Below are 144,179 nucleotides of genomic sequence, written 5' to 3'. Positions count from 1 at the left end.
ACACAAACGTAGAAATGAAAACAGATTAAGCAAATGAGGCCCGCTAATACTAGATAGCAGAAGACAGATAGGGAACTGTGCGGTCAGTAAAAAACCCTATGCAAAATATCCACGCTGAGAATACAAGAACCCCCACACCAACTAACGGTGTGAGGGGAGAAACTCAGCCCCCTAGAGCTACCAGCAAGCAAGGAAATCACATATTAGCAAGCTGGACAAGAAAACAAAAATAAACCAAGAAACATATGACCACTAATGGTCCATAAATGAACCAAGCAAAACTTAGCTTCTCTTGAAGAGACTGATAACGAAGGACTGCAGGAGAGCTCCAAAATAGCACTGAAGACATTGACAGCAGGCAACAACTGAGAGTCCAGGTGAACTAAATAGGAAACCAGCTAAGAGATAACGAGACAGCTGATCCTGCCTCAGACCTGCAGAATGACACAAAGAACCACCGGAGGGAGCCCAAAGACAGCACTCACACAGTACCAGTTGTGACCACAAGAGGGAGCCCAAAAACAGAGTTCACAACAGGTAAGGTCTTCAGTAAGTCGATTACCACTTGGTTCATCTTCTCACACATCCTGTTGGTTTGTGGATGGTACGGTGTGATTCTGATCTTCTTACACCCATACAGATTGCAGAACTCCTGGAACACCTCTGCTTCAAATGCTGGCCCCTGATCGGTCAGTACCTTTTCCGGGTACCCATGGGGTCTACAGAAGTACTGCTGGAAGGTTTTGGCGGCCGTCCTGGCCGTTAGATCTTTGACAGGCACGACTACCAGGAATCTAGAGTAGTGATCCACGATGGTGAGAGCGTAGATATAGCCTGACCGGCTAGGTGTTAGCTTCACATGATCTAGAGTGACCAGTTCGAGTGGCCGTTTGGTGATGATGGGCTGCAGGGGAGCCCGTTGGCTGTCACGGTCCTTCCTGCGTAGGCTACATGGGCCACACTCTCGACACCACTTCTCGATGGCTTTCTTCATGCCAATCCAGTAGAACCCCCCACGGAGTAGCCTCTCCAGCTTCCTCCATCCGAAGTGTCCTGCCCCATCGTGGTACGCTCCCAGAACCATTGGCACATCTTGTCTTGGGACCACTATCTGCCATACCAATTCATGAGTGCGTGGGTCGATGCTTCTCCGGCACAGCTTACCATCGTGAATAAACAATTTGCTTCTCCCCTTCCACAACTGTTGTGTCTCTTGTGGATCATCCGGGCCGGGATGCAAACCTGCCTGAATCAGAAGCTCTTTCACCCGACGGACCGCGGGGTCACCATACTGGGTCTCTGCCCACCCATGATGGGGCAGAGGATTCAGCGTGGCGCCCTGCTTATTCTTGCGCCTGTTCTCCACCTGATGGTAATACTGGGCGGCCTTGAGGCGATGGAAAGCGGGCAGCTCTACCTCTTCAAGTGCCTCAGGGTCTTCTCCCGTTTCTGGCAAGTTGGGCATCCGGGACAATGCATCGGCATTCGCATTCTTGTGCCCTGCCCGGTACTTGATGGTGAAGTCGTAATTGGACAACCGGGCCATCCACCGCTGCTCCAAGGCACCGAGTTTTGCTGTGTCCAGATGTGTTAGTGGATTGTTATCCGTGAAGACGGTGAATTTTGCTGAGGCCAGGTAGTGCTTGAAAATCTCCGTCACTGCCCAAATGATGGCGAGGAATTCCAGCTTAAAGGAACTGTAGTTGTCCGGGTTCCTTTCAGTGGGACGAAGTTTTCTGCTGGCGTAAGCGATTACCCTCTCCTTGCCTTTCTGGACCTGGGACAACACGGCTCCCAGTCCCACATTGCTGGCATCCGTATACAGCACAAACGGTTGATCATATTCAGGGTAGGCCAGTACCTCTTCTCCCGTCAGCACCAACTTTAAGCAAGTGAGCGATTCTTCCAGTCCCTCGTTCCAATCAAATGGGGTATTCTTACCCTTGGTCTTCTTGGATTGGCCCACCAACAGGTCTTGCAATGGCGCGGCCTTTTTGGTGAAGTCCTTGATAAACTTCCTGTAGTAGCCTACCAACCCGAGGAACTGCCGGACTTCATGGAGGTTACTGGGCTTCGGCCAGCCCTTGATCACAGTAACCTTGTCGGGGTCTGGGGCCACTCCTTCAGCACTCACCACATGGCCCAGGTACTGCACTTTGGGTTTTAGCAGATGGCATTTGGACGGTTTCACCTTTAAGCCAAAGTTGGACAGGGCTTCAAACACCTCGGCCAGGTGCTTCAAATGGTCTTCATAGGTCTTGGAGAAGACAATGACATCGTCCAGATATAGCAGCACGGTTTCAAAGTTCTGGTGTCCCAGACAGCACTCCATCATCCTCTGGAACATTCCCGGGGTGTTGCACAGTCCGAAGGGCATGTAGTTGAATTCGCAGAGACCCATCGGCGTCGTGAAGGCCGTCTTTTCCTTGTCCGCCTCTGCCACGGGAACCTGCCAGTACCCACTGGTGAGATCCAAGGTAGAGAAGTAGTTAGCAGATTTCAAAGCAGCCAAGGACTCCTCTATCCTGGGCAGTGGGTATGCATCCTTATGTGTAATGCGATTTAGCTGCCTATAATCAACACACATCCTCATGGTGCCATCTTTCTTCCTAACGAGGACCAATGGAGCTGCCCAGGGGCTACAACTGTCTCTCACTACCCCAGCCTCCTTCATCTCTCGCAACATGTCCTTAGCACACTGATAATGAGCTGGGGGTACAGGACGGTATTTCTCTTTTATGGGTGGATGATCTCCTGTGGGGATATGATGTTGAATCCCTTTTACCTGCCCAAAATCTAGGGGGTGCTTGCTGAATACCCGCTCATACTCATGAACCACCCTGTAGGCTCCCTGTTTCTGGTGAGATGGGGTAGAGTCAGTACCCACGTGTAATTCCCGACACTAATCTTTCGGTTGCCCTGCAGAGCCGTTGTCCTCCGCCGGATTGGACGGGACCAAGGGCCCGGGTGCCTGTATCACACTATTATTAACAGTAAACAGTTTGGCAAGTGTGGCATATTTGGTTAGGTGGACTTCTTCCTCCCCACAGTTAAGAACACGTACTGGCACCCTCCCCTTGCGGACGTCAACCACCCCTCTGGCTGTCAGGAGGGTAGGCCTATTATCTGAATATACAGGCTCTACCAGGGCCTGATAGTCTTTACCCCTGAGGCCTATGGCTGCCCGACACCATATTAACATTTCACTCCTGGGGGTATCGCAATGGGGTTTGAATCACTCACTGTAACACGACCAATTTCACCACCAATCAGCTCCATCTGCTGTCTCTGCATCAGAGCCCTGATTTCTTTCTGCAGGGCGCATTGTTCACTGTAACCAGCTGTTTCTGCTACCTGCTGTAACAAGACAATAACTTCTGCAAGACAATTTTCTATGACATTAGTACCAATGGTCATCATGGGATTACATTCACGTCGGTCAATAGCAACAATTACAATCCCTTGGGCCTCCAATTCTACCCGCCCCACTTTAATGGTGACCTCTTTATACCCCACTTGTGGCAATGGCTGACCATTATTGGCTATTATGGTGAAATCATCATCGGGGCCACGAGTAATGTCGGTGTCCTCCCAATAACATTTATAAAGGATGTAAGGCATAGTCGTCACCTGAGAACCGGTGTCCAGCAAAGCGTTCATGGGGATACTGTCGATCACGATGGGAAGAACTGGTCGCCCTCCAATGTATTTGGCTCTCCAATTTTGCGGGCCTGATCGTCCTACTCCTGGGGGTTGGCTCCCGGCCCCAGGGGTTGCTCGTTTTAAATGACAGTACCTTGCAAGGTGGCCCACCTGGTGGCAGCGGCGACAGATAGGTCGTCCATCCCGATGAAAGCGATCGTCGTCCCTGCCTCTGGTCGGCGGAATCCTCCTCTGTCGCTGCCAGGGGACATCTTCCGGTCTGGAAGCCAGCTGGATCTTCTCCTTGGGGGCCTCCTGTAGGGACTGTACGGTCCGGGCTAGGGCAGCGATGCTCTTGGTCAGCTCCTGCATCTGGAGGCGTAGTCCTGCAGGGGAATCGTCTTCCAGGATCTGGGCATCGGCCTCAGCGGAAACGGGAGCATCTGGCGCCACCTCTTGGTGGTACGTGAGAGATTGACGCCTGGGAAGTACTGCACGGCTGGGCTGTCGCTCCTGTAGCACCTGGATGGCTTTATCCTTGAATTGCGCGTAAGTCAGGTCTGGATTCTGCATGGCCAGGAAGTGCAGTTGGGCCCTTTGATGACTGCACAGGAGCCCCTCGATGAACCGCTCTTTCAGGAGTTTATCCTCATCTTGCAGGCTGTTTGGGTCGCTCTGCTTGATGGCCCGCAGTGCCTCCTGGAGATTAAGGGCATAGACCCCTAAGCTATCCTGCGGCCTCTGCTTGCACCCATAGAACGTCAATTTAATTTCTGTAGTGGTGCGGGTGTCAAAGGTGGTTTCAAGCTTTGCAAAGACCTGCTGCGCAGTTCTCTTATCCGCAGTGGGCCAGGACTTCACTTCCCTCAGAGCCGCTCCAAAGAGTTGGCCTGTTATCATATGAACTTTCTGAGGCTCTTTAAAGTCAGTTAATGTATGTGATTCTCCAGAGTATCGTGGGAGCCAGGCTGCTCCGGGTAGGTACGGCATGGAGAAGGGCATTATGGCTGCTGTAGCCGCGGCAGTATCCGGCTGGCTGCTGGGGGCGGCAAGCTCTGCGGAACCCGGCGGTGGTACAAGGCCCGCGGCTGCGCCTACTGCGGGGCCCGGAGGTGCCTCTGAGTCTGCGGCTGCGACCGTCGCCTCCGCTCCTCCTGGATCAGACATGGCCGCTCCTCCCCTCTGCTAACCTGGTGGAAGTCGGGGTTCCTCTTCCGGGATCGGCACCTCACCGCGTCTTCTTGCTCCGCGCTCTTTTTGGCCAGCTCCGCCCATGAAGCTATGGCTCCTTCCCTCGCGCTCCACACGGCGCGGCAATGGCGGATTTTGGTGGCAAATAGCAATACACAGTCTTTGCAATAAATCACGATTCAAGCACAATTCAGCCACAGTTCCAAGGCACACATGACCTGATTCTTCAGGCTTACAGTAAGTAGATCCTGTTCGTGACGCCAAGTTGGGGCGGCCCCCAGACGCAGGACAGCGGGGTACTCGGATCCGGGTCTCTCGGTTCTGAGGATGTCACTGTGGCCCGACCCGGCCCGTGGTCCTGCTAAGGGGCGCCCAATAAAAGGTTTAGGTGGTGGTGTAGGTCGCAGTAAATAACGAGGACACAGGGTTGCAGTCTCTTTACCTCTTTACTGAAGGCTTCGGCATCCGCAATCCAGAGCACTGCTAACAGGGCTGGCTGAGACCGGCCGGTCCAAAGGCACATCCAGAGTTCCCTTGGCAGGTGGAAATCAGTGCCTACCTACTAGCGCCTGGGTGTTGTAGTACTTCCCTGCTGAGCACCACGGGATAGTCCTCACAACTGACTTGTATGTTTCTGTTCTTTCTCTCCGTCCCCCAGATGATATGGATAGGACGCACCCGTATGACGGGGTAGGCCTGGAGTTAGTTTATATGGACCCTAGAGATGCCCCTCTCCCACAATTGCCTCCGTTGTCTTCATTAGGTGATTAAGGTGAGACAGCCAACCTAAAGTTAACTGCCCGGCCGTAGTTCAAAGTAATGCGTAGAGACTATTACTTCCTCGGCGTTCCGGCCGCCGGCTACGCACCTCAGAAGGATGTTGCTGATCTTGAGGCACGACTCCTTCTGGTTCTATCGCCTTTGTGCTGTGATCTCGTTTCTCACTTCTCCACAATATACTTCGCTTCGTGTCCTTTCTTAGGAGACTGCCGCTATAAGGCACAGGCACGGCTCAGTAACGATCTGTCCTTTTCTAGGCCTCTGTCAGGATCCCACCCGACAGGTCCTCTCTCAAGCTCTCCCCCAGCTACTTTCTCCCTGACTTCCTAACCAACCCCCAGTTTTACCCATGTGTGAGGAGTGGCCTAGTAGATAGGACCTTTTGCTCCCCCTGGCGGCCGGAGTGTGAAGTGTAATGTGTGTCTGTGATACCTGCAAGGTGAACTCTTTTAGTGCAATCAGACGTACCATCACTCCCCTTAGTGGCGGAGCGACAGTACTGCAACGACCAGGACTCTGGGGCGCTGCAGTGATACCGCCGAGCGCTGAGCCGATCAAGATACAGACAGGAGACCTGGACGCCATTGCTGCAAAGGTTAGCATTTGTTAGGAGACAGACCTGAACTTTTTGGCCTATTTTGGTAGATTTTTACCACTTTTATTCCCTGTACCACAATAACTGAGCATAAAATCCAGTAGGGAAAACAAGCGTCCTGTGAAATGGCTTATAACTTACTACATTGGATGTTTCACTTGCATATTTTATCTGTGCCATTCAGAAATATAGTCACATCCATCACAATAAATGTCATGTACAGACAATGGACTATTATCCAGAAGCGTGACTGTCTCTGCTGACCTCCACCTACCACCTCCATCATCATCACCCTCCTCACATCATTCTTCATCATATTAAAACTGAATTGCTATATTATAGAACGTAAATGTCAGGCCCATCCAAAGGGTCTGAATACCCTCTTTCGTTTTTCGCTCCCCTCCTTCCCAGAGCCATAACTTTTTTATTTTTCCGTCAATATGGCCATGTGAGGGCTTGTTTTTTGTGGGACAAGTTTTACTTTTGAACGACATCATTGGTTTTAGCATGTCGTGTACTAGAAAACAGGAAAAAAATTCCAAGTGCGGTGAAATTGCACAAAAAGTGCAATCCCACACTTGTTGTTTTTTATTTGGCTTTTTGACTAGGTTCACTAAATGCTAAAACTGACCTGCCATCATGATTCTCCAGGTCATTACAAGTTCATAGACACCAAACATGTCTAGGTTATTTTTTATCTAAATGTTAAACAAAATTCCAAACTTTGCTAAAAAAAAAAAGCACAATTTTTTGATACCCGTAGCATCTCCATTTTTCGTGATCTGGGGTTGGGTGAGGGCTTATTTTTTGCATGCTGATGTTTTTAATGATACCATTTTGGTGCACATACGTTCTCTTGATTGCCCGTTATTGCATTTTAATGCAATGTCGTGGCGACCAAAAAATCGTAATTCAAATTTTTTTCTCACTATGCTGTTTAGCAATATTGATAGACCGGGCGATTCTGAACACGGCAATACCAAATAAGTGTAGCTTTGATTTTATTTTTTTTGTGTGTTATTTTGAATGGGGCGAATTAAATTTTTTCATATTTTTTAAAACATTTTTTTTTTCCTTTTGCCATGCTTCAATAGCCTCCATGGGAAGCTAGAAGCTGACACAACTCGATTGGCTCTGCTACATAGGAGCGATGTACTCATTTCCGGCCCGATGGCCGGAAGCGCTAGTTAAATGCCGCTGTCAGCGTTTGACAGCGGCACTTAACTAGTTAATAGCGGCGGGTGGATTGCGATTCCACCCGTCGCTATTGCGGGCACATGTCAGCTGTACAAAACAGCTAACATGTCCCGGCTTTGATGCGGGCTCACAGCCGGAGCCCGCATCAAAGCGGGGGTTCTGACTTCGGACATACTATCCCGTCCCGAGGTCAGAAAGGGATTAATAAATTTGCAAAAATTTCTACATTTCTGTTTTTTTTACAGTCAACATGGGGTGCAGAGTGTACATTAACCCCTTCATGACCCAGCCTATTTTGACCTTAATGACCTGGCCATTTTTTGCAATTCTGACCAGTGTCCCTTTAAGAGGTAATAACTCAGGAACGCTTCAACGGATCATAGCGGTTCTGAGAATGTTTTTTCGTGACATATTGGGCTTGATGTTAGCGGTAAATTTAGGTAGATAATTTTTGCGTTTATTTGTGGAAAAAATGGAAATTTGACGAAAATTTGGAAAATTTTGCAATTTTCAAATTTTGAATTTTTATTCTGTTAAACCAGAGAGTTATGTGACACAAAATAGTTAATAAATAACATTTTCCACATGTCTACTTTACATCAGCACAATTTTGTAAACAAAATTTTTTTTGCTAGGAAGTTATAAGGGTTAAAATTTGACCAGCGATTTCTCATTCTTACAACAAAATTTACAATACCATTTTTTTTGAGACCACCTCACATTTGAAGTCAGTTTGAGGGTTCTATATGGCGGAAAATACCCCAAAGTGACACCATTCTAAAAATTGCACCCCTCAAGGTGCTCAAAACCACATTCAAGAAGTTTATTAACCCTTCAGGTGCTTCACAGTAGCAGAAGCAACATGGAAGGAAAAAATGAACATTTAACTTTTTAGTCACAAAAATGATCATTTAGCAACAATTTTTTTATTTTCCCAAGGGTAAAAGGAGAAACTTTTCCCCCAAAAGTTATTGTACAATTTGTCCTGAGTACGCCGATACGCGTACAGGGCTCAGAAGGGAAGGAGTGCCATTTGACGTTTTGAATGAAAAATTGGCTCCAATCTTTAGCGGACACCATGTCACGTTTGGAGAGCCCCTGTGTGCCTAAAGATTGGATCACCCTCACAAGTGACCCCATTTTAAACTAGACCCCCAAAGGAATTAATCTAGATACATGGTGAGCACTTTGAACCCCCAGGTGCTTCACTAATTGATCCGTAAAAATGAAAAAGTACTTTTTTTTCCACAAAAAAATTATTTTAGCCTCAATTTTTTCATTTTCACATGGGCAACAGGATAAAATGGATCCTAAAATTTGTTGGGCAATTTCTCCTGAGTACACCGATACCTCACATGTGGGAATAAACCACTGTTTGGACACACGGCAAGGCTCGGAAGGGAAAGAGCGCCATTTGACTTTTGAATGAAAAATTAGCTCCAATTGTTAGCGGACACCATGTCGCGTTTGGAGAGCCCCTGTGTGCCTAAACATTAGAGCTCCCCCACAAGTGACCCCTTTTTGGAAACTAGACCCCCCAAGGAACTAATCTAGATGTGCGGTGAGCATTTTAAACCCCCAAATGCTTCACAGAAGTTTATAACGCAGAGCCGTGAAAATAAAAAAATCAATTTTCTTTCCTCAAAAATTATTTTTTAGCCCCCAATTTTTTTATTTTCACAAGGGTAACAGGAGAAATTGGACCCCAAAAGTTGTTGTCCAGTTTGTCCTGAGTACGCTGATACCCCACATGTGGGGGGGAACCACTGTTTGGGCACACGTCGAGGCTCGGAAGGGAAGTAGCAACGTTTTGGAATGCAGACTTTGATGGAATGGTCTGCCGGCGTCATGTTACGTTTGCAGAGCTCCTGATGTGCCTAAACAGTAGAAACCCCACACAACTGACCCCATTTTGGAAACTAGACCCCCCAAGGAACGTATCTAGATGTGTGGTGAGCACTTTGAATCCCCCAAGTGTTTCACAGAAGTTCATAAGGCAGAGCCGTAAAAATAAAAAATCATTTTTCTTTCCTCAAAAATTATTTTTTAGCAAGAAATTTTTTATTTTCCCAAGGGTAACAGGAGAAATTAGACCCACAAAGTTGTTGTCCAGTTTGTCCTGAGTACGCTGATACCCCATATGTGGGGGGGAACCACTGTTTGGGCACACGTTGCGGCTCGGAAAGGAAGTGGTGACGTTTTGAAATGCAGACTTTAATGGAATGGTCTGCGGGCGTCACGTTGCGTTTGCAGAGCCCCTGATGTGCCTAAACAGTAGAAACCCCCCACAAGTGACCCCATTTTGGGTTCTATCACAGTGATCAAAATGTACCTGGAATGAATCTGTCGGCCGGCAGATTTGGCGGGCGCACTGCGAATGCGCCTGCCATTTTGGAAGATATCGACGCCCATGGAGAAGACGGACGGACACCAGGAGGGACACCGGAGCTCGGTAGGTAAGTGGGGGTGAGATCGGACCGCGGGGGGAGCGGACGGGGGGATGGAGGGGAGTGGAGGACAGCAGAGGACAGGACAGAGGATGGAGGGGAGGAGATCGGTGGCGGTGGCAGGGGCAGATCCCGGTCTCCAGCCATAGTCGATGATATTGCAGCATCGGCCATGGCTGGATTGTAATTTTTCACCAATTTTCATTAGTGAAATATTACGATTGCTCTGATTGAAAGTGAAAGTCACTTTCAACAGCCAATCAGAGCGATCGTAGCCACGGGGGGGGGGGCGAGGCCACCCCCCCTGGGCTCAAGTACAACTCCTCCTGTACCTGCAGGGCGGGTGAAATTACAGTTAACCCTTTCACCCGACCTGCGGGAACGCGATCATTCTGTCACAGGTCGGATTGGCACCAACTTTCATGACGCATACGCTGTGTCACAGGTCGGGAAGGGGTTAATGAGAAAAAAAATAAACTTTTTTGAATTTACCAAATAGCTGCAATGAAACAAAGAGTGAAAAATTTAAAGGGGTCTGAATACTTTCCGCACCCACTGTATGCTTGAATTCTTGTTAGTTAGGATTTTGAAGTCTAAACTTTAGCTTTGCTCCTATTTCATTTGGATGTTCACATTTTTGCAACATGGCCTTGAATTAATTTGTTAGGAAAATTAATTTTTTTGAGAGTGCAAAATAACACATTTTGTTTGCAATCAATGGTCTCCATTTGTGGGAGTGTTTTGTAACATGAAATCTCACAGAAAACATTGATTCTGAAAGGAAACTAAAGTTTTTCTGGCAAATATGTTAGGGTGTTATCATATATGCTGAGCAGTGCTCTCAGTGGTGGACAGGGGCCATCACGGGCACAATGATCCCCATATGCAGCAAGCTGTGATGCACTGTATGATCTAACAGCTTTCTAGCATAGCCAGCATTAACTACTTCAGCTATTTTGTGCAAGAATAGCTTTTTTTGTGCTCAAATGAGACCAACTAATGTTCAATTCCATACTGCATTATTATCTAATGTATGAGTATTTTATTATTTATTTTTAAAGCACCATTAATTTCAGGGTGCTATACATGTGAAAAGGGTGTCATATACTGTATATACATATGGCAGTGGGGTTATTGCAGGCTGTAGGCCATCCTGTAGAGCTGAGTTTTCAGGTTGAGTCTGTAAGGGGTTACAAAGACTGGTGAGAGTGTGACCGTACTATGTAAATATGCTCTCAATCTGCTATGTATATAGCGTTTTCCAACTGCTTGCTGCTATATTAATGTTTTGTAATACTATGTATTGTTTCTCCATAGTTGTCTAGGGACAAATAAGTACTTTAGTTTGGCCACTAGATGGAAACACCTTATTATAATAAACAGATGAAGATAGGAGGAGTTAACTGGTATAAGACAGGGAGAGTTTCCTGGTTAGAGGGAGAGGGGCTAGGGAGCCCATACAGCTTGGGTGGGCTTTAGAGCCCCAGCAATGCAGTAGCTCAGTAACGTTCAAGATAGGAACCCAGCCATCCAGGGCCCAGAAGTACAGCCTTAGCAACAGTGTGATAGCAGTGGTGGGGCAGAGGCTACAGTGAAGGTCACAACAGTACGGGGACGCAGGTGGCTCTATAATGTGGCGGCTTACTGCATGGGTTGATGCCCTCAGATCCAGAGCAAAACAGGCAAGGGATGCCTGAGCGTAGTGAGTCTGCACAGGGAGGCCGCTGTAGTATCGCAAGAGTCGGTACAACCAGGGCACGTATTGAAGGCCGTAGGAAGAGGTGCAGGGAAAGTGGAGAATGAGGACTGTTTGGAACCCTATGCTGATGTATCTAGAAAGGATGTGCTGCGAAGAGGAAAAAGTAAATTTCTACGTTTTAAGTTAAAACTGGACTGTGTCTCTGTTTGTGCGCAAAAGTATGGAGAAGGTCTTCAGCAACTCAGAGGAGATCCTGAAGGAGCAGAGAGGCAAGTATATTGATAAAAGAACATTGTTTGTATGTGACGAAAGACCAAGGCGCGCAAGAGCCATTAGTCTCAGCCACGACTACGGCCCTGGCGCTCCTGAGTCGCCCGCCAGGGCCGTGGGGTACCCGGTACCGGGTCCGGTGTTCACAGGGGGATGTCACGATGGCGACCCGGTACGTGGCCCTGGGCGCCCATGTAAAAGGGGAAATTGAATAAAGTTTATGTACGTGACGCCACCTGTGGTATTCGGTCAGTGGGGACCGACGCTGCTTTAAGGGATCCTCTGGGGTGATGTTATGGCAGCTAGATGGTATAACTTCCCACAGGTGAAGTGTATCCCCAGGGCTCCTGGTGTTTAGATGGGAGATGGTGAATGGTGCAGTAAAGAACGAGGACACAGGTTTGCAGTGTCTTCCTGGTTTACTTCAGGCAGCCACAGTCCAGAGTACCAAATCACAGGGCAGGCAGGGTCCGGCCGGCTTGGAAGCAAATCCGGAGTCCCCTTTACCAGGTGGAGTTAAAGGGAACCTGTCACCCCCAAAATGGAAGTTGAGCTAAGCCCATCGGCATCAGGGGCCTACCTACAGCATTCTGGAATGCTGTAGATAAGCCCCCGATGTAACCTGAAAGATGAGAAAAAGAGGTTAGATTGTACTCAGCCAGGGGCGTTCCTGCTGCAGTGGGCGTCGCGGTCTGGTCTGGGGCCTCACATCTTCTTACGATCACGTTCTCTTCTTGTCTTCACGCCGTAGCTCCGGCGCAGGCGTACTTTGTCTGCCCTGTTGAGGGCAGAGCAAAGTACTGCAGTGCGCAGGCGCCGGGAAAGGTCAGAGAGGCCCGGCACCTGCGCACTGCAGTACTTTGCTCTGCCCTCAACAGGGCAGACAAAGTACGCCTGCGCTTGAGCTGCAGTGTGACGACAAGAAGAGGACATCATCTGATGAAGATAGGAGGCGCCAGACCGCGACACCCATCGGACCCGGACCGCAGCGGGACCGCCCCTGGGTGAGTGCAATCTATCCTCTTTTTCTCATCTTTCAGGATACATTGGGGGCTTATCTGCAGCATTACAGACCTGTATGACAGGTAACTCAAGCCTTTTTACAGGGACTCTATCACGCCCCGGGCTCTATGTGTTACTGTGTATTCAGGTGTGTGTGGCGGACAGGTAACTTGCAATTCAACTGTCCTGACGGTCTCTGATGTAAGTCTTGGAGTCTCTTACAACCTCGGTGTGCTGGCTACCGGTTATCTGCGCTTTGCCAGGGAGACAGTCTGCTCACTGCTGTCCTCCCCCTGGTGTCCTCGCCTGTGCCTTGCTGTCCTTCATTCTCACTGAACGATGTCCTTTCCTTCTGTATGTCTCTTTCTCCAGGGGCTGTAGTACTTCAGACTACACGGTCCCTTCAGACCTTCTGACACTCTATGTCGGTCTACTCCCTTCTGTCTCTCTCACAATCTGACCTCTCTTTCCCTCCAAACCACAATATATATAGGGGAGTCACCTAGGAATAGGATCAAAAGCTCCCCCTTGTGGCCTGGAGTGTGAACATGTTGTGTGTATGGTGATCACCTGATAAAAGATATCCTTCATCGCTTCCAAGCGTAACATCACTCTCCCCGTGAGGAAAGCAATGCTACTGTGACGAACAGGACCCTGGGGCACCACACTCCCTCACAAGTCTGAAGGGTCCAAATGTGTGAGACAATTGGACGTGTTGAGCACTGAATTCCAGACAATGGCGAATGTTCAGGAAGAATCTTGGAGGTGATTGGGTGAGGAATGTATGAAAATGGAGGAGAGACAAAGGTCTTGTGAGGACCAGAGATTATGTATGGGGAGGTATTCAGAGATTAGTTTGAAGATACAGTTAAATGAATAGAGTTTGGGCACCCCTATTAATCTTAAGCTTAATGTTTTATAAAAATTGTTTTTTTTGCAACAGCTATTTCAGTTTCATATATCTAATAACTGTTGGACACAGTAATGTTTCTGCCTTGAAATGAGGTTTATTGCACTAACAAAAAATGTGCAATCTGCATTCAAACAAAATTTGACAGGTGCATAAGTATGGGCACCTCACCAGAAAAGTGACATTAATATTTAGTAGATCCTCCTTTTGCAAAAATAACAGCCTCTAGTCGCTTCCTGTAGCTTTTAATGAGTTCCTGGATCCTGGATGAAGTTATTTTTGACCATTGCTCTTTACAAAACAATTCCAGTTCAGTTAAGTTTGATGGTCGGCGAGCATGGACAGCCCTCTTCAAATGATCCCACAGATGTTCAATGATATTCATGTCTGGGGTCTGGGATGGCCATTCCAGAACAGTGTAATTGTTCCTCTGCATGAATGCCTGAGTAGATTTGGAGCGGTGTTTTGGATCATTGTCTTGCTTAAAGATCCATCCCCTGCGTAACTTCAACTTTGTCACTGATTCATGAACATTATTGTCAAGAATCTGCTGATACTCAGAGGAATCCATGCGTCCCTCAACTTTAACAAGATTCCCGGTGCCGGCATTGGCCACACAGCCCCAAAGCATGATGGAACCTCCACCAAATTTTACTGTGGGTAGCAAGTGTTTTTCTTGGAATGCTGTTTTTTTGCCGCCATGCATAACGCCTTTTTGTATGACCAAACAACTCAATCTTGGTTTCATCAGTCCACAGGACCTTCTTCCAAAAAAAAATTGGCTTCTCCAAATGTGCTTTTGCGTACCTCAGCCGACTCTGTTTGTGGCGTGCTTGCAGAAACGGCTTCTTTCGCATCACTCTCCCATACAGCTTCTCCTTGTGCAAAGTCTGATGCACAGTGACACCATCTGCAGCAAGTTGATGCTGCAGCCCTCTGGAGGTGGTCTGAGGATTGTCCTTGACTGATCTCACCATTCTTCTTCTCTGCCTTTCTGATGTTTTTCTTGGCCTGCCACTTCTGGCCTTAACAAGAACTGTACCTGTGTTCTTCCATTTCCTTACTATGTTCCTCACAGTGGAAATTGACAGGTTAAATCTCCGAGACAGCTTTTTGTATCCTTCCCCTGAACAACTATGTTGAATAATCTTTGTTTTCAGATCATTTGACAGTTATTTTGAGGAGCCCATGATGCCACTCTTCAGAGGAGATTCAAACAGGAGAACAACTTGCAAGTGGCCACTTTAAGTAGCTTTTCTCATGATTGCATACACCTGTCTATGAAGTTCAAAGCTCAATGAGGTTACAAAACCAAAAAAAGTGCTTTAGTAAGTCAGTAAAAAGTAGGTAGGAGTATTTAAAACAAGAAAATGATAAGGGTGCCCATACTTATGCACCTGTCAAATTTTGTTTGAATGCAGATTGCACATTTTCTGGTAGTACAATTAAACCTCATTTCAAGGCAGAAACATTACTGTGTCCAACAGTTATTAGATATATGAAACTGAAATAGCTGGTGCAAAAAAAAACAATTTTTATAAAACATTAAGCTTAAGATTAATAGGGGTGCCCAAACGTTTTCATATAACTGTATATATGGAGGAGACCAGCTATGGACAGATGAGGAATTTGTTGAGGAATTTCAAGCCAATGAAGGGATTGACAGAGGGCAGAGGTGGATGGGTAGTGAGGGGAGAGGTGAATTAAACTGGAAGTGAAATGAAGGATGGACTGGTGAGATGCGAGTGTGTTCGTTGGAAGGCCACAGAGGAAGATATTGCAGCAGTGTAGATGGGAGATGCTGAGGGCATGCCCTAACATTTTAGTTGCTTTAGTGTTGAGGAAAGTATGAATTCTGGAAGCATTTTGAGTTGGAGGCATAGTTTGAAGGACAGAGCAGAGTCAAGGGTTATACTGAGGCAGTGGATTTGTTAGATAGGGGAAAGTGTGATTTCATTTATGGTGATAGATAGCTCAGGTTTGGGATGATTGAGATGTAGAAACAAATGAGTACGATATTGTCCACATTGAGTTTTAGAATGGGTGAAGAATAAGGAGGATATGGCTGATAAACGCTATGGCATTCTGTGTAAGAGAGAGGTGACATCTTTCTAGAGAGGTAGATTTGAGTGTCATCAACATATAAAGTAGTACTGGAAGCTTTGGGTCTTTAAGAGTTGTCCCAGGCCAAGGGGAAAAATGGAGAAGAGTTGTGGTCCTGGAACAATGCATGACTCCGTCCATTGTGCTTCCTTGGACCACTTTTGGTCATTATTATCTACTGTATACTGGAGATGCCCCACAAGACCTGCTATTTTAGAGATGCTCTGACTCACTTATCCAGCCAACACAATTTAATTCTTAAGTCACACTGATTCTTCAGCTTGACCCATTTCACCTGCTTCCAACACATCAACCTTAGGAAATGACAGACACACCCGACCCCTTGCAAAGTGCTCTTGTGGCAATATAATCAATGTTATTCACTTTTTAGTGGTTTTAATGTTATCGCTGATCTCGGTGGCATGACTACTGTCACTATAACATATTGTAGGTATTTGCTTCCCTCTGATGGAATACATTATTTATGATTGCATCTAAAAATTGGAACTGACCTTGTCTCTAGGGACCTTCTGTGTCATGTACTTCTCCGTGCCCTAATCTTAGATGAACAATAAGAAACCCCTACTTTTGACTGTGGTAAAATGTGAGGGATTATTTTTGACTTGACAGACTTGTATGCAAATTTTGTTGCTTTGCTTATTGTTTTATGTAGCCGTAAAAGCGCTAATATATGTATTACCTAAGGCTGAACCTTCTGTAGTATATCATAGGCCCCGTATGGCCACTGCTGATGGGGGAATTGAGTGTCCATACTGAGGGTGGATGGGCGAAGCAGGTAGAAAGCCCCCTTGTGGGTACTAGACCCATGAGACAGTAGCTCCTTTGTGGACATCAGCTGACCCCGTAGCAAAGGTTATACCATTTACAAAAGGGGGAAATTGTTATAGAAGGGTTAATAGTTTGCCTTTAACTGCCTTGCCTTTAAGTGCCTCTTGCCTTTAATTGCTAGAATTACTAGAATCTGTTAACGCAGTAGTGTGATGGTCTCCCCTTCAAGGAGACTACACTTCTTATCATGTATGTTCTCAATAGTCAGTCACAACATGTTTTTGGTACGTTGTGAGGAATAAAGGTCAGTATGACCCTGGGTGATGGTGGGGGCTACATGAGTTACATTGAAATACATTTTGTGTAAATGGTATAAAACATTGCTTTGGCTTTTAATATATCAGATAAAAGTGACTTGCTCACAGGATATGTGTGAGGTGTCCTTTGTCTCCAAGCGCGCTTGTAAAATAACGGGCGTAATTCCACAATTAGGCCTCACTAGTGATCTGGCGTGCTGACATTTGGGTCAGAATGAAAACAGCTACGACACCAGTAAAAAAAAAAAAAAAGGGGAGAAGCCAGCACTGCTTATGGTCAGAACACAATACAAAAGGTGCACATGCACATACTGAATTCTAACTGTATTTCAAATATGAGACATTTAGCAAATAATTGATCAATTATTTGAGCTACCCCGCCACTTCACGGCAATCTCATAATGGGGCAGTCCTACTCTACGTATTTTATTAACATTGTGCCATTACGGCCTCCTAAATGTATAAAGAGTATAAAAAGAAAGACACCATTACATTACTATAACATGCAAACTGTACCTGGAGCATTTCCATTTTAAAATGTGACCAGTGCATGTCTATTTAACCAGAGAGAGAAATATTCCTGATATTAGCGTATCTCCAGTAAGGGGTTAAAAATGCTTGTCATCCAGATGGCAGTAAAGATTTGAGTATCTGAGGTCTTGATTATGGGCAGGGGGAGAAAACCTGTGTAACAGCCAATCTTTTCACCCCCTTAAGGGACACACATCCTATATGACGTATAAATGAGGTGATAAAATGAAAAAGAGTTCATGATATCACTGAATTTAGAATAGGGGGAGAGATGACAGTAATAGGATGTTGATAATGTCCTTATTTTATTTGCAGATTCCATTGTATTCATTTTTCAGTTTCTGACCTGTTAAAGAAACCTTACTGTCCAGGGACCAAATTTAACATGGCATGATATATAAGGGATTGTGTTATCCCGTACCCTCAATCCTCCCTTTGCCATTGTTCCCACATTTTAGAGTCTTCCTTCCCCTGACATAACCTCTGTGCTTCTCATATTTCCAGTGATCTCATATTGACCAGCACCATTCTGAGTGCAGAAGTCGCCAACAATCTAATGCGAGTGGAGGTCTCGCCTCCGGACTGTCCCCTGATGGCAGATGTTAAAAGGAACCAGTCACGAGGTTTGGCCGATACGAGTTACAGTCACCAACTTTCAGGGCTGATATACCACATTCTATAATACTGTATATCTGCCCCAACCAGATCTGTAAGAGAAGAAAAATAATTTTTATTATACTCACCTGTAGGGCGGTCCGGTCCGAGGGGTGTCACTGGTCTTGGTCCAGTGCCTCCCATCTTCTTATGATTGCCGTCCTCCTTCTTGGTTCGTGTGGATGACCCGTCCCTAGGTCATCCACCAGTCTCCTCACAGGCGTACTTTATCTGCCCTGTTGAGGGCAGAGCAAAGTCCTGCAGTGCGCAGGCGCTGGGCCTCTCTGACCTTTCCCGGCGCCTGCGCATGGCAGTACTTGGCTCTGTCCCCAACAGAGCAGAGAAGTACGCCTGCGCAGAAACACGATGCTGAGCAGACTGTGTGGATGATGCAGAGACGCGTCATCCACACAAACCAAGAAGGAGGACGGCATCGCAAGAAGATTGGACGCACTGGACCAAGAAGAGCGACACCCCTCGGACTGGACCGCCCCGCAGGGGAGTATAATAAATGTTATTTTTCAGTTCTTCCAGGTCGGGCTGGGAGCAGATATACAGCATTATAGAATGCTGTATATCAGCCCTGAAAGGCAGTGGCCGTAACTCGTATTGGCCAAACCTGGTGACAGGTTCCCTTTAAAAAAAATAAAGGACTCTCATGCTGGATCTTCTTGAAGATGCGGCCATTCTTTATTTTTTCTTGCATTCATTTTTCTTCTTGCCATCCAAGATTCATAACTTTTTTTTATTTTTCTGTCAAAATAGCCATAATAAACATCCTACAAGGATATACGAAAATCTGTATAGTACCAGTTGTGATGTGTTTTAGTTTTGGATAACACCATTCATTTTTACAATATAATTTACTGAATTACAAAAAAAAAATAAAAAAACTCCAGCAATACTATGGTAGTTTTTTTGGGGTTTTGTTTTTAAGTTATTCATTTTGTGGTAAAGATTACCTGGTAACTTTGTTGTACAGTATAGGATTAATATTTTTTGTTTGTTTGTTTGATTTATCATGTATAAAAAAGAACCCTTGCAAAAAAAGTATCAGTCACTATATTCTAAGAACTTTTTATTTTTTAGGCAACATAGTTGTATTGGGGCTTTTATTTTTGGGGGCAAGCTGTAGCTTTTATTCGTATCAGTTTTAGGCTCAATCATCTTTCTCCTCTCATTTTTACTCCATTTTGGGGAGAGGTGAAGTGATAAAAAAGCAATTCTGCTATTTTTATTTCTATTTCGACTTTCAGCATCCAGTATGTGAGAATTTGGTAAAATTATATTAGTCCAAATAAGTACACATGCAGTGATGCTAAAGAAGTGATTTTTTAAATCTCACTACTACTAGAGATGGGCGACACCAGACAGTAAAGTTTGGCATCCATACTGAACACCTACTGTTCTGGTACAGACACCGAACACGGACTTCACCAGAAAGTCCATGTTACTGTTTGGGTTCAGCCCCCTGAACAAACACTGTGCAAACACCGCTTCTAATCAACGGTGACCGCCAGTCAGACAACCGTGTGAAACTTTCTCATGGTGATAACAGGGATCTTACCGAATTCATCGCAGTTCAGCCCGGATGAGAACACAGCCTCTCTGACCGGCAGCAACCTCGATGATGTCACCGCTGGTCACTAATGCTGCACTCACAGCAGATTATTCATCAGTGGTTCTCAGCCTGGATGGTCGCATCTTGGCACCGTCCAGATTGAAAACTGTGTATCCCCCAGACATGGATTACGGCGTGGAATAGAACGACGAAGAGGTGAGGGATATTGTTGTTTTTTTATTTTTGTTTTATTGCAGAAGACAAGGGCTTTGGTGGAATTAGGCGTTTGGCGAGTATAACTGTGTTAGTTATTTTGAAATAAAAAAGTAAAAGTGTGTTTTGTTTTTATTTCAAATAAAATACTTTATACTTGCTGTCTTTATTTACCACACAACTACAGAATTAGTAACATAGTTAGCAAGGCCGAAAAAAGACATTTGTCCATCCAGTTCCAGTAATGGATAGGTGCCTTATAGATGCTTCTCCATTACTAAGCCGTGGGCTTGATGTCACCAAACAATACAAAGGTGACATCAACCCCACAAATATGAATATGAACCCCACTTGCCACCGCTACAGGGCAAGTGGGAAGAGCCGGGCAAAGCACCAGAATTAGTGCATCTAAAGCTGCACCTTTTCTGGGCGACTGTGGGCTGTTATTTTTAGGCTTAAAGGGGTGGATGGGGCCAATATCCATGGTCCCTTAACAGCCTAAGAACACCAGCCCCCAGCTGTCTGCTTTAGCAAGGCTGGTTGTTAAAAATGTTTTTTTTAACTAATTTAAAAATACGGCATGGGGACTCCTCTATTCTTGATAACCAGCCTTGTTGAAGCTGAAAGCTGTGTGTTGCAGCCCCCAACTGTGAGTTTTGCCTGACTGGGTATCAAAAATACAAGGGAACCCACGCTGATTTTTTTTAAATTATTTATTTGCAGCACAGGAGCTGACTGATGAAACTCCTGCTCTCATTGTTATTAGCGGCAGCAGGGGTCGGCTGATGGGAGCAGTAGTGACTGGAGGTAAACTTTATATCTCCGATCACAGTTGCGTGCTCACCGCAACTCTGGATCTTCAGGCCCTCCATTCAAGTGAATGCGATTCAGGTTCGGGGACTGCTCTGCTTCCCGAACCCGAACTTTTTGGCTGAACATGAACATCCAAGTTTCTGCCCATGTCTACTCATTACTTATATTTTGCAAGGGGAAGGTGTCAATTCAAATCTTATTTTTTCTATATTTTTGAAATAGTTTTTTTTATTATTATTATTAGTTACCATAGGGGACTTAACAGAAGGGAAGTACACTGCACACCATTTTTAACCTCTTGCAAATTGATAGTGGCATCTAAAAGGTTTATACCGTTATGACCAAAGCTATACGTTCTCAGCTCCTGAATGAGCCAACATTTAGAGAGAGTAGCGTGGGGGATTCATGGGTTCAAGGCACTCCTACCCACACCCTATTCCCCTATTCCGACCACATACTTTTCTATTTCACGTTTTTATGGTTATGGCTAGTTTACCAATTTCATCTACGTCCCCCCTTTTTTTTACCTAAGATACTAATATGGTTTAGTTGGCATCCCCCTATTAGCCCTATTTGGGGTGCTGTTTGGCACTCATCTTCTAGATTCTTCGCTCACATGATCGACTGACCTTCCAATTTCTGGCAGAAGGGTGAAAAATGGGGAGTTGGTTGGTCCCTTGGTGGGAACCTGAAGATGGATATACAGTAAACCCACCATTCCGGTCCTTGGTGTCTGTGTTCCAGATGACGAAGCATCCTGGAAGCAGCTCCCCACAAGTACGAATGGAGGAGGTATTGAATCTAAAGGCTGCCAAAGCAGAGAAAAGTGGGGGAGAACATTGGCTAAGGCAGCTTTTAAAGAATGGATGAATTTGGACAGCTACTGTGTTGAGCAGTACATCAACGTGAGGTCAGCAGAAGTCCAGCAAGAGGCAGGACCGATGCATGACAAATGCCTGATAAACCAGAGGGAGCTGCATCGGAAAAGGAAGTAGAAGAGTTATTTTCACCACCGGAGTTCTGGGCAAAGAAGAGAAATAGCCGCAGCAGGACTGCTTCACCGGCGGAGCGGGGCAGCCAGGGACACAAAGTGCTGAGTTGGGGGCATCAGTGGATGAAAAAGCACCAACACTACTGTTGATATGCCTATGTGTGAACAGATGTCCAGTGGTGATATGTTTGCGGGAATGCTGCTCCTATGTAAAAGTATAATGAGTTTATTGAATCTTGGTGCTATTATTATTTCTGCCAGTCATGTTAATGTTCCTGCTGCTTCTAATCTGGTTGATGTTAATAAGTTTGAATGTTTAAACACTTTCAGTTGTTAGTAATGTTAATGAACCAACTGTTAATGTTAATGATGTTTCTGCTGTTTGGGTTAATCCTCCTGTTGCTAGGAAGAATGTGGTTAACTGACACCTAGTGGTGCAGAAGTTCAGGTTAGAGCATTTCTGAAATGTGTTTAATGTAGGCACAGAGAGCCTGATTACAGCCATGTGTTACTTACTGGGTTGTATTTTGCTGTTTGTATACAATCAGTGTTTCATCAGCAGATAGAGATTATCACTACAGGACTCACCTCAGCACATGAAGATTTTTTTTAAACACATCCAATTGTGGAAATTATTATTATTCCAAGGTCTATTGATTAAAATGAACATTAAAGGGAATCTGTCACCCCAAAATTTGCCTATAAACTGCGGCCACCGCCATCAGGGGCTTATCTACAGCATTCTGTAATGCTGTAGATAAGCCCCCGATGTAACCTGAAAGATGAGAAAAAGAGGTTAGATTATACTCACCCAGGGGCGGTCCCGATGCGGACCGGTCCGATGGGCATCGTGGTCCGGGTCTTTTCTTCCTGTCGCACAGCAGTACTTTGTATGCCTTATTGAGGGCAGAGCAAAGTACTGCAGTGTGCAGGCGCCGGGAAAGGTCAGAGAGGCCCGGCGCCTGCGCACTGCAGTACTTTACTTTGCCCTCAACAAGGCATACAAAGTACGCCTGCGCCGGAGCCGCGACAGGAAGAAAAGAAGAGGATGTCATCGTATGAAGATGGGAGGCGCTGGACCGGACCGCGACTCCCATCGGACCCGAACAGAACTGGGACCGCCCCTGGGTGAGTATAATCTAACCTGTTTTTCTTACCTTTCAGGTTACATCGGGGGCTTATCTACAGCATTACAGAATGCTGCAGATAAGCCCCTGATGGCGGTGGCCGCAGTTTATAGGCGAATTTTGGGGTGACAGATTCCCTTTAAAATGAACTTCGTTCTTGGGAAAACCACATTTAACGACTTGGTGACTTCTGTGTTCTATGCATTCTTTATTCAGGCTGTTGGCTTATTGTAGCAGTTTGGTCAAGGATCTATGATTGCTAAAACAATTATTAAACTTGAATTTTGGCTCTTGCCCGTTTCTCCTGCAGGTTTTAACTCCTTCGGTTTTCAATTTGGTGGTAAGTTTTATTTTAACCCCTTTACGACCTTTGAAATATAGGTGCATCATAGGTCACTTACCCCTCTTTTATTGCGGGCTTCGACACTGAGCCTGCACCTTTTCTGGCACATAACAGCTGATATGATCAGCTGTCATATGCCTCTAACAGCCACGCGTGGAATTGCGATCCACCCCTGGCTGTTAACATGTTAAATTCCACTGTCAGTCTCTGACAGTAGCATTCTGTGCCCCTGTCATATGACCGCGGGACGCCGATGGTTTGGCATGACAACCCAGGGTCTGCAAGAAAGTTGATGAGCATTTTTGCCACACATAGCAAATGCTTGTCCCCTGACAGAACTATGCAAATTGTAGCCAATATTGGCCGATGCATTTATTTCACGTAGCCATATAAGATCTATGACATTGGCCAACAATCTTTATGGAAGCGTTGTTTTAAGGAAAGATCAAAGATCTTTTACAGAAACGAAAGAACTTCTGGCTATAGGACAAAAAATGTAAGTGTAGCTGACTTTCCCCAGGTGAGGATGGTTTCATTAGTAGGTTATTAAAACAAAGTTTGTTGTAAAATTAGACCTAATGAATGTTCTTACGGATGAAATCGCCCATCAAGACAATTCTGGTCCACATAAATGATTGCCTATCCACCGGATCAGTGAGTACATTACTATAGCACATGGGAAGGACTGCTGAAAGCCTTTTATCTTTCTTTCGTGTGACCCTGGGATGTTGTGATCTTGTAACCATAACGTAACAGCAGCCTGGGAAATTATTTCAAGGCCAAAGATGAGCATGTTTTTTGGAAACTGAATGTGGTGGAAAACCAATCTTCCCTATAGATAACATATTCATGGCTTGTAGCTCATAAATCATTCCTTCAGGGGAAGTGAGTAATCTCGCTGATTTACTATTGTCATGTAAATGTCTCACATGCTGATAAGTGAATATCTACATCTAACACCTTTTCCTTTTTAGTTTCCTCATCATAAATGTTCACAAAGCGTGTTCTCACTTCTAATGCCCTGAGAATTGATTACTATACCTATAAGGGCTGTCCCACACGTCCAGATAATTCCGGTACCGGAATAAATCGGTACCGGAGTTATCCGTGTCCGTGTGCCTGGGAACTCACTGAGGCCATACGTGCGGCACACGTGTGCCGCCCGTATGGCGAGTGGGTACCACACGGAGCGTGTGGTACCCACTCTGCATGGTGCTGAAGCTGCGATTCATATCATCCCTGCAGCAACGTTTGCTGTAGAGAAAATATGAAGAATAGTGTTTAAAATAAAGATCTATGTGTCCGCCACCCTCCCACCCCCTGTGCGCCCCACCGCTGGTCAGAAAATACTTACCCGCTCCCTCGCTGCTTCCTGGTCTGGCCGCGGCTTCTCCTGCATGCGGTCACGTGGGCCCGATCATTTACAGTCATGAATATGTGGCTCCACCTCCCATAGGGGCGGAGCCGACTATTCATGATTGTAAATGATCGGCCCCACGTGACCGCATACAGTAGGAGGCGCGGCCAGACCAGGAAGGAGCGAGGGAGCGGGTAAGTATTTTCTGACCAGCGGGGGGGCGCACAGGGGGTGGGGGGGCGGCGGACACATGGATCTTTATTTTTAACACTATTCTTCATATTTTCTCTATAGCAAACGCTGCTACAGGGAACATATGAATCGCGGCTTCAGCACCATGTGGGGGGGACAGCGCTTACTGTAGCGCTGTCTCCTGCACGCACACGGACCCCAGACGGAGAATGTCCGTGTGAGGTCCGTGTTTTACACGGACCCATTGACTCTATTGGGTCCGTGTAATCCGTGCGCTCCCACGAACACTGACATGTCTCCGTGTTTGGCACACGGAGACACGGTCCGCAAAAAATCAATGACATCTGCACAGATGCATTGATTTTTATGGGTCTACGTGTGTCAGTGTCTCCGGTACGTGAGGAAACTGTCACCTCACGTACCGGAGCCACTGACGTGTGAAACCGGCCTAATACACACCATGTTATGTCTTATAATGGGACCAGAACACGTATCACGTGGAAAATCAATAGCAAACAATGTGTCAATAATCAGTGACCCCCGAGAGTAGAAAACGGAGGCATGATTTCCAGCACGGGAAAGTGAACGTCTTGCAGCGAGCCACGGTCCGTGCAGTTTATTACAGTCATGTATGCAGCATGTATTTGTAAGAGTGGTGCACTGTGCTATTGTGTTCCTAACCCTAAGGACACCGATGGTGCTGAAATATGCCATGCTGGGACACGACCTATGACGTATCTATACATAGACAGACAGACAGATAGACAGACAGACAGATAGATAGATCATGAATGGGTTAACTTAACATTTTAATAAACATATTCTTCAAGAGAAAACTTTTATGTTTTTCTTAAAACTTTCCATATTTTTTATATTACAAGATCACAATGTTTCTGACTAGTTTGTGACTTGCGCCATCTAGTGGAATTTATTTTATCTTCTACCTCAGGAATATTTACTGTGGAACAATTTAGTTTGGTTTCTGGAAGAAAGAATGAAAGTAAAAACAAAATGAAACATGGGTTGTGTCTGGGACAGCAGCTCATTCCTTTTCACCCCAGGAATGACTCCTAAGCAGCTTGAACCCTTTCCCCTCCGACAAACGTTAATTCTTGCAGATTCATTTTTTCCTCGCCTTCTTCCAAGAACCATAAGATGATCCGGAAGTGACAACGCATTGGACACATCCTTTGTTAACTAAACCGTGCAGAATCATAGCATCGAACACATTCTATGGGTGAAATTTCTCTTGTGGAGTCTAGAGCCTCTGCAAGAGAAATTGAAATGCAGTCTGGAGAGATGCGCCGTATGTCGGTCTCCGCAGGTGACCCGCAGGCGTCTCTGGACGCATAGTGGACATGAGATTTCTTGAAGTACAGCCACTATGCTGTAACATCTGGACACTGCGGGTTGGAGGCTGCAGAAGTACGCAGCGACAAACCCACAGCAAATACCGATCGTGTGCACATACCATAACTTTTTTATTTTTACATCTACCTGGCAGTAGGAAGGCTTGTTTTTTGCAAGACAAGTTATAGTTTTGAATGACCTCATTCACTTTTCCATTCAATATAGTGAAAAATGGGAACAAAAATTCAAATAGGGTGAAATGCTGACAAAAGTGCAATTCTGCCATTGCTTTTAAGTTTTTTTTTATTATATAACATTTATTGTGTAGTAAAAATGACCAGGCAATGTGATTCTGCAGGTCAGTACGATAAATTCAATACCAGGCTATCATTTTGGTGCACATACGATGGGTTGATCCTTTTTAGTGCATCTTTGCAGGGTGGTGTGGTGATTTCTTTTCTTTAAGATTGAAAAATGGGGTGATTCAAGATTTCAAATATTTTATTACTTCTGTCTTATTTTTAAAGCCCTGTGATGCAGTGACCCCTGTAACAGGTAGGGGGCGCTGCATGGTCTCCCCGGTATGTGCACGGAGTTGTATTGAGGCCGTGAGAATAGACCTGCAGTGATGTCAGGATCACGTGACCAGCCATGTGATCCATTACTGTGGGTGTGGTTACAGGTACATAACGTGACCAGGGTGTGGGTCACATGGTCCCTGGGTTCCTGTGTGGTTCCAGTGAGTGGACCTGAGTGGTGAGGTTACAGGGGGTTCCTGAGCGCTGTGTGTGGGCTGTGTATGCCCCTGTGCTGGAAGACCTGGTAGGAGGCTTCCTGGAGAGCACATGCTGGCGTGAGAGGTCCTGGGAGGTGTACCAGGACCCCTGAGCAACACACAGTGGAACTTGGGGAAGCTACAGTCCTTCGGTGGCTCTGGACTGACTGATGTGTGCCGGCCAGGCAAGTTGGTGAACCCCGTAAGGCAGTTTCCCCAGGAGAGAGGACTGACAAGGAGTCAGCAGAAGGAGCAGGAGCTCCCATAAGGTACCTCCACAAGCTGTTGGTGCTTGTAACCTGGACTGTGTGGTAACCCACGGCAACTGGTCAGTGAGGACCAGCATGTGTAGTGTCCGTGAGTCCAACCCGTAGTTAAAGTGTTTGAAGATGCAAGTTAATGTCACCAGTTGGTGCCTATTGTGTTTCGTGAGACATACATGATGAACTGAGCATAACCCGGTTTATGAGGCTTAATAAACCGTATGGACTGCTTTGTTTTAAAAACCCATGCCCGTGTGCTTGAATATCGCAGCCAAGCGAGTGTCCCCCAATACACTCAGTAAGAAAAGTCTTACATTGTCTTACATTTGGTGGAGAATGCGGGCAGCGATCCAGCAGGCACACGTGGAGTTAATTGCTGTGGCTCGGCGGGGCCACGAAGATTGCGTCTGGCTGTAACTCGGCGGGGTTACGAAGCTGACAAGCGTCTGGCTGTAACTCGGCGGGGTTACGAAGCTGACAAGCGTCTGGCTGTAACTCGGCGGGGTTACGAAGGGGACAAGCGACGTCCTGTGGATTGGCGGGTCCACGAAGCCGGCGGTAGAGCCTGGTGGAGCGTAGCTGCAGTGGCAGCAAGAGGTTTCCCAGCAGGCGGAGCAGCAGTGGCTTGTGGTTGGCAGCCGGAGGTGCCGGTTGTGTGTGACTGCAGCGGGAGCTGTGGCGGTACCAGCAGGAGCTGGTGAAGTGACATATAGAAAAAAAAAATAATAATTTTTCTTTTTGTGCAGACTCTTAAAGGGCCAGTACAAGCCCAGTGACATTGGGGTGTACTGTGCGAACTGGGGCCTGAGTGCCGTGGGGAAGTCCACGGGGTGTATCCCAGGGAGGGGAGTATCCCTAATAGTGAGCCGTGGCCCAAAGGGAGATGGTTGCCCAAAAGGGGGCGGAGTCCCAAAAAGGGGCGGTAACCCGAACAGGGGTAATGGCCCAAAAAGGGGTGGAATCCCGAAGGGGGGCTGAATCCCGAACCGGGGTGTTGTCAAAAAGCGGAGCACTTGTCCGAAAAGGGGGCGAAGCCAAAAAGGGGCGGCAATCAGTGAGGTGTCACGACTGTGTCCTTTTTGGCTGGATGGAAAGTGTGTGCGGGGATTGATAGACCCGGGGAGAGAAGCGTCTGTGCTGAGAACCCTTCCAGGAAATTCTGTGTCACCTAGCGACACTGAATATCTCCAGGTAGCCACTATCTACATTGTCGCAGCGGAGGTTTCCACATACCATGAGGTGGCTGTAGACCCGATCTTGCCGTATCCTATGGTAATAGGACAGGATTTGGTAGCACTGTGGGAAAAGGCTGAAGTGTTTGTGGACATAATGTGGATGTCAGTTAGTAATATTGAGAAGGCGCCCCCTAGAGTTGACAGTCCTAAGGTAGGCCTGAACAAGGGAAAAGGTGCGACTGTCCAACTAACTGACCTGACGTCACCTGAAGTGTGCCACAATACGACTGGTAGTGGTCTGGTGGATAAGACAAGTGGAGCTGACACCCAGACAGTGAGTGACTTGCGGGGTCATCGTACTGTGGAGTGTGACACAGACTCTGGGGGTGAATGTGACAAGTCATGGCAAGTATCAAGCGCATGTGCCATGGTAACAGGTGGAGGACGGGGTCCAGGATCTGTACTGACGGGTGGAGGACGGGGTCCAGGACCTGTGGTAACGGGTGGAGGACGGGGTCCAGGACCTGTGGTAACGGGTGGAGGACGGGGTCCAGGACCTGTGGTAACGGGTGGAGGACGGGGTCCAGGACCTGTGGTAACGGGTGGAGGACGGGGTCCAGGACCTGTGGTGACGGATGGTGGTGACTCCCATTCAGACGGTGATACCAGTGGAAAAGAGTGTAATAAGGTTGACTCAGGCAATTCTTCCTCCCGTCGCTGGAGACGTAAAAGAGCCAAAGGGGCTGAACCGGTTGTTCCGTGTGAGGAATTGACGGAAGATGCTGAGGACCTGGGGTGTATGAAGTACTCTGAAGTCCCAGGGAAAAGGGACGAACCTGGTGATGTCACCGCTGAGACCCAAGAGAGGGCCGACCCTGACAGTGCAGAGTCGGAGGGTGCAGAAGTGGAGGAGGCCACCAAGGAGGTGGTGCCTGAAGTAAATACCTCCTCATGTGTTGGATGTCTCACCAATCCAGAGGATGGAAGGAGCGAGATAGAGTTGATTAAAGAGACGGTGAACGACCATGTCGAACGAGAAAGGGTCCTGAGACAAGCGGCTGAGCGCAGAGTGGATGAGCTGGAGAAGGAAGTCTCTGAGCTCAGAGGTCACCTGTTCAGATGGCAAAATGTGTATCAGACCCTAAAGGAAGACATTGACGTGCTCAGAGAAGCACTGAAAGGCCCTCTACAAGGAAAAGAGGTGGTGGTCGCAGACTTCTCGTGTCAGTACCAGAGTGGTGACGAGGTGAAGCTGCTAATGCCCATCTTGACCCGGGGTCTGGAAGAGGGTAAAGCTGAAGAGGAGTTGGCGCTAAAAGCAGAACAAGATGGTCACCCGGTTGTGACAGGTGTCTTGATGGAAAGGTCCATGGCAAGGCAGGAGCCATCTGTTCTTGAAGGAAGTGAGACTCCGCTCTTCAAGTGCGTGATAGATGTACCCGTAGAGGCGCAAGATGCATGTACCCGTGAGGGTGTGCATGAGGCCTTTAAAAAGGCAGTAGAAGCGTGTAGTGTGCACTGGGCACTGGAGACGAAACAGTTGGTGATACTGTCTTCTAAGGAAGTCACAGTGAAGAGGGTGGCTGTCCTGAGGGACATGCACCTACACTGCCTCCGCACGAAACAGATGATCCTGTTGAGGAATAATGAGGCCACTCGATGTTTGGAGCAAGCCAGGAAAGCTCAAAGTCGTCTGGGCTTGGTAGAGGACACAGTCCAAGTGCCCAGAGCTCTGGTAGCGAAGCTCATTGGCCGATTTGGGAAAGTGATGCAGGAGATGGTGGATGTGTCCGGTGTGAAGAGACTGAGACGGTTCCCTCGACTGATAGGGCAAGGTAACGTGCGTGACATGTCTCGTGACCCCACGTGTATGACAGGTGTTCAACCCCACAAGTTTGAACAGAGGGGGGGGATATGTGATGCAGTGACCCCTGTAACAGGTAGGGGGCGCTGCATGGTCTCCCCGGTATGTGCACGGAGTTGTATTGAGGCCGTGAGAATAGACCTGCAGTGATGTCAGGATCACGTGACCAGCCATGTGATCCATTACTGTGGGTGTGGTTACAGGTACATAACGTGACCAGGGTGTGGGTCACATGGTCCCTGGGTTCCTGTGTGGTTCCAGTGAGTGGACCTGAGTGGTGAGGTTACAGGGGGTTCCTGAGCGCTGTGTGTGGGCTGTGTATGCCCCTGTGCTGAAAGACCTGGTAGGAGGCTTCCTGGAGAGCACATGCTGGCGTGAGAGGTCCTGGGAGGTGTACCAGGACCCCTGAGCAACACACAGTGGAACTTGGGGAAGCTACAGTCCTTCGGTGGCTCTGGACTGACAGATGTGTGCCGGCCAGGCAAGTTGGTGAACCCCGTAAGGCAGTTTCCCCAGGAGAGAGGACTGACAAGGAGTCAGCAGAAGGAGCAGGAGCTCCCATAAGGTACCTCCACAAGCTGTTGGTGCTTGTAACCTGGACTGTGTGGTAACCCACGGCAACTGGTCAGTGAGGACCAGCATGTGTAGTGTCCGTGAGTCCAACCCGTAGTTAAAGTGTTTGAAGATGCAAGTTAATGTCACCAGTTGGTGCCTATTGTGTTTCGTGAGACATACATGATGAACTGAGCATAACCCGGTTTATGAGGCTTAATAAACCGTATGGACTGCTTTGTTTTAAAAACCCGTGCCCGTGTGCTTGAATATCGCAGCCAAGCGAGTGTCCCCCAATACACTCAGTAAGAAAAGTCTTACTTTGTCTTACAGCCCCCAAGGGGATGTGAGCTTGCGATCATTTGATCATTTGTTGTACTATATATTGTAATATTTCAATATTACAGTATGTAGTAAAAATCACAATTTCCAGCCAAAAACTGGGCTTTATGAGGGTACAATGATGGCGACGACAGGAGGGCCGAAGGGTTCTGAAATGGATGTCTACGACCACTTACATGTCATAGTGAGAGATTGACATCAGCATTTAAGAGCAAAGGCAAAGGAAGAATAGCCAGTGTCTAGGGCAGTTTAAAAGTCGCCGGTCTCCCAACACTCAATGCAGGGCTAGAATAAGGTATTTTTGTACCCTAGGCAGATGGAACCAATGGTGTCCTCCCCCCGATGAACCCTCAGCCCCCAAGGTATTTTGTTGCTCTCGGCAGATGAAGCAGATGGTGTCCCACTGATGAACCCTCAGTCCCGGAATGAAGGAATGAGTCAGACACTAAGGTAACAGGTCCTATAATACCCCTCCTCCTGCTCTGATGACTACTTCTGCTAGAATTGTTACCTTTTTCTCCCAAAAATACCATCAACAGAGGATGTGTTTTCAAAGTTAGATGTAGAATCTTTGTTTACTGACCATTTACACAATATGAGGGACAAATAGCGTTATTCCTCCCTGATATCCTATATTTTAAATTTCAGTCCTAAGGACGGTAATGAAAACTAATATAGCTTAACTATTATGGGGGGGCGTTTGATCTAAATTAAGGTATCTAGCATTTGGCAGATATCTTAATGGAAACTAAATAGACCCTATGATAAAGAAAGGGATTTGTTTGATGGTTTTTACAGTTTCTGGTGCCATATTCCTGTACGGATAGTGGTTCTGCTGATGTATTCATGTATGGATGGTGATTCTTTTGATGTATTCATGTAGTGATGGTTGTTCTGGTGATGTATTCATCACCAGAACCATCATCAGTACATGAATACAAAAACAAAATCATCATCAGTACATAAACAGAACACCAGAGCCATCAATAGTACAGAAATTCAGCACCAGAACCTCCAACAGTACAAGAATACATCACCAAAAGCATCATAACTACAGGACTACACGGGCTGACATACCGCATGCGGAGCCGGTGTGGCTGCAGCGGGGCCTGGAGGTGGAGGAGGGCCCCTGCAGGGCGACTAAGATTGAGGGCAATCTGGCCTGTTTATCTGGTCCCAAGGGGCCCTTGGCCAGATTGCCCTCATGTACGACGGGCAGGGAGAAATCCCTGCAGCTCCGCTGCCTACAGGAGACAATGGCAGTGGAGCAGAGCTGCAGTGATCCATTCTGCTTCCTGCCCAGGCTTCCTGACACAGCAGCGCGGCTGGATGATGTCAGCATTCAGCGCGCAGCTGTTTCAGAGAGAAAGCTTCCGGCGACGAAGATGCTGCGGGGAACGTACGGAGAGGTGAGTGGTGCTGTGTGTGTGGCAGCGGGAATGTCCAGAGAGGTGAGTGGTGTGTGTGTCTGTGTGTGTGTAGTGGAGATGTGTGTGTTGTGTGTGTAACGTGTGGAGAGGTGAGTGGTGTGTGTGTTCGTAGGTGATGGAGAGGGCAATGATGGGGTGGTGGGGGATGAGGCAATGATGGAGGTGGTGGGAAGGACAATGGTGGTGGTGGAAAGGGCAGTGATGGGGGTGATGGGGAGGAGGCAATGATAGAGGTGGTAGAAAGGTCAATGATGGGAGTGGTAAGGGAGAAGGCAATGATGGAGGTGGTGGAAATGGCAATGATGGGGGTGGTGGGGGAGGGGGCAATGATGGAAGCAACGTACAAACCAGGGAGACAAATAACTGAACCGGACAGGTCCCTATTCAGACTAGATAAAGCCCTTCTCTGACTCTGGCCTAACTCTGCCTGACCACAGACGTTGGCACCCTAAGATAACGCAATGGTGCCCTGTTATGATCCGGTGGTAGGATCTCAAGACTGACCTGACACATATAACCAGAATGATAGGACAAGTTCTGGGGATGTGGAAGCTATACTGACCGCAATCCTGATCCTATCCAACACACTAAAGGCAGCCGTGGAGCGTTACCTAAAAACCTAGACGCCTCTTCACAGCCTGAGAAACTGACTGCCCCTAGAGAGAAAGCAAAGACCTCACTTGCCTCAGAGAAATATCCCCAAAGTTATAGACAGCCCCCCACAAATAATAACGGTGAGTTAAGGGGAAAATACAAACGTAGAAATGAAACAGGTTTAGCAAATGAGGCCCGCTAACACTAGATAGACAGAAAATAGATAGGAATCTGTGCGGTCAGTACAAAAACTATCAAAAATAAACCACGCAGAGGATACAAGAACCCCCACACCGACTCACGATGTGAGGGGCGCCCTCTGCACCCCAGAACTAACCAGCAAGCCAAAAATCACATAAAAGCGAGCTGGACTGAACTCATATATATACAGAGAAACGTTTTCAAGGAAATAATGAGCAAAATGAACAAGCAAACTTAGCTTCTCCAGCAGGAGACTGGTCACAAGGAATATTCAGGAGAGCTCAGAATCAGGACTGAATACACCGACAGCAGGCAACAAATGAAGGTCCAGGTGAGTTAAATAGGCCCAGCATAGAAGGAAATGAAGCAGCTGGGCCCAGCCATATCGCTAAAGGCCACCAGAGGGAGCCCAAGAACAAACTCACACAGTACCACTCATGACCACAGGAGGGAGCCCGAGAACGGAATTCACAACAGTGCCTGTTGTGAATTAGACTTTTTTGGCTCCCTCTTGTGGTCACTAGTGATATGACTCTGGGATTGTCTTTCCCTAGTTTGGCACCCACCTGGGTCGTTAGTCCAGGGGTGTTGCTATATAAACTTCCTGAATTCTCAGTCTGGTGCCTGGCATCGTTGTAATCAGTCCTTTCTGTTTGCTCCTGTCTGCTGGTCCTGGTTCTTGCAAAATTAAGCTAAGTCCTGCTTCCTTGTTTTTTGGTTATTTGCATTGCTCTTATTTTTTGTCCAGCTTGTACTAAATGTGATTCCTGATTTTGCTGGAAGCTCTAGGGGGCTGGTATTCTCCCCCTGGGCCGTTAGACGGTTCGGGGGTTCTTGAATATCCAGCGTGGAAATTTTGATAGGGTTTTTGCTGACCGTATAAGTCATCTTACTATATTCTGCTATTAGTCAGTGGGCCTCTCTTTGCTAAATACCTAGTTCATTCTTACGTTTGTCTTTTCTTCTTACCTCACCGTTATTATTTGTTGGGGGCTTGTATCCAACTTTGGGGTCTTTTCTCTGGAGGCAAGAAAGGTCTATCTTTTCCCTTCTAGGGTTAGTTAGTTCTCTGGCTGGCGCGAGACGTCTAGAACCAACGTAGGCACGTTCCCCGGCTGCTGCTATTTGTGGTGCTAGGATTAGATATACGGTCAGCCCAGTTACCACTGCCCTATGAGCTGGTTTTTTGTGTTTGCAGACTTGGTATTTATTTCTGAGACCCTCTGCCATTGGGGTCATAACAGTATGCCAGGCCAACATTGAATGTTTAATGCATTGCAGAAGTGGGATAATAAGAAAGGAAATGCTGAGTTTTTTTTTGTTTTTTTTTTCCTCTCTTTTTTCCTCCCCTTTACCTCTGAGTGGCTTAAGCTTGCTGCAGACATGAATGTCCAGACTTTGATTACAAGTGTGGATCAGCTTGCTGCTCGTGTGCAGGGCATACAAGATTTTGTTACCAGTAGTCCAATGTCTGAACCTAAAATACCTATTCCTGAACTGTTCTCTGGAGACCGATTTAAGTTCAGGAATTTCAGGAATAATTGTAAATTGTTTCTATCTCTGAGACCCCGTTCGTCTGGAGACTCAGCTCAGCAAGTTAAAATTGTTATCTCTTTCTTGCGGGGCGACCCTCAGGATTGGGCTTTCTCGCTAGCGCCAGGAGATCCGGCATTGGCGAATATTGATGCGTTTTTTCTGGCGCTCGGATTGCTTTACGAGGAACCCAATCTTGAAATTCAGGCAGAAAAAGCCTTGCTGGCTATTTCTCAGGGCCAGGATGAAGCTGAAGTGTATTGCCAAAAATTTCGGAAATGGTCCGTGCTTACTCAGTGGAATGAGTGTGCTCTGGCCGCAAATTTCAGAAATGGCCTTTCTGAAGCCATTAAGAATGTGATGGTGGGTTTCTCCATTCCTACAAGTCTGAATGATTCCATGGCGCTGGCTATTCAAATTGATCGGCGTTTGCGGGAGCGCAAAGCTGCTAATCCTCTGGTGGTGTTGTCGGAACAAACACCTGATTTAATGCAATGTGATAGAATTCAGACTAGAAATGAACGGAAAAATCATAGACGTCAGAATGGGTTGTGTTTTTACTGTGGTGATTCTACACGTTATATCAGCATGCTCTAAACGCCTAACAAGGGTTGTTAGCCCTGTCGCCATTGGTAATTTGCAACCTAAATTTATTTTGTCTGTGACTTTAATTTGCTTATTGTCTTCCTACCCTGTTATGGCGCTTGTGGATTCAGGTGCTGCCCTGAGTCTTATGGATCTGTAATTTGCCAGGCGCTGTGGTTTTGTTCTTGAGCCATTGGTAAATCCTATCCCTCTTAGAGGTATTGATGCTACGCCATTGGCGGAAAATAAACCGCAGTTTTGGACACAGGTAACCATGTGCATGACTCCTGAACATTGGGAGGTGATTCGTTTTCTTGTTCTGCATAAAATGCATGATTTGGTCGTTTTGGGTCTGCCATGGTTACAGACCCATAATCCAGTCTTGGATTGGAAGGCAATGTCTGTGTCAAGTTGGAGCTGTCAGGGAATTCATGGTGATTCCCCACCGGTGTCTATTGCTTCCTCTACTCCTTCGGAAGTTCCTGAGTATTTGTCTGATTATCAGGATGTATTCAGCGAGTCCAGGTCCAGTGCTCTTCCTCCTCATAGGGACTGTGACTGCGCTATAGATTTGATTCCAGGTAGTAAATTTCCTAAGGGAAGATTATTTAATCTGTCTGTACCTGAGCATACCGCAATGCGTTCGTATATCAAGGAATCTCTGGAGAAGGGGCATATCCGTCCATCCTCTTCCCCTCTTGGTGCGGGATTCTTTTTTGTGGCCAAGAAGGACGGATCTTTGAGACCTTGTATTGACTATCGGCTTCTGAATAAAATCACTGTTAAATTTCAGTATCCTTTGCCTCTGTTGTCGGACTTGTTTGCCCGGATTAAAGGTGCCAAGTGGTTCACCAAGATAGATCTTCGTGGTGCGTACAACCTTGTGCGCATTAAGCAAGGAGATGAATGGAAAACTGCATTTAATACGCCCGAAGGTCATTTTGAGTACTTGGTGATGCCTTTTGGGCTCTCTAATGCTCCTTCAGTGTTTCAGTCCTTTATGCATGATATTTTCCGGAAGTATCTGGATAGATTTATGATTGTTTATCTGGATGATATTCTGGTTTTTTCTGATGATTGGGACTCGCATGTAGAGCAGGTCAGGATGGTGTTTCAGGTTTTGCGTGAGAATGCTTTGTTTGTTAAGGGCTCAAAGTGTCTCTTTGGAGTACAGAAGGTTCCCTTATTGGGTTTTATTTTTTCCCCTTCTGCGGTGGAGATGGACCCAGTCAAGGTCCGAGCTATTCATGATTGGACTCAACCCACGTCAGTTAAGAGTCTTCAGAAGTTCTTGGGTTTTGCTAACTTCTACCGTCGTTTTATCGCTAATTTTTCTAGCGTTGTTAAACCTTTGACGGATATGACCAAGAAAGGTTCTGATGTTGCTAACTGGGCTCCTGCAGCCGTAGAAGCTTTCCAAGAGTTGAAGCGCCGGTTTACTTCGGCGCCTGTTTTGTGCCAGCCTGATGTCTCACTTCCCTTTCAGGTTGAAGTGGATGCTTCTGAGATTGGGGCAGGGGCCGTTTTGTCGCAGAGAGGCCCTGGTTGCTCTGTAATGAGACCATGTGCTTTTTTCTCTAGGAAGTTTTCGCCTGCTGAGCGGAATTATGATGTTGGCAATCGGGAGTTGCTGGCCATGAAGTGGGCATTTGAGGAGTGGCGTCATTGGCTCGAGGGTGCTAAGCATCGTGTGGTGGTCTTGACTGATCACAAAAATCTGATGTATCTCGAGTCTGCTAAACGCCTGAATCCTAGACAGGCCCGTTGGTCATTGTTTTTCTCCCGTTTTGATTTTGTGGTCTCGTATTTACCAGGTTCAAAGAATGTGAAGGCTGATGCTCTTTCAAGGAGCTTTGTGCCTGACTCTCCTGGAGTCGCAGAACCAGTTGGTATTCTTAAAGAGGGAGTAATCTTGTCAGCTATTTCTCCGGATTTGCGACGTGTGTTGCAGAGATTTCAGGCTGGTAGACCTGACTCTTGTCCACCTGACAGACTGTTTGTTCCTGATAAGTGGACCAGCAGAGTCATTTCCGAGGTTCATTCCTCGGTGTTGGCAGGGCATCCGGGAATTTTTGGCACCAGAGATTTGGTGGCTAGGTCCTTTTGGTGGCTTTCCTTGTCACGGGATGTGCGGTCATTTGTGCAGTCCTGTGGGACTTGTGCTCGAGCTAAGCCTTGCTGTTCTCGTGCCAGCGGGTTGCTCTTGCCCTTGCCTGTCCCGAAGAGGCCTTGGACACACATTTCCATGGATTTCATTTCAGATCTTCCGGTGTCTCAAGGTATGTCTGTCATCTGGGTGGTATGTGATCGCTTTTCCAAGATGGTCCATTTGGTATCTTTGCCTAAACTGCCTTCCTCTTCCGATCTGGTTCCTTTGTTCTTTCAGAATGTGGTTCGTTTACACGGCATTCCTGAGAATATCGTGTCTGACAGAGGATCCCAGTTTGTTTCCAGGTTCTGGCGATCCTTCTGTGCTAAGATGGGCATTGATTTGTCGTTTTCGTCTGCCTTTCATCCTCAGACTAATGGACAAACGGAGCGAACTAATCAGACTCTGGAGGCTTATTTGAGGTGTTTTGTTTCTGCAGATCAAGAAGATTGGGTGACCTTCTTGCCGTTGGCTGAGTTTGCCCTTAATAATCGTCCTAGTTCCGCTACTTTGGTTTCGCCATTTTTCTGCAACTCTGGTTTCCATCCTCGTTTTTCCTCGGGACATGTGGAGCCTTCTGACTGTCCTGGGGTAGATTCTGTGGTGGATAGGTTGCAGCAGATTTGGAATCATGTGGTGGACAACTTAAAGTTGTCACAGGAGAAGGCTCAGCGTTTTGCCAACCGCCGCCGCGGTGTGGGTCCCCGACTTCGTGTTGGGGATTTGGTATGGCTGTCTTCTCGATTTGTTCCTATGAAGGTCTCGTCTCCTAAGTTTAAGCCTCGCTTTATCGGTCCTTACAAGATATTGGAAATCCTTAATCCTGTGTCCTTTCGCTTGGATCTTCCGGTTTCGTTTGCCATTCACAATGTGTTCCATAGGTCTTTGTTGCGGCGGTACGTTGTACCTGTGGTTCCTTCTGTTGAGCCTCCTGCTCCGGTGTTGGTTGAGGGCGAGTTGGAGTACGTGGTGGAGAAGATCTTGGATTCTCGTCTCTCCAGGCGGAGGCTTCAGTATCTGGTCAAGTGGAAGGGCTATGGTCAGGAGGATAATTCCTGGGTGGTTGCCTCTGATGTGCATGCGGCCGATTTAGTTCGTGCCTTTCACGCTGCTCATCCTGATCGCCCTGGTGGTCTTGGTGAGGGTTCGGTGCCCCTCCTTAAAGAGGGGGTACTGTTGTGAATTAGACTTTTTTGGCTCCCTCTTGTGGTCACTAGTGATATGACTATGGGATTGTCTTTCCCTAGTTTGGCACCCACCTGGGTCATTAGTCCAGGGGTGTTGCTATATAAACTTCCTGAATTCTCAGTCTGGTGCCTGGCATCGTTGTAATCAGTCCTTTCTGTTTGCTCCTGTCTGCTGGTCCTGGTTCTTGCAAAATTAAGCTAAGTCCTGCTTCCTTGTTTTTTGGTTATTTGCATTGCTCTTATTTTTTGTCCAGCTTGTACTAAATGTGATTCCTGATTTTGCTGGAAGCTCTAGGGGGCTGGTATTCTCCCCCCGGGCCGTTAGACGGTTCGGGGGTTCTTGAATATCCAGCGTGGAAATTTTGATAGGGTTTTTGCTGACCGTATAAGTCATCTTACTATATTCTGCTATTAGTCAGTGGGCCTCTCTTTGCTAAATACCTAGTTCATTCTTACGTTTGTCTTTTCTTCTTACCTCACCGTTATTATTTGTTGGGGGCTTGTATCCAACTTTTGGGGTCTTTTCTCTGGAGGCAAGAAAGGTCTATCTTTTCCCTTCTAGGGTTAGTTAGTTCTCCGGCTGGCGCGAGACGTCTAGAACCAACGTAGGCACGTTCCCCGGCTGCTGCTATTTGTGGTGCTAGGATTAGATATACGGTCAGCCCAGTTACCACTGCCCTATGAGCTGGTTTTTTGTGTTTGCAGACTTGGTATTTATTTCTGAGACCCTCTGCCACTGGGGTCATAACAAGTGCCCCCACTCAATTACTCTGAATGTCCTTAGCAGCTCCTAGGATAGCAGTTCCCTAAGGAATAAAGGAATCACACACAAAACAATTACAACCAACTCGAAATAAATCCAAGTGAATGAAACCAACAGTCTATCACCAGCAGGAAACACCAGATGGGTAAGGTACTGAATGTTGGACCCGAAAAGTTATATGACAGACAGCGGAAATGAAGAAAACCTGTGTTGAGATAGACAGACTGAAGCCAGAATAGCAGAACCGAAACACCCAGAGAAAAGGTGTATCTTCTGTGGCTCAGCAGAAAGAGAAGCCAACCACAGAACACAAACTCAAGGGATCAAATCCAGGAGCATGATGCTATGTGCGGCACATGCTATATAATAGAGGCTATCTGGGGCTCATGTTGTACATTGCAGGCTATACTCACACTGTATACAGTGGGGAAAAAGTATTTAGTCAGCGACCAATTGTGTAAGTTCTCCCACTTAAGAAGATGAGAGAGGCCTGTAATTTACATCATAGGTAGACCACAACTATGAGAGTCAAAATGAGAAAACAAATCCAGAAAATCACCTTGCCTGATTGTGAAAGGAAGTCCACCTGTGTGCAATCTGAGTGTCACATGTCCGTCAGTATGTATACTTTACCTTTTCTGAAAGGACAGAGAGGCTGCAACACCATTAACAAGAGGCACCACTAACCAAACACCATGTAGACCAAGGAGATCTCCAAACAAGTCAGGGGGAAAGTTGTTGAGAAGTACAAGTCAGGGTTGGGCTATACTGTAAAAAATATCCCAATCCCTGATGATCCCCCGAAGCACCATCAAATCTATTATCATCAAATGGAAAGAACAAGGTAGCACAACAAACCTACCAAGAGAGGGCCGCCCACCAAACTCTCAGCCGGGGCAAGGAGTGCATTAGTCTGAGAGGCAGCACAGAGACCAAAGGTAACCCTGAAGGAGCTGCAGAGTTCTCAGAGACTGGAGTATCTGTCCATACGACCACAATAAGCTGTACACTCCATAGAGGTGTCCTTTAGGGAAGAGGCAGAAAAAAGCCTTTACTTACACGAAAAATTGTAAAGCTCATTTTGAGTTTGCCAAGAGACATGTGGGAGTCTCCCCAAATGTATGGAGGAAGGTACCTTGGTCAGAAGAGACCAAAATTTAACTTTTTGGCCACCAAGATAAACGCTATGTCTGGCACCTAAACAACACAGTTCAACAATCCAAGAACAACATACCCACAGTGATACGTGGTGGTGGAAGCATCATGCTGCGGGAATATTTTTGGGCACCAGGGACAGGGAAAATGGTCTGAGTTGAGGGAAGATGGTTGGTGTGAAATACAGATTGATGGCTGCGGATGTAGCTCAGCTTCACTTGTTGCTATTAGAGGCAAATAATGCCGCTGTAACACAGTGTCTTCTGATATAAGCTCAGCTCCAGACAAGAAAATATTCATACGTTTGGAATCGCCATAATTGCGCTGACTTGCAGAATAAATGTAACACGTCATCTGTACCATGCGATAAATGATGCAACTGAAATCTTGAAATCAATCAAAAAAGCTGCAGAATTTCAGTTATTTTTTTGCATCAAACACAAAAAAAGTTTTATCAAATCTAATCAATGTATTATATGCCTCCCAACATAGCACTAGTTAAAAATACAACTCATGCCTACGGGCTAGGTTTTAGAAATACATGTAAACATGAAAAAAATTGTCAGGTCAAAACATGTGGGTCTTTTTGGGGACAATATTTGAAATATTTTAGCTCTTTTCTTTTTTTTAAAAAAAATAGACCCCTCTGACAACTTTGGAGCGTCCAAGGATGTAAAGCGTCACGCTGCTCTGCGTGTGACATATGGAGATCATGCAGGTGGTGGAGCGGAGACTGATGGGGACAGCCGGACTCCCTCCAGGGAAGGCAGAGGCGACTTATTACCATCTCTGCCTGCGTCATTGCCGTATGCACAGTGTGACATATGGAGATCATGCAGCTACCGGAGCGGAGACTGATGGGGACGGCCGGACTCCCTCCAGGGAAGGCAGAGGCGACTTATTACCATCTCTGCCTGCGTCATTGCCGTATGCACAGTGTGACATATGGAGATCATGCAGGTGGTGGAGCGGAGACTGATGGGGACAGCCGGACTCCCTCCAGGGAAGGCAGAGGCGACTTATTACCATCTCTGCCTGCGTCACTGCCGTATGCACAGTGGCTGTACAATAGGAAGCGCTGGCTGCACAATGTCACTGGGGGTGGAAGGAGCAGGAGTTGGGGGTCCTAAGAGACTCTTGCCAGCTCCGCAGTGCAGCCAGGAGGCTGACTGTGTCCTGTACCTGGAGCCAATATACCAGCCCCAGTGACAGGGAACCAGCAATAATACAGACGTGGCCCCGAGGTTCTTTATGTCCCCATGGAGCAGAATACAGAAAATAAACTGGGGGAAGAAACTAAACACCTGCCAGTCCTAACAGCGGTTTATAGCGAACGGCACAAAGTCCGGGAAATAGAAATAAATGTTTTAGCTTTTTGTGGTCAGAAAACTTATTAAACTAGGCACGGACATTTTTTTCTCTAAAAAGTTGATGTATGTAGGAGACAAGAGACAGTACAGATTGGAGTGCACTAGAGACTGACTGAATGCTATACAGTGGACTGCGCCCCTCTGCGGTCACCGCCAGGTCTGTGCTCACTCAGTACACGTTCTACAGACTATAACAACAATACAGTACTGCGCAAAACCGGAAGTGATATCCGCAACGAGGCTTGAGGCGCATCACCGTGTGACGTCAGTACGTCAGGCCTGGCTTGTCAGCGCTCCGTGCTGATAGAGGAGACATTAGGGAGCCGAGGCTGCGGGCTGAGCCGGGACAGGTGAGAGCGGCTCTCTGAGACACTGAGGGGCAATGTGGGCCGGAGGGCGGTGGCTGCACACCGTGTGCGGGGCTCTTATAGCGGCTCCCCTGTGGCCCCTCCCGGATGTGACTTGTTTTCAAATGTGACTTCCTTATTATGACAGGCCATAATGTGCAGCCAGCGCCAGCCCCAGCCCCACACAGATACCTACTCACTGTGCAGTCACATTGTATGGTGGATCTGACAGTCCAGCTGTGTCATCTGGTTTTGCTCCTTGCATCCCCCTTTTTACCCTCAGCGTCTGCTCTGCGCGCGCCCCCTTTATTTACCCTCGGCGTCTGCTCCTTGCGTCCCCATTTTTACCCTCGGCGTCTGCTCCTTGCGTCCCCCTTTTTACCCTCGGCGTCTGCTCCTTGTGTCCCCCTTTTTACCCTCGGCGTCTGCTCCTTGCGTCCCCCTTTTTACCCTCGGCGTCTGCTCCTTGCGTCCCCCTTTTTACCCTCGGCGTCTGCTCCTTGCGTCCCCCTTTTTACCCTCGGCGTCTGCTCCTTGCGTCCCCATTTTTACCCTCGGCGTCTGCTCCTTGCGTCCCCTTTTTTTACCCTCGGCGTCTGCTCCTTGCGTCCCCATTTTTACCCTCGGCGTCTGCTCCTTGCGTCCCCATTTTTACCCTCGGCGTCTGCTCCGCACGCCCCCCCTTTTTTTACCCTCAGCGTCTGCTCCTTGCATCCCCTTTTTTACCCTCAGCGTCTGCTCCTTGCATCCCCTTTTTTACCCTCGGCGTCTGCTCCTTGCATCCCCTTTTTTACCCTCGGCGTCTGCTCCGCGCGCACCCCTTTTTTACCCTCGGCATTTGCTCCGCGCGCACCCCTTTTTTACCCTCGGCGTCTGCTCCGTGCGCCCTTTTTTTTTTTTTTTTTTTTTTACCCCCGGCATCATTAGTGATTTTCACGGTGGGATAAATATATTACTAAACTTCTCCTGTCCTTTGCAATGGTAAATAAGGACTGTACACCGATGCCGTCCGGATGCTTTATGTGCTTCTCACAGACCCATAGCCTTGTATTAATCTTTGCCATCTGTGCTGCTAGAAAAGCACGGACATGTGAACAGCACCTTAGATTATAACGGGTACCTCATGAGTCCATAAAAAAACAAACAAAGCAGTGCAAGCTTCTGAAATGCGGACATCTGAATGGGGCCTCCCTATCAGACTATGGCAGTCATCTCTGACTTTGTTTAGAATCACATCTCCCAGCATGCCTTGCAGGGTATGGGGGGTGTTTTAGTTTTGCAGCAGCAGGAGGTCGCTGATATGTGTATGTGTGTCATTCCCCACTGTCCTGGCAGCTATACCCCAACATATCAAGAACTAAAGTTACCTTCACACTGAACAACTTTCCAACGAGAACGACAGCGATCCGTGACGTTGCAGCGTCCTGGATAGCGATATCGTTGTGTTTGACACGCAGCAGCGATCTGGATCCCGCTGTGATATCGCTGGTCGGAGCTAGAAGGCCAGCACCTTATTTCGTCGTTAGGTCGGTGTGTATCGTCGTGTTTGACAGCAAAAGCAACGATACCAGCAATGTTTTACAATGGTAACCAGGGTAAATATCGGGTTACTAAGCGCAGGGCTGCGCTTAGTAACCCGATATTTACCCTGGTTACCATTGTAAAAGTAAAAAAAAAAACACTACATAGTCACCTTCTGATGTCTGTCATGTCCCCCGGCGTCCGCGCTGCTGCTCAGAGCTTCCTGCACTGAATGTGTCAGTGACGGCTGTAAAGCAAAGCACAGCGGTGATGTCACCGCTGTGCTCTGCCGGCCCTGACACATTCAGTGCAGGAAGCTCTGAGCAGCAGCGCGGACGCCGGGGGACGTGACAGACATCAGAAGGTGAGTATGTAGTATTTTTTTTTTTTTTTTTTTACTTTTACAATAGTAACCAGGGTAAATATCGGGTTACTAAGCGCAGCCCTGCACTTAGTAATTCGAAAGTTTACCCTGGTTACCCGGGTGCTGCAGGGGGACTTCGGCATAGTTGAAGACAGTTTCAACGATGCTGAAGTCGTTCCCCTGATCGTTGGTCGCTGGAGAGAGCTGTCTGTGTGACAGCTCCCCAGCGACCTAAACAGTGACGCTGCAGCGATCGGCTCGTTGTCTATATCGCTGCAGCGTCGCTGAGTGTGTGACGGTACCTTAACCTTCATTTGATTGAAAGGGCTGTATCATCATCATGAATGGGTAAAATTGCAAACTACTAGTAGAAAAAGCAACTTTGCAATTTACCTTTTATTCTACAGTCAGGATCAGAAGTTTTTGAGACTGACTCAAATTTAACTTTTTCCAAACTTTTCTCCTTCAGTGTTTTTCTATCTTTTAGTCAAATGTTTCATTGGTTACTGTAAGTACAATTATCAGCATTTCATAAGTCTTTATATTTTTATTAAATACATCAAGGTTATGTAAAGACTCAATATTATTAGTGCTGCCCCTTATTTTTCCAGACTTTTGCCCTTTGCCATGGCAGCGGGATATCTGCTTCTGGGCCAATTCCTGACTGATGACCGCCCTTGTGGTCATCAGCGCTTGGCGTTTATCACAATTTCTGTGTTCCTGTTTGTCCACCTGCTTCTTGAGGATTAACCACAGGTTCTTAATGGGATTGAGATCTGGGGAGTTTCCTGGCAAGTAACCCAAATTTCCATGTCTTCACCGAGGCACTTATCTGTCACTCTCACCTTGTGACATGGGTTACTCCTGGCTGGTTGGGAGAAGTTGCTTCTGGAGGATGTTTAGATCCCATTCTTTATAGCAGTGTTCTTAGGCAAGATTGTGAGTGAGTCTAAAGCGAAGTCCCCACATGAATGGTCTCAGGATGCTTTACTGTTGGCATGACAGGACTCGCTCACCTTTTCTTCTCCAATCATTCTTCCAGATGGCACAATCTGAAGGGGGCATCATCAGGACGTGCTGGGATTCGACTGTAGTGGACTGGAGTAATGTCATTTTCTCTGATCAAGCCCCTTTCACCATCCTGCACCTCCACCTTAATATTTCTAGCAGTAAAATAATGTCAGACACTCCCTCCCATACCACATCGGATGTCTTTTCAGTCCATGTTTCATTCTGTCACAAAAAAAACTCCAAACAAACTTATCTTAAGTGTGTCCAAGCAAAATGTGATAAGTTGTGTGTGGGGGCGCAAATTTGTTTCTAGGATTTGCTTTGGCCAATCACTAGCTATTATGGGGCTATTTTTTTTTTATACATGTCGATGTGACATTCTATGGTAGCCATTGGCCAGTGTAGTCACCTGACTACTATTGTCATTTGTGAATGCAGGGGACAAAGCTTTGCTACGTGGTCTCACGTAACGCATATTCTTAATGCATTGGGGCTGTTTTGCCCCAGGTTTGCACCATTCTGTGAGGCTTAAGCTGCATTCACAGATCAACTTTTCTCATCTGTTTGCTGCCCATTTTTAAAACAGACACTCTCTGTGACTGCAGACTTGTTAATCTTCACATGGCACGTTGTGAGGATTTACAGGGCCGGCGGTGAGACTGGCTGGTCATGTGACTGCAAGTATGTGAGTATGCATACTCCTGGGCACATGTCGACTATGTGTGTGCAGCTGCTTTACGTTCACTTGTATTGACTGAGGCCGTGCACGTCTAGTTGGAATGTGGCCAGGAGTATACATGTCACATGACCGGCCGGTCTCGCCGCCAACAGTGCACACTGTGAGGATTCACAAGTCTGCAGTCATATAGAGCCCTATGAATTGAAACATCACATCAAAATTGCCATAAGGACCACAGATATTTTGGATGAACGTTGTCTGGACCTGTGGATATCTGCAGGATTGGCCGACTATCTGATATGTATGGCAGCTTCCCATGATGAGAATCGATATGTCGATCATGTGCAACAGTCGGACATCTAAGACGTATGGGCATCATCAGGCTCTGGTCATATGTCTGAGTATTTGGAAAGACATGTACGACAGTGAGTATAGCCTGGTGTATACCTCGGATGTATGCTATTCTGTAGGTTCGCAGTGATGTACGTTGCCCTTTGAAAAAGCTTACACTGTGACTTTTCTGTACATTATACCTGCTGGAAAAAGTCCAGGACGACACCCTCCTGTCATCCTTCTGGGTCATTAATCCTTATAGATGTAATTAACGTATACATCGGAGCCTTCTGGGTCATTGATCCTTATAGATGTAATTAACTTATACACCGGTGCCTTTCTCAGTGTGTACGTCAAAAGCAATGTGAACAGAGTCTTGCTCCTCTCATCCCCCCCTCCCTTAAATGTAAACATTGCTTCAGGGTACCCTAAGGTTTCACACATCCATTAAACCCAGACCGTGCTTATATTGGAAGTGCATTAGGGGCATAATTGAAGCTGTTGGGAAAGTTCTTCCAAGACTGCTCCATGTGTCCCAGATGTGACCCCGGTCTGAGCTTATTCCTCCCAGCACTCGCTCCAGGCCTTCATGTTGTGCGGTTCTGTGGAGCTGCATTATTCTTCCCTGTGGCCGGTCATCCCTTCCCTTAGTTGTTTAGTTTTTATATAGAGAATTATTTTTTCCCCTTTAGGGACAGACATCACTTCTCTCAGCTTCCAGCACCCGGTAGTATGGCGTGATTGCAGTCGGGCTGTACAGGAGCCGATGGAAGCCGTTGTGTGTTATTAGCCGGGTGTGAGGAGCTGCAGTAACTCGTGACGTTCCCTCTTGCTGATGCCTTATAATTTGTAGCACAATGTCTCATTATCTGGCTTCTTGTACAGTATTTCCTTTTTGTGACATTTCTGGGCTCCTGTTTCTTCCAGTGACTTCTCTTATGAGCTGGTGTTTTTTTTTTGCATGGAAAAATAGCAAATGCAATCACATGTGATCCATGTGCTAATATTTGCCTTCAGTGCTTTGTATATTAGTGACATTAACCTGTTGTACACATATAGGGCAGCCTGTGGGGTTTGTAGTGCCAAATTATGACATTTTCATCTAACGGTGCTCTTCATCAGTGCTAATAATGGTTAATCTGTGTATGTAGAGCAGCGAGGAGGCTCAGGCTTTAGCCCATTTACCTGGTCGAATTGGGGATCTGGGACCAATTCTCCCAACGTGGTCGTCCGAGTGGGCATGTGTTCTTCATAGTGACCGGAGAACAACGCATTTCAAAGCAATACCTGCACTTTCATTGGGTTACATTAAACAACGCACATCATAGAGTTGTGTATTATGTGCACCGCTCTAAGGACACATGACCGGGAATCTCTGTCCAGCATGTATTGCTATGAGGCTGCCACGTACGGCTCTAGCCTAAAGAAAGAATAACTACTATGAAAACTACTTATCATATTGTTATCTGGTAAAAATGAAACGAGATAAGGAAATAGGAATATTCTGCGTATTGATGAAATATAAATTCTGGATTTCCATTTCTTACCTATGAAACTAATATGGAGGTTTAAAAGCCAAATTAAGGCCTACTTCAGGCATCCTTTTTTCTTGTAAGTTCATGCATACATGTAAAACACCGAAAAATGATTCCTTGTTCACATTTATTAATGCAGGCACACTTGTCCACATGGTGCTGTGCAGAATAATCACATCGGTAAGTCCGCTGCACTGTCTTGGGGTTCCTCAATTCCTCATCATGTGCTGAAAACACGACGCGTAGAGAAGGCTAACTAGTGATTGCGTAGAAGCTCCACGACCTGGGGGTCCATCTACCAGCGGCTGACAATGTCACCGGAATTGATAGGTATATGGCATTGTTGGCCGGCCACGTATGATCGTTTATTAGTTCGTAATAAGGTGATTGATAATGGTCTGGAAAGATAGTGCTCGGCTGCAGCGGTCACGTGTGTAGACAGGGTATACATAAGGATAATGCCAATGTCGGTCTCTGAGGAAGAGGAGTGGTTTGTGGTGGATGCCATCATGCCTAAGTCATTTTTTTTTTTTTAGCTGTATTTTGGAAATTGCTGCCATCGCTATTCCTTTTGAGCATGACATGTCACTAAGACTTTCTGCAGATCTTGTACAAATGCCCCAAAATTCTTGTGATTCATCCATCGAAAGGGATAGTTTACAGTTGGCTTTATGTATCTTTAGATCCAGTAAATTAGTTTTTTTGTTGCCTTAGGAAGATGAGCCTTAAATCGGAGCGACGAGCCATCCATGTGGACCAGTCAGAACTACTCTGTAAAAAAGGCTGTGGCTACTATGGGAATCCCGCGTGGCAGGGGTACTGCTCAAAGTGCTGGAGGGAGGAGTACCAGAAGGCACGGCAGAAACAAATCCAGGAGGACTGGGAGCTTGCAGAACGGTAAAGTACTCCTCTACAGAACCGTTACATGTATAGTAAAGCCACATTGTTACTGTGATATTAGGTCTTCAGGAGGACTGACATGTCACTTTGAGTGCATTTATATATTCCATCAAGCAGGTTTCTCTGCTATTCTTTCCCTTGTGTGAGCCGCAGCAGAGAGATGCTGAGTATCTGCATTGCATTGATGGTGTTTATTTGATTGGCAGCCATGAAAGATTGCATTCTACTAGTGATGAGTGAACGTGCTCTGATAAGGTGTTATCTAAGCATGCTCGGGTGCTAACCGAGTGACTTCGGCGTGCTAGAAAAACATGTTCAAGTCCCCATGGCTGCATGTTTTGCTGCTGTTAGACAGCCGCAACACATGCAGCGATTTTCTGTTCGACAGTCGCAACATATGCGTGGATTGTCTAACAGAGCCACGAGACATGCAGGTGCGGGGAATCGAATATACTTTTTGAGTACATCAAAGACACTCGGTTGGCACACGAGCATGCTCAGATAACAACTTATCCGAGCACTTTTCCTCATCACTACATTTTACCTGTGGCTGATGCAACAGAAAAATGCTCTGCACAACTCCGCGGCTGTCGGCTGATTTCCCCGGCAGGTTGTCCGTCGATCAGCTGATTTAATTTTACACAGCATGATGTTTTCTACTGAGCCAATGTATTCTGTCTGATGATCTTTCTTTGTGGATTAAAACGATTTTACACCTTTTATTAAATGAGACACAGATTATCAGAAGCGGTCCCGCTCCCTAATGCGAGAGATGGGGGGAGATTTCTGAGCCCGGTACTAGATTGTTGACATGCTCCCATCCATGCCAGTCTGAATGCCCTTCACTTCGATAGATATCTTGACCTTTTCTGCCCCGCGTTCTACGTAATATGCTGGGCAATTCCCACAAGCAATATTATCTGATCTCTGGGGCCTAAATTTGAGGTCTAGATGTGTCTTGCTGACATTTGCCATTATAGCTTGCAGCGGGAGGAAGAAGAGGCTTACGCCAGCAGCCAGGGAGCGCAGGGGGGTCAGACGTCTCTTGGCTTCACCAAGTTTGAAGAAAAGAAATCCAATGAAAAAACTAGAAAAGTGACAACCGTGAAGAAATTCTTTACAGCCTCGTCGAAAAGTGTGCCGAAGAAAGGTAATCACCGTACACGCATCCTACACTGCCTTACTCTGCGCATTGCTCCTGTAATGTTCTGCATCCGATCGGTAGGACGTCACTCTCAGAATACGTCGTCTTCTACACATGAATGGTGTTTTGTTCATCTATCATGTGACATTCCTACTTTGGTCAAAGCATTTCTGAAATTTGGAGTATGCCATCCACAGATTAGTTTCTTTTTCTGTTCCTTAAAGAAAAATTCCTGCAGAGCAGCCAACTTTCTTACAAAGTGCTTTGACCGAGCAAATGTTTTCTTCACTAAGATAATGGCTTGCTGTAAAGAAACAGCACGGCACCAAGGCGTACTGTGCCCAAACCGTGCCAAATCTAATGGTCTGGTTAGACAGACACAAACCTGAGGCAATGGGAACCCCAATTATCTGCATGGTGCTGCTTTATTGCTTTAATTTGCATCTTATGTTTCATCCATTAACCATAACTTCTTTCTTTCTGCATGTATTTTTTCCTTTTCCTGATTTTACCCATCCTCTGGTCATTTTAACTTTTTTGGCAATCTGGTTTGGTCCTGAAATAATTCAGACACTGAAGAGAAGCCTGGTAAGGCGGTACAGGCAGGAGGGAGGGAACGCAGCACTGATATTTTCAGGGACCTCAAGGGTCTTTTTGGCCCCCCCTGGGAGCTGGCCTCCCCTGCTGAAGGTAACGTGGCTTAGCCGATGCTACTTGCTATTTGGTGTATTGTTGCTGTTGTGTGTATCAGTGTGGCGTGTGTCTGTGCTGAGCTCTGTAAGCTGTATAGGAAGTGTCGCTCCACCTCACTATAAGGCAGTCGCCTTCACACTGCGGAGAGGGTGTACCTGCACTGTATGTGGCAGGGAAACTCTTCACCCAAACGATGTGCGTATCCATTGCCCCGTAGCTCACCTGACAGAGGCTAATTTTGTGTCAATCTATGCAGCATGTGTTTTTTTTCTTTATGGGATAGTACACCAGTCTGCACTATTCCATTTGGTGTAAAAAAAAAAAAAAAAAAAAAAGCATGTTTTTATTTTAGAGTTTAACTTTTTTTTTTTTTTTTTTAACAATTACGTTAAAACCTATTTGTCACACATGATCATTGATCCTTTACACCCGGAGTCTTCCTGGCTTGTACATATAACAGAAGCAAGAAATGTGCAGTGTAAGAGAAAACCGGATATAGTAAGTGTAAAATGGGCTTTACTTGCCATGTCCTTGCCGCATCTGCTCATTGCTGTAGTCACAAAGCAAACTCGCTGCAGCTCTGAGTGCTGCCAAACATTTGCGATGGCCGGAGCACTCGCCAGATTGTCAAAGGAACTTGTGTCTGCCAGGTGTGTCCTGCCGCTACAGCATCTGATTGCATTCAGACTCCCATAAACATTGCCAGGATTGCAAATAAATATGAAAAAGAGAGGTGATCTCCTGAGGGTGTTGTTTGGGCAAAATTGGAATTTTACCAGTAGGTTGGTATAATATAAAAAACAAAAATACAAAACAACAAATGTAAAATAACAAAGGAAGCTATACTCTCCGATCTGCAATTACCTGGATCTGGTGCCCCTGCAAGGAAGAAGTCACCATTCCAGCAGCAGCGGTGTGCCCGTGAATGGCTGCCGTGGTCGGGTGACTTCAGCAGTGCGTCAGCAATGACATGCTGCTGCTCCTGGAATGGTGACATCTGTATTCCGGTGTAAACGCAGACCACGGAGCGGACTGTGCAGGATCCAGGTGAGTGCCAGTAGGGGTGTATAGCTTAGTCTACTCTCATTGGTAAAATGTAAATTTTTTTGCAAGACAACACCTTTTAATACAATATCGTATCAATGTGCGATGGAACTAATAACCTGCACTTTTCATGGAGTTTGCTGATTGTACATTTCAGCATGTTCTGTAATGGAGATTTTCTTTTCAACCTTGAGCAGATACGAGGATCAGAATTTAATACTGGAATCCTGCTCCTATCACTCCTTAGTGAATACCATTTCTAGATGAGTCAACCTTGTCCTAGGTTCTGCTTCATGTCCCCTGTACATCCAGTGGTTGTTCTGCAGAAATGAATGGGAGAAGTTGCTGTGGAAAAGTGACACTAATATGGCAACAAAGAAGGACAAACCTGAGAGATTAATTTTATACTGACTAAATGGAGCATGGGTAATGGTGGAGCTTCATTTTATAGCAATTTTGTAAGATTTGGTGAAGTCTTTTAATATCTTATTCTGTAAGATTTTTATATAAAATACCTCTGGCTTTAGTATACAGTAAAATGTCTGTTTGCAGATTGTGCTATACTCCTGCCAACCTTACGGCTTATCCCATGGTTTGCCCATTAAGGCAAAAGACGAGGTTAAAATTACTGTTATCACTTTAATGAGCTGTAATACTTTTAGTGACGTCTAATGTGGTAATAGAACTGGTGACGTTTAATTGTATTGCAATTGTTTTTCTGTTAAGCAGTCAATTGCTTTGTGGGGGAAACCAATGCATTTTGGGTAAGAAGGTCCTGGTGAAGCAGTCACTTTGTAAGAAGTAGTGATGGGCAGTCCGGCTCTCCTGGGTCCGCTCACCAAAAAGAGCCCTTTCTTTTAGATCCTGAATGGATCCTTATTAAAATAGGTGAACACAATGTAAGCTGATGTTCATGCTGCCGAAACCCGAACACCCACGTCTGATACTCTGCCTACTTGCTGTTAACCAAGTAAATTGATGAGTGGCTGAAGTTTGGTTTGGGTGGGCGGGATTACGTTCATTGAACACTGGAATTTTACCCACAGTGAGAGCCATTCGGAGAGTTTCGTGGCTCTCACTGGGGTGCCGGCTCCCATCGTCCACAGCAGGGAGCCGGTTATTTGTACCGGATCGTTCACGAACAATCCATCACAAGTAAAAAGCAGTCTAGCAGAATAGTTTTGTAAAACTTTCTCCTGCATTATGGTACTAAAAATCCTTATATCTGTTTTACCATCCACACATTCATTACGGTTCATATATACCAGCCTATAGGCCAATGAACAAGTTAGACTGCAGAGAACGGTCTGCTTAGTTTGGAAGACAGAGAAGGTTTATGCTGTATGTCAGATTGCACACCGTGAGAAGGTGTAAGAAGTCAGAACTTCCCTCATCTAGACTTGTTGTTGCCCTTACAACTTTCCATCTGGACTCATCGATGTTCTCCACCATGAGTCATAGTCCCTAAAGAATATATAGATAAAGATGGTCGTTGCCTCTTTAAATGCAAAGCTGGTGTAAGTCCTAAGGATCAACTTTCATGTGCAGAAGCGGAGAACTTACCCAATAGGAAGCCTTTTGCACAGAGTACCTGATGATAACTGATATTTTACTCCAGTGTTGTGCTTTTTAAAATAAGTATAACATTATTCGCCTTGTCCCACCAACAAAGTGCATTTAGATCTTGGAATAAAAATAAGTTCCACAGTTAGATATGTTTAAAAAAAAAAAAAAAAATGTTCTCATGCGGAGACAATGTTTTAAATGTGCTCCTACTGTGTAATGGCTGTGTCTGACCATGCAGAGCTGCTCCAGTTCATAGTCAACACATACAGGGACAATTTTTTTCTTAACCTCAAATTGTGAAACTTTTATTTCATGATCTGTTGATTCAAAATGTACTTCGTTCGTGGAATAACTCACCTCTATATTTCTGTGAAATATATGGTGTTTCAAGCCTTTCCAGCCTTTCAGATTTATACTGGCAGGCAGGCAATGTTAGGTGGACCCGGCTTCCATGGTAAATCATCCACCATCGTGCTGTGGCCTATGGGCAGATAGATGGATTTCCCTCTCTCTCAAATTGTCAGTTGCAGTGAACTATGGCACCTAAGAGATTGCACCATCAGAGGGTAATTTTCCTGGTCTCTGATCAGTGCCTGATGAGGCTGTTGGTGGCAGTCCGGATATCGAGACTGTGCATGGTGCTGCCATCTTCTGAAATAGCTCTGTAGAAATGTAGCACGTCAAAAAAAAAAAAGTCTCATTGGTCACCACAATAACACTATATGGTTTCAGTCACTCCACTTTCTCAGAACCTAAAAAAAAAAACCCCTGTGTTCATCCATTGCTTAGTAATCCCACTGGTAGCATGGATGTGATGGGGAAATGGTTCTTAAACATTGTGGCTGTCACAGATTTCGCCGTGCTCCGTATGGATGGATGATCTGCGCTTCTCTTCTAAGATTGTGCCTTGCTGTTGGCAATGTCTGTGCTTGTTGCATGTGCTTTTCTTGATGTTTTACTTGCACTCTTAGGGCTTGTTCACACATTGTGTTTTTGCTATGAAAGAAAATGTAGCGTTTTACTTTTAACAGCAAAGTAAATTAACTTGTGTACATTCTGCTGATTTTTTTTTTTTTTCCAAAGTGTCTTTTTTTTTTTTTGTTTCTTCAGATCTGCAGCATATTGATCCTTTCAGCGTTTTTCACCCATTTAAATGAACGGGGTTAAAAAAATGCATAATTTCCACAGCAGAAAAATGTTATGCAAATACTAAATGTGTGCACACACTCTAGGTTTGCCATCGCCTTCCTTCATTTATCATTTGCTTCAATCATACGGTGTTTTAATGTGTCATTGTCGTGTTTTACTTCATTACCCCTCCATTGATACACAAGTGCTTTATGACAAGATCAGAGGTGGGTCCATAACATACATGTGCTTGTGTCTGTGTTCTCAGTGTACGTGGAGTATGTTCATGTGTGTTTGTCGTAGGGAGAACCTGACAGCTTCATTTTATGGAGCCAACCAGAGGTGTACAGGTCCGTGTACCTCCATTACAACACTACCTCTTTGATCTGGATCCATGGTGCCATTCTTTAAAAATCTTTATTTATTTTTTTTTCACCTTAATGCAAATTAGACTGTCAGTGCAGCGGGCCGTATCGCTGCACCTGTAATCGGACCCCTTCGGTCCTGCCCTCTGCTGCATCATTCACCACGGATACAGGGGCTATGGTAGGGGATGTCGCCTATGCTGTATACCGAAACTTTGTGCATGTGTTCTTCATGCTTCACCCCAGCCAAAAGAAGTCTGTCTGTGGTCAGCCACACAGTGGTGGACAGCACCAGACGGGGAAAATAAGACTCTCCCCATGCTCGTGCTTGTACATAAAAAGCCAGATTTCTCCACAATGGCACAACACTTCCCAACCACAGAGACATTGGGATTGTTGCACCCTGACCTTTACAGCACTACCTCTGGGGCGACATCCTAAAATGACGCCGGCAGGTTCCCTTTATTGCATTGTGTGACGGAAATTGTTTCACCAGACGGGAGATTTAAATCCATGGAATAATATTTTATTTGCCCAGGAAATAATGGATTAAATGAAATTATTAACAAGTCATGTATCAGATGCTGTAGTAGTCCTCAGCTTAACTTCTGCAAAAACATCCTTTATGTGGAAAAGGTAGTATTAACCCTTTCACGACCATGTAACACAAATTACATGCAGAGTGTATGGAGCCTACACCGTACCCCATACAGATGCTTGCTGTTTTGCCCTCCTGGCATCTGCCTAAAAAAGCACCGAACAGAGTTACCACCGATCGCTGCTGTATAATTATTGAAATGCCTCTGTCAGTCACTGATGGCATAAAGAAAGGTATAAAAAAAAAGAGAGAGAAAAAAAAATATTTAAACTGTTCGTTAAATGCCAAAAAGAAAAAAAAGTCAACTTTAATTTGCTGTACTACTCCCCAAGACTGTGTCAAATGTATGTATCCCAAAGTGGTATCAACAGAGACTAACCGTCAGCTAACCCTTCGAAAAGCAAGCCCTCACACAGCTCCTTCAGCAGAAAAATAGAAAGATATCGCTATCAAAAAATGGTGACACGAGCCAATGTTTTGTTTTTTTTATTAATTTTTGTTTTTAAGTTCGGACAATTCTTTTTTTTTTTTTTTTTTTTAAAGCCAACTATACAAGTTTGGCATCGCTGGAATCGTACTGACCTGGGGAGCAATGTTGCCAGCTCATTTTTAACACACCATGAACGCAGTAAAAATTAAACCCAAAAAACAATGGCAATGTATTTTTTATTTATTTTTTTCTATTTTTTGCTACCCTTGGATTTTTTCCCTGTCCATTATATAGTAAAGTGAAATGGTGTCACATATTAAACTACAACTCTTACCAATGATTAAAAAATGTACATCCAGCGCCTCTTTGGACGAATGATCCCAGGAATTCCAAGGTTTCTTAAAACGTCTATTTATTTCTTCATATTAAAAACAGGTAACAAAAAAGGTCAGGCAGTTTGGATACACTCATGATTAAAAAAAAAAAAAAGGCATGCTTTGACACAGGCAGGTCTTAATCATGTAGTCCATGAGCCAAGAACCAAATTTGACGATATCGGTACCAAGCGGAGTGACTAATTCTCTTTGGTATTTTTAGGTAGATGCATGTCTGTAGTTTATTTTTTGATATGATAGCCCTTACATATACGTAGCTTATTAACCCCTTCAGCCCTAGGCCTATTTGTACCCAAGTGCCTAAGCCAATCTGACCTGTGCCACTTCATGGGCTAATAACTTTGGAACGCTTTCACCTATCCAAGCCATTCTGAGATTGTTTTCTCGTGACATATTGTACTTCACGTCAGTGCTAAATGGGAGTCAATATATTTTACCTTTCTATATAAAAAAATGCTAAATATTCGGAAATTTTGGAAAAATCGGCAATTATTTAACTTTGAAATTCTCTGCTTTTTACAAAAATACTGATACCCCCCATAATAGTTATTAATTTACACTCCCCACATGTTTACTTCATATTGGCATCATTTTGAAAATGAAACCTTATTGTTTTACGACGTAATAGGGCTTATAGTTTTATGCGCAATTTTTCACATTTACAGCAAAACCCACTTTTCAAAGGACCAAGTCACTTCTGAAGTCACTTTAAGGGGCTTACATAACAGAAACCACCCATAAATTACCCCATTTTGCAAACTACACCCCTCAAGCTGTTCAAAACTCATTTTTAAAAACTGTTAACCCTTTAGGTGTTCCACAGGAATTTTAGCAGAATGAAGGCGAAATTTCAAAATTTCATTTTTTTTCCAGATATTACATTGTAATCCAATTTTACCTGCAACCTAGCAAGGGTTAACGGCAAACCCAAACTTGGTTACCCTAATTCTGCAGTTTATAGAAACACCCCACATGTACTCGTAAACTAAAGTATGGGCACACAGCACAGCTCAACACGGAAGGAGCGCTATGTGGTTTTTGGGTGGCGGATTCACTGGAAGAAATCTAGGGGGCCATGTCACATTTGAAGGCTGCCTGAGGTACCCCCACAGTGGAAACCCCAAAAAGTGACCCTATTTTGGAAACTACACCCCCAAGGAATCTTTTAGGGGGTATAGTGACCACTTTGACCCAACCAGTGTTTCACAGTAGTTGGAAACACTTGGTTGAGAAAATGGAAAAAGTGCATTTTTTACATGAAGGTGTCATTTTAGGCTCATTTTTTTATTTTTAAGAGGTGTACCAGCAAAAAATGCACCCCACTATTTGTTCACCAATCTCTCCCGAACACAACAACACCCGATATGTTGTCGTACACTGCAGTATTGGGGAACGGCAGGCCTCGGAAGGGAAGGAGCGCCAAATGACTTTTGGAGTGCAAATTTTACTGGAAGAAATCTAGGGGGCTATGTCACATTTGAAGACACCCTGAGGTGCCCCAACACACGCACACACACTGACACATACACGTTCTGTGCTGAACAGGACTCTCCGGTCTTCTCTGCAGAGCTCCTATCTCCCTCTGTAGAGGCTGACACCTCCCAGGCTTGTGACTGAAAAAAGATCTGCAAGAAGCAAGAGCTGCTAACTCTGGAGATATCGTAACCAAAGCAGCAATGCAGCTAAGGAATGAGATCAAGAAGCAAGATGTGAGTCAGCCATGGCCTCCCAATACAGATCAGAATGTCGTTCCTGCATTAGTCACTCAATTCCTGCAAACCCTGCTTACAGGAGATTGTGAGTGCCAAACTACCTGTGAAAGAGCTCAACGTCTTGCCACATCCTTCGGCAGTGACTTGGTTTTTGCTGTTACCAATGGAAAGACAAAGCCACCAAAGCACGTACTGCTATCCTTTGCAGTTAAGTCTTTGACCGGCAATACAGAACTGATTCGAACTCTGAATCGTCTTGGCCACTGTGTGTCATATTCAATGGCTGAGGAGATCGATACAGCCCTTTGTATCCAGAAGTTGGAATGTTCAAAGGATGACATCCCAATGCCAGCAAGTATCTACCCAGGTGTGTTCACAACCCTGGCCTGGGATAACATTGACAGACTTGAGGAGACACTAAGTGGAGCAGGTACATCTCATAGAGTCAATGGCATTGCTGTTCAGTCCAATGTTGCATGCTCTGTGACAAAGAAAGTCCTGCCAGATGTAACCAAGTCGAAGAAAAGAAGCATATCAAAGGAGAGGATGCATATCAAACATTCAAGGATGAGCGTTTGGGTACCGATAAGCCAACTACATTGTTTCATGACAAGATGACGAAGAACAAACTTAAAACGTTCTCTAACATCCAAATGAAGACACGCAGACAAGGTCTTGGCAAGGAGGTAATTTTGAAGGCTGACAGAAACCTATTTGGCCAGATGATACTTGTAGCTGAGAACAGAAAGCTACAAATGAGTGATGTCTTGACTCATCCCCTGGGTCCATTGCCATGGGCACTTGCCAATGGTGATGGGTCTATCCGCAAGACCAACAAGGCTGCCCTCGCAAGGGAGTTGGAGAGGAATGCTCGTCCTGCAGAAGTGATCCCCGAGCCCTCTGCAACCATCATTGATGGGATGAGCCTGGTTCAGAAACTGAAGGGAAACAATGCAACATTTGGCCAGCTAGCAGGCACAGCAATGAGTCGCGCTATCCATGAGGGTGCTAAGAGCAAGCGCATTGATATTGTCTTTGACGTCTACAAGGAGACATCCATCAAAGATACAGAAAGAGTCAACAGATATGAAGGCACAGGGATCCATTTCAAGAACATTCAACATGGGCACAACATCCAGCAGTGGAAAAAGCTTCTAAGTAGTTCCTCCAACAAGGCAAGTCTCATAAAGTTTCTGGTAGAAGAATGGAAGGCGAAACACCACAGGGAGAAGCTTGAGGAGAAGGAGCTGTATGTCACATGTGAGCAGCTCTGCTTTAAGATCACCAAAGAACAGTGGGAAGAGGCTGCTGACCTTAAGTCAAATCAAGAAGAAGCAGACACACGCCTCCTTCTCCATGCTCTTCATGCAGCAGAATCTGGTTACAAGTCGGTCATCATCACTTCGGAGGATACTGATGTCATGGTCCTGTGTCTGGGCATGTGCCACAAAATCCCATCCCACCTGTTCCAGAAATGCGGTACACAGAACCGGACAAGATTCCTGGATATCACCACTCTGAGCCGAACATTGGGAGGCAGCGTATGTGATTCATTGATTGGTATGCATGCATTTACAGGCTGTGACACCGTCAGTGCATTCGCTGGCCGTGGGAAGATGACGACACTCAAGCAGTTGAAGATGAACAAGACATACCAGGATGCCTTTCAGGAAGTTGGTCGTTCATGGGAAGTGTCTACCGAACTTTTTGAGAAGTTACAGGAAATCACCTGCCACATGTACCTGCCAACTACCCAAACAACTGAGGTAAACAGGCTCCGTTATCAGCTGTTCTGTGCCAGACGTGGAGTGGTAGAGTCAAGTCAACTCCCTCCTTGCCAGGACTGCCTTTTCATGCATGCACTGCGTGCAAACTACCAGGCTGCGATCTGGAGGAGAAGTCTGCAGAGCCAGCCATGGGTTGCAAACCCAACAGACTGCGGTTGGATGATAGATAACGACGGAAAGCTTGTTGTCAAGTGGATGCAAGGGGCACCAGCACCAGAAGCTATTATACAGCTACTGTCCTGCAAGTGTGTGCGGTCATGTGAACTTCCTCAGTGTACTTGCCTCAGCAATGGCCTGAAGTGCACAGACATGTGCAGATTACAGACATGCCAGAACAAGGGTACTGAAGACGAGCCAGTAGAACAACAGTCAGATTCAGAGTCCGATGTTGAAGATATTATGGAGTAACATATATATATATATATATATATATATATATATATATATATATATATATGCACATGACATGTTCAGTGTGTATTTACATAACTTGGATTAAATTTTGTTACAAATACTACATCTAGTCACTCCGGGTGGTACCGATATCGTCATATTTGGTTCTTGGCTCATGCTAAAATTCCTGTGGAACACCTAAAGGGTTAACAGTTTTTAAAAATGAGTTTTGAACAGCTTGAGGGGTGTAGTTTGCAAAATGGGGTAATTTATGGGTGGTTTCTGTTATGTAAGCCCCTTAAAGTGACTTCAGAAGTGACTTGGTCCTTTGAAAAGTGGGTTTTGCTGTAAATGTGAAAAATTGCGCATAAAACTATAAGCCCTATTACGTCGTAAAACAATAAGGTTTCATTTTCAAAATGATGCCAATATGAAGTAAACATGTGGGGAGTGTAAATTAATAACTATTATGGGGGGTATCAGTATTTTTGTAAAAAGCAGAGAATTTCAAAGTTAAAAAATTGCCGATTTTTCCAAAATTTCCGAATATTTAGCATTTTTTTATATAGAAAGGTAAAATATATTGACTCCCATTTAGCACTGACGTGAAGTACAATATGTCACGAGAAAACAATCTCAGAATGGCTTGGATAGGTGAAAGCGTTCCAAAGTTATTAGCCCATGAAGTGGCACAGGTCAGATTGGCTTAGGCACTTGGGTACAAATAGGCCTAGGGCTGAAGGGGTTAATAAGCTACGTATATGTAAGGGCTATCATATCAAAAAATAAACTACAGACATGCATCTACCTAAAAATACCAAAGAAAATTAGTCACTCCGGGTGGTACCGATATCTGGCCCGGCTCATGGACTAATGGAGTTGCACTGCACAAACATGACGTTCACCTTAATAGGAGCTGCATAATGCTTCCTTTTTCTTACCGAGGTGTCAAACTGAATGAGAGCTGAATAATTGATGCTGCGTTAATCCACAGATTGCCATGTTCTAATATTGGTTTTTTGAAAAAAAAAAAGTTATTACTATTAAAAGAAAAGGAAGAGAAAACAAAATTGCAAAGTAATGGAAAATTGCATGGTGATGATGGGGTTAATGTTAGACAAATATGGCGGTTTTCTTGGAGTGGACAAGTGACTATAATCAGCACTCTTGTTACTACAATCTCCTATGTTGGATAAATACAGTGACAAAACCTTGTTAAGTTTCCTGGGATGGGATCATGACTTCATTATTTCAGTCAACAGCTATTATTGTATTTATTATTAAATGTTCTAGGTGGAGATTATTTACTTTACAATGGAAACTAATGAGGCACCGTGAGGAATGTGCTCATGAGCTGTTACATGGGAGACAATAGCAAAGTGCCTTTAAAAATGAGCAACTTTGCAAATGATCCCGTATTAAAAATCCTCTCCAAAGAAGGGATTTTTTTTTTTTAATTCTAGCGTTCACAGCTCATTGCCAGGTTACCGGTCTCCCCTGAGGTGGCCAGTTTCCTAGTCAAGGAGCATGTATCTGCTATGCAGCCTTCAAGGACTTCTTCTCTGAAGCCGGCTGGATCTAGGCAGTTTCATGCCTTTGTGCTGTACAGGAAAAGCTGCCTCTACTGGCAGCAGGGGAGAGAGGGCTGTATGGGCAGGAGCTCAGCCGGGTCCGACCCAAACTGTCAATGTTAAGGAGCGTCCTCGTCCTCTTCCCAACCCCCCCTGTTAGTCAAAGAGCAGGGGAAGTGATTATACTGAGTGGTGACCATTACATCCTCTCACTGCCCCGATGACGGTGAGTGGCTGCAGGGAGAATAACACTTTGTTTTCCCTGCACTCGCTCCCTCGGCCAGCAGAACATGTTTACACTGCTATTTACCTACAGATTATTACTATGTCGGGAGGTAAATCGTATTTTTTGCAGCAGACAGGTCCCTTAAAGTGTGAAATCTATCATGAAACTCTGTTACATCTAACTCAACCCAGTTAAAAAAAAAAAAAAGTAATCACGATTGCAAACGTTAGACGTACCATCCATATGTCATGTAGCAATGTTTTCCATTTTTAATCTATATTTATAATAAAGCTTATATAAGGTAAAATAGTTTTCTTGTTCTTTTTTTTGGAAACAGATATGAAAGAAGCGAAAGCCCCCAGCCCTTCTCTTACTCGCCAGTACAGTCTCGAGACGGATCGGGTATCTAAAGATTTTATTGAGTTTTTAAAGACGTATCATAAAGCAGGACATGATGTCTACAAACAGTGCAAAGTCTTCCTGGAAGCCATGCACCACAAGAAGGTTTGTGGGTCTATTTCCTTGGCACCGTCATCCTTTCGTTATTAGTTGGTGACCTTATAAGCAGTCCATACATAGGCCCTCACAATTGCTTACCTGGAGTATAATAAATTCCAATATTTATTGCATGGACTGAGACTCCTCTAGCGTAATTCCAAGTTATTACAATTGGAGAATTGTCAGATGTTGCCATTTACCAACTTCAGTTACTGGTTAAAATCTAATAACCAAGTTATAAGTATGTCAATGGCTGACATATTCTGCGTGGATAGGACGTCAGGGGCAGGTGCCACTTACAGATTGACTTGTGTCCTCAGATGAGGGTGTGAGCTCTGGCAGTATCCCACTGGTTCCCTGTTGATGACGACAGCCCACTACAACCATGTCCCAGCATTATTGCCTTTTCATGTCCACATAATAAAACGTTCCAGTTTCCATCAGGACCTGTAAAGGCGAGGCATATTCACCCCTAGATCGTCATCCCTGGGCTGCAATATAGGTCATCCAAGTCCCAGATGAAGTTATCAAAATGCAGTTTATTCTGACCAGAACACCAGTGACAATGTTTCGACCTGTAATAGGTCTTTATCAAGTGGGTTTATTGGATAATGGGACTTTGCGCCTCTGTGGAGAGTGCTGACATCAGATTTTTTTTTTTGCCTTAGGCTCCCTTGGTCTTAACAGTGCTCATTCCCAGCTACTAGCACACACAGTGCAATTGCATTGTAGTGAGCTAATAGAGTCCATCTCCTTACATGCCGCTGTTGCCATTTATTGCGGCATGTAAGAGGTTATTTGCATCGGAGTGCTAACAGCTGCTGGAGAAACCAGAGAACTAACAATGTCCTTCTGATCTGCAAAAAGACCTGGCACAATCTATCGGGCAATCTGACCGTATAGTACTGACAGGCTGGATAACACCACTGAAGTAATGCAGAGCATCATCTGTGGATTCCCCTTAGGGGACTAATAAAATAATAACAGAATACAGAGTTGTTTAATAAAAAACACTCCCAAAACACCCACATTATTTATTTTTTTGTTTCTGTCATTTATTCCCCTTCTTCAACAAGCCATCATGTAAATTTATTTTTTTTACATAGCTTTATGAGGACTTGGCGGTGGTGGTGGGAGTTATTTCTACAGCGCTCATTGGGTGGTAGCAATTGACAATGGGAGTTTCCAGGTCTTTATGACCACTTTCAGCAATACCAAAAGTTGGGGTTTTTTTTGTCCCCTTAATGGGCTTGAACTTGCCATTCCCTATTCTGTATACTGATATACAGCAGGATTGCAGTATATGGAAAATGATGGCAGCCATGCGGCCCATCGGCCCCTCATGATCGCATTTCCCTGGTGTGGTGCAGGCTCAGCTCCTGAGCCCCCTGCATACATCGGCACTCCAAACTTGACATACCAGTATGTCGTGTATTGGGAGGGGATAAATATAATTTATCTAGTATTAAAGGTTTCAATCATTTCATCCCTGTGTCCATATAGTTGCCTAACACAGAACCCCACTTTTTTTTCCGCTGGACCTCCCATTTTACCCTGTTCATTTTTTTCTCTATGTCCAGGAGTCGAACATCGATGAGTTGTCAGAATTCACTCAGGATTTCTACCAGAACACGGCGGATAAGCTGCAGATGTATTGGAGAGGTAATGTTGTTCCTGGAATCTGCTAATAACAGACATAACCTCCGTTATTCCTGGAGAGGAGAACTGTCTGCTGCTAGTTTCCCATCTATTTGCCGCTACGCTGTCAGTTTTATGATGTGAGGGTCACTGTACGTACGCCATGCCTTGGGTCAGGACTAGTGATGGGACTTGTGTTCACCGGCAGGGACTTACAGGATTTATATGGTGGGGATGAATTTGACCACTGGGTATTATGTTAGTATTAGGCTGAAATGAGTGTGCTACACTCATCTTTTTAGGAGAGAATTACAATGAGATGACAGCCACAAAAAATGGTATTTTACAGCGAGTATGTATAGTGGTCGGCCTGAGAAACTTTGTGCAGCAGATGTCACACCTTGCTTACTTCCCTTTGGAATCTGGCACCTGAGGTGATCGCCTCTCACACAGGTGGTCTTTTGACTTTTAGAGAGGTTTCATTATAAATTGTCTATAGTTTACCTTTTTAAAGCTACACCTTTTTATCTATTAATCTATAAAATGGTACTTAGAGGTTTTTCTCCATAGAATAAATATATATATATATATATATATATATATATATATATATATATATATATATATATATATATATATATATATATAATTTTTTAAAGGGAAGCTGTCACCAGTTTTTCTTGTTGTTTAATCTGAGAGCAGCATGATGTAGAGACAGAGATTGTGATTCCATGATATTTTCAATTTATGGTCTGTGTTATACTGTTTCAATACAACCAGTGTTTTATTAGCAGGAGATTACTAGAGGACTAAGTGCCTTGTGCCCCCTAGTCCAACTACACCCAAACCACTCATAAGCAACTTTCTCTTTAGAATGTATATTGACAGAAATCTGCTAATCAGTAGCGTGGGCAAGGTTACATAGGGAACAACATTACAGGCTCTGCTAGATTATGGTAAGGATGGTGGCTCAGTGGTTAGCACTGCGCAGTGCTGGGGTCCTGGGTTCAAATCCCACCAAATACAACATCTACAAGGAGTTTGTATGTTCTCCCCTTGTTTGTGTGGGTTTCCTCCGGGTCCTCCGTTTTCCTCCCACGCTCCAACGACATATTGATAGGGACTCTAGATTGTGAGCCCCAATAGGAACAACTATGATATCTGTAAAGTTATGTGGAATTAATGGTGCTATATAAGTGAGTAAAATAAATAATATATCTGCAGCAGAGAAAACGGATACTACTGATATTAAGTGACAAATTGCGGTAATCGGGCGGGTCTGTCCCTGCATCTTGGTGCAAAACCTGCTGACAGATTCCCTTTAACTTCTATAACTTGGGAGTTCTCTGCTGTGTAGGTAAATACATGAATTACAAAAGCCAGACCTTTTTCTTTTACGGAGTTTCTCCAATACGAAGAATGATAGACTGAGGATATGTGTTAGTATTGGTTCGTGAAGCAGAACCATGAAAGACACATCAGCGTGATGTGATTAATGCTCCGTTCACCTCTTCTAATAGTCATATATGAGGGTATTTCCTGACTGTGATACATGTAACTCCGTGTAGGGGTAAAGCGGCAATCATTGTTCCGAAGACACCCCCCCCCCCCCCCCCGGCGAGAACATTTTCCTGTATCCTCCTGTCTATCTAACCCCTATGGCTTGGGACCCCACAATTGCAGATCTCCCATGGACTTTTAGATCTCCTTAGTTTAACTGGTTCCCGGCCAGCAGTGAAAATGCGTGGCTCAGCCAGGTGTCAGTTCCCGCTCCATATTCATTAGGCTTTTCTCTGGCGTTTAGTGAAATCAGAGGATGGAGCGGGTCTGTGACGTAGTCCAGCTCCAACTGCTGGGACTGCTGCGAATGCCGGTCCAGGCAGTTTAACCCTCTAGCTGCTACCGTCGATTGTGACTTCAGAGTCTAGGTGATTGGTGATATCCCTCTATTAGTGATGAGCGAATATTCTCGTTACTCGAGATTTCTCGAGCACGCTCAGGGGCCCTCTGAGTATTTTTTTTAGTACTCGGAGATTGTTTTTCTTGCCGCAGCTGAATGATTTACATCTGTTAGCCAGCATAAGCACATGTGGGGATTCCCTAGCAACCAGGCAACCTCCACATGTACTTATGCTGGCTAACAGATGTAAATCATTCAGCTGCGGCAATGAAAACTAAATCTCCGAGCAATAAAAAATACTCGGAGGACCCCCGAGCATGCTCGAGAAATCTCGAGTAAAGAGTATATTCGCTCATGACCACCCTCTATCTAAACAGTGGTAAGCAACTCAGGTGCCTAAATATTATTGCAACCAGGGGCCCATCAATTACCCCCATGGCTGCCCTTTTATTATTAGTCTCTCGGTGCAACTAAAATAAAAATAAAAATAAAAAAATGCCATACAATGTTAAAATTATAATAAGGGAAAAAACTGCAACATGTAACTCTCAAACAATTCAATATTTATTCTGCACAGTGAAGGCCGTAAAATAAAACAAAGCAGAATTGATGTTTTTGCTTCTCCCACCTCAGATAACATGAAATAAAAAAAAAAAAAAACTATCACACAAAAGCACCAAGCTCTCGCATAGCTCCATGGGCATGAAAATGATGTTAGGGGGTCTTTAAATGCTGCAAAATATATTGAGCATTTTATTGTACAAGATAAGTAAAACCTAAAGATGAACATATAAATGTAGTATCGCAGTAATCGTACTGACCATCCAGAATAGCCCTAGGTGCCCTAAAATGATCCACTGAAAACTTCAATTCACCCTGCAAAAATAATCTTTTATAAAATTGCCTTTTTCTACCCATTCATTCCTAGAAAGAGTTAATAAATGTTAAGTATAAGTTACATGGACCCCAAAAAGGTGCAATTGAAAAATACAACTCACCCTGAAAAAAAGGAAGCCCCCTCACAGCTACCCTGACGGAAACATGAGAATATTATGGCTCTTGGAATGCAACGAAGTCTGGAAACAAAAAGTTTTTGTGGTCCAAATAGGCCTTGTAAATTTTACAGGGTAACATTTCTTGGCTGTAGATGGCTAGTTTTCTATGTAGCATTTCTTCTAAATGCTGTATTACTATAAATGTGTGACACTGTCTTATTGTCTTATAAAACTTAGTGCCACCGAATAAAGTGGAGGAAGCAATGGATCAGATTGAGAAGTTCCTCATGACACGTCTGTACAAGCATATGTTTTGTCCAGAGACCACGGATGATGAGAAGAAAGATCTAACTGTGCAGAAGAGAATCCGGTAAGGTTATAGATACCTGAGGCCAGGAATATATTATATTGCTGGTCGCCTGCATGTGTTCACCTGTACGTTTCTCATCTGTTTGTTTCTTAGGGCTCTACATTGGGTAACACCACAAATGCTCTGTGTTCCCGTAAATGAGGATATACCAGAAGTCTCCGATATGGTGGTAAAGGCAATAACAGGTCTGTACCTCCTTAAAGATTTGTTTCATATTGCATATGGTTTGGGTGTAATAGAGGTGGAGGTTCCCCTTGTCCATGAGCCAGAAGATCTGCGGAGCGTCAGTGGCTACCACTTTGGCAGACACTGTCCGTCCATGAGTCGCATTGCTAGCCATTCATTTGAATGACGACCATGCAATTCTGCATATTTCCTGACATTTATTGCTCTCCAAAATTTATTTCTGGCTGAGCAGGTGATGGGGGCCCCAGGTAATGCACTTTTTTTTTTTCTTTATAAGCCGCACACGGACTAATTGATATGAAATGTTGTACCAAAGTTATTCAGTTGATTGAAGGGGATAATGTGACGTCACAAAGGGTGGGGGGTGCTGTTTGCATGTCATGGGTACATACTCGCATGTGCCTCCTCTGTCAGTTTTCCAGCATCGCATGGTTTCTTGCCTACTGAAGCTGTGTCAGGACGGTGCACTGTGCTGGTTTCACAGGAGGTGTAGAAGTCCCATGATTTCCCTGTTCCTGATTTGATTTATGACCTCCCTCCTGGCACTAGAATAACATCATCACAATCTGTCCATCATCATCATCATCAATGTCCATAACATCATCACAATCTATCTAAAACTGAACCTGTCAAAAACTGAACTCCTCGTGTTCTCTCCCTCTACTAACCTACCTTTGCCTGACATTGCCATCTCCGTGTGCGGTTCCACCATTACTCCAAAGCAACATGCCCGCTGCCTTGGGGTCATACTTGATTCCGAGAATTCATTCCCCCCCACATCCGATCACTGGATCACTCTTCATATCTGCATCTCAAAAACATTTCTAGAATTCGCCCTTTTCTTACTTTTGACTTTGTCTAGTCTGGACTATTGTAACTCTCTACTAATCGTTCTCCCTCTTACCAAACTCTCCCCGCTCCAATCTGTCCTGAATGCTGCAGCCAGGATCATATTCCTCACCAACCGTTATTCTGATGCCTCTACCCTGTGCCAGTCATTACACTGGTTACCCATCCACTCCAGAATCCAGTACAAAACTACTACCCTCATCCACAAAGCACTCCATGGCTCAGCTCCACCCTACATCTCCTCTTTGGTCTCAGTCTACCACCCTACCCGTGCCCTCCGTTCTGCTAATGACCTGAGGTTAACATCCTCAATCAGAACCTCCCACTCCCGTCTCCAAGACTTTTCACGTGCTTTGCCAATTCTTTGGAATGCACTACCCAGGTTAATACGATTTAAGCGTGCCCTAAAAACGCATTTGTTCAGACTGGTCTACCGCCTCAACGCATTAACCTAACTATCCCTGTGTGGCCCGTTCAAAAAACTTAAACCATAATCAGGTTCCTCACATCCTGTTCTCATACACTTCATGCAGTTAATAGCCCTCTGTATCTGTACTGTTACATATTTAGGCTGATAACTGGTTCATGCAGCTTTACATGAACACCCGAGCCTTACACTATGGCTGGTCCGAACAACGAAAGCAATTGTTACCATCCACCTCTCGTCTCCCCTTTTTCCTCAGTTTGTAAGCTTGCGAGCAGGGCCCTCACTCCTCTTGGTATCTGTTTTAAACTGTGATTATTGTTATGCTGTAATGTCTATTGTCTGTACAAATCCCCTTTATAATGTAAAGTACTGTGGAATATGTTGGCGCTATAGAAATAAAATTATGATTTATTATCATCACAATCATTTGAAAAAGAAAGTGAGGATCTCTGTAAAAGCTCCTGGAGTATTAATTCTTTAAAAGAGGACTCTGCACAGAATGACTGTTCAAACTCCCTCGGCATGGCCAAACAGTTCTGGGCACCTTCCCATCTACTTTTTTTTTTTTTTTTTCCATCAAACTCTGCTTTTCTAAAGGTAGAGCTGTCAATCAAAGAAGGAGGGCTGGGTATATCTGGAAAACAAGCAGGTGTGAATGTGCAATGTTTGGCCACGCCAAGGGTGCACCAAATGCTTGTACTTGGTTTGAACATTGTGTGCAGACAATGAAATAGAAGATGGTAGATCTACAATCCGTAAAATCATGGTGCTCATGGAGGAGTAGAAAATAAAAAAGAGGGCCCGACACTCACGTGCTGAATGATGTTTAATTCAATTCATGGTAATCCAGTTAGAGATGTTTCAGCCCATCCCAGGCTCTTATCAATTATATTTTGATAATCCATAATAAAAGCCTGGGATGGGCTGAAATGTTTCTAATTGGATTTCCATGAATTGAATTAAACATCATTCAGCACGTGAGTGCCGGGCCCTCTACTTCATTCTGTGCTGACAGTCCAGTCCCGAGTTTTTGTATCTGCGCCGCTTAATGAATTTGTTGCTTTGTACTCTGTCATAGTGCGAGCGTGTGCTATGCCAGACTTGAATTGGGCGCTAAATATTTCACTCTGGGAGACCCCCTTTACCCCCCAAAGTCGTTTGTGCGTTAATGACCAGGACAGTTTTTTACTACTAAAGGGAATGAATTCTCTCCACTCCCATAGGCATGGAATGCAGTGAATATTCATTCACTTTAGTAGCGGGGACACGTGATCGCCCAGCAGCTGCAGGAAGCCTGCGGCTAACACTTCACGCTACTAAAGAGCAATGAATATTCACTGCTCTCCACGCATAGTCCTGGCATGGGGAGCAGTGAGTATTCCGGCAGCTGTCTTCGGCATGTAAGCAGCGCATGACGTCCCTGCCATGTGTTGCTTACAAGCATAAAGCAGCTGCTGGCACCGGAGCAAGACGCTGCGAGGGAGCATAGGAAGGTAAGAGTAATGGTTTGGGGTTTTTTTTAATGATTTTCTGATGGGGCCATGCATATTAGGATGGGGATGAGGAGGCCAATCATACCTGGATATGGATGGAACCATGCATACCAGGACGGAGACGGGGGGGCCCTGTATACCAGGATAGTGATGATGGGAACCATTCCTACCAGGATAGGGATAAAGGAGGCCATGCATACCAGGCTTGGGATAAGGGGGACATGCCTACCAGGATAGGGATGAGGGGGGCATGCATACCAAGTTAGGAATGAGGGGGCCATGTAGACCAGGATGAGGGGTCATGCATATCAGGATAAAGATGAGGGGGCCCGTGCACGCCAGAATGGGGATGAGGGGGCCTGTGCACGCCAGAATGGGGATGAGGGGGCCCGTGCACGCCAGAATGGGGATGAGGGGGCCCGTGCACGCCAGAATGGGGATGAGGGGGCCCGTGCACGCCAGAATGGGGATGAGGGGGCCCGTGCACGCCAGAATGGGGATGAGGGGGCCCGTGCACGCCAGAATGGGGATGAGGGGGCCCGTGCACGCCAGAATGGGGATGAGGGGGCCCGTGCACGCCAGAATGGGGATGAGGGGGCCCGTGCACGCCAGAATGGGGATGAGGGGGCCCGTGCACGCCAGAATGGGGATGAGGGGGCCCGTGCACGCCAGAATGGGGATGAGGGGGCCCGTGCACGCCAGAATGGGGATGAGGGGGCCCGTGCACGCCAGAATGGGGATGAGGGGGCCCGTGCACGCCAGAATGGGGATGAGGGGGCCCGTGCACGCCAGAATGGGGATGAGGGGGCCCGTGCACGCCAGAATGGGGATGAGGGGGCCCGTGCACGCCAGAATGGGGATGAGGGGGCCCGTGCACGCCAGAATGGGGATGAGGGGGCCCGTGCACGCCAGAATGGGGATGAGGGGGCCCGTGCACGCCAGAATGGGGATGAGGGGGCCCGTGCACGCCAGAATGGGGATGAGGGGGCCCGTGCACGCCAGAATGGGGATGAGGGGGCCCGTGCACGCCAGAATGGGGATGAGGGGGCCCGTGCACGCCAGAATGGGGATGAGGGGGCCCGTGCACGCCTGAATGGGGATGAGAGGGCCCGTGCACGCCTGAATGGGGATGAGAGGGCCCGTGCACGACAGAATGGGGATATTAAGTACAGATTTTACCAAATTTTTTGCTTCAGGATTGTTTTTCCTAATTTCCTCCTCTAAAACTTGGGTGCATCTTATGGTCCGATGCGTCTTAGTCTGAAAAATACGTACATTTTTACCACAAAAATGCTGTTGTAGCTCCAAGTTTTTAATTTTTCTAAGGGTTAATAAGAAAATTCTTTACAACAGAGGTCCATTTTTTTCCTGAGTGTGCCAATACCATTTATTTAATTGGGAAATATTTTTGAAGAACAGTGCAAAGCTCAGAAGGGAAGGAGCGCCATACTGTAGTGCAGCTTTTACTGTTATGGTTTACGAGTGCCATGACCCACTACAAACTACACCTCTTAACTAATTCATCTAGGGGTGCAGTGATCAGAATTTTATACCATTGGGCATTGAAGCAAAAATAATTACATTTTTACCACCCGAATTTTGTTTTAGCCCAGAAAATATGTAAAAATGGCACCATAATTTGTCCCACAATTTCTACTGAACGTGGCAATACCCCATATGTGGCTGTACAGTACTACGTCCAAATGCAGAGGCTCTGAAGGAACGTAGCTCCATTTCCCTCCTGGAGCACAGATTTTCCTAGAACAGTTTGAGGACTCCATATACAGAGCCCCTAATTGCTAGAAGAGCAGAATCCCCCCTCAAGTGACCCCATTTTGGAAATTACCGTATACTCCTTTGGGAATTTACCTACAGGTGTAGTGCTGATTTTGACTCGATGGGTGTTTTCCAGAAACAAGCAGCAATGAATGTTGCCGCTGTGGTGACCAGTAACTTATAGTGACCGGTACCTTATAGTGACCAGTACGTTATGCCCAGCTTATGCTCCTGGAGACATGCACCTGTAAGTTCGGTGGGCGTTCATCGCTTCAGAAATGCCAAACATTCATGATATGGGGTTTAGGTTCACCGTGGGGTGCAGAAGGGAGGGGGGCATTTGGATTTGGATGAGCCTAATTTGCTGAATTTCTTTTGAGGGGCGAGAAGCCATTTTCCGTTTCCAGAGCCTTTGTGCTACCAGTAACGTTTCCCCCTATATTTCCGTTATCAGATGGGGACCTAAGTAAGGGCTTGCTTTTTTTGTAGATTGAGTTGAAGCTTTTGCTGGAACATTTTACATAACATTTGGGATCAAATTTATCTGGCGCTCGATGCTGAACACTTACTTTGGAGTTTCCATCTAAATCTCCAAGTGACATGACAGATGAAACCCCCGAGGGATGCATTCACTATAATGAGGCAGCAGAGTTACTCTGGATTCCGTATGGCCTCTGTTTAGCGGTGTCCTTCTTTTTAGAAGTGAACAAAAATGTAGCTGATGGCACTTTTATACAGTCCTAAAAAGACGAACACTGCCGGATCACAGGTCCTATGATGTCCACAGTGCCTCCATCTGCCTCATTATAGGGAATCTTCCTCCTGAGGTTCCGTCTGAATCACGTATTTCATCGATTTACACGGAAACCCTGAGGTAAGTGCAAAGCGCAGGATAAATGTGTGCCGAGCCTTACTGCGATCTTTGAGGGGCAGAATGAACAAATCAACAGCAGGTGAAGTATTGGATTTATTTTTATTTATTTTTTACACCGTTCCTCGTGCAGTATAAGCGATTAGGCGACTTTATTCTTCGAGTTGATGCAATTACAGGGTTGCCAGATTTATATGTTTTTTTTATGTTTGGCTGTTGTCACACTAAAAAACGCTTTTTATTGCGCATTGCCATATTTTGAGAGCTATAATTTTTCCATATTTTGGTCCACAGAGTCTTGTGAGGGTTTGTTTTTTGTGGGTCGAGTTGACGTTTTTATTGGTACTATATTTAGACACATGACATTTTTTATAGCTTTCTATTCCAATTTTTGGGAGGCAAAATGAGCATAAACTATCAATTCAGGATTTTTTTTTTATACCGGTTTTTTTATTTTAATTTTTTTTACTTTGTCCCACTATGGGAGTTTACATTTTTTGCAGGTTGATCACCTGTATAGCATGGGAATGCAGGAGCATCCCTATACTATGCAGACTGTCAGCGTTGCTCTGAGCATGATCAAGCAACTTTGCTATCTCTGGTGACCCGGATGTCAACATCATTGTCACCATGGCAACGATCGAGACTCTGTGATAACAACGGTTGGTCTCCGATGCAAGGGCAGAGGGGCTATCCTCTCTCTGCCCGCTCTTGAACTCGTTCGATCTCAACATTTAGGGAGTTAGTGTCAGGAGTGGTGCAGGACCGCTCCTGACACGGAGTGGCTGTTGTCATCTCTCAGAATCAGGCTAAAGGGTTGTAATATTCTTGAGCAGGAGCGCACCTCTCCTCATTCTCCCCACTACTTTATTGTTAGAAGGGGGAGGGAATTGGCAGCTGAGCATTTTATAAAAAAAATAAATAAGTGATGCTCACGTTTACCAGGTCCCTGCAACTTCCTGTCCTTTTCTTACTTGGCCCTCGTTGGATCCTTTTAAGTGTGTCTGAGTCATGGATGACCCATCTAACACCAATTAGACTGCTCAAAAGTGTAGTAATTATACAACACTAGTAACTATTGGCCTCTGCTCTTGTTCCCTTTTTATATAGATATCATAGAAATGGACTCCAAGCGGATTCCTCGTGATAAGCTGGCATGTATCACAGGCTGCAGTAAGCAGATCTTTAATGCGATTAGGACCACGAAAAATGAACCAGCCTCTGCCGATGACTTCCTCCCTACACTCATCTATATCGTTCTCCAGGCAAATCCTCCACGTCTGCAGTCCAACATCCAGTACATCACCAGATTCTGTAACCCCAGCCGGCTGATGACCGGGGAGGATGGCTACTATTTCACTAACCTGGTGAGTGGTCTGATACATGTTGCCTATCTATCGATCATCTTTTGTAAGTTATTGCCCGTTTATTCAGATTTTACACGAGCCTCCCACGTTCACATTTTGCAACTTACTGAATCTGGTCAGAGTATAGCATCCATGTTTTATTGATACCACCTGATAATGGTTATGTCTCCTGTACAGTGCTGTGCTATAGCCTTCATTGAGAAGCTGGATGCCCAATCTTTAAACCTAAGCGAAGAAGAGTTCAGCAGGTACATGTCTGGTCAGGCTTCTCCAAAAAAACAAGACGCTGATATCTGGGACGCAGACACATGCCCAGGAGTGAAGCAGATGCACAGGAATTTAGACTTGCTCTCCCAGCTGTCTGAGAGACAGGAGCGCATTGTCACAGAAGCCAAGAAGTTAGAGAAGGATCTGATTGATTGGACGGAAGACGTGACCCGTGAAGTCCAGGATATTGTGGAGAAATACCCATTACACATAAAAGCTAGCAGCCAGGCCCTGGTCTCCATCGATTCTGAGAACGTGGAGGACGACCTCCTGCCTCCTCCTCTGCAGCCACAGGTCTACGCAGGATAATCATCACTACCTGAACTACATTTTTTTTTTTCTTCATTGGCTTTTTGAGCAGCCCTAAGCCAGTCCATTGAGGATCTAAAAGGTCAGAGATTATTGAATGAAGTTCATACGTTGACCCAAGTGTTGCTCAGACTTGCAATTGAATCTATTTATTATTATGAGCAATCTTGTGTTTCTTGTATTTTTCACAAGGATGGAGCTACCAGCCACTAAAGTGACATTTAAACCCTAAATAGACATCTGTACTCGCTCTCCCTTTGGGATGGGAACATCTTGTGAGTTTTGCCGCAGTCTCCTCTGGGCTGGGAACTAAGTTTTGTATTGTCCTTCTGTCATCTACCCAAATCTCACTTGTTCATACATCCGCTTCTTTCTTCACCGGATTTCCCGGTTCCACTATGTGGAAATTTTTGCTTAGTTTGCAATATTCTCGTCAGCATTGTACTAACTCTGGAATTGATTATCACCAACACACTAATTTCTCAGTTCCTTTCACACCTTAATCCCATATGGGACAGTAATGAAGCCGTGGACAGTAACCCTGTGCTATGACTTCTGATATATCCAATATAAAAAACATTTCTGGCATTTGTTCTACTAATTACTGCAGCAGAATAGATATTTCGGTGTAAATTTTTAAAGAAATTTAGTAGGTTAAAGCAAAGGCGTTGGGTATAGATTTTCCACTCCAATGGGTTTCCCATATACATAGCAGTATGTGTCTATCTGTGCATAGCGCTGTATTTATATCCCATATCCGGGCAGTTTATGTATTGTCTGCAGCTTAAAACCGGTGACCACTAAGCACCATGATGCCATCCTGGTGCTTTACATGTCTCCCTTTGTATTACCCCATCACTATCATATGCCATGTAATACGTTAGGATATCAGGATTTAAAGCCAAGTTACTTTGCACATGACAGATGGAGGCATCATATGTAGCAAACCTCAAAGTATTGAAAAAAAAAAAAATAGTTTTACAGAAAACGGATGTGGTTTAACCAGTCACTAGGACTACTAGGTTAAAGGGGATGTCTACTGCTGAAAAACCCCATATTATTAGCCCAAAGATGCAGCTTAAAAAAATAATCTCTACTTGGCACACAGATGCCGCCATTCTTCCATTCTGAGCCCTGTGTCCTCCGCCAGTCACCTGACCTGTCATGTGGGCTCTGCAGCCAATCAGTGGCTGATGATCACCTGCAGCCTTCACTGTGCCACCTTAAACACTGTTTTGCTTGAGCAACTACAAAATCTGCAACTGATTGGCTGCAGCTGTTAGGTGACCAGCAGAAGACGCAGGGCTATTAATGACTGGTTGCCCAGTAGACAACCCTTTAAGGCGCCCACCCAATCAGTAAAGTTTTATGTGGGAAGTCCGCTCCATTTGTGGGGTCCATCCTTGTGTCTTTTGCAGCCTGCACATGCAGGTATATGTGTATTTTTTCCCATATGTTGCATGGGCAAGACAACTGCCTGCTGGGACCTAGGCATATGTGTCGGCAGGGTGCAGAAAAGGCTTTTCTGCAGGCACACCCTCAAAGGTAAGATTGGGATGTTCACTTCAGGCCCAATTTTGGATTTTGTCACTTCAAGTGTATGCCCGAACTATGTTTTTTTTGCTTGAAAAAGTGTCCCTAAAACTGCTCAAAAGATTGAACATGTGCATTTCTATGTCAACGACTTGCTGTGCAGAGGTTCAGTCTTTTCATCGTCTATTAACCACTTTCGTTTTCCAAAGACGTGAAGTGGTTAAAAGAAATGACCGGATCTTTCTTCAGAGTGTCTTCTACCTGGAAAGCCTCACAAACCAAGTAAAGATGTTTTATCGGGACACCAAAAAGACGCACTGGTTCCAGTTTAGCCATCATCTAGTATAAATCCACCATGCTACAGTCTTAAAGCCTCCGTGTAGGGGCTCAGAAATAGATTATGGGCACAAATCTGGTACTTAACGTGAAGGTTCCCCTTGGGTAAGCCTTCTCTTATATATTATTGACATTTATATATGCTTATTACCTAGACCGCTGACAATATAAGCCTGAGATATCGGAGTCATGGGAAAGAGCAGGTGTTGGGAGACTTGCTGGGGCAGAGCAGGTGTCGGGAGACTTCCCGGGCCTGCGCTCTCGGATAACATTGCATTCTGTCCATGGAGAAAGGACTCGAGCTGCGGTGGGCGATGACCACAATCCTGCTCCTCTCACCAATGGCAGAATAAAGCTGTAAACTCCAGATGAACCTCGTGTACAGCTGTGGAGAGCTTCACTTCCCGGATCTGCTACGTCCTGTTGGCCAGAACACTTCCACAGGGATTTAGCCACATAAGGTAATTGTGGGAATGCAGTTCCCCACTCTAAGCCCAGGTTCACTATGTTTAACTTTAAAAAAAAAAAAAAAAAAAAGCCTGACCTCGTATATTTTTATGACTATAGGTTATACAGGTGATTTATTTCTGTGATGTTCTCTAAGGTACTATCTGCTGTTCCTATGACCCAAGCATTGAGACTGGGAGAGGAGCTGCAGGAATCAGATCAGTGGGACGTTACTTTCTCATGATTGCTATAAGGGTCATTCACAAACTTTTAAAAGTTAAAGGGAATCTGTCAACAGGTTTTTGCTACCCCATCTGAGAACAGCCTGATGTAGCCAGAGACCCTGAATCCAATAATGTATCACTTAGTTTACTGGGTGCAGCTGTTCAGACACAGTTTTTACATCTAGCAATGCAGCAGAGCTGAAAAACTAGCCCCGCCCACACCAGGCTAGCTGTAGACTGTGACCTGCTTAGCACAGAAGGGTCGGAGTCGGACTGTTACCCGCACGCCTGATAGTCGCAGCGATGTTAATCACCAGGTGATTAATCCTTCATTGTAAGTAAACAGCACCACGCAGATGGACATGTGACACATCATTGCGTTCAGTCTTTTAACCTCTACTTCATGATGTCCTTAGGTTACATAGCAAAAACCTGCTGACAGATTCTTTTTAGGATTTATACAGAGGAAAAGTGAGAATTTGCAGATTGTTGATGGAGCCCATGCCTATCCCATGACCAGGGCTCTAAAATGCTCCATTAGATGGAGGTGGTGGCTGCATGTCCACTCCATTCATTGTCTATGGGACAGCCACGTACGGTACTCTATTTCCACTGGTCCCACAGAGAATGAATGGAGCAGCACTGGCGGTCAGTTCTCTGTTCCCTCCGAGCATTTCGCAGCCTTGTTCCCGCAATTGGTTGAGATCTCAGCAGTGAGTTCCGTCTCTGCATGTTTTCATATGGTATGGCTGTGTAGGGACTTGTCCGCTAATAAAAATGATTTCATCCTTTTGTGGAGATCCCATGGGCCGGTCATGATAAACACAACGTAAAAGTAATATGCAAATCAAGCTGTAAGTGCACTGGGGGCGTGTCAAAGATTCTCCCAACTGCTTTGACTCGCCCCAGTGCACTTCCAGCCGGAACTGTAGATTGCTTTTATGCTAGTCTTCTCCTGACTTGCACGAGATCCCTACAAATACAGTATCTTTTTTATTTTTGGTAAAATGCACCTACAGAGCCGTACTATTATTTGTAGATGTAAATTGCGCTGATAAAATGCCCGTTAGGGCCCTATTACAGGAGCCATACTGGTTGGTAAGAATGCTTGTTCCCAGTTGTTGGTCCTTGTAAGGCTGCGTTCACACTCTGCCATGCTGACCTGCATGCTGCGGGGAGTGACGCCTCCGTTACCTGCTGCCACAAAACATCATGTGAGTGCGGCAGGTGCACCGTGCAACCCCCAGCCGAAATATGGCTGTGATCAGCCTCATTAGCTCATTCATCTAAGCAGCCTAAAAGAAAATCATTGGCTCTAGCACATTTTTTCCATGAAGCCAGCAGAATGCAACCTGTATGGGGTCCAAAAAGCTGCATTAATGATCACTCATCCCCATACTGTTTGGGTTGGTCAATGTAAAAGGGCCTTTAAATAAGCAGAAATCTGCCTGTGTAAAATGACCCGTGTGTCCCACATTGAAGGCCGAAGATCGGTACTGCAGAACCTTGCATCTAGCATCACATCATCTTGTGTGTCTGTATACATCTCCATTGTGATAGATTTCACGTACTTCTATCACACTCCGTGCGTGCTGCTATCTTGTATTAGGCTGTAGTCATCTGATGAGATGCTGTGAGGAGTTGGTTGTAGAAATTGTACAAATGTAAATATAAGACATTGTATGTTACCGAGCTGCTCGGGCTCGGTACCTTCCTGTGTATTAGCCAAGTAAGCAATATAACTTGTAAGCAAGAAGTGATTGGCGGCATGCCGGAAAGTAGGCGTCAGAGCCTTAATAAATGAAGAAGGCAGAATTTGTTGTGTTTTCTTTTATTTAACAACCTTATTAAATAGCTTTAATTAGCATGAAAATAAGCAGGTTTGCAAATGACTTGCTTTTTATCTGCTTTTCTTCTCCTGCAATGACTGTATGAAATGCCATTATTGCAGTCAAATGATAAGCATACTGAACAGTAACATCGAGAAATATTACTACTGACAACAACCAGATCAAACGATAAAAATATTGCACAGCAGTATCCCTACATACATTTTAGGGACGGTCCGAAAAGAACGCACACTGATAAGTGTATAATAAGGAACTATTTTATACCCAGAGTCAAATGTGTTGTATAGAATTGGTAAAAACTCAAACATTAACAAATCGTTACAATATTACAGCAAAGAGACGTACATTCCTTAAAGGGGTGGTCTGCAACTAAAACATGTTTAATCCTATATATTTAATATAATCCTTTTTTTTTTGTTGTTTTTTTTACATGCTATAATTGAAAAGACCCTACTGTTCTTTTACTACTTTTTTTTTTTACTACTTCCTTTTTGATGACACTTGGTCTGAGAATACCATGCTGGGAAAGTCGGGAGGCAGAGAGATGTCCATTTCAGGGGTAGTGTTGTCCCTGGTCTACTTAGCATGCATTGGTTGTCAATTCTGACATATATTCAGTAGATTCTTGTCACTCTGCATATTGCATAGTGACAGTGTGCTCGTTCGCTGGCTATGATCAGAAGTAGCAAGCCAGCAAAAGAGCTCACTGACATCACAAGGCTGCGCTGGTCTCTGCTTTTCCTGCTGGGTAGGCTTACAACACACACTGACGGTGCACTCTTGCCGGCTTATTACTTCTAATCAGAGTCAGTGAGCAAGCACAATTCAAAGAAAACGTTGGAATTGACAACCGACGCATGCTCAGTAGAGCAGGGACTAGCCCAACCTCTGAAATGGACTTCACGGATGATTCTCTGTTTCAGAGAGCGGGCAGAGGCTGCGGCAGTGACTTCAGCCTCTGCCCCGACTGGTCGTTCCGACTATCCTAGTATGCACTCTCAAATAATGCCTCATCAAAGAGGAGATAGTAAAAAAATAAAGCAGTCATGAGGGAACGATAAGAACTTCTTAATTAAAATATATTAGAAAAGAGATTAGATTATGACTAGTGATGAGCGAGTCTACTAGTTGCTCGGGTTTTCCCGAGCATGTTCGGGTGATCTCCTAGTATTTGTTAGTGCTCGGAGATTTAGTTTTCGACACTTCAGCTGCTTGAGTTACGTCTGCTGGACAGCATGAATACATGTGGGGGTTGCTAGGGAATCCCAACATGTATTCAGTCTGTGTAGCAGCCGTAAATCATGCAGCTGCGTGGACAAAAACTAAATCTCTGAGAACTCACAAATACTAGGAGACCACCCGAGCAACGAGTATACTCGCTCATCACTAATTATGACATTAAATAGACATTTAGGATTAATATACATTTTAGTTTGGAGACGACACTTTAAGCTTACGATCATTTCCATCATGGCACAGTTACAAGAAAGATAAAAAAGAGGCTTTCCCTGTGTGACACCATGGATAACGAGTGAAGACAAGTTGGAGGTTTGGTTGGATGTGTGTGGCAGAACTATGTGAAAATTGATATATAATTCAATTGTGGCTGCTGCTCCGGCCGCTCTGCTCACACAAAATGTAGAAAGGACCTAAATGAGAGAAGAGTGTGGTGGATCCCAGGTGCTGCTGCTGACAAAGGTTAATCCAGGCGGTAAGTATAAAAAAAACTTTCAATTTATTGGAATTTCGTTTTGGAGTAGAATCTCCTCCTTCCTCAGGCAAAGGAACCTTTCACACTGTGCCTCCAGATTATGCCACCTTGGTGTGGCCCTTACCGCCTTGCAATGTCATCTCCTTGGTGTCTCCTACCGCTCTCAGGGACCCATCCCTGAATGCCAACCTTCTGCTAGGGACTCCTGAATACCAACAAACTCTCCTTCAATGACCCCTCCGTGACGTCCTCTCCTTACTCTCTTAATCCTCTCCTCCCATTCAAAAACTTGGTCATTATTAGAGATGAGTGAATTTGCTCGGGTTCCCTCTTATTCGGCAAGCTATAGTGCTTGCCGAATAAGCTGCAGAGGGAACCCGGCTTCCTGGATCGTGCCTGGACGATCAGCGCCGCAGCTGCATGTGTCTCGGTTATGTAACAGTCACAACACATGCATGGACAGCCTGTTTGTTGGGCTCTCCATGCATGGGTGGTGCCTGTCACACAGCTGCGACACATTGCATGGAGAGCTGATCGGCCGGGTTCCCTCTGCAGCTTTTTCGGCAAGCACTATAGCTTGCCGAATAAGAGGGAACCCGAGCAAATTTGCTCATCTCAAATCATTATACTCCATTTGTTACTTCAGTTATCCTCTTCCCCCTCCAACCTGGAGACAGTGTATCTCCGTTGTGGTCAAATAACTGCTTAGATCTACCTGCTCATCCTTACCATATGCTTACAAAGGATCATAAGAAAGGGACTTTGCACAGAATGACTGTTCAAACCAAGCACAAGTGTTAAGTTCTTCAGGGTGTGGCCAATCATTTAACTACCTCTCCCCACCTGGAGCGGAGCTCCACCCATAACTCGTTCAAAGCATTAATGGGTTGCTATGACAGCTAGGGGTTTGTTGAAGACCTCCATGCCTGTCATCACTGAATTCCATTGAAACCCCTGCCTGTGGCTGCGCGTCAATTGAGATTTATTTTTATTAGATGCAGCAATATTTTGGTATTGCTGTATATAGCACAAGCAATCAGACAATGGTTCAAAGTGCCCTAAAAAAAAAAAAAAAAAAAAAGTATATCTGAAAAAAAAAACACATAACTTCAAATCACACACCTCACCCCTTCTAGATTTTTGGTTCTATTATTGTGAGGCTATACTGATGTGTATGGTTGATTAATTTCACCGTGCCGAACAGAAGCAGTGGGTCACATTAGAATCCTCTGTATCCCAGTTAACGTTGACCTCTTTGCCCTGGATTCCAAAAAGTACTTCTTCCTCAAGAATGTCATTCCCTTTATTAACACACGTATTCCTCCAAGTGTGGAATCCGCTTAAAGCGAACCTGTCAGCAGGATTTTGCTAAGTAAACTACAGGCAATTTCAGGTTGGCGCTATTACACTGATCAAAATGAAGCCTGGGGTAAAGAAATCCATCTTGTAGTCCTTGTGTAATCAGTGTTAGACGTTTTCAGTTCGCGCTCCAGGGTGGACTGTAGGCAGAGTCTTATCTTCCTGCTCTAAGCCAGGGAAACCAAGAAATAACTTGCCCACAGGCCGCCCCGAAGCACAAACTGTCTCTCTCTCTATGATGAGGAACATGTTTGTGCTTCAGGGCGGCCTGTGAGCCTTTCCTTATGCTTTCTGGTTTAGAGGAAAATTCTTGATGCAAACATAACACCATATGTTGAAAAGAGGATGGCTTCTACAAATACATAATAATCCTAAGCACAAGTCAAAATCCACAATAGACAACCTCAGAAGGCGCTAGCTGAAGGTTTTACAATGGCCCTCACAGTCCCCTGATCTGAAAATCTGTGACTAAATTTCAAAATAGCAGTGCATGCAAGACGACCCAGGAATCTCACAGACCTGGAAATAGTTTGAAATAAAACGCCTTTATTTAAGACATTGGTGACGTGGTGGCACGTCTAACAGGACTGCCTGCACATACAACCAGTAGCAAACTGTAGTGGCATATACGATAATATTACATCCAAAGTATTGCACCAAAATAAGAACAGGTAATGTAGGATGAGCAGTAAAGAAGGATATAGTAGTGTCCAAGAGGACAAACCTAGCCAGAGATTGGGGCCAATAACAAAGCTCTAGAGTACATAGAGTATATATCCAAGGTATTTCAGAGTGTTTACACTGAAAGTGTAAACTTTTGACTTTGCAGCAACAAAAATGCCTTAAAGTATTCTCATTATTCTGGCATTAGGCAAATATTAATAATTATGGTAATCCTAACCTAACTGATTAAAAAGGTTTATTCTGATTTCATGTCAGATAGAGAAAACCTGCAGATGTGTCTCTTTATATAGTGTATGTCATTACCTGCACGTCATTGCCAATGGTGAAATTGCCATCCGGTCTTCTTTTTTTCCCATCTCTGCTGGAAGGCCGTCTTGGTGGTATAATATTGTCCAACCATAAGCCATTACACATACTTGGTATCACTACTTTTGCAAAAGTCCGAGCTCACAAAGTACAGAATTTACACTTATTATAAGACGCCATAAAGCAAATAAAATCTGAGAGTCCGATGTGCAACTTCTTGGTCACCGCACTTGGCTAAAAATGCAATTAAAATCTTTCCTTGGCTGGAAAAAGAAAAAAAAAGTTACAGGTCTCATAAACTGGAGGGGAAAAAAATCAATGTTTTAGGAAATGTGGAAAAATTTGTAGCCACTAAAGCACCAAACTAATTCCCTGTATCGGACTGATGTGGAGGACCTTGCAGTCCTCTCATTTGTGCCACATCCACCTAAAGCTGTAAAAACCAAACAGCGGTGGAACTGTGGGGGCTTTCACTGTTTTGGGAGATTTTTTCTGTTTTTTTAAGAACATTACATGATAACGTGAACGGTGTCATTCAGAACTACTACTAGCTCACACCACTGTGGTGCTTGGAAAAAATGGAGGAGAAAAACAAAAGCACCAAAACCTGCATCAGGAAAGGGTTAATAATACCGCTCGCCCCGTAAACTACCTCAGCGTCAACAGAAAATGAAAAAGATTACGGCGGAGCTACAAAAATGGCAAAATAAAGGAGACAAGGGGAAATGTGCTGCAACGTCTGCTGCTCACCTATTCACCTAATACTGTCAGGTTGGTAGAAACCATGTCACGTGATACACTGTTTTGATGTTGTCAAGTGATATCAATAAAGTTATGCTTGAAAAAAAAAAAAGTGCCGAAAAGCGATTGGCTGTCGTCACCTTTGTTTTGCTCACATAGTAGTGTTGTTAATAAAGATATGATTGTGTTAAAAAAAAAAAAGTCTACTATTGGGCGGAGCATTATGTGACAGGTCGCCTGCGCTACCTCCGGAAACAGAAAGTGAGGAAGTGAAGGAGAACGGGAGAGAGTGCGTATACGGCCAGAAATGACCGAGCTCGGGGCGCCGTCACCGGACGCCTGAGACTGGGAACCGGGGGGACAGGCTGACACCGGGAGGCGCCCTCTCAGGTGAGCACGGGGCTTCTACACACAGGAGCTGTCCTACGGGCCCGGCCCTGCACCAGCAGAGCGACGCTGCACAGGATGCTGCCTGTAGCTACCGCAGGGTCGGAGGAGCAGGGTGGTGTATGTGAGCACAGGAGGGGGCAGCTGAGGCCGGGGCCGCCATAGTGACCCTGAGAGTTACCCTGATGGGACCCTGGCGATGTCTGGGCAGGTGCAAGGTGCCACTGGCGATGTCTGGGGCAGGTGCGAGGCGCCACTGGCGATGTCTGGGGCAGGTGTGTGCGCCACTAGTGATGTCTGGGCAGGTGTGTGCGCCACTAGTGATGTCTGGGCAGGTGTGAGGTGCCACTAGTGATGTCTGGGCAGGTGTGTGCGCCACTAGTGATGTCTGGGCAGGTGAGAGGTGCCACTAGTGATGTCTGGGCAGGTGTGTGCGCCACTAGTGATGTCTGGGCAGGTGAGAGGTGCCACTAGTGATGTCTGGGCAGGTGTGTGCGCCACTAGTGATGTCTGGGGCAGGTGTGTGCGCCACTAGTGATGTCTGGGGCAGGTGTGTGCGCCACTAGTGATGTCTGGGGCAGGTGTGTGCGCCACTAGTGATGTCTGGGGCAGGTGTATGTGCCACTAGTGATGTCTGGGGCAGGTGTATGTGCCACTAGTGATGTCTGGGCAGGTGAGAGGTGCCACTAGTGATGTCTGGGCAGGTGAGAGGTGCCACTAGTGATGTCTGGGGCAGGTGCGTGCGCCACTAGTGATGTCTGGGGCAGGTGTATGTGCCACTAGTGATGTCTGGGCAGGTGAGAGGTGCCACTAGTGATGTCTGGGGCAGGTGCGTGCGCCACTAGTGATGTCTGGGGCAGGTGCGTGCGCCACTAGTGATGTCTGGGGCAGGTGCGTGCGCCACTAGTGATGTCTGGGGCAGGTGCGTGCGCCACTAGTGATGTCTGGGGCAGGTGCGTGCGCCACTAGTGATGTCTGGGGCAGGTGCGTGCGCCACTAGTGATGTCTGGGGCAGGTGCGTGCGCCACTAGTGATGTCTGGGGCAGGTGCGTGCGCCACTGGCGATGTCTGGGGCAGGGGCGAGGCGCCACTTGATGTATGAGCAGCTGCAAGTCACCATTCCTACTGCAAGATTTCATACGGCATCTGCTGCCACCATACCGGGTTAAAAGCCATTGTTAAACCTAATAAAAATTATTGAAAAGGAAAAGCCATCATCTGACCCAAGATCTGGGTGACTTGAGCCCAGCTGGTGATGAGGACATGTTATATACAGGGAGCACAGTCATATCGGTGATGGCAATAAATGAGTTATGAGAACTATTGGGAGCAAAGCTGACCGATCTTATGGATTATGACATTGGTCTGATTTGTAGTCTACACCCAGAGATATTGTGATAGGATACAACCATTTTTCATCATTCTCATGTGTTATTGTGTCTTACCACGGTCTGTCAGATAACTTTCAGATGTAGCTTGCATGGTTTTGTCAATGTCATTGCCAGGCTGATTTTTGTGCAGTTTTCTGGCAGATGAGACATTTTAAACAAATTGGCACTTTACACATAAATTTAGATTGATATTGATCTGTTGGCACTGAGATTATTCACGTATCTGCTTGTGTAACTAAACACTAAGTAATGGTGCCCTAAGACCAGTAGGAATAGGATTATTGACCCATATAAACATATGTAAACATGGCATTGAGCACCTTCTTAACAAGCAAGGCGCTGGTTCATTGGGTTAGATGTATAGTTTGGGCGACATGCTGCCATTTATACCGGCAATGTGAACAGATGCCGATAACATGCACTGCATATGGGGACAGAACGATCATGTTGGCTATCATTCTCTTCCCGTCGTTGTTCTTCCGCTTGCATAAACAGTCTGGCAGACTAGAGCCAAATTACTCGTGTCCAGTCAATCTCCGCTTTTTAATGGTGCATTGACAGCCTGAAATCGGCTTGTCTAAATGCACTATGAGATGGTTTCTATTAAAGACAGCTGAAGAAATAATCGTGATATGACTGAGGAGAATGGGAACATTGCCAAATCATGATGTCCCCTGTGCTGGTTCATAGTGGGGTTGTGGATTTTAACCAATGCGTTGTTTACTAATGCATTATTTCGTAGGTAGCAGGGTTTGCTTACGGCTCTCCTGTGGATGGGATCAACCTCTCCAGGTGCCCGGTGGCTTTTCATTTAACATATTCGCCCATGAGAGTGAAAGGAGTAGATGAGGCTGCGATGTCCCAGCAGGAGGGGGAAGATGATCAGGTTCTCCATTGCTCATGACGATAGATATAATTACCTGTGTTTAGTGTTAGTGTACACTGGCCCACTGGAGGCCACTTCCAGGCATCCGCTACTCTTGGTTAGTAAGGAGTAGAGGATGGCAGAATGTGATGCTGGCACAGCTGATCCTTCATCTCATTTTTTTCATGTTCTGGCAGCATCAACATCCATAGATGTCAACAGAATACAACCCACATTATTAGGCACTAGCAGCACTGGAGGTCTCGGGCAATAATAAATGGATCAATAGATGTGACTCTTGAATAGACGTTTACCTTGGAGATGGTCGGGTAGAGTGATTTGTGTAGAAGCAGGTCATAGTTATGGCGTTACCTAATGACATGCAGTATGAATTATGCATCTGTATCTATGTATTCCTGTAGATAATAACCAGCTCAGCTATAAATACATTGGTGCTGGCAGTACATTTATGCAATGGGGTTTCTGGGTTTTCATAACTAAAGTTAATGAAGCTGACTGCAGGATGTATGGTACGTGTTCAGCAGCCGCACCTAAGGCTGAGAATTCATTACTAGGTATACATCTTGTCCGTAGCAGTCAGGCCATTGTTAGGATCTACAATACTGGATCACGTCATGGCCCATTGTGCTTTGGGAGGCCCGCACCTCATCAAGCGTGTTCTCTACCGGAGATCAAAGTCCTACATACACCTAGAACCGACCCTGTGTAGAAAAGGACCAATACATATTGCATGTGTAGTCTCTGTCTGTGGTCACACTAGTTATAAGCAACGGTAGAGTCCCAAATATCATCTAGTCGGGTGCCACAGAACATATACGGTAAGCTTTATTAAAGGGACACAGGGCAGCTCTGCTATATACAGGGTTGTGATGCATGACTCGGGGATTCAGAAAAAGCAAAGGTGGCTATGGAAAATCCTTTATTCACTTATCTTGCTTTGTCGATACTACTGGGGAAAGAATCAAAGCACTGACAGATATTACCTTTACAAGAAGTAATTCTGCAAACCAGAAAAATGGGGTTTATCAAGGCTTTTACATCAGTTTTCTGATGTCAAAAAATCAGATTATATAGCACACCTTTTTTGCACAAAATATTGTGACTTTTTTTTGCTATTTTATGGTAGTCTCGCGATTTAAGAAAAGTGGGTGGGAAAGTGGGTATAGTTTTCTAGGCCAATAAGCCTGAAGGCCTCCATACACATTAGGTATCTGTTGGCTGATGATTGCCATCTCTCCTGCCTGCATACACGGGAAGGCTCGGCCAGACGGTCTGTGTCCCCTGTGAGAGCTGCTGTGTTGGCTGTCGCAGGGGATGCAGGCTAGATGGCGAATTTGGCTGCGGCACAGGTAGTGCGGATGATGATATCTGTAGGCCGATGCTACCCTGCTGCATAATGCTGTTGAATGTGGATGCGCGGTCACCCGTAATCTACCGCCACAAGTAAGTTTAAAACAAAATGAGAACCAGTTTGATTTTTCCATCTTGTCGTTCTTGCAGAATGTTATAGGTCGCAATGCAACCAAAGTCAGCGTGTAGCTCTAGCCCAAGGGCCCACGTACCTATTGTGCAGATCTGCAATATGGTGCCTATGCTCCATAATATGGCGATACCTTCAGTCTGTGCATGATTGTTTGCATGTGGTGGGTGGTTCTAAATCGCTGCTGTTTATGGAGTCTACATATTGTCTGCCCTTGGTATTACTAACGGTGGATTGCCTGTGCTCAGATTTGCTTCTTCCACGGAGTTCTATTCTTATTTTTACACTTTTTCTCATGGTACCATTGAGTGGCAGTAGATGGCTATGTTCACATGTTGCGTTTTTGATGCGGTTTTTTTTCGCAGGGAAAACTTTTGGCAGTAAGAAAAAAAAAAAGCAGGTTTTGCTTCGTTTTTGCTGTATTTTTGGCATGGTACATTTGTCTTTTGTGCATGCTGACAAAGTTTAGTGCAAAAAAAAAACTTGATTCTACTTCATCACGTTTTGACACAAAAACGCAGCAAAAACTGATACCTGCGGTTATTTTCAGCATTGATTGTGTTTTTTCCACCCTTTGTTTTCAATGGGTGAAAAACGCTGAAAGAAGTGACATGCTCCACCCAAGGTTTTGTACAAAATACAGAGGTCTAAAAAACAAAACAAAGGTGTGTGCATGAGATTTTTGAAATCTCATAGACTTTGCTGGTACTGTAAAACGCAGGTGAAAATTTGCATTAAAAAAATCATAATAAAAAAACTGCTGAAAAAATGCAACGTGTGAACACAGCATAAATGTGCTTGTTAGATTTAAGTACTCGACTCAGAAAAGAATAGTGAAGTGCTGGCTCCAGAGTATAAGCCGCGGGTAATAGAAATGTCCGTTACCTGCCTGCTTGCACATAACGGCTGATATTAGTAATCCTACACGTGTAATGTCGCTTCCTGAATGACTGTATTTCACAGCACTAGGTTGATGTTTCCCTTCCTCTCGTGCATTGATCCCTCACGTTTCCTGATGAGTGCCCACAAAGAAATGTATTATACATACAAGTGTCATGAAAATCGGGCATTGCTATACAGGGGAGTGAGCCGGGGTGCTAGTCGCCCACTGTGCCAGAGAGGGGCTTATTTATACACTTGTGCACAGATAAGTCTTAAATAAGGAGCAGTCTATAAGGCTATGTGCACACGGTCAGGATTTTTAGCAGTTTTTTGTCCGTTTTCCACCAAAAAAACGCTAAAAAAAGCTGACATAAGCATCCCGTCATTTTTAATGCATTCCGCATTTTTTGTGCACATGCTGCAACCCTCTCATAGTCTTGTATTGAAAAGTGACCTCCACAGCTCCATGAAACACTGGAGCTGCCGGTTGGTCACTTTTTGCTGGAAGCCAATGAAAAGTGCACCTTTCCATGCACCATTTATTTCAGTGGTGCAATAAAATAAAAACAAAATGGTGGAGTGACGCTTTAAAAATAAAATCAATAAATAGGCTTTTGACTGAGGGGAGCACAGGTAGCATGTGGACCCCCTGATTTTGTCTGCACTAATAGTACCATATCAGGGCAGTTCTGTGGATCCATCACAATGTAGTCACCTAGGAGTTGTGAAAATACTTCAACTGCTGCTGCCAGCGGTGACCACAGATGGTGTCCATGAAACATGTGGTCACAGATACAGGAAGTCATTAACGACTGAGGCGATTGAGACATCAGAACATGCCAAAGGTGGGATCTGAGGGGAATACACAATACACTGGGGCACGATATTTTCTTGTTAGATTGTAGAAAAGTTGTTTTCCTGCAGAGTTAAGTATCCGTGAAGCTGTTATTGCTGTCTTGTCTAAAGGTATTTCGGGCACGAGACCTTGGCATTCTCTGGTGAGTTTGCCGTCTGATTCCTTACATGTCTATTTACGCTGCCTGGCGTTGCAGAGTTATACACCCATGTACTTCGACATGTTTAATGTATAATGTGCAGTATTTTGTGGATTGTGGTGAAGAACATTCCTGTTAAGTCCGTTGACATTCAAGCCACAATTGACGTTTCAGATGAGCTGGGGGTTCTGCTGTGAAAATCCACAACGAGTACAGTGTGGATGCAATAAAATAACGTGGGTTGTTCACCCTGGCTTGATATAAATCTCAGAGAGGACGCTGGTTCCTCTGGAGCGGGCCACATTGCCTATCACTTCATCTGTATGTAAAGACATTTAGAGGAGAAAAAGGTGTCCATCCAGCAGCCGCTATATCAAGACAAAAAAATCTAAGACTTCACATTTGTTTGGATTAACATTAAAAACTGGGAAAAAATAAAATCATGGCAGCAGGCGTCCAGACGTCGGTGCTACACATTTGGGCACCCACTGCCATGATATACAGGTGTTCTGTGTGGCAGTAGAGAGTCTGACATTCCAAGGTCTACCGCTGGAGTACCAGCCCGGGACTGCGTTCTCTTCCCTACGCTGCCATCCTTGCACATCTGGGGACTCGCTGTTGGTCTGCTATTGGAGAATACCACTCCGCAAATCGGATCAAAATAGGTTCTTTTCAGAGTGTCACTCTCGGGTGGATGATTTTAACAGTTAGGCCAGGGTCACACTTGCAAGTGCAATGCGAGAAACTCGCTCCTCAATAACCGGCTCTGCCGCCGGCACTCTGGACCGGAGCGTTCAGCTACATAGAAATACATACATCCGCACGCTCCTGTCCCGAGTGCCAGCGGCAGTGCCAGGTATTGAGGCGAGAGACTCGCGCTGCTCTCATAAGTGTGTCCCCGGCCTTATATGAATACACATCCTGCCCGAGACAAAATAGGACAGCACTCGGAAGTGTCACAAAGATGTATGAATGTAGCTGTATGATGACAGAAATGTTAGCACTCGTCCACACCAATTGCCGGTGTTGGTTCCATGTAAACCAGCCCCGATTGCTGACAGACGTTCTGTATTGCATAGATGTATTGAGCCATTAAAGGGAAACGGTCACTTGAAACAATGCTATTAACCTGCAGATATGGGGTTAATTTGCAGGTTAACAGCATTGTGAACCTGCCCGGTGCCTGCACTTAGACCCCGCTGCTGGAAGGAAATGAGCTTTATTCCTCCTGGTAGCATTTTGGTTTCAGTCATAGGGGCTGCGCCAGTGCGGGTCCAGTCATCGCTCTGTGTGTAGAGTGGTGGCTGTAACCGCTCCTCCGCACTGACTGACTGACAGCAGCTCAACGGGCTGTCAGTCAGTGCAGGAGAGCAGTTAGAACCACCGCTCTCTATACACAGAGCGATGACTGGACCCATACCAGCGCCACCCCTATGACTGAAACCAAAATGCTACCAGGAGGAATAAAGCTCATTTCCTCCCAGCATGCGTGGGTCTACAGCTTGCCCACAGCTGACCATGGATGGTCATTGGCTTCAGAAAGTAATTATTGTAGTTATTACGTGTGCTACCAGAGAAATATCATTAACTGCCCTCTTTGTGCCAAGCCTATAAGTTCTTGTTTTGCAGTTTGTACATGGTAAATATAAAGAAATATAAATAAAATAATAAAATAATATAAATAAAATAATATCAAGAAAATGGTGACAATCAATGTTGTGTATCCTTGTGGAATCATAAACCTATAAACAATGAGGCACAATCACATATAAAAGATTCAAATTTTATTGTTTTAATCATAAAAGTAACAAAAAGCTAACCAAAATGAAAAAAAACAACTAAAGATAAAAATGCACAGGAGGTGGGTTTTAATACATGATTTAGTTATATTTCATTCCAAAGTATGTATCCACTAAATAACCAGTGTAGGTAAATGTGAAGATAAATATTGATGTGCAAATATGCTATATTACAATAATGTATTCAACCTAGAATGGCTGTGAAGTAAAAAGCGAGAATATCGGACCTCCAAAACTCAATATGATTAGACGAGACTGGCAAAAAATTACATATAAGTATGGTGGCATAATTATTAAAGAGAAAAATATATAAAATGACATCAATATTGTATTGCATAAATATTATCTTTATCATATGATTTTTTTTTAGTAATAAAGTGCCAAGTGCCTGAACATTTTAGAGTCTAACATGTTTCATATAAATCTAAGTAAATCAAAATAAATAAATGTATGGAAAAAAGGAGACTGCTGAATTATACTGACCCCCCACTCGCCCAATGCGCGTTTCACCTGTGCTTTAACAAGGTCCCTAATAGGCAGCTAAGAGGCTGTGTTCAGCCCAGGAGAGTCATGGTTCGTCTGGTAGGTAAATGAATCGTGAAATGCAGCTGTATGAACCCCGATTATATGATGTTGGTAAAGGTTATTTTAGGTCTTGAAACTAAAAAAAACCTTCTTGGCTAATGTCATTATAGAGACTTTGGTGCAGAAGTAGAATCAAGTTTCATGTCTTAAAGCAGTCCTCCCTACGGAGGACATCTTTTGGGTTTCTTTTATTTTGGACCTGAATACTAACCAATACTGAGTGTCACCATGTAAATGGAGTAAGACTGTCTACAGAGGACTGGGATGTCTGTACCTTGTTGTAATGAAGTCTGAGCATTTTGACTTGTACGCACCAGGCTGCTCATATGTTGGCCAGATCTGTGGATACAGCGCTGGGAATGGACACGTTGCAGAAAAGTAAGCAAATTAGCAGTCTTGGCTGAACAATGAGTCCTGGATCTGGAGGTGGTTATCAACAGAGTACAGAGCTCAAGGCCAGAAAATGAGTTATTAGAAGACGCATGATGGTGTATGTACAGAAAAAGTCATCCATGATCGCTAGAAATGTGTAATCGTTTTCTGCTTCAACTAACACTATATGTAGTTTGGTATAAGAGCTTGTTAGAAGATGAAAGATTTTAAGATAATGTTTTAAAATATATTGTGTGCACTCTGGACCTTTGTGTGTAAATTCACTAGAAAGCTCTCCTTGTCGAGGCTTTGCCAGGTCAAGAAACCCGCTCTAAAAGCTAGGAGCCAACAAGTAGGTTTAGGTTGGGTGGTTAGGCTTTGCACCGAACCTGAAGGTTTGCTCCTTCAAGTAGTGGCACATTTCCATAGTAGTCTCTGCACCCCTCATCCTCCGTAATTACAAAAGATTCCTTCATGGCAACAGTACATACCATTCCTCAGTAAGTATTAACATTGTCTGCTGACCAACCTATTTTGACAGTAGTCACAAGCCTTTCTTAGCCCTGTCCCTTCACAGTAGTTACAGTAGTAGATACAGCAAGCCTTCAAAAGCATCCCTCTATTTTTCACAGCAAGTCTACCTCAGCCTGCTGCCCCTCCAATAAGTCGTAAAAGCCTTTCCTAGCCCCTTCCTGGTGGTCACTGAGAAGCCTTTTGTAGCCCCTCCTAGTGGTCACTGGGAAGCCTTCTGTAGCCCCTCCTAGTGGTCGCTGGGAAGCCTTTTGTAGCCCCTCCTAGTGGTCACTGGGAAGCCTTTTGTCACCCCTCCTAGTGGTCACTGGGAAGCCTTTTGTAGCCCCTCCTAGTGGTCGCTGGGAAGCATTTCCTCACCTCTGCTCATCGTCTCTGAGAGGCCTTTCCTCGCCCCTTCTCGTGGTCTCGGGGAAGCCTTTCCTCACCCCTCCTAGTGTTCGCTGGGAAGCTTTTGTAGCCCCTCCTAGTGGTCACTGGGAAGCCTTTTGTAGCCCCTCCTCATGGTCTCTGGGAAGCCTTTCCTCACCTCTCCTCATCGTCTCTGAGAGGCCTTTCCTCGCCCCTTCTCGTGGTCTCGGGGAAGCCTTTCCTCACCCCTCCTAGTGTTCGCTGGGAAGCTTTTGTAGCCCCTCCTAGTGGTCACTGGGAAGCCTTTTGTAGCCCCTCCTCATGGTCTCTGGGAAGCCTTTCCTCACCTCTCCTCATCGTCTCTGAGAGGCCTTTCCTCGCCCCTTCTCGTGGTCTCGGGGAAGCCTTTCCTCACCCCTCCTAGTGGTCGCTGGGAAGCTTTTCCTTGCCCCTCCTCGTGGTCGCTGGGAAGCTTTTCCTCGCCCCTCCTAGTGGTCGCTGGGAAGGTTTTCCTCGCCCCTCCTAGTGGTTGCTGGGAAGCTTTTCCTCGCCCCTCCTAGTGGTTGCTGGGAAGCTTTTCCTCGCCCCTCCTAGTGGTTGCTGGGAAGCCTTTCCTCGCCCCTCCTCGTGGTCGCTGGGAAGCCTTTCCTCGCCCCTCCTCGTGGTCGCTGGGAAGCCTTTCCTCGCCTCCTCGTGGTCAGCGGGAAGCCTCTTCTATCTGCACTCCCAGCTGTTACCACAGGACTCCCCACCCCCACTACCTTCCACTGCCAGTAGTCACAGCAAGCCATAGTGAAATCTTCACTTTCTGCCATTGATAAGACCAGGATGATGGGTGTTATGTTTTTTGCACCTTATGATATGTTCTCCTGCAGGATGTTTTTAATAATCTTCTGCTTCCGCTTTAGTTTCTGCTTTCCTTTTATTGTTCTTCTGCCTATTAGGGAAACATGGATTTTCCTATTATGTCTTGGCACTTGTAGCTTCTCTTGCTCACTGACTTTAATACTCTTAGCTCCGTGCCTTGCTGTTAGCAGTAATATCCATGCAATGTCACTCGTGGCCGTGGGGCTTCACAAGTTGCCGTCTCGGATTGTGCATCGCTCGCGGGTCCTTCTTTGGTTTGTGTCCAACACAGGAGAGTGTTTCATGTGTCAGCATGTAATCAGTGCCGCTTGTGACGGAGGCTGGCTGACTGCGTGCTTTTGCTAAGCTAGCCCTCTTCTGCCATATCCGATGTATACACCTTAAGTTTTATTTTCAGTGCATCACTTTTTCTGAATTCTTTGTCTCTTACAATAAATTTATTGCCACAAATCCATCTTAAGAACTGTTCAGCTTAGATTTTCCTTGACAGATTATGCTTATTGCAGGAATTTAAACAAGTTGTCAAAAATTGCAGACGTTCCTCCCTGGTCTTCCCCTCTATAAGCCAGAATGGAGATCTGTTCTGTATGGGCATCTCGTGTTCTGGGGCGCTCGTGTAATACTAATTTCCTCTGCAAATACCTTGCTAGCTGTGGCTTTCCCTGGCAAAATTAGCTGCATGCTTGGACTACTGGTAACCATGCAGGTGGATACTGGAGAAGGGTTGTCTCTCATGAAGACCACCTTTTTTTTAAGTTTATTTTTTGGCAGGGTATTCCTTTTAACAGTCTTTTGGAGGTTACAAGTACAGTATGTCAGCACTGAACCATTCCCAGATATCAAATTTAGAGAGGGGTATATATACCCTGTCTCCTCTCTAAATATGTGAAGTTTGTTTGTTTGACATTATGCACATGGAGTCCCCGAGGCTTTTCATAGTATGAGGTCCTCAATAAGAATATGGAATCATATCAACAAGTTATTTACTTCTCGAAGCAATGTAGTTACATGAGAATACCTCTAAAATACTGTACCTGTAAGAGCGCGACTTTCTGTATGTTGTCAGATGCATAGAGCGCTATAGTTTTACCCCATATATAGTATAAAGTCCTAGTGGAGCACGTGCATGAGCCCTTAGAATTGTCCTCGGCAAAGTTGCTTCTGCATCATGATGTGCCATTATCGGCACTGATGATGACATTGCATTTGCAGATGCTTGCCAGGATGGTATCGTACGTGAGTCTCATTCTATCGAATTGGACCGGTGCCGATCAGACATCCACCAATGCAATATCATGAGTGCTATGTGGGAAGGAGCGATGTTGGCAAAACCGTTTAAAGCACCACTCCAGCATTTTATTTTTTTCCATTTTTGCACTGAAGTGGTGCTACTGATATAAGTTCCCTGACCCTAGTCTTAGGCTTCTTTCACACTTCCGTCTTCCAAATCTGCATAGGATCCGTCAAGACGTTGAAATGATGGATCCTGTGCAGATTGTGGAAAACGTGTGCACTGGGCCTGTCTTTCTGACGGACCTGTCGAGGCTATGTGCACCTGTTGAGTATGCGTCTTCGCAGCGGTTTTCCGCTGCGAAAACGCATACACAACACAAACCAGGTTAAAAAAAAATAAAAAAATTGCAGTATTCTCACCTACAGGCGTTCCTAGTAATACATTGCGACTGCTCGCGAGATTTCGCAATGTATTACTAGGAACGCTAGCTGCCAGGAGCATCGGTGGCGCTGTGCGGGACGTCGGTAGGTGAGGATATTGCGATTGATTTTTTATTTTTTTTCATTATTATTTTTAACATTATATCTTGTTACCATTGATGCTGCATAGGCAGCATCAATAGTAAAAAGAGAGAGCGAGAGAGGATTTCCCTGATGGGAAATTCCTCCACGTATGCTCAGTTTCAAAAGACGGGACCCGTCGCTGGATTCCTGCTTTTCACAGTCAGCGACGCATCCTGCGCCCATAGGCTTCCATTGTAGCCAGTGACGGGCAGCGCAGGATGCGTCGCTGACCAATTTTCCGACGTGCAGAAAAAACGTTCCTCTGAACGTTTTCTCTGCCCGAAAGGCAGTGCACGACGGATGAAACGGATGGCCATCCGTCGCCAATACAAGTCTATGGGAAAATGCTGGATCCTGCATTGTCAAAAATCGACGGATTGTGATGGGAGCTGAAAGACGGAAGTGTGAAAGAGGCCTTAGGCTTCTTTCAGATTTCTGACGGTACGCAGCCGTCGCTAAGTGGCGGCGCGACTTACCGACGGACGTCGGCGATTTTTTTTGCACAACGTAGGCAGCGGATGTAGTGTTTCAACACGTCCGCTGCCCATAGTAAACTCCCAGGGAGGAGGGGGTGGAGTTCCGGCTGGGCATGCGCAGTTTGAAATGCAGGACACGACGTGCAAGAAAACGTTCCCTTGAACGTTTTTTCGCTACGACGGCCCACCAAATACTGACGCATCCAGTGCACGACGTATGGAACGTGTGTTCATACGTCGCGATGCGTCGGTAATGCAAGTGTATGTGCAAAAAAAACGCATCCTGCAGGCAACTTTGCAGGGTGCGCTTTTTTCCCACAACGAAGCATTGCAACGGATTTCAAAAGACGTAAATGTGAAAGTAGCCTAAGCCGTCTTCAGCTCTCCAATCCAGTGCCGTCATCTTGTGACCCCAACTTCTGACTGTCCGGAAGTCAGAGGTGACGTCACAAGCTCTCAGTGCGTCCACAAGACCCTCATCCTGCCGGTCATAGACTTGCATTGAGTTGTGACTTCCATGTTCCCCACCAAATACTGTAGCCATCCGGCAGGTCATAAAGTGCTGGAGACTGGCTGGAGGTGCGCTGATAAAAGATGAAGGCGGCCGCTGATAAGTATGAGACTAAGTGCAGGGAACTTACGTTAGTAGCACCATACCAACACTGCAATAAAAAGAACACCAGAGTGGTGATTAATGTTGTGTTTACAACTTTATTGGGTTTAAAGGGTGCCCAAATGAGAAAATAAGTGCTTTTGTGTCAGTGCTATAAAAATATATATATATAAAAAAAAGATCCGGTTATCTCTGACATGCTAGTGATTAGTGCCGAGAGAGCTGGTCTGAACTTACAGTTCCTGGTTGAAACCTTTCTTTGTTGCTTGCACCTGTTGCTTTAGGAATGTGAAGGTTTACATTGGCAGGTGTCCATTATTTTTCAGGAGAAAGGTACATCCTGAAGATGGAGAAAGAACACAATGAGGTGTTAAATGGTCTCTGTTATTTCAACAAACTTTCCTAGCTCAATAGTACAAGCGAATATAAGAAACTTTGTAATAGATCTTGTGAGGAAATCTGTATCTTTCTCTATTCTGACTCCTCATCCATGCTGCAAAAAAAATGGCTCTAATTCATCTTGGTCAATGTGAGATGGACTGCCAGCTCATTGAGTTGTGAGGTAACATAAGCAATTGCATATTTGATCTTGGAGGCCCAATTAAAAAGAACCTGTCACCCCCAAAATCGAAGGAGAGCTAAGCCCACCAGCATCAGGGGCTTATGTACAGCATTCTGGAATGCTGTGGATAAGCCCCTGATGTATCCTGAAAGATGAGAAAAAGGTTATATTATACTCACCGAGGGGCGGTCCCGCTGCGGTCCGGTTCCATGGGCTTCGCGGTCCGGTCCCATGGGCGTCGCGGTCCGGTCCGGGGCCTCCTATCTTCATAGGATGACGTCCTCTTCTTGTCTTCACGCTGCGGCTCCGGGGCAGAGCAAAGTACTGCGGTGCGCAGGCACTGGGCCTCTCTGACCTTTCCCGGCACTGCAGTACTTCGCTCTACCCTCAATAGGGCAGACAAAGTACGCCTGCGCAGGAGCCGCAGCGTGAAGACCATAAGAGGACGTCATCGTAAGAAGATGGGAGGCCCCGGACCGGACCATGACGCCCATCGGACCGGACCGCAGCAGGACCGCCCCTGGGTGAGTATAATCTAACCTCTTTTTCTCATCTTTCAGGATACATCAGGGGCTTATCTACAGCATTACAGAATGCTGTAGATAAGCCTCTGATGCCGGTGGGCTTAGCTCACCTTCAATTTTGGGGGTGACACGTTCCCTTTAAAGACTCCTCTTTTGCCTTATAAAAGATCTCAAAGATGTCTTGATGTCATGCTCTGAGCAATAGACTGGTCAGTTCTGTGATACAGACTGTTCTTTCCACTCACAGGGCTTCTACATCACAATGTTGCTGAACCTGCATCCCCTGGAGAACCTGAAGTCCTACATCAGTAGTCGGCCCCCTCTGGTGGTCTTTATGGTCAGCGTCAGTGGTATGGCCATAGCTTTCCTCACACTTGGCTACTTCTTCAAGATGAAGGAAATTAAGTCACCGGAGATGACAGAGGTACAGCGTTTTGCTAGAAATCATAGTTTTGAATTGATCTAAAATTTAAGCAGTTATTGGCCCCTTGGTAAATTTCCAGCGTGGATTTTGTAGCTAAATCTTCATGTGTTGAATGTCATCTTATAAAAAAAAAAATCTTGGCATCTGATCCAACCAGTTACCCTGTTTTCTGTTAATTGTGGGGGAGGGGAGGCAAGATCCTTGAAGCACAGATGAGTGGGTGGGCGAATAGGAGATTAGAAACTTCTCATCTTGAGGACATCTGATTAGCATCGTTTAATGAAAATATAAGACCTCTATGAGAATGGGTTGCCTAGAGGTCTCTGGGCTACAAGCACGGCTTAAAAAGTAAAATGAAATTGAGTGGTTCTACAAATTAGAAGAGAGTACATACAGTCCACAGGATTGCTGATGTAAAAGAAATATTGGGAGAACTCAGTGGGGAGGCTGATCATTTCAGTTGGAGTGTGTGGAAGTGTAAAGAAGCCTTCTACTGCCCTGGGGAATTGGGTTGCTGAGGAAAGAAGAACCGTACAGTGGCCATATTGTGTAGCAATACAAAGTCCAACCAGATAATTACCGTATTTTTCGGACCATAAGACGCACCCCAAATTTGGGGTGAACATTGCAGAAAAAAATATTTTTTTATAAGGTGGGGGTCCGTCTTATTGTCCTAATTTAAGGTATCTTACCTGAGGGCTGGCAGTGGCAGAGCAGGGTCACAGGAGGCATGGTGGTGGCAGAGGTGAGGTGATGCTGAGGTGCGGTGGGCGGAATGGCGTGCACCTGAGCAGGGTCCCTTCCTGCTTAGGTGGGCGACGCCACGGCCTGGCTTCCATGGGGGGGAGGGTTGCGGCAGTGGTGTGGAGGCGGCAGAGGTGCGGTCACCTCCTCAGGTGAGGTGACGCCGCGGCCCGGTATCCAATGCGAGCAGCAGAGACAGGTTAATCACTGGTTTCTCGGTGGCGGCAGCCATCTTGCTGAGGCCGCATGTGCGCAGATTGTGTGCTCTGCTTCCCGGGGCTTCAGGAAAATGGCCGTGGGAAGCAGCGCGTGCGCAGATGGATATCGCGGCGGCCATTTTCCTGAAGCAGAGATCTCAATCTGCGAACTCTGCTTCAGGAAAATGGCCGCCGCGATCTCAGTCTGCGCATGCGCGGCCTCCCTCGGCCATTTTCCTGAAGCCCCGGGAAGCAGAGAACTCAATCTGTGCACGCGCGGCCTCAGGAAGATGGCCGCTGCCACCGACCAAGCTGTGATTCACCCGGCTCTGCTACTCACCTTGGATACCGGGCCGCTGCGTTACCTCACCTGTGGAAGGGACTCTGCTCACGCCATACCGCTCGCCGCCACACCACTGCCACAACCAACCTGGTAAACCTGCATTCAAACTGTAAGACCCTCCCCCCATTTTCCTCACAATTTTTTTGGGGGAAAAAGTGCATCTTATAGTCTGAAAAATACGGTATTATGCTGCCATCTTAAGGCACATCTGTACTTTCTACCCTATTAGTTACATAATTAAAGGAGCTGTCCTGGACTGTAATATTGATACCAGGTGTTTCTCACAAAATTACACCATGTTCCAAATTATTATGCAAATGCCGTTTTTTTTGGATTTTCCTAAATGATCGGTGCAAATGGCAGTCAGTCTAATAATAGTCATCACCCGTTAGCGTATACATCGAATTTTATTGAAGAAACCTCCCAATGATAACAGTATAATCTCCAAAATGAATAAAAACTCAAAATGCACTGTTCCAAATTATTAGGCACAGTAGAATTTCTAAGCATTTGATATGTTTTAAAGAACTGAAAATGCTCATTTGTGGAATTTGCAGCATTAGGAGGTCACATCCACTGAACAAAAAAACTATTTAACTCCAAAACATCCTAACAGGCCAAGTTACATGTTAACATAGGAACTCTTCTTTGATATCACCTTCACAATTCTTGCATCCATTGAACTTGTGAGTACAGTCACCAGTGGCCAGGGCCGCTCCAAAGGTTCTCTATAGGGTTGAGGTCAGGGGAAGATGGTGGCCACACCATGAGTTTATCTCCTTTTATGCCCATAGCAGCCAATGACTCAGAGGGATTCTTTGCAGCATGAGATGGTGCACTGTCATGCATGAAGATGATTGTGTTCCTGAAGGCACGTTTCTGCTTTTTATACCGTGGAAGAAAGTTGTCAGTCAGAAACTCTATACAGTATACTTTGCAGAGGTCATTTTCAGACCTTCAGGAACTTTAAAGGGCCCTACCAGCTGTTTCCCCATGATTCCGGCCCAAAACATGACTCCTCTACCTCCTTGCTGACGTCGCAGCCTTGTTGGGACATGGTGGCCATCTACCAACCATCCACTACTCCATCCATCTGGACCATCCAGGGTTGCTCGACACTCATCAGTAAACAAGACTGTTTGAAAATTAGTCTTCATGTATGTCTGGGCTCACTGCAACCGTTTCTGCTTGTGAACACTGTTTAGGGGTGGCCGAATAGTAGGTTTATGCACCACAGCAAGCCTTTGAAGGATCCTACACCTTGAAGTTCGAGGGACTCCAGAGGCACCAGCAGCTTCAAATAACTGTTTGCTGCTTTGTAATGGTATTTTGGCAACTGCTCTCTTAATCCAATGAATTTGTCTGGCAGAAACCTTCCTCATTATGCCTTCATCTGCATGAACTCTGTCTGTGCTCTGTTTCAGTCACAAATCTCTTCACAGTATGATGATCACTCTTAAGTTTTCATTAAATATCTAATGTTTTTATACCTTGTCCAAGGCATTACACTATTTAACGCTTTTCGGCAGCAGAGAGATCCTTTTTATTTCCCATATTGCTTGAAACCTGTGGCCTGCTTAATAATGTGGAACATCACAAGTGGTTTTTTCTTTAATTAGAATCACCTGGAAAACTAATTCACATGTGTTTACAATTGATTTCAGTGATCCATTGAGCCCTGAGACACAATACCATCCACGAGTTTATTTGAAAAACAAAACAATTAAATCTTTATGACACTTAAATCCAATTTGCATAATTGGAACACAGTGTAGAATATCGTCAAAATGTTATATGATGTTGATGATTATGGCTTACAGCCAATGAAAACCCAAAAGTCATTATCTCAGTAAATTAGAATAATTAACAAAAACGCCTCACAAAGCTTCCTAAGCTTTTAAACTTGTCCTATACTCTGTTTCAGTAGGCTCCACAATCATGGGGAACACTGCTGACTTGACAGATGTCCAGAAGGCAGTCATTGACACACTCCACAAGGAGGGTAAGCCACAAAAGGTCATTGCTAAATAAGCTGGCTGTTCACAGAATGCTGTATCCAAGTATATTAATGGAAAATTGAGTAGAAGGAAAAAGTGTGACAGAAAAAGGTGCACAAGCAACAGGGATAACCGCAGCCTTGAAAGGATTAAGAAAAGGCCATTAAAAATTTTGGGGGAGATTTACAAGGAGTGGACTGCTGCTGGAGATATTGCTTCAAGAGTCACCACAGACAGAGGTAGCCAGGACATGGGCTACAAGTGTCACATTCCTTGTGTCAAGCCACCCATGACCAATAGACAACGCCAGAAGCATCTTACCTGGGCCAAGGAGAAAAAGAACTGGACTGTTGCTCAGTGGTCCAAGGTGTTGTTTTCAGATGGAAGTAAATTTTGCATTTCATTTGGAAATCAAGGTCCAAGAGTCTGGCGGAAGAGTGGAGAGGCCACAATCCAAGCTGCTTGAGGTCTAGTGTGAAGTTTCCACAATCGGTGATGGTTTGAGGAGCCATGTCATCTGCTGGTGTAGGTTCACTGTGGTTTTTATCAAGACCAAAGTTAGCGCAGCCGTCTACCAGGAAACTTTACAGCACTTCATGCTTCCCTCTGCAGACAAGCTTTTTGGAGATGGACATTTCATTCTCCAGCAGGACTTGGCACCTTTTCACACTGCCAAAAGTACCAATACCTGGTTTACAAACAACAGTATCACTGTGCTTGATTGGCCAGCAAACTCGCCTGACCTTAACCCCATAGAGAATCTATGGGGTATTGTCAAGAGGAAGATGAGAGACACCAGACCCAACAATGCAGACGAGCTGAAGGCTGCTATCAAAGCAACCTGGGCTTCCATAACACCTCAGCAGTGCCACAGGCTGATCGCCTCCATGCCACGCCACATTGATGCAGTAAGGCTAGGTTCACATTTGTGGTTAAGTCCGCAGCGTATCAACCGCATGCGCATGCAAAAACTCATGCAAACGTCTGATAGCGCTGCGTTTTTTATCCGCATCAGCTTACACATGATGGTAAATAAAACGCAGCGTTTGCATGCATTTTTACATGTTTGCACTTTTTATGCGCATGCGTTTGATATTTCCTGGAGGGTGTGTCTTAATGGGCATGTCTAAATCAGTTCCTGGACATGCGCAGTCCGAAGTACGCAAGCGCATCAAACGCATGCGTACGCAAAGACGTGTACGCATGCGTTCCCATAGACAGTAATGCGTTTTTTTGCCGCATTCCTTGCGCTAACAACCGCATACGTTTCTTGACGCCTCTAAAATTACTACATGTTGCGTTTACCGCGCCAAGCCACAGACGACGAAACGACGCATGCGTCGTCAAATGCGGCAAAATGCAACCAATCGCAGACACCTGCGTCCCTAATGTTAAAGATAGGAATACACGACGCATGCGGATAATTGCGGCACAAAAGCTGTGGACACAACCGCAAATGTGAAACCAGCCTAATTGATGCAAAAAGAGCCCCACACAATTATTGAGTGCATTTACTGAACATACATTTCAGTAGGCCAACACTTCATTTTTCAAGCTGGTGTTATAAAGTATTCTAATTTACTGAGATAATGACTTTTGGGTTTTCATTGACTGTAAGCCATAATCATCAACATTAACAGAAATAAACACTAGAAATAGATCACTCTGTGTGTAATGACTCTATACAATGAGTTTTGCTATTTGTATTGAAGCTGAAATAAATTACACTTTTGATGATATTCTAATTTTGTGAGATGCAGCTGTATATTGTGTTTGGAGCCAGATCATCACAACTCCATATACTGTTTAGTGGCCTTTCTTGGTTACTGCAGCACAGATTCCAGCAAAATATATAGGATCCGCAGTATCCTAAAATATATAGGATATTGCAGTATCCTATAAAGTGTAAGGATCTTTGATGTTTAGGCTACGCACCCTGTGCTTATTGGTGGGGGTGGCAGGGCGCAGACACTCACCGCTCCGTTATTGATAACCTTATCCAATATTATCAGTATCCAAGTCCCGGACCATCCTTTAGGAAAGTCATTATATTCATGTGCTATGTGATGTATGATGTACTTGCCTTACTGTCCACAGGACTGGAACACGTTTCTCCTTAGGTTTAATAACCTGGACTTCTGTATATCTGAGAATGAGACATTGAAGCATCTCTTGAATGATACCACGCCACCAGAGAGTACAGTCACCAGTGGCCAGGGCCGCTCCTCTACACAGACACCGCAAGCTTTAGAGGACACTGGACCCATAAATATTTCTGTAGCTGTTACCCTAACATTGGATCCACTGAAGCCTTTTGGAGGATATTCTCGAAATATAACTCATCTGTGCTCCACGATTTTTGGACACCAGATTGGGCTTACAGGTATCTGAGATTTTTTTTTTTTTTTTGTGTGTCCTTGTTGTCATATATGCAAAACTTTGTTCTGTTATGCCATATATACTGCCAACCTCAAAGGGAACCTGTCAGCAGGATTGTGCTCAGTAACCTACACACAGTGTCAGGTCGGCGCCGTTATACTGATTACAATGACACCTGGTGATGAAATCCGTCTTGTGGTTGTTGTGTTTACTTGCTGTAAAACCTCAGCACACAATTTTAGATCACAGAAAAGAAAAATAAAGCCAAATGTCACCATTATCAGCTGTAGAAAACTATGCACAGGACAGATTTGCTTTGATGGGAATCTGAGCTCTGTGATCCACATTGATTGGGGTCCAGTTTCCTTACAGAGAAAAGCTCCTTTAATGTAAGCAAACGCTTTTATATAGATAAGAAACAAACCTAGCAAGTATTCGCCTCCCCCGGTCCAGCAGTGGGTTTCCTCCCCTGCTTCGGTCTCAGTGTTTTGGCTGCAGCAGTGATGCCATGTCGACCGTGTGCATCACTGCTTCATGCTATTGCTGAGCTCGGCGACTTGTGCCATCTACATTGGCAGAGTCACTCAGTTCAGGGATTGGCTGCAGCGGTATTGTCAGTTGTCAACATAACCTCACCTCTGCAACCAAAATACTGAGACCGGAGCAACAGTGGAGAACCGGAGCTTTACCAGGGAGGGCAAGTATCTGCTATCTCATGTTACATTTAAAAATGTGTTTGGGGTCCACTTGTCTTAAAATGGAAAACCCCACATGTGGAAACCTGCTTGAGGCTACCATGCCAGTCTATAGCCCAATCTTCTCCTCTCACAGATAGAGCGAGTGTGACTCGAAAAGGCAAAAGACTCTATTAAATGTTAAGTTGTTTTTTTTTTTTAATTGGTTGATGCCTTAATTTCTTAACAATTGATGACTTCCTTACTTGTCATCTGCAAAATGTATTTCTCGCCCTAAAACGTACGTGTACACAACAGCTATGCCTGCGTTAGCGGTCGTGTGGCTGTGACTGGCGGCCACAATCCAGCACTAATGACTGAGACCGGGGAAAACTCTGACTTTGTAGACATGTCAGTGCGTTATGTTTAAAGGGAACCTGTCACCCCCAAATTCGAAGGTGAGGTAAGCCCACCAGCATCAGGGGCTTATCTACAGCATTCTGTAATGCTGTCCATAAGCTCCCGATGTATCCTGAAAGATAAGAAAAAGAGGTTTTATTATACTTACCCAGGGGCGGTCCCGGTTCTGTTCTGGTCCGATGGGTGTCGCGGTCCGGTCCGGGGCCTCCCATCTTCTTACGATGACGTCCTCTTCTTGTCTTCAAGCTGCAGCGCAGGCGTACTTTGTCTGCCCTGTTGAGGACAGAGCAAAGTACTGCAGTGTGCAGGTGACGGGAATGGTCAGAGAGGCCCAGCGCCTGCGCTCTGCAGTACTTTGCTCTGCCCTCAACAGGGCAGATAAGTACGCCTGCACCGCAGCGTGAAGACAAGTAGAGGACGTCATCGTATGAAGATGGGAGGCCCCGGACCGGACCGCGACGCCCTTCGGACCGGACCGCAGCGGGACCGCCCCTGGGTGAGTATAATCTAACCTCTTTTTCTCCTCTTTCAGGATACATCGGGGGCTTATCTACAGCATTACAGAATGCTGTAGATAAGCCCCTGATGCCGGTGGGCTCACTTTTGATTTTGGGGGTGACAGGGTCCCCTTAAAAACAGTAATTTAGAGAATCCTTTGGTAACACTAAAGTTATGGCTGACAGTATGCTAAGGAGGCAGAATTGAAAATTAAATTGAAATATTCTAGGAATGGCATATTGCTAAGATATGTCATAACTTTTGGTAGAAGTCCGACACATGGGATTTCCACCTGCTCCATCAATAGACTGTGGATAGAGAGCCTAATAGTAATGAGAGTAGCATAACCAAAGAGTAATGTAGTGCAACCGACTAATGCATGGCAGCAGTGCCACGACCCAGCCGGGGAGCATAGCAGGAGTGCCGCGGCTCAGGCGAAGGGCTGGGCGGGGGTGCCGCGACCCAGGCGAAGGGCTGGGCGGGGGTGCCGCGACCCAGGCGAGGAGCAGGGCGGGGGTGCCGCGACCCAGGCAAGGAGCAGGGCGGGGGTGCCGCGACCCAGGCAAGGAGCAGGGCGGGGGTGCCGCGACCCAGGCAAGGAGCAGGGCGGGGGTGCCGCGGCTCAGGCGAAGGGCTGGGCGGGGGTGCCGCGACCCAGGCGAGGAGCAGGGCGGGGGTGCCGCGACCCAGGCAAGGGGCTGGGCTGGGGTGCCGCGACCCAGGCAAGGGGCTGGGCTGGGGTGCCGCGACCCAGGCGAGGAGCAGGGCTGGGGTGCCGCGACCCAGGCGAGGAGCAGGGCTGGGGTGCCGCGACCCAGGCGAGGAGCAGGGCTGGGGTGCCGCGACCCAGGCGAGGAGCAGGGCTGGGGTGCCGCGACCCAGGCGAGGAGCAGGGCGGGGGTGCCGCGACCCAGGCAAGGAGCAATGTAAACCGACACTTTCTCCACAGTTATTACCACTTATCCATTAATTTGTATCCAAAACTACATGTACATGTAAGATAAGCAGTGCATAGAGATGAAACGACATGTTGGAATTTTCTGACACATTTCAGATAAATTTTCTTTAGTCAAAGGGGCTGGTGCTAAAAGTCATGATCCTCTGAGATATGTAGTGGTCTTCAATACGACTTCACGTTTTACCCTACTTGCTATGATTTATTTTTCTCTCCTGACGAGTCGGGCTATTGGCTTCTGTAGTTCTGTACTTTCAGCAGAGTGTTCGCCCCTTCCTGACAGTGGGGTGACTGCTCTCCGCTGCACTCAGCCTGTGTAAGCTATGGCTGTAAAGCTCCTTCCTGATTGCTATTGATCTTCCTATGTGACCTTTGCTTTTATTACTGTTTGCGCGCCATCTATATATAACCCATTTTTATTTCCCCCTCTAAGGCAGAGAGTCCCATGAGGAGATGAATATAACATTTACTCTGCCGGCTGCCTGGAACTCTGATGACTGCATCCTCCATGGGCATTGTGAGCAGGTGGTATTTACCACGTGTATGACTGTGACCGCCCTGAGCAATGTGTTTCCCGTCACCGTGTGAGTAGCTATTATTTGTTCTTCTGATTCACAACCAGACACTTAGAAGGTTCTTTTCGGATATAAGGATGCTCATATCACTGTTAAAGAAGTTGTACAGAATTAAAAAAAACAAAACTATGGCTGCTTTTTTCCAAAACAGCGCCACATCTATCTACAGGTTGTTCGTAGTATTGCATCTCCGCACTATTGTGAATCTGTGACGCTGTGTGTCGTGTGATTAAGGCTGAGTTATTAGACCGCTTGGTCTTTCTAACCCCATTCCCCGACGTCCCACCTCACATTATGCACAGTGCCATTTCCATACAGTTCTGTTATTTCACCCAACTTACGTCTTCTGAATCCTCTGATCTGCTCTGACACCTTTCATTTAATGGATACTTAATTGTTCTAATTCTCTATATACAAAATGTGATTTACCTGAAGAATAAAGAATGATCTTGTTTCTGTTTTTAGACAACCACCTCATTGCATTCCTGAAACCTACAGCAACGCCACCCAATGGTACAAAATCTTCACCACTGCTCGAGACTCCGGGACAAAGTATGCCCAGGACTATAACCCCTTCTGGTGCTACAAGGGAGCTATAGGAAAGGTGTACCATGCGCTAAACCCCAAGCTCACCGTTATTGTTCCAGAGGTGGGTATATGACTCCCAAAGTCTCCTCTTACCTCCTGGTGCTACATGCACCTTCTTCACACAGAGTTACTGCAGACTTGTCGATTTGGACCGGACAACCCCTTTAATTCTCAAATGGGTATTCTAGTCTCCATATATCAGTTAGATGAGAATTGATAGATCAGTGTGGGTCTTCTGTTCCGATTTTTCTCCTGGCATTACAGATGCCAAAATAGTGACTTTGGAGCAACCAGAATGCATGAACGGTAGACTCTTTACTCGCCTCTTCCTATCCCCAGTCTTCCAGGCAGGAGAAAACGGGAGAAAAGTTCCCCTGAACGGCCATTGTTGGGGATCCAACGGTGGGACCCTGTGACATACATATGAGTGGCCTTGTGTGGTACATGAACTGCTGGATCCGCCACAGCGGGGCTCTTTATCTGTGATGACCATCTGTAGTAATAGGTCCTTTACACCTGGCAGTGCACTGTATGGTTATTTTAGCAGGTTGTGTGATACCACCATTATTATTTTGGGGATCGGCATAGTGAACATTCTTGGGCAGATACTAATGTCCACAGTCAGATTGCAAACTATGGTTAACATATGCAAGGGTTCTACCTAGTCCGTCCTCTTTCCTTCTACCAACAATCTTGCCCCTAGTTGATTTAAGCATTTTTTATTTATATATTTTTTTTTCTTTTACAAATTTATTTATTTTTTTTTTTTCACAATAGGACGACCGCTCTCTTATAAATCTGCATCTGATGGACACTAGTTACTTTCTCTTTGTGATGGTTATCACCATGTTTTGCTATGCAGTCATCAGGGGAAGGCCGAGCAAGCTGAGGCAAAACAACTCTGACTTCTGTCCTGAAAAGGTATTTTCTACGTGTTCTCAAGTGTCTTTAACCTTTTTATAGTCCTCAAAATCTGTGAAAATGGCTGATGCAGAAGTGCAAAGTTTTATTTTGTAAAAAGATTCCGTTAGAGGGCAATCGGCACTGAGAGAGTGGACCCGGGGGGCTCTCCCCTGTGTGAGAACCTCGAGTAAAGAATACAGGTCGGAGTTGAATGCAAGTTCTAGGATTACTTCTGTAACGTAACGGCACTACTCCGTTAGGGTAAGGTAGGTTAGTGACCTCAGCTGAGCTGCACTTTGTAAAACCATGTGTGTGCTTTATACTGTCTGGTTCCTGGCATTATGCTACATGCAACTATTATTATACATTTTTTTTATAGCGCCATTTATTCCATGGCACTTTTACATGTGAAAAGGGGGCAAATATAGACAAATACAATAAACATGAGCAAAAAACAAGGCACTTACAGGTACAGAAGGAGGGAGGACCCTGCCCGCGAGGGCTCAGTCTGCAGGGATGGGTGAGGATACACTAGAAAAGGGTAGAGCTGGTTGTGTGGCAGATGAGATGAATCTGTGCTGCCCTTTATGTACATGCTCAGTAGTGACCAGTGCTGTGGAGTCATAGATGAGATGAATCTGTGCTGCACTTTATGTACATGCTCCGTAGTGACCAGGGCTGTGGGGTCTTAGATGAGATGAATCTGTGCTGCACTTTATGTACATGCTCCGTAGTGACCAGGGCTGTGGGGTCTTAGATGAGATGAATCTGTGCTGCACTTTATGTACATGCTCCGTAGTGACCAGTGCTGTGGAGTCGTAGATGAGATGAATCTGTGCTGCACTTTATGTACATGCTCCGTAGTGACCAGTGCTGTGGAGTCGTAGATGAGATGAATCTGTGCTGCACTTTATGTACATGCTCCGTAGTGACCAGGGCTGTGGGGTCTTAGATGAGATGAATCTGTGCTGCACTTTATGTACATGCTCCGTAGTGACCAGGGCTGTGGGGTCTTAGATGAGATGAATCTGTGCTGCCCTTTATGTACATGCTCAGTAGTGACCAGTGCTGTGGAGTCGTAGATGAGATGAATCTGTGCTGCACTTTATGTACATGCTCCGTAGTGACCAGGGCTGTGGGGTCTTAGATGAGATGAATCTGTGCTGCACTTTATGTACATGCTCCGTAGTGACCAGGGCTGTGGAGTCGTAGATGAGATGAATCTGTGCTGCACTTTATGTACATGCTCAGTAATGAGGCAGTGCTGTGGAGTCGTAGATGAGATGAATCTGTGCTGCACTTTATGTACATGCTCAGTAATGAGGCAGTGCTGTGGAGTCGTAGATGAGATGAATCTGTGCTGCACTTTATGTACACTACAGTCATGGCCAAAAGAGTTGGCACCTTTGCAATTGTTCCAGAAAATTAAGTTTTTCTCCCAGGAAATTTTTGCAATGTACACATTTATTTCCTGTGTGTGTATTGGTAAAGCAGAGGAAAAGAAATAAACTCGTGTATACATGTGTAATTGCAATAATTGTCTGTGAGAAATATTTCAATTTCTGGACCAATTTAAGGGGTGCCAAAACTTTCAGCTATGACTGTGTTTTTTTGTTTTTTTTTTCCTAATTCTTATACTCGCCTTTACGGACCCTGTTTGTCACATATCTTGTCGCTGGCGCTGAGATCCCCGGGCTTATCACTGCTTGGGGCCTGGGAGGGTTCTGCACAAGCCTGTGAAGTCACCTTGCGCGCGTGCATAGAACCCATCCAGGACTCCATCAAAGTTCGGAGTCCCGGCCTGGTGTGATAGGCCCAGGAATTTCAGTGCGAGGAGCTGAGGGGGCTGGAGAGGTGAGCAGTAAGGTGAGTGTGATGACTTTGTTTCTTACAAATTACATTTATTATGCTCTGGGTTTTCGAGAAACCCCCAAAAGATAAGGGACAATACATTTGTGGAGAATAACTTTTTTTCTGCAGATTGAATTGCCTGGGGAAATAAAACTCACAAACAGGCAAATTTTTCATTGGGATCATCTCATGTGTGCTGCAGACAATATGATTACAGGTTGTCCGTGCACACAGTGTGCCCTTTTTTTGCCCCTAGTATTTCCCCTGGTATTCATGGCCTGTGTTTAGCGTTGTGGCTCTGCCCTAGTCATTTCAGTGGGATGAAGCCTTGACACAGGCTATATACAACAATGACATTGTTGCTGGAAGAAGAGAAAACCTTTTGTGTCAGGAGACCATACGGGAGTGAGCTAATCTATCTCCTGCATACACAACATGCCTCTTGTGCTGGTGCAGCCATCTTTAGAGCTACACTTCACCCTATTTATAACGCAAATGCACAGTTTCCAAAGTTTTTTCTTTCAGGGTGAGATCAAACTTAGGTTTTCCATCACGGAATGGCATGTAGAAAATCTGCAGTGTATCAGCGAAGGAGATGTTACTAAATGTTGTCCACATGCATTTAATTTATTCTGTGTATTTTCACTGCGGATTCGAATGGGGGAAATGTGCTGCTGACAGTCCGCAGCTTATTGTTTTGCAGGTAGAAATGCCTAAGGTTATGTTCGCACAATGCAATTGTGCTGCGTTTTTATTGCCACGATTTTCAAAATGTGATAAGATTTTCCAAAATCGAGGTAAAAAGTACGACACAATTGCATTGTGTGAACATAATCTTAGGGCGTTCCACATGGATCTGATGTGCTGCAGGTTGTCCGCAGAAGGTCTCATCCTCTGAAATCCAAAGTGACAATCCGGGGCTTCCTCTGCTCTATGTAAGGCCTCATTCAGAAGTCTGATTTTCACGTACGACTGCTATCTGTGGTTGTTACATATAGACTATCAGAGGTACAAGTGTTATGGAATATTTACACGTCTGATGTTTTGTTTTTTTACTTGAACCAAGTGGTCCTTGGATAATGTAAAAAATGTCAGATTTTTGATCTTACCTTCACAATGCAAGTCAATATGTTCTTGAAAAAATCGGACTGCATTCAATGACATCTGAGTGCAGTCCGATTTTCACAGACTGTCAGAATGAAGGAGGTGGAGAAATGTATTTTTTTTGATTGATGTATGATAATCGGATGACTCTCATGCCCCACTCTGATCATAATTGGTCCAATTTTCTCGTACGTGAAAAATCTGAGGTCTGAATGAGGCCTAAGAGGCAACTTGATTCAAAACCAATTTTGCATAATTACATTTCTACCAGAAGGTCCTGATTTTTTTTCCTTTTCTTTTCCAGGTTGCTCTCTCTGAAGCATAACCATCATCTGTCCCATCAGTAGATACAACTGGAGTCATTGCCTGTTGACCCCACCAGGAGAATGTGTCCTGTGTCCTTCGAGGGGGAGGGAGGAACACACAATATTGCAATGTTGGTTTCTTCCAACCAAAGACATTTCAAGTGCCTGTAATTGATCTGTACATATTTATAAATAGGTACATATGAAGAAGCTCGGTGCAAACGTTCTGCGTAGCAAGAACTTGCCTTTTGCCCCTTGTACCTGTGGAATAGCTGTCGTTTCCTTGTGTAGATACGTTTTAGTGGATGTTTATAGTCGGCAGTGCGAGTTGCCTGATTGGTGGGTATGTCTAATGAATGAGATCTGATCTCAAGCAAAGCTGCACTTTTTGTTTTCAAAATCTGGAAAAATCACATGTTTGAAAGGAAGAAATATGGCTGCTGCATGGAGAAGGCCTGTAATTCTGGTAGCTCTATATTAAAAGCATCCATTCTTCATGATGCACCTGTTTTTGGATTTTGTATATCCTCAAAATAACATTTTTCAGCTCTCGCTGTGAAGTGGATATATAACACCGCTGATTCGCAAGGGCAGTGTCTGTTTATTGTTTTCATGCTAAGTATCCTGAAACCTTGAGATGGTGTCCTCAAGTAGGGGAATAATCAAAATAATTTGAGATGACCCTTCTAAGCTCTGATGGCGCTGTCTGTCGGAAATGTTATTATGAGTCATTTACTTAAAGGGGTTGTAGATTACCTGGAGCCCTACCAATTGCCAGATTGGAGCATTTTTTTATCGTTCGAAAGGAAAGGCGGTACACTAATGATTGTCCACTGCTCCATTCATTCAGTATAGGGCTGCCAAAAAGCCCAGCAGAGCACTCAGCAGTCCTATAGAAACCAAACCGAGCGGCGGTCCATCTTGGGGAATATTGTGCTATTCTAAAAGAGATAAAAGTGCCCCGTTCTAGTGATCGGTGTGGATTCCAGCCATCAGACCCTTTTTGATATGTTACCCGGGACCGGTGGTAACTTCTTTTTACCCTTTAAAGGCTTTGTAACCAGAGTTTATATCCTGTTTATGTAGCACTCCATTTGTCCTATCGGAATATATTGCATAGGCATTGGAGACCCCAATTAAACAGATTGTTTGGAGTTCTTAAAGAAGTTTAGACTTTTTTTTGTTTTTCTCTTCCCCCCCCCCCTAAAATTCAGGCTCAATACATCTAGTTCTCATCATACAATCTTCTGCTAAAGCCGTTCACTGCCCGCAAGAGTACCACGTTGTTGTGGCAAGGGCTTGCCTGTAGCAATCACATGTCTCTCGCCGATGTGTGATTAATATTTTATTCTTATTTTTCCAATGAAATTCAAGTAAAGCCACATTCAGGCAGCCATTTTATTGTTTTCTTTATTAGAAAAGAAATGGCACCCCTTTTTAATGAGTTTAAAGATGAAGACCTACACATCTATACATACTAGCCGATGCTGTACTTTACTCTTCCAGTTGAGTTTCTTATGGTCTGCTACAAAATAGATTTACTTTCCTGCTTTTTTTATAGGTAATATAATAGTTATTAGTAATTTTTCTAGGTTCTCGTGCAGCTTCTGGTCTTTAGAAGAAGCTACAGGGGAATCATGCATTACATTGAACATCAGTCCTTAAGTATGGATCCGCCACCACAAACCCACTTACTGGCTTTCTCTCAAACCATTTGCTATTTTTCTTACTTTTCCATTAATCATGCTCATGACAAATCACAGCTGCTTCTGTTTGAGTTTTTCATATTTTTGTCACTTTTAGTTTGTTTGGACGTGGATTGCTGAAAACCACGTAGCCTCCTGGTTTATGAGGAATGCTCTTTGGTTTTCTAAATAAAGCTATCCCTGGTACTGTGACTGCTGCATTTCAATTCATTTATATTACCTAAACTAGATATTAAATCACGTAACATTAAAACATTGTTTTCTTTTACGTTTTTTCCCAGTCTTGCCAATTGTCTTACATCTCATTATAATAGATTTGGTAAATCTACTGAGGTACCTGCATAACTTTTGATAAAACTTTCTCCAAAATCAATTAGTTTAGCTTACTTTATGCTCTACTGGTTCTAAGAAAGCTGGTCGATGGCCCTAATATCATTCCAGTGTTCTAGAGTGTTGGAGATTTAAGAAATGTCTTCTTCAGAGGAGGCCTAGAGTCTGGCATAGTATATACAGCTGAAAAAAGTGACAAGTCCATAAAGTCCAACCTTTAATGCTTCTGTGTTGATCCAGAAAAAGGCGAAAACCCCATCTCCGACATGGGAAGAGAGAGCAAGAGGATCTGCAATCTTGGACCTAATTCTTACCAACAGGGAGGATATGGCTGAGGAACTAAAGGTGGCTGTAAATTTAGGAATCTGCAATCATGCTATCCTTTTGAATTTTGGAGTACAAGAGGAGAAAGACCAGGAGGACCCAGACTTTAAGGTTGGACTTCAGAAAGGCAGATTTTAATGGAATCAGAAAGAGAATGTGAAAGGTCCAGTGGCTGGATGTTCTAAAGGACAGAAATGTCCAGAAAGGATGGCAAATGTTGCTAAATGAAATTCTCACCACATAATCTGTAACAATTCCAAAAAGAAGAAAGAATTGGAAGCATTTAAAGAGACCAGGTTGAATGAACACAGAACTTAATCACTTGTTAAAAAGGAAAAAAGAAATGTGCATGAAATGGAAAGAAGGGGGCATATCTAAAGAATATAATACTGTTTGCAGGGAATGCAGAGCAAGAAGTAGAAGATATAAATTAGCCAGTAATGAAGTAAGGCTTGCAAGCAATATAAGAAGGATTTGACTGGTATGTCAAAATAAGTCAAAAATGCTGTAGGATTTTTACAGTATGAAAAGGGTGGAATGGTCACAAATGATGTTGAGAAGGACAGACTTTTAAATTCCTATTTTGCATGTGTGTTATCTAAGGCTACTTTCACACTAGCATTGTTTGGAATACGTCGCAATGCGTCGTTTAGGAGAAAAAACGCATCCTGCAAAGTTGTCTGCAGTATGCGTTTTTTCCCCATAGACTTACATTAGCGACGCATTGCAACATATGGCCACACGTCTAATCCGTCGTGCGACGGATGCGTCGTGTTTTGGCAGACCGTCGACACATAAAAACGTTCCATGTAACTTTTTTTTATGCGTCGAGTTCGCCATTTTCGACTGTGCATGCGCGGCCGAAACTCCGCCCCCTCCTCCCCGCTCATCACACTGGGCAGCGGATGCGTTGTAAGACTGCATCCGCTGCCCACGTTGTGATTAATTAGCACACTGTCCGTCGGGCCGACAGTTTGCGACGGCCCGTACCGACGGACTAGTGTGAAAGTAGCCTAAGAAAGCAAATGCAACATCAACTGATCTTCACAGTGCCATCAAAGGAATAAAATAATCCATTCTATACATAAACAGAAGGTAAGTGAACACTTGTTTAATTAAAATGAATTTAAATCTCCTGGTCCAGATGAATTACATCCTAGGATACTGAAAGAGTTCGAAGAGGAAATTGCAGAACCATTATCCAGAATCTTTGAAAAATTCTGGAAAACAGGAGAAATCCCAGAAGATTGGAGAAGGGCAAATGTTGCCCTTATCTTCAAAAAACGAAAGAAGACAGAACCAGGAAATTACAGGCCAGTGAGCCTTACTTATATACCAGGAAAGATCTTTGAATAAATTATTAAACAGCATGTATGTAGGTACAATACAGTAACCAGAGCAAGCAAGTCATGCCAGACTAATCTAATTTCCTTTTATGATGGAATCACTGACTGGGTATATCAGGGAAATGCTGTGTGTGTGTGTATGTGTGTAATATATATATATATATATATATATATATATATATATATATATATATATATATATATATATATATATATATACACACACACATATCTGCTCGAAAAAATTAAGGGAACACTTTAACAACAGAATATAACTCCAAGTAAATCAAACTTCTGTAAAATCAAACTGTCCACTTAGGAAGCAACACTGTTTGACAATCAATTTCACACGCTGTTGTGCGAATGGAATAGACAACAGATGGAAATTATTGGCAATTATCAAGACAAACTCAATAAAGGAATGGTTCTGCAGGTGGGGACCACAGACCACATCTCAGTAGGAATGCTTTCTGGCTGATGTTTTGGTCACTTTTGAATGTTGGTTGTGCTTTCACACTCGTGGTAGCATGAGACGGACTCTACAACCCACACAAGTGGCTCAGGTAGTACAGCTCATCCAGGATGGCACATCAATGTGAGCTGTGGCAAGAAGGTTTGCTGTATCTGTCAGCGTAGTGTTCAGAGGCTGGAGGCACTACCGGGAGACAGGCCAGTACACCGGCCAGTGCACCAGGAGACGTGGAGGGAGCCGTAGGAGGGCAACAACCCAGCAGCAGGACCACTACCTCAGCCTTTGTGCAAGGAGGAACAGGAGGAGCACTGCCAGAGCCCTGCAAAATGACCTCCAGCAGGCCACAAATGTGCATGTGTCTCCACAAACAGAACCCGACTCTGAGGATGGTCTGAGTGCCCAACATCCACAGATGGGGTTGTGCTCACAGCCCGACACCGTGCAGGACGCTTGACATTTGCCACAGAACACCACGATTGGCAAATTCGCCACTGGCGTCCTGTGCTCTTCACAGATGAAAGCAGGTTCACACTGAGCACATGTGACACGTAACAGAGTCTGAAGACACCGTGGAGAGCGAACTGCTGCCTGCAACATCCTTCAGCATGACCAGTTTGGCAGTGGGTCAGTAATGGTGTGGGGTGGCATTTCTTTGGAGGGCCACACAGCCCTCCATGTGCTCGCCAGAGGTAGCCTGACTGCCATTAGGTACTGTGATGAGATCCTCAGACCCCTTGTGTGACCATATGCTGGTGCTGTTGGCCCTGGGTTCCTCCTAATGCAGGACAATGCCAGACCTCATGTGGCTGGAGTGTCTCGGCAGTTCCTGCAAGATGAAGGCATTGAAGCTATGGACTGGCCCGCCTGTTCCCCAGACCCGAATCCGATTGAACACATCATGTCTCGCACCATCCCCTAACATCACGTTGCACCGCAGACTGTCCAGGCATTGGCGGATGCTTTAGTCCAGGTCTGGGAGGAGATCCCTCAGGAGACCATCCGCCGCCTCATCAGGAGCATGCCCAGGCGTTGTAGGAAGATCATACAGGCACATGGAGGCCACCCACACTACTGAGCATCATTTCCTTGTCTTGACGCATTTCCACTGAAGTTGGATCAGCCTGTAACTTCATTTTCCACTTTGATTTTGAGCATCATTCCAACTCCAGACCTCCGTGGGATATTAGTTGTAATTTTCGTTGATCATTTTTAGGTTTTATTGTCCTCAACACATTCCACTATGTAATGAATAAAGATTTACAACTGGAATATTTCATTCAGTGATATCTAGGATGTGGTAATTTAGTGTTCCCTTTATTTTTTTGAGCAGTGTGTGTGTATATTTATATCTAATATATTACACTAGATGGAGGCCGGTAATGTCACGATGGGGGCAGGCTTTGTAGCGTTGAGAATCTCATCCCCCTCCCCCCCCCCCCCTATGTGCTCATGTACTCAATGACTTTTGCATCTCGTGGCTCATGTGCTTGACGCCTACACTTATATGCATTGTTTTTGTCCCAGCGCTGCTGTTGCTCTTCAAGAGTATCATTTGCCCGTGTTGTCTTCGACATTTGTGCCTTTGCTGCTTTCCTTTCATTGTCATTGGCATACTTTTTAGGAGTGTTGGCGTTGATATTTGCTTTTTAACCCCTTTCTGCCAGCTGACAGAATCCCCTGCAATGGGCGCAAGCTGAATCGCTATCCGCCCGCACCCATGAACTAGCTAAATGCCGTTGTCAAACTGACAGCAGCATTTAACAAGCGCGGACGGGAGTACGCGCACCGCTGAGCCCTGTCACGTGATCGGGGGTCCACGAGACCTCCTATGGTTGTTGATGGCAGATTGCTATGAGCGCCAGTCTTTGATCGGCGCTCATAGCAAGCCTGTAATTCTACTGCATAGGGGCGATCTGTGCATCACCTGTATGTAGCAGAGGCGATCGAGTAGTGGATGCTTCTAGCCTCCCATGCAGGCTATTGGAGCATGCCAAAATTTAAAAAAAAAAAAAAATACAAAAGTTCAAATCACCCCCCCTTTCGACCAAAATAAAACAATAAAAAAAATCAAACCTACACATATTTGGTATCGCCGCTTTCAGAATCGCCCGATCTATCAATAAAAAAAAAGGATTAACCTTATTGCTAAACGGCATAGCGAGAAAAAAAAAAACAAACGCCAAAATTACGTTTTTTTGGTCGCTGAGACATTGCATTAAAATGTAATAACGGGCGATCAAAAGAACGTATCTGCACAAAAGTGGTATAATTAAAAACCGTCAGCTTAGAACCCAATAAATAAGCCCTGACCCGCCCCCAAATCACAAAAAATTGAGACGCTACCGGTATCGGAAAATTGCGCAATTTTTTTAAGCAAACTTTGGAATTTTTTTTTACCACTTAGAAGACAACCTAGACATGTTTGGTGTCTATGAACTCGTATTGACCAGGAGAATCATATTGGTAGGTCAGTTTTAGCATTTAGTGAACCTAGCAAAAAAGCCGAGCAAAAAACAAGTGTTGGACTGCACTTTTTTTGCAATTTCATCGCACTTGGAATTTTTTTTCCCATTTTCTGTTACACGACATGGTAAAACCAAAGGTATCGTTCAAAAGTACAACTCGTCCCGCAAAAAATAAGCCCTCACATGGCCATATTGACTGAAAAATAAAAACGTTGCGGTATTCGCGCTGCCGCAGTAAATCAGATCGCCGCCATCTTTGCGCAGACAGATAGCGGTGGTCACATTAAAACTGCGCATGCGCTTCACCTGTACAAAGATGGCGGCGGTCAGTGAATCATTCGGCTGATCCCGGTCGTGACGGTGTTCCGCTGGTGGTACTGCGCAAGAGGCTGCGTACGGCGTATTCAGTGTGTGTGTGTGTGGTGTGATGGTGTTCCGCTGGTGGTACCACGCAAAAGGCTGGTACCAGCAGCAGTTTCCATATTGAAACACCCATCACTTGGTGTCTGTGAACTTTCTCCGCTTGAAATTCTGGGATCCGGGCACATCTGGACAGAACAGGATGTGAAGACATTACAAGGTAAGTATATATTAGAAACAAAAAAATGTGTGTGTGTGTGTGTGTATGTATATGTGTGTGTGTGTGTATGTATATATATATATATATATACACACGTTTATTTATACATATATATATTAGTGTATGTGTATCTAATATATAAAGCTGAATGTGTGTGTGTACGTCTGGACCCCGAGAGCGTCATAGGCTATGTTATGAGGCGAAATTTTAACCCCGCGCGTTCCAATTCACCAAACAATTTTGCCCCTATCAACATAATGGGGAAAAAGTGAAAGGAAAAGTGTTGGAGGCGAATTGACAGCTGCCAGATGTGAACAAGGGGGACTTAAAGAATGAGAGCGATGGCGCCAAAGAGTATATACTGTACAGTTGCTAAGGTGGGGCCCCGACATGGGATACTCACCACACACGGGGATATGAACAGACACACAAAATGCGCCACACACTACCACGTGCTTGAACACCTATACCACCCTCCGCACACATTGCACCACACGTACACCAACCTCGCCACATAAAAGTCGAAACACAAGTTGCCGCTCAAAACTCGCCACGCACAAAACTAGGCTCACGCAAAACTCACCACACGTACAAAACTCACGTCATGGAAAACTCGCCACACGCAAAACTTGCACACGCGGAAAAATTGCCACATGCACAAATGTTGCAACACATGCAAAAGTTGCCTCACACAAAACTTGCACATACTCAAAACGCACCACACATAAAACTCGCCACGTGCAAAACTTGCCATGCGCAAAACTTGCTGCACACAACTTGCTACGCTAACCTGTCACATGCAACTCGACACAAAAAGTTGCTACGCATGTCGCCACACAAAAGTCACCTCACAAAAGTCGCTACATGCATGTCGCCACACGCAGCTCAACACACACAACTCGACACATGAAACTCACCCTAAAACACACACAATCTGGTATTATCCTTCAAAAATAAAAATCTGATTAATAAGCAGACAAACTACAAGAGCAACAAATGTACCATATAGGAATCCGGCAGCTGTCAGTCACATGACCTGTCTATTATGTGTATGTGTGAGCTAATATATACTGCCAGGGGGTGGGCTTACTGTTGGCTGGGGATTTAACAGGCTGCCAATTTAGCTTACAAATACTGAGGTAAAAATACTGACCAAATAACGTGTGAACACGGTCTAATACAGGAGGAGATGACATACAGATATATACTATATACAGGAGGAGATGACACAGGTATATACTATACACAGGGGAGATGACACACAGGTATATACTATATGCAGGAGGAGATGACACACAGGTATATACTATATACAGGAGGAGATGACACAGGTATATACTATATACAGGGGAGATGACACACAGGTATATACTATATACAGGAGAGGTGACACACAGGTATATACTATATACAGGAGGAGATGACACACAGGTATATACTATATACAGGAGGAGATGACACACGTATATACTATATACAGGGGAGATGACACACAGGTATATACTATATACAAGAGGAGATGACACACAGGTATATACTATATACAGGGGAGATGACATACAGGTACATACTATATACAGGGGAGATGAGACACGTATATACTATATACAGGGGAGATGACACGTATATACTATATACAGGGGAGATGACACAGGTATATACTATATACAGGGGAGATGACACACAGGTATATACTATATACAGGAGGAGATGACACAGGTACATACTATATACAGGAGAGATGACACACAGGTATATACTATATACAGGAGAGATGACATACAGGTATATACTATATATAGGAGGAGATGACATACAGGTATATAGTATATACGGAAGAGATGACATACAGGTATATACTATATACAGGAGGAGATGACACATAGGTATATACAATATACAGGACGAGATGACATACAGCAGGTATATACTATATACAGGAGATGACCTACAGGTGTATACTATATATAAGGGAGTTGACAAATATGTATATACTGAGGGGAAAATGAGAGGTGTGAGGTGAAAATGAAAAGGTGTGAGTGCAAATTGAGAGAAGTGAGGGAAAATAGTGGCGTGATCGGAAAATGACAGATGTGAGGTCAAAATGACAAGAGTTAGGGGGGAATGAGAGGAGTGAGGGGGAAAATGAGAGGCGTGATGGGAAAATAAGAGAAGTGAGGTGCTATAACTAACCACAGATATTTACTATGCTCTTCAGCTAGTATGTGTGAAAATATATATATATATATATATATATATATATATATATATATATATATATATATATATATATATATATATATATATATATATATATATATAGTGCCTAAAAGTAGTGTTCAACCCCCTGCAGATTTAGCAGGTTTAATAAGATGCAAATAAGTTAGAGCCTTCAAACTTCAAACAAGAGCAGGATTTATTAACAGATGCATAAATCTTACAAACCAAAAAGTTTTGTTGCTCAGTTAAATTTTTATAAATTTTAAATATAAAAGTGTGGGTCAATTATTATTCAACCCCTAGGTTTAATATTTTGTGGAATAACCTTTGTTTGCAATTACAGCTAATAATCGTCTTTTATAAGACCTGATCAGGTCGGCACAGGTCTCTGGAGTTATCTTGGCCCACTCCTCCATGCAGATCTTCTCCAAGTTATCTAGGTTCTTTGGGTGTCTCATGTGGACTTTAATCTTGAGCTCCTTCCACAAGTTTTCAATTGGGTTAAGGTCAGGAGACTGACTAGGCCACTGCAACACCTTGATTTTTTGCCTCTTGGACCAGGCCTTGGTTTTCTTGGCTGTGTGCTTTGGGTCGTTGTCTTGTTGTAAGATGAAATGACGACCCATCTTAAGATCCTTGATGGAGGAGCGGAGGTTCTTGGCCAAAATCTCCAGGTAGGCCGTGCTATCCATCTTCCCATGGATGCGGACCAGATGGCCAGGCCCCTTGGCTGAGAAACAGCCCCACAGCATGATGCTGCCACCACCATGCTTGACTGTAGGGATGGTATTCTTGGGGTCGTATGCAGTGCCATCCAGTCTCCAAACGTCACGTGTGTGGTTGGCACCAAAGATCTCGATCTTGGTCTCATCAGACCAGAGAACCTTGAACCAGTCAGTCTCAGAGTCCTCCAAGTGATCATGAGCAAACTGTAGACGAGCCTTGACATCACGCTTTGAAAGTAAAGGTACCTTACGGGCTCGTCTGGAACGGAGACCATTGCGGTGGAGTACGTTACTTATGGTATTGACTGAAACCAATGTCCCCACTGCCATGAGATCTTCCCGGAGCTCCTTCCTTGTTGTCCTTGGGTTAGCCTTGACTCTTCGGACAAGCCTGGCCTCGGAACGGCAGGAAACTTTCAAAGGCTGTCCAGGCCGTGGAAGGCTAACAGTAGTTCCATAAGCCTTCCACTTCCGGATGATGCTCCCAACAGTGGAGACAGGTAGGCCCAACTCCTTGGAAAGGGTTTTGTACCCCTTGCCAGCCTTGTGACCCTCCACGATCTTGTCTCTGATGGCCTTGGAATGCTCCTTTGTCTTTCCCATGTTGACCATGTTTGAGTGCTGTTCACAAGTTTGGGGAGGGTCTTAAATAGTCAGAAAAGGCTGGAAAAAGATAATTAATCCAAACATGTGAAGCTCATTGTTCTTTGTGCCTGAACTACTTCTTAATACTTTAGGGGAACCAAACAGAATTCTGGTGGGTTGAGGGGTTGAATAATAAATGACCCTCTGAAAAGACTTTTCACAATTAAAAAAAAAAATAAACAAAGAAATAACATTCTTTTTTGCTGCAGTGCATTTCACACTTCCAGGCTGATCTACAGTCCAAATGTCACAATGCCAAGTTAATTCCAAATGTGTAAGCCTGCTAAATCTGCAGGGGGTTGAATACTACTTGTAGGCACTGTGTGTGTGTATATATGTACATATGTGTATGTGTATTTGTGTATGTATATATGTGTATGTATATATATGTGTGTGTATATATTCAAATTCAAAGAAGCTTTATTGGCAGGACTAAATAAACATCAGTCTTGCCAAAGCACGTGTTCAGTAGGGAACAGTGTATGCATATATGTGTGTATATAATATATATGTGTGTGTGTATATATATATATATATATATATAATATTATTTCTTATCTATTACAGCCATACAGCTCTGGCAAAAATTAAGAGGCCACTGCAAAATTTTCAGTTTGTCTGATTTTTCTCTTTATAGGTATATTTTTGAGTAAAATGTAAACTGTTCTTTTATTCTATAAACTTCTGACATGTCTCCAAGCAATACATTTTCTTTTTTTTTTTTTTTGAAAAGGAGAAAGTCAAAACTAAAAAACAAAACAAAAAAAAAATCCAGTGATTTCAGATCTGAAATAATGCAAAGAAAACAAGTTCTTAATCATTTAGAAACCACAATACTAATGTTTTAACTCAGGAAGAGTTCAGAAAATCAATATTTTGTGGAATAATTTAAATCACAGCTTTCATGCATCTTGGCATGCTTTCCACCAGTCTTTCACACTGCTTCTGGTGCAAAAATTTAAGCGTGTGTGTATGTATATGTATGTATGTGTGTATATATACTCAACTTCAGCAAAGCATTTGATAAAGTATTTCATGATGTCAGTATTAAAAAAATGACCAAGTATGAGACTGACAAGGCTATGTTTTGGTGAATTCATAACTGGCTCAGTGATCATACTCAAAGAATGGTAATCAGTGATAAGCGAATATACTCGTTGCTCGGGTGGACTCCGATTTAGATTTCCTTGCCACAGCTAGATGATTTGCGACTACTAGACAACTTGATTACATGTGGGGATTCCCTAGCAACCGGGCAACCCCGACATGTACTTAGGCTGGCAAGTAGCTGTAAATCAAGCAGCTGAATCATCAAAAACTAAATCTCCCGTACACTAACAAATACTCGATCACCTGAGCGTGCTCAGGAAAACCCGAGCAAAGAGTATATTCGCTCATCACTACACTGTGTGCAGAATTATTAGGCAAGTTGTATTTTGATCACATGATACTTTTATACATGTTGTCCTACTCCAAGCTGTCCAGGCTTGAGAGCCAACTACCAATTAAGTAAATCAGGTGATGTGCATCTCTGTAATGAGGAGGGGTGTTGTCTAATGACATCATAACCCTATATAAGGTGTGCTTAATTATTAGGCAACTTCCTTTCCTTTGGCAAAATGGGTCAGAAGAGAGATTTGACGGGCTCTGAAAAGTCCAAAATTGTGAGATGTCTTGCAGAGGGTTGCAGCAGTCTTGAAATTGCCAAACTTTTGAAGTGTGATCACCGAACAATCAAGCGTTTGATGGCTAATAGCCAACAGGGTCGCAAGAAGCGTGTTGGGCAAAAAAGGCGCAAAATAACTGCCCATGGATTGAGGAAAATCAAGCGTGAAGCTGCCAAGATGCCATTTGCCACCAGTTTTGCCATATTTCAGAGCTGCAACGTTACTGGAGTAACAAAAAGTACAAGGTGTGCGATACTCGGGGACATGGCCAATTTAAGGAAGGCTGAAAAATGACCACCTCTGAACAAGAAACATAAGATAAAACGTCAAGACTGGGCCAAGAAATATCTTAAGACTGAGTTTTCAAAGGTTTTATCGACTGATGAAATGAGAGCGACTCTTCATGGGCCAGATGGGTGGGCCAGAGGCTGGATCAGTAAAGGGCAGAGACCTCCACTCCACTCCGACTCAGACGCCAGCAAGGTGGAGGTAGGGTACTGATATCGGCTGGTATCATCAAAGATAAACTTGTGGGACCTTTTCGGGTTGAGGATGGAGTGAAGCTCAACTCCCAGACCTACTGCCAGTTTCTGGAAGACAACTTCTTCAAGCAGTGGTACAGGAAGAAGTCAGTATCGTTCAAGAGAAAAATGATTTTCATGCAGGACAATGCTCCATCACATGCCTCTAACTACTCCACAGCGTGGCTGGCTAGTGAAAGTCTCAAAGAAGAAAAAAATGACATGGTCCCCTTGTTCACCTGATCTGAACCCCATAGAGAACCTGTGATCCCTCATAAAATGTGAGATCTACAGGGAGGGAAAACAGTCCACCTCTCGGAACAGTGTCTGGGAGGCTGTGGTGGCTGCTACACGCAATGTGGATCGTAAACAGATCAAGCAACTGACAGAATCTATGGATGGAAGTTGTTGAGTGTCATCATAAAGAAAGGTGGCTATATTGGTCACAAATATTTTGGGTTTTTGTTTTTGCATGTCAGAAATGTTTATTTCCAAATTTTTGTGCAGTTATATTGGTTTACCTGGTGAAAATTAATAAGTGAGATGGGAATATATTTGGTTTTTATTAAGTTGCCTAATAATTCTGCACAGTAATAATTACCTGCACAAACAGATATCCTCCTAAGATAGCCAAATCTAAAAAAAAAAAAAACACTCCAACTTCCAAAAATATTAAGCATTGATATTTGAGTATTTTGGGTTGATTGAGAACATAGTTGTTGATCAATAATAAAAATAATCCTCCAAAATACAACTTGCCTAATAATTCTGCACACAGTGTAGTGGTAATAAGTGGTTGCACATGTAACTGGACGAATGTTTCAACTGGGGTTCAACATTTTTATGAATGATCTTGATAAAGGAACTGAAGGTAAACTAATCAAGTTTGCAGACAATGCAAAGCTAGGAGGGATAGCTAGAGAATAGAGGATTCAGAAGGATCTAGATAAACTTGAACAATGGGCAGCGACTAATAGAATGGTATTTAACGGAGAAATGCAAGATTCTACATCTGGGCAAGAAAAACAAAAATTATATCTATACAATGGGAGGAATAGAACTAAGCAACAGCTCATGTGAAAAAGACTAGGGCAGTGTTCCCCAAGTCCAGTCCTCAAGAGCCACCAACAGGTCATGTTTTCAGCATTTCTTTAGTATTGCACAGGTGATAATTGCATCACCTGGACAGGCAAGCATTCAATGACCTGTGCAATACTAAGGAAATCCTCAAAACATGACCTGTTGGTGGCTCTTAAGGACCGGACTTGGGGAACACTGGACTAGGGTATACTAAAAGATCACTGACTACACATCAGTCAGCGGTGTGATGCAGCAGAAAAAAAAAGGCAAATGCAGTTCTAGGATGTATTAAGAGAAGCATAGAGACTAGATCATGTGAAGTAATTATCCCGATTTACTCCTCCTTGATCAGGCCTCATCTGGAATACTGTGTTCAGTTCTGCGCACCACATTTTAAAAAAGACATTGAAAAACTGGAGCAAGTTCAGAGAAGAGCGACCAGAATGGTGAGCAGACTGCAAAGTATGTCCTACAAGGAACGATTGGGATGTCACAGTGTAGAGGGATCATCATTATTATGAAGCTGAAAGGGAGAAGATACAGATTAGATACTAGAAACCAGTTTTTGACAGTGAGGGTGATCAATGAGTGGAACAGGCTACCCCGAGAGGTGGTGAGTTCTCCTTCAATGGAAGTCTTCTAACAGAAGCTGTCTGAGATGGTTTAGTGAATCCTGCATTGAGCAGGGGGTTAGACATGATGACCCTTGGAGGTCCCTTCCAACCCTAACATTCTATGGTAGTCAAAATAAAACCTTGGATCGTCGTCCCATCTCTGGTAATGTAGTTACCATAACGTGCAATATTATATCTTTCAGGAAAGGAATCCAGATCTATCTTGAAGTGCTTGAATAATGAGTTCCCTGAGATTGAATATTGAATTCCCCTTCACTAGCTCATGACTCTTCCACTTCCCATTTAATGGCCCCGTCTTCTGTGGACATAATATCTATCTCCCATCAATTACAAGAATTTACACCTCTTTTTAATTAACTTTTCACAGCTTGGCCAGCATTCCTGCCGACCAACAGTTTGCTTCTTCATTCTGCTTAGACATGATGATGACGGAAACGTTAGAAATCTTGTATTCAGAGATTAACCCCTTTTGGTCTAAATGAAAATATATAAATACATTCTGAAAACCTGTGTAAGTTCTAGATCCATTAGTATGATGCCATACTATATAATGTACATGAACCACATTATCGGACTTGTACTGTTTACATTTTCTAACTTCATAGACTCAGAGACTTTTTACTTATCCTTCTGAGGTCCAGCAATGCATATTTTCTGGACTTTGTGGATTATCTGCATCCAATCAATGAGCTACTGAGCCCAGCGATTGGCTGCAGTGGTTACAGGAACTGTATGTGATGTCACCATGGCAGCAGATCAACAAGAAGACGAGATAAGCAGTGGAAAGCCAGCTCAGGACGAGGAAAGATGAGTAAAAGTTAATTTTTTCAGTTTATTTTAGATGTCTCTGAGCCTACTGAGTAATAAAAGTAAAAAAAAAAAGGTCATTCCGTTTAGCTAAAATAACCAAAGAAATGTGAGTGCTACCGTAACCAGGACCCTATGACATGGAAGATCTGGCTCTATTTTGCTAACCTATTCATGTCCATTGTAAACCATATAATAGCAGTAGCGGGAGTGTGATGGGATATAAAACATTTGCCTTCTTCATATACATTTTAGCTATATATCCCATATAATGTGCTTGTGCCATTATATTAAGTCTTTAAGGCTCTCTGTATGTACAATCCTCAACATGGAAATTCCAATACCAAGACTGAAAAAAAAGTTGCAGAATTTTGGAAATCACAGGATGGATACACATGTTCATGATATGCAAATGGTGAAACAATTTGTAGTGCCGGCGTCCCTGCACGCTTCTCCTCTCCCCCAGCAGGGTCGGTGACTTACCGCGTGGCCCCTGTCCCGCACTTCTGTGTCCTCTCCAGGTGCAGCTCAGGGTCTGCGCAAGGCACGCAGATCCCCAGGCACTTTGCTTAGGGTGTGAACCCACTCCCTCCTTCTTAAAGGGGCCGTGCACGCTGTCGTAAAGTGTCCCCAGCCAGTGGCTGGGAGACTCTTATTACCTAAGACATTTCCATCTACATGAAGGTGACTGTAATGTTGTTAGTTTGTTCCCAACATGCTTGCTAGTTCTCAGATCTCAGTCCGCTTGTACCAGCTCCGTCCTTAGCCCTACCTGCTGATTCTTGCCTTGTTCTTGTTAGTCCGTGCTAGTACCTACCGTGCCAATCTGTATATCAGCTGGACCCACCGGCCGTGCCAATCTATACCAGCCGTTTCAGCTACCTTTCCCTTGGGGGTCAGCGTCCGTGGTCTGTTTTGGTATCCATCGGGAGCCATGCTTAACTCCACCATCAGGGGCTCTAGTGAAGAGTCGGGTGCTATCCTTGGACCACAGCACAGTAGTTCTGCCACTCCCGTTATAGCTTGCCCAGGCCGTAGAATTCACTGGCTCTTAGGCTTCCTTTATTTCAGACCCACCAGAAAGACCAGCAGGATAAAATCCTCTATCTGTGGACAGTAACTACCAGTCTAGATAAGCTGACAACTCCAGCCGCTTCCTCATCTACTCAAACTGCGTCAATCTCGGCCGTGACCCTTTAGCCTGCCAGCTATGGACCCCGTTCCGTACTCTTGTCAGCTCTTCCATGTTATGGCAGTGACCCTGTCCTATGTGGGGTTCCATCAATCAGTGCATGCTGCACTTTGAATTTTTGGCTCATCGGTTATTTTCAGATCGGGCCAAAGTGGCTTTCATCATGTCCAATCTCATTGGTGAAGCTCTGGCATAGCTCCTCCTGTGGGAGAGAGGGGATTCTCTTGTCAAACTTCCAGTCCTTTGCAATGAGCCCAGCCGTGTTTCCTCCAGCATCTTCTCTCCTCAGACTATGCCAGGGTGACCTCACAGTAGGCCAGGACGCTGTTCATTTCCGTACCCTGTCTTCCGAGCTCGCCTGGAATAACGAGGCTCTGGTGGCCATCTTCTGGGAGGGCTTTTCTGGGAAAATCAAGGATGAGGTAGCCGGTCACGATATACCCATCTCACTGGATGACCTGGTGTCCCTGGCAACTCTGATTGATAACCGGTTTCAGGAGCATTCTAAGGACACCTTCCCCAGAGTCCATGCAAATTGACCAAGTGAAGATGGCCAAGCATCGTCAGGAGACCCGTTGTGCCAAACTGAAAAACTACAGACCCTAGGGTCTGTTTGAGAGGACACCCTGGACAAGAATCACTCCTCTCCATTGCTGACTCTGACCATCCGTCAGACCATTGGTTTTGTTGAGTTGGCCTACCTGGACTCTGGTTCCAAAGGTAATCTCATTCAACAATCTGTTGTAGAGCAGTATTAAATCTCAATCCAATGTCTACAGGATCCGTTGGTGGTTTCCTCAGTGGCTGGAAAACCTCTTTCTGAGTCCATTCTTTTTGTTACCGAGCCTGTGGAACTTTGGGTAGGAATGCTATACTTGGAGAAAATTCCTCTCTATGTGCTGTTGGATCTGTCTCATCCTCTGCTTCTAGGTCTGCAATGGCTGTGGAAATACGAGCCTGTCTTGGATTAGAGATCGGGATAAGTATTCCTTTGGGGACAGGAGTGCCATGAGTTGTCTAAATCCTATTTGTCCTGCTCGACCTCCGGCTTCTCCGTCTAATTTACCTGGCTTGCCTCCTGCATACTGGATGTATACTGACATCTTCAACAAAAAGGTGGCTGAGACGCTATCACCTCATAGGCTATATGGCTGCCCTATCGAGCTACTTCCAGGCGCTTCACCACAAGGTCAAATCTACCCCCTGTAGAAGGCTGAATATATTAAAGAGAATCTTGCCAGGGGATTTATCCGTAAATATTCTTTTCCGGCTGTAGCAGAATTCTTCTTTGTAAAGAAAAAGGACAGTTCGCTTTGACGCTGTATCGATTTATAGGGGACTCAATCAAATAACTATCAAGAATAAATATTACTATTATTTGTTGTTACTTATGACTTGTGTATTAACTGCAAATCTGCAAAATATGTTGGCGCTATATAAAGATTATTATTATTATGCTTTTGCTTATATAGCGCTATATTATTCCGCAGCGCTTTATAGACATGATTATCGCTGTCCACAATGGGGCTCACAATCTAGATTCTCTGTCTTTGGAGTGTGGGAGGAAACCTGAGGACTCAGAGAAAACCCATGTAAACACGTGGAGAACATGCAAACACCTTGCAGATGTCCTTGGTGGGATTTGGACCCAAGACCCCAGTGCTGCAAGGCTGCAGTACCACCCTCTGCCTCTCATTTCCGAGTTGTTTGATCATCTTAAAGGTTTCAGTCTTCCTGAAACTCGACCTTCTGGGGGTGTATAACTTGATCCGAATACCTCAGGGAGATGAATGGAATACTGCATTTAATACCTGCGATGGCCATTATGAGTAAGCCGCTTGGATTCTGTAATACCCCAGCAGTCTTTCAAGAACTGGTGATCGATATCTTACGGGATCTCCTCTATATGTGTGGTAGCTTACCTAAATGATATCTTGGTGTTCTCTCCGAATCAGCCTTCACAGTAAAAGGGATGTTCACGAGGTTCTGCAGAGATTAAGAAAGAACAGTCTGCACATCAAGTATAAAAAGTGTGTCTTCGAGCAGACCTCTTCCATTTCTTGGGTACATAATCTCCGAGACCGGCCTCAGAATTCCTACTGTCAGTTTATTTTGCATTTTTCCTCAGACTGCTCTTATTTCTGCCCTGACCCACAAGGGGGCCAACCCTAACCTATGGACTCCAGAGGCAGAGAACACTTTTTGTGTCTTTAAAACAGGCCGTCTCCTCAGCTCCTGTGCTGCATCAACTGGACAATAATAAGCAGTACTTTCTGGAAGTGGATGCTTCTTCCTCAGGGGCTGAAGCTATTCTTACCCAGAAATCTCCTTCCAGCTGACCTGTGGCTTCTTTTCCAAAATCTTCACACCTCCAGAACACAACTACTCGATAGGCGATCAAGAACAGTTAGCGATAAAACTGGCTCTGGAAGAGTGGCTATTACACTGACCATAAGAATCTAGCCTGTCTGCACAGTGGCTAAATCCACGACAAGCCAGGTGGTCTCTGTTCTTCTCCCGCTTCAACTTTTGTTCTGCATTTTCCAGACAACTGATAAGAACATTAAGGTGGACGCGCTCTCTGGGTCTTTTCTGTCTTGTGATCAGAAGGAAGAGCCTCAACACATTATTAAGCCCTACAAGATAATTACGGTCGCCCTGTTGGATCTGCCTCCGCTCCCATCCTGAAAAACTTACATTGCAGAACCAGACAGGAAGCGGGTCCTTCTGTGGGATCATTCAAGTTGGCTGGCCATGTCGGACAGAACAAAACTGCTCTCCTCATCTACCGACACGATTGGTGGCCGACCCTGCTCAAGCTTATTGCAGATTTCATCTCTGCCTGTCCCTCTTGTGCCCAGAATAAAACTCCAAAACAGCTTTTAACCGGTTGGGTACTTCCATCGCCTGTACCATCTGCTCCCTTTGGAATATTGTGATAGATTTAATCACTGATGTTTCAGTATCGACCAGGTGTACCATCATCTGGGTGGTTGTTGAATGCTTTTCCAAGTGGCCCATTTCACTGACCCGTAGAAGCGCCAATCGGGCGTGAAACGGCCGTCGTCCCCGTCTGTTCACCTCTCACTCCTCCGTACTCCCCCGTGCCGTGAAGATTTATGTTTTACAAGCTTCAATAAAGACAAGCTTTGCATCACAGGACCGGTGAGTGTTGCCGTGTTTACTTCTTGGTTCTACTGAATGTGATTGAATCCTTTGCTAAATCTCCATTTTTTTGTGGTGTATGGTCAACATCCCAACATTCCATTTTCCTGTTCCTACTACTTCTGGCATTCCTGCTGCTTAATCCCTCGTCAATTTATTTTCTAAAATCTGGGAGGACACCAAGACCACCTTTATTGAAATCCTCTGGACAGATGAAGAAGCACGCTGACAAGAAACATCTTAATCTGCCTCAGTTTTGTCCTGCGGAGAAGGTTTGGCTGTCGTCTAAGTATGTCTTTGTCAAGTAACCCTCGTATAAATTGGTTCATTTGAGGTTCTAAAACAAATTAATCCTGTGAAATACAAGCTCAATCTCCTGGCCTCTTTACAGATCCCCAATTCATTTGTGTCTCCTGAAACCTTTCTTCCTCAGTCCTGTCTTTAAAGATCCTGGTACCTTCCCTGCTCCAGTCAGCACTGAATACTTTTTTGAGGTAGACAATAGTCTGGCCACCAAGAGGGTAAGAGGAAAAATCTTTTTTTTTTTTTCTTCTGGATTGGAAGGGATTTGTTCCTGAGGAGAGGTCTTAGGAGCCCAAGGAGAATATCCATGCCCCTCTCCTCCTGGGAAGATTTGTTGCTGGCTTGAAGAAAAGGGGGGGACTGTAGCACTGGTTTCCCTTCACACTTCTCTCCTGCCTCGACAGGGACGCGACTCGCCCACCACTACGGCTCCCGTCCCGCACTTCCTCCTCTGTGCTCTCCAGCCAGCGCACAGGGTCTGCGCATGGACCGTAGATCCCCTGGCCCTGTGCTTAGGGTGTGCATGCTCCCTGCTTCTTAAAAGGTCCATCAGCGCTGACCTAAAGTGTCCCCAGCCAATGGCTGGGAGACACTTATTTATGACACCTCCACCTACATGGAGGTGACTGTGAAATTTTGTTACTTTGTTCCCAACACACTTGCTAGTTCTCAGGTCACAGTCCGCTAGTACCCTCTAGTTCGGCTAGAGTCTGTCCGTCCCTAGCACTACCTGCTGGTTTTTGCCTTGTTCCTGTCAGTCCTTGTTAGTACCTGCCATGCTAATCTGTGTATAAGCCGAACATGCCTTCACTGGCTGTGCTCATCTTTATATCAGCCAGACCTGTCTGCACCGGCCTTGCCAGCCTGTATACCAGCCGGACCCACCTGCATCTGTGGTTCTTGTGTTCCTGTTGTGGCTGCCTGTATCAGATCTTTTCTCCTACTGAGACTCCTCAGGGACTCTAGTGAAGTCAGGTGCTCACCTAGTCACTCTGCTCAGACCACGGCACAGTGGTTCCACCACTCGCATTACACACATTTTTCAAAATGTCTTGATTTATTCAGCACAGTTTATGAGCACCACGCGCAGAAATATGTGCACTTACAGCCTTGGCTGTACCAATGAGGTTATTAATGGTAGGCTGAGGAATGTTCTACCACACCGAATGCACTTCCGTGCTGTCAGCTTCCTTTGCAATTGTCAACCAATGACATCCCATATGTGTGCAACATAGGAGATGTCTGGGGACGCTGCAGTTAATATGTTTAGGCCACACAGGCTGCTCACAGTAGCAGGAGCAACATGTGGCCTGGCGTGTTAACAAAAGGCTCCTGGGACTGGAGAAATGGCCGTAACACTGGCTTCACGATTGATCCATTGTGTACTGCAAGTGACAATATACATCGGTTAACAAGTCTGAGATGTCAGCCCATTGTGGTTTGTGTAGACACTGTGCCAGATGAACAGCTACAGGTGTAACTTGACCTCACTCCATCGCAGAGCATATACAGGTCTATCACCTTCAGTGATGAGTTGCGCTTTTGTCTTGGACACAATGATAGCCAGAGATTGGTCTGATGACCAGGTGGGCAACACCACAAAGCACTCCTGCTACGGGGGTTATGGTATGAGGTGGCATAATAATTATTATTTATTTATATAGCACCATTAATTCCATGGTGCTGAACATGAGAAAAGGGGTTACATACAGAGTTATAGATATCGTTTACAGTAAACAAATTTACAATGACAGACTGGTACAGAGGGGAGAGGACCCTGTCCTTGCGGACTTACATTCTACGGGATAATGGGGCATAATGTACTGTAGCTGGTCCTCTATAGTAAAGGCGTATAAGTGCAGGGATTTCGGCATGTGGCACTTATACTCCGTACTGAATATTATCGAGATGTTTAAAAACTTTTGTTCTCATTGTTTCATCAATTGCATTTCATGAACACGTCTATGCGTACTGTGTTTTCCATAACTCCACGACTTTTCCTTCTTAATGTTGCAAATTCAATGTTGAGCAGTGATAAAACACTGAATTCTGACTTTGCTCATAGATAGAACATATAGAATGTGATCATCAGTGGAGCCCGCAGACTGGACGGTTTTGATTGTTATTTCCTTGGTGACTTGTAACTACCATAGTCTGAAAATTGGCACTCATCCGACATCTTGAGAAGCCATATTTAGTGTTCTCGTACTTGTGTACGGAGAAAGAAAAGATAGTCTTGTAATTTACAGGATTAAGATATTACTGTTTTCTATATAACCTATTTATTCTACCAGTATTCTACAATTTATAAAGTTATACACACAAATTTGGGCTTACATCATCACTGCCGAGGAAGAGAACAAGAAAAATTAGATATATAAAAGCAATTTTTATTACGTAAGACACAACTATAAAAAAGCAGAGTGCCCAGAAGGGGGGAGTGTAAACTAACTATAATAAAAGGTGGAAGTATAAAAGTGCTCACTTAATACACTGATTTCAAATACCTGTTATTTCAGATAGCCTAGCCGCAGTAGGTTTGCATACCAGCTACGTGTATATAATAATAAAGGAGTCTATCAAGGGCAAAATATCGAAAATAGGTTTTGGTATAGTACCTCAGGGGAAGTGCCATCCATTTCCTTATCGGTGTTCCTGCTCTTGAGGAAGGTAATATATACGAATCCTATGTATAATTATAGGCGTAGTACCATCTAGATCGTCACTAGTGTTTAGGTCTCTTGCTTTTACCGGCCTCCTGTTTGCTTACTGAGTCTTCTAGAACAGGGGTGGGCAATGAATTTTTCAAAGGGGCCACATAAGAAACTGGGACTGTTGTGGAGGGCCGAACCAAGTGGCTGATCATAATTCTCCTTAAGGCTAGGTTCACATGCGGCGTTTTGTTTCTGAAGCCAAGACCTGCTCTCTTGGCAGCAAAACTACTGTGTGCAAAACGCCCGTTTTGCTGCATTTCTTTGCTTTATTTTATTGGATGTGGATTACACGTGTGCTTTGTCTACATAACTTGTTTAATAAAGCTGGTTTTGTTTCCCCAAAAAGCTTAAAAAATGCTGCAAAAGTTATTGCGTATTTTGCAGCATTTTTGCACTTTCTCATAACTTTCTGTGGGTGGCAGTGGAAAACGCTGAAAGAATGGACATGCTGCAGACTCAAAAAAAATGCTGTCATTCTCAAAATTCTCATACTGTAAAATACAGCTTTAATTTGCATTAAAAAATCCCACTGCATATGAACACAACTCAACACTGATTTTATCAGTTTATGAAAAGCAGTAAGTTATGTTTTTAATTTGCTGCTACGACACATAGTAACATGGATTAGCCATTAATTAAAGGTATTAGCCATTAATTAAAGGGGTTTTCGAATTTCAGAAAACCCTTCTCACTAGCTGCAGTTAGGGAAAAAAAATTTTTTCCCCTCCCCGGACCAGCGCCGAGTCTCTGTGACAGTTCCTGGTGCCTGTTATTGTCTGAAGTGGTCATGTCACGTCTGCAGCGCTGCAGCCAGTCGGTGAGCTCAATGGCTATGGGCGACTGATGGCGTCAGTCCACGTGAAGCTGCTGAGCTCAGGTATTGGAACCAGTGGTGTCGACTTGACGTTAGTTGTGCAGACAATAACAGGCACCGGAATCAGCGGCTGAACCTGGGAAGGGCGAGCAAGAGCTCATTCAGACGGACGGTTTATTCATGTGTGAGAAGATCAGGCCTTGTTACATCAGTGACTATGTTGAGCGTTTCATCAGATCTTCCACAATGTCAACATTTCATCTGAGTTTGGTCTGCGTTTCATCAGTTTTTTTTTTTCAATGAGAAAAAAATAAGTTTCTCCTCCTTTACCTATCTAGCAGGCTATGATATCTGAGTTCTATCCGATTTTTTTTTTTCTTTTTTCTCCCAGACTTGCATTGCTGATTTTGATAAGACACTCGGATCAATTCCAGACATGTCTGTGATTTTGCAAAGACCACTCAGTCTGCAAAAATAAAAATTGGGCATGTGAACAGCCCCTTATACTTCAATCTTTTATTATAGTTGGTATACACCCCCCCTTCTGGGCACTCTTTTTTATAGTTGTTTCTTAAGTATATTTTTAATTACCGTATTTTTCCGACTATAAGATGCACTTTTTCCCCAAAAAAATTGTGAGGAAAATGGGGGGTGCGTCTTATAGTTGGAATGCAGGCTTACCAGCAGTGTGGCGGCGGCAGAGGTGCGGGGATGATGTGGCGCGGTGACCGGTATGGCGTGAGCAGGGTCCCTTCCACATTTGAGGTGACGCTGCTGCCCGGTATTGAAGGAGAGCAGCAGAGCTGGGTGAGTCACGGCTTTCCTGGTGGCGGTGGCCATCTTCCTGAGACCGTGCGTGCGCAGATTGAGTTTTCTGCTTCCTGGGGCTTCAGGAAAATGGCCGCGAGAGGCCACGCGTGCGCAGATTGAGATCTTGGCTTCAGGAAAATGGCCGCCGCGATCTCCATCTGCGCACGCACGGCCTCACGCGGCCATTTTCCTGAAGCCCTGGGAAGCAGAGTACTGAATCAGCACACGCACGGCCTCAGAAAGATGGCCGCCGCCACCGGGAAAACCGTGACTCACCCAGCTCTGCTGCTCTCCTTCAATACTGCCGCGGCATCACCTCAAATGTGGAAGGGACCCTGGCCGCCGCCATCTGAGGAAGTGACCGCACATCTGGCGCCGCCACAGCACTGCCGCAACCTCCCCATGGACACCAGGCCATGGCGTCGCCCACCTAAGCAGGAAGGGACCCTGCTCAGGTGCACGTCGTACCGCCCACCGCGCCTCAGCATCGCCGCACCTCTGCTGACACCATGCCTCCTGTGACCCTGCTCTGCTACTGCCTGCCCTCAGGTAAGAGATCTTAAATTCGGACAATAAGACGGACCCCCATCTTATAAAAAATCTTTATTTCTGCAATTTTCACCCCAAATTTGGGGTGCGTCTTATAGTCAGAAAAATACAGTAAATATGTAATAAAAATAGTTTTTATATATCTAATTCTTCTGGTTCTCTTCTTCGACAATGATGATGTAAGCCCGGATTTGTGTGTATATTATGTTTTGAAGTGCCAATCTTTTTTACAAAACGGACAATACTTGATAAATTTATATAGTTAGTTGCAATCTACATCACAACACGTGATTATAAATCCTTTACTTTTCTTCTTGTACTCACTATTGTAGCCTAGAGCTGCATTCACAGTTCTGTGTGTGTTGGTGCTGGAATCTCCCAGCATTAAAATAGATCATTTTTTCCCCGGAGCATTCTGGGAATCAATACTAGGTGCTGTGCAGTGATTGAATGTAAAGTGGGGAAAATAAGTATTTCATACACTGCCGATTTTGCAAGTTTTCCCACCTACAAACAATGGAGAAGTCTGTAATTTTTATTTTATTTACAATTTAACTATGAGATGCAGATTCTAAAAATAAAAAAACAGAAAATCATAGTATGATTTCTACATAATTAATTTGAATTTTATTGCATTAAACACGAATTTGATACAATAGAAAAACAGAACTTTTCAGACGTTTCCTGTAGTTCTTGACCAAGTTTGCAGCAGGGATTTGGCCCACTCCTCCATACAGATCTTCTCCACATATTTCAGGTATCACAGCTGTCACTGGGCAACATTGAGTTTCAGCTCCCTACAAAGATTTTCTATTGGGTATAGGTCTGGAGGCTGGCTAGGCCACTCCAGGACCTTGTAAAAAAAAAAAAAAGACCCTAACAGAGCAGCTGACACACTTGCCTGCTGCAGACTGCTTCTCATGATTTGTAAGTAACAGTGCGCTCTTGCGTTTTGATGACTTTTTATGTCACTGCTCCGCCTAGTAAGACAACCATTGAGAGTGGTCGGTATGCACAGTGCTGGCACACCTGACTTATGTTCACTGTGCCAGCAGATATCAGTGCCTGAGCCCACCGGAGAATCCTCCAGTGGGCCAGTCCGACCCTGTCTGTCTTCTTATCAATTGTTTCTCTGTATATTCTTCTCTTTTCCTGCACACACTGCGTGCTAATCATCATCGTTGTGTTTTATGTGTTCACCCGTTTACAGCTTTTTCTACTTTCTTCTATGGCTAAGATGTGAGCTGTGACATCCTCACTCTGTCTTGATTCACCACAAATTGCCTGCTGTATTCCCTGCTTCTGCTTTTATACAGGCTATGACTGGCTGTACTCTTATATATTGTGATACGTGCAAGGCATTTTGGGGAGGGGGGCTCGCCTGGCATGAACCGAGGTCATGTCAGCCAACTGGGAAATGGCAGCAGCCATTTTAAAAGGTTTGCATCAAAAAATTGTAAATTGTTTGATTTCAGCAAATTCCTACAAAAATGCCACAAATTCAGTTTGCATTGAATCGATTTCCTCATCACTATCTAGTACATGAATGATAACTTATAATCACTAGCAGTTCCGGTTTCTACATATTGCTCTTTGCAGTTTCCCAATGCTTTGCATCTTAAAAGCTCTGGTGACATGACACATGAGGGAGGCGTTGGGAAACATCTTGCTTTTTCCTTGCAAGGAAAGTAAAACATGATGATCAGCTCTTAGGAGCATCTTGTACCTTGTGTAACAGCATCTTTGGAAAGGTTGCACTTTACTGATGACTTGCAATGTGAGACCAGGTATTAGATAACTGATTATAATGAAGCCCATGAATTTATTAATAACTACAGAAACAAGAAAAGTCCAACACTGAACATATGAATGCGAAGCTTACTTAAGACTCAGCCTTCCAAACCGAGACTTATTTCCAGAAATGTAATCATTTCCATGTTAACTTGGGGGTGTATTTTTATACTTTTTATCTGTATACATATACTGTAATCCAGCAAATCCAAAGCAAGAAAATCAAAGTTTCATGTGATCCCCATTTTAAATGCATGGTTGCATAATGCTTTTGCACATAGTGTACATCTAGGAGTCTATACTGTAACTTGGTATGTCTCCAATTTTTACAGTTTTTTTCTGTTTGATTCCATATAAAGCAGACAGCAAAAGAATTAAGGAACAGTCCATTGTACAATATTACATTGGTATTAATCTCTTAAATAGTAACTACACTTCTTTTTGTTTATTTTTATAAGTCAACAGTATAAGCAATGATAAGAAACTTGGTGATATATCTTATAATAGAAAATGGCATCTTTCCTCACTTATCTGCCACTTTTTCTCTCCTGCACTGACTATATACTCTCAAAAAGTGCTGTAATCTGTCTATAGATTTGTCTTCAGTGAGAAATAAAACTACATTTGCTGCCTATAGAAGTCTATGGAGGAGGAGCACAAATAAGCTGAATGGGAAAAAGAATCAAAAAGACACATAGGGAAACTGCTGTGGCTTCTAGTAAAGAGCTAGATATAATGACCAGAATTAGTCATTCTTCATAAGGATATTATTGTAAAGTCACCTAAACATGCAGTTACACTTTAATAACGCAGTAATTAGTATGAAGCGAATTTGGCTTAATTGCAAGAGAAATATTATTAAGGACACACCTGGTGAGAGGATTTTTTTTTTAAATGATCTTAAGCAAAACCAGAGCATGCAACACTAAAATTAACAAAGTCTTATTGGAAGAAAGATTTAAAAGAGGTCGAGCAGATCAGTGATATACACAAAATTTACAGATGGAAAGTGGATGCATATTCTTTTGTATGTGGATGATGTGATTATGGTTCATCAAGAGGAAACTGCAGAGGAAATTGCAAAGATGACTACAATTCTTAATCAACATTTTGAAACTAAAGACTTTGGAAACATGACATATTATCTAATAATCCAGATCCCAACAGAAGAAAGTGGAAGTTTTCGTGTAAACCAAAGTGCAAAAATCATCTCAATTCTGAATCATTTTGTAATGTCAGAAGTCAAAGGTATATCAACCCCAATAGAACCATCCTACTTAAAGATGGAAGGAGAAGATGATCTGTTACCTGACAATGAGAAATACAGAGAGACAGTGAGGGCACGTCTATAATAGCAACTGTGACTCGATCACAGCAACAATTGGAATTCTCTGCAAATATGTGGGAAAAAAGCATTTAGAAAAACTTGGAATGGCGTTTACAGAGTTCTTCGATATTTGAAGGAGACTCAAGACATAAATTTAAAAATATCGGCAACAGAAGATCTAAAACTCACAGGCTTTGTGGATGCAGACTGGACTGGTGACTTAAGTGATTGTAAATCGACAAGCGGTTATTCAAGCTTGGAGAGAAAGTTCAATTTCTTGGTCTAGCAGAAAACGGGTGTCTGTAGCCTTGTCATCTACAGAAGCAGAGTATGTGTCTGGAGCCCACAAGTCAAGAGATCATTTTTTTAAACCAATTATTAGGTGATCTTGGTAAGCCATCAACACATGAGAAGTCCATATAAATAATCATTCAAATATAGCATCAAAGTGACCATGACCTAAAGTGATACATGAATGTAAAGTATATTGTTGCCCTGACGCACGTTTCGTGTATTTGCTTTCTCAAAGGAAAGTGTCAGTAGGTCATGGTCACTTTGATGCTTTGTTTGAATGATTATTTATATGAACTGTTCATATGGTGTATGCTGGCAGTTGTATACACTTTGGTAACCACACTTTCAGTGGTGATCAAAATCCAATAGGGATCTTTTTACATGGAGAGATATACCTGCTGAACGAGCACTGTAGGGGCTCACTCTCTCCGGTAGGCATTAGGCGATAGGCAGCGTTCACACAGGCAACGCAGCTTTGATCCAAACATGTGCAGGATTTATTGCTTTCCACAGGTTGCACAGCACCATAACAAACTCATAAACATAATTGCCGGACTTGTCCAGGTGCTAACTAAACAGAACAGAACCTGGCTATGCATACACAGCTGAGCAAGCACCAGCTCAGACAAGCAATACAGCTATTGTCCCGAGCTAACACAGTTGCCTTTGTTACATTCAGCAGACTGACTTCTCAGTCACTCCATTCAGAGAGAGACCTCGGCATGTCACTCTCTCTCATCTACAGCTCACCTCTTGGCTGGTCATTCACCAGCAGCACACTTGACTCTGCTTCATCCAGCAGACTGACACTCCCTCAGGACACTGTAACACAATGAACCTACTTCCTGCTTCTTAGAGAAACACTGCAGGTGAATCTAATCAAGCACTGCAGAGCTGAGATTTAACCCTGTCCTTCCCAGCTATGCTTCAGCCTCAATCGACCATTTAGGAAGTTGTTCAGCCCTCTTTTACATACGATTATTTTAAATGTGCAGAATGAATGAGGAGATGTGATCATTACTGCAATAATTGATACCCGTATGGTTTGCATTATTGTTGCAGCACATCCCTGCTTATATGTGTGGACGTACCAGCTGACTTGTCAAGGTAAGGAGACTTATTCGCCGTGCAATGCTCCTCTGGGAAATTTAATATGCAAATTGCCTCTTCTGAGAAAAAGAGGACTTAACTCTATAGCGCCACCTGTTGGAAGTAGCGATCCTACAAGTCACAATCAACCCTTTAACGAGTCGTGTAATGTGACTTAGGATAAAAGCCAAATCAGTATCTCAATTCCCAAACACGGTGTTTTGGGCTGTTGGCCCTCGTTGATTGTGACTTGTAGGATCGCTACTTCCAACAGGTGGCGCTATAGAGTTAAGTCCTCTTTTTCTCAGAAGAGGCAATTTGCATATTAAATTTCCCAGAGGAGCATTGCACGACGAATAAGCCTCCTTACCTTGACAAGCCAGCCGGTATGTCACTCTCCATAAGGAGAAACGTTACCCCTTAGACCCCAGTCCAGAGCCTCTCACCTAGCCAAATCAGTTCTCATGCTTCGCACTGACGAGGGCCAACAGCCCGAAACACCGTGTCTGCGAATTGAGATACTGATTTGGCTTTTATCCTAAGTCATATTGCACGACTCGTTAAAGGGTTGATTGTGACTTGTAGGATCGCTACTTCCAACAGGTGGCGCTATAGAGTTAAGTCCTCTTTTTCTCAGAAGAGGCAATTTGCATATATGTGTGGATTAATTATTTTTAGGCTGGCAAACAAGATGCGATCAGTCAATACAATAATATATGCTTGCTTGATGACAGTTTGCTGGGTATATTTGTGTGGATAATGATCAGGGATAAGTGCTGCTATGAAGGTTCAATCTGACAATTATTAGTCCCTGAAAAAAGCACTTGGGGGAAAAGTTGAAGACCATTGTATTTTTCATAGAGTTTATAAGAGAATGGTAGGTAAGGAATGGTGAAACATCAGCAGTGAGTGGAGGGACCTTGTTTAGTAAAGATTGTTTCTTGGGTATAATGATAAGGAGAAATAAGAAGGGGAAATGCCAGTCCTAAAATCAAAATTACATATAGATAGGTGTGACGCCTCCAAAACACAATTTAAACTGGTCACATTCTCATATGGAGGACTTGGCCCTTATAAAAAAAAATATATTTTTACTATACATCTGTCCTTCTATTGTGCAAAAAAAACAACAACACTTTTTATTCCCATGTGCTAATTGGAGTGAGCACAGGCACCAGCTTTCTCTTTTGGGTAAGGCAGCTCTATCAATCATCAGAATGGCAGACACCAGCTTTCTCCTGAAATAGTGCTGATTTTAGTAAAGCCAAGGCAGTCAATTACTAAAGAGGGAGGCAGGGGGTATCCAAATTCAGGGGGAAGAATGGTGCTCTGAAACTATTCGGCATCGTCAAGGGTGCATTGAGCATCCTAATTAGCATGATAATAAAAAACGCTTTTTGTACAACAGCAACAGTTTTTTGCAGTAAAGGTATGATTTTTATAGGGCGGAGAACCTTATATGTTTTTGTGCTGAGTTTAAATTGTTTTGGGGGTGACAGACTCAATGTAAAGTCAGGATGAAGTACGATGAAATATGGAGATGAGGTATGATCAAAAGAGCATGCGGAATTTGGAAATCAGTAAGGATATTTAAATGTTTATTTAAAGATAGAATACATAAAGGAATAGCGCTGTTGAATAAGATCCCTGTGCTGTGACATCAGTCTTCGCCGTCTTCGCCTTCTCCTTTCTTCTTCTCATTCCTTCCCCTTTTTTCTCCTTCTCCTCCTCCCCTTTTTCTTCTTCTCTTTCCTTTTCCTTTCTTCTCCTTCTTTCTTCTCCTCCTTTCTCTGCATCCTCCTCCTTCTCCTCCTCCTTCCTAAATCATCTCCTCCTCCTCCCCTTCTTTTTCTTCTCTTCCTCCTTTCTTCTTCATCTCCTCCTCCATTCTCCTTCTTCTCCTCTTCCTTCTTCTTTGTCTTCTCCTAAGGCTACTTTCACACTAGCGTTGTTGGCTGTACGTTGCAATGCGTCGTTTAGGAGAAAAAACGCATCCTGCAAAGTTGTCTGCAGGATGCGTTTTTTCCCCATAGACTAACATTACCGACGCATTGCGACGTATTGCCACACGTCACAACCGTCGTGCGACGGTTGCGTCGTGTTTTGGCGGACCGCCGCCACAAAAAAAAAGTTATATGTAACTTTTTTGTGCGTCGAGTCCACCATTTTTGACCGCGCATGCGCGGCCAAAACTCCGCTGCCCATGTCGGGCATTTCTTTCACAGCATGCGTCGGTACGTCGGCCCGACGCACTGCGACCGG

General features: G+C 44.7%; 2 protein-coding genes across 3 annotated transcripts; both read left to right on the top strand.

Annotated features, from left to right (window-relative positions):
- The first annotated feature begins 42,229 nt into the window (after positions 1-42,229).
- Positions 42,230-74,861, top strand: RABGEF1 (RAB guanine nucleotide exchange factor 1). Of its 2 annotated transcripts, XM_077294374.1 has the most exons (9): positions 42,230-42,362; positions 48,517-48,699; positions 49,683-49,852; positions 62,092-62,258; positions 63,833-63,914; positions 67,023-67,155; positions 67,249-67,340; positions 73,868-74,124; positions 74,302-74,861. In XM_077294374.1, exons 2-9 carry the CDS (start codon positions 48,521-48,523, stop codon positions 74,698-74,700), a joined length of 1,479 nt encoding a protein of 492 aa, XP_077150489.1. In that variant the 5' UTR covers positions 42,230-42,362; positions 48,517-48,520; the 3' UTR covers positions 74,701-74,861. The 2 variants fall into 2 exon arrangements, with proteins under 2 accessions (XP_077150489.1, XP_077150490.1); XM_077294375.1 differs by lacking the exons at positions 42,230-42,362; positions 48,517-48,699; positions 49,683-49,852 and adding an exon at positions 50,422-50,536.
- A 9,235-nt stretch (positions 74,862-84,096) lies between these two features.
- Positions 84,097-114,244, top strand: TMEM248 (transmembrane protein 248). Its single transcript, XM_077294373.1, has 7 exons — positions 84,097-84,281; positions 98,637-98,813; positions 104,192-104,477; positions 107,454-107,604; positions 108,061-108,244; positions 108,961-109,104; positions 112,346-114,244. The coding sequence occupies exons 2-7, from the start codon at positions 98,652-98,654 to the stop codon at positions 112,364-112,366; spliced, it is 948 nt and encodes a 315-aa protein (XP_077150488.1). The 5' UTR covers positions 84,097-84,281; positions 98,637-98,651; the 3' UTR covers positions 112,367-114,244.
- Positions 114,245-144,179: the final 29,935 nt, after the last annotated feature.

This window comes from Ranitomeya variabilis, chromosome 3 (genome assembly GCF_051348905.1).
Source record: "Ranitomeya variabilis isolate aRanVar5 chromosome 3, aRanVar5.hap1, whole genome shotgun sequence".
NCBI lineage: Eukaryota > Metazoa > Chordata > Amphibia > Anura > Dendrobatidae > Ranitomeya > Ranitomeya variabilis.
Note: the sequence above shows the minus strand (reverse complement) of the source record. Positions and strands in the feature narration are given on the sequence as shown.

Coding starts and splice junctions, on each gene's coding strand:
- RABGEF1 (XM_077294374.1), top strand. CDS start 48,521: ATGAGCCTTAAATCGGAGCGACGAGCCATCCATGTGGACCAGTCAGAA. Junction 48,700..49,682: donor GACTGGGAGCTTGCAGAACG/GTAAAGTACTCC, acceptor TTGCCATTATAG/CTTGCAGCGGGAGGAAGAAG. Junction 74,125..74,301: donor GCTACTATTTCACTAACCTG/GTGAGTGGTCTG, acceptor TCTCCTGTACAG/TGCTGTGCTATAGCCTTCAT.
- TMEM248 (XM_077294373.1), top strand. CDS start 98,652: ATGTTGCTGAACCTGCATCCCCTGGAGAACCTGAAGTCCTACATCAGT. Junction 108,245..108,960: donor TCACCGTTATTGTTCCAGAG/GTGGGTATATGA, acceptor TTTTCACAATAG/GACGACCGCTCTCTTATAAA. Junction 109,105..112,345: donor CTGACTTCTGTCCTGAAAAG/GTATTTTCTACG, acceptor TTTCTTTTCCAG/GTTGCTCTCTCTGAAGCATA.